The sequence below is a fragment of the Canis lupus genome, chromosome 24 (genome assembly GCF_011100685.1).
Source record: "Canis lupus familiaris isolate Mischka breed German Shepherd chromosome 24, alternate assembly UU_Cfam_GSD_1.0, whole genome shotgun sequence".
Classification (NCBI taxonomy): Eukaryota; Metazoa; Chordata; class Mammalia; order Carnivora; family Canidae; genus Canis; species Canis lupus.
Genome location: NC_049245.1, coordinates 36,269,297 through 36,379,167, shown reverse-complemented (window position 1 = coordinate 36,379,167; position 109,871 = coordinate 36,269,297). Strand labels below are relative to the sequence as shown.

The 109,871-nt window shown below is 42.9% G+C and overlaps 1 protein-coding gene across 5 annotated transcripts; it reads right to left on the bottom strand.

The window, feature by feature from the left end:
• Positions 1-13,470: 13,470 nt before the first annotated feature.
• On the bottom strand, positions 13,471-109,432 carry ARFGEF2 (ADP ribosylation factor guanine nucleotide exchange factor 2). Of its 5 annotated transcripts, none has more exons than XM_038572544.1 (39): positions 109,245-109,432; positions 96,509-96,539; positions 95,771-95,894; positions 88,689-88,835; positions 87,580-87,759; positions 86,909-87,143; positions 79,346-79,414; positions 77,551-77,702; positions 74,802-74,932; positions 73,390-73,624; positions 71,779-71,878; positions 70,747-70,886; positions 68,772-68,880; positions 67,916-68,099; positions 65,594-65,705; positions 64,870-65,075; positions 61,812-61,896; positions 61,537-61,708; positions 60,762-60,913; positions 59,283-59,411; positions 58,057-58,215; positions 54,194-54,341; positions 52,956-53,055; positions 46,477-46,517; positions 46,203-46,372; positions 40,517-40,668; positions 35,665-35,837; positions 32,771-32,931; positions 31,571-31,701; positions 31,299-31,428; positions 28,146-28,281; positions 26,454-26,592; positions 26,294-26,348; positions 24,008-24,107; positions 20,824-20,954; positions 17,705-17,873; positions 15,970-16,108; positions 14,657-14,774; positions 13,471-14,088 (listed from the first exon to the last, which is right to left on the bottom strand). In XM_038572544.1, the coding sequence occupies exons 1-39, from the start codon at positions 109,363-109,365 to the stop codon at positions 13,912-13,914; spliced, it is 5,343 nt and encodes a 1,780-aa protein (XP_038428472.1). In that variant the 5' UTR covers positions 109,366-109,432; the 3' UTR covers positions 13,471-13,911. The 5 variants fall into 5 exon arrangements, with proteins under 5 accessions (XP_038428472.1, XP_038428471.1, XP_038428474.1 ...); XM_038572543.1 differs by having other exon boundaries at positions 23,993-24,107; positions 109,245-109,430; XM_038572546.1 differs by lacking the exon at positions 109,245-109,432 and adding an exon at positions 109,069-109,144 and having other exon boundaries at positions 23,993-24,107.
• Between the last annotated feature and the right edge of the window lie 439 nt (positions 109,433-109,871).

Sequence of the window (109,871 nt, the reverse complement as noted above, 5' to 3'; positions counted from 1 at the left end):
CCCTGATGATTATGTTTCAAAGGAATGTCTTTCTAGTCGTTGGGAAAGATACATATACATGTCGAAGTGATAAAAGAAGGATTCACAATTGTAAGCCCTTTTTAGTAAATGCTCTAAGAAAGGGAGGTATCCTCAGGTGTTAGCTAGAGCAAACAGTAAATTTTCCTGGCAACACTGAGCTTTTTCAAGCAGTCACAAGTGGGTGAGTGTACGTGTGTGTATGTGTGTGTGTGTGTGTTTGTGTGTTGAAGGTGGGGGACACTGGGGTCATCCTAGGGTCACGGCCTTATGCTGCTAGAAGCCACGTTCAAGTTTAATCATCTCTTACTGCAGCATATATGCAGACAAGTGGACAGTGTCAGGATATACTGTAGAGGTAGAGCCTGTAGGATCTTATGATCCATGGCATGTGACAATGACAGGAAGCGATGAGGATTTAGGGAAATCCCAGCCCTCAGTTCGGCCACCAGCAGGCCCAGCTATTTCAGAGCTCTTGTGAATACATCAAGAAAATTGTTTTAAAAAATAAAATGACCAATCAGGGGCACCTGGGTGGCCCAGTGGGTTAAACCTCGACTCTTGATTTCGGCTCAGGTCACTGATCTCATGGGTCCTGGCCCAGCTTCATGCTCAGAGGGGAGTCTGCTTGAGATTCTCTCTCTTTGCCAGTCATGTGCCCGATCTCTCTCCTCAAAATAAAATCTTAAAAAATAAAAATGCCCGGGGGCAGCCCCGGTGGCTCAGCGGTTTAGCACCGCCTTTAGCCCAGGCCGTGATCCTGGAGACCTAGGATTGAGTCCCACATGGGGCTCCCTGCATGGAGCCTGCTTCTCCCTCTGCCTGTGTCTCTGCCTCTCTCTTTCTCTCTGTCTCTCATGAATAAATACATACATACATACATACATACATACATACATACATAAATAAATAAATAAAAATGCCCAATCACCTCTGCACAGTCAGAATCAACTCTCTCCCCTACTGTGAGTAATTTATGAATAAAATCTGTTTTTACTGCTATAACAATGTCCGGCTTTATTTATCTTTGACAGCACCCTGGCTATGAATATGTAAAAGCAATCCTGGAGATAAAATGCAAAAATTGCTCTATTTAAGTAAAAGGGTCATGGATAGAAGTTTTTTGTAAAATTATTCAAACTAAAAAAAAAATTATTCAAACTATTCAACATCACTTATCACAGCCCACAAACCCTGCAAGATCTGGCCCCTGCCAACCTGTCTGACCTCATCACTTTCCTCTCTCCACTTCCCACCCTCACTCAACTTACCCACCTTGCCTTCCTTTCTGTTCTGAGCTCCAAGCTTATTCCCATCTCATCTCTTCCCTCTGCCTGGAATGCTCTTGTAGACTCCTGAATAACTGGCTCCCTCTGTGCGTTCAGGTTCTAGCTCAAATGTGGCTTCTTCAGAGAGGTCTTCCACCCTGTCTGAAATTGCCCATTCTCCACGCCCAATAACTCAACATTTAGATTTCCCAGATTTATTTTTTTTAAGATTTATTTATTTATGACAGAGAGAGAGAGAGAGGCAGAGACACAGGAGGAGGGAGAAGCAGGCTCCATTCCAGGAGCCCAACGCGGGACTGGATCCCGGGTCTCCAGGATCGCACCCTGGGCCAAAGGCAGGTGTTAAACCGCTGAGCCACCCAGGGATCCCCTAGATTTGCCAGATTTAACAAGTGAAATACAAGACACACAGATCAATGGGAATCTCAAAAAAGCAGTGCATGATTTTTTAGTATAAATATTGCATGGGACATACAATAACACTTGTTTATCTGAAATTCATATTTGGGTGTCTTGTTTAAATGGCAACCTCAGTCTCAATATATCATTCTGTTTTCTTCACAGCATTTATCACTTTTTGCAATTGTCTTTGTTAATTGTTCCCCTCACCATCAGTTTAAGGACTCTATTAGAACAACCACCTTATCTATCTCATTTATAGCTGTCCTCCCAGCACCTAGCAAATAGTACCTGTTCAATATGTATTTGTTTTATTCAAATGTTGAATGAAGGGATCCCTGGGTGGCGCAGCGGTTTAGTGCCTGCCTTTGGCCCAGGGCTCGATCCTGGAGACCCGGAATCGAATCCCACGTCAGGCTCCCGGTGCATGGAGCCTGCTTCTCCCTCTGCCTATGCCTCTGCCCCCCCCCCCCCTCTGTGTGACTATCATAAATAAATAAAAATTTTTAAATAAATAAAAATAAAAACATTAAAAAAATGTTGAATGAAATGCCCTATATAAATAAAGTCCACTGAGAAAGGTATAAGTTATTAGGACATTGGTAGAAAAGATGTACTTTTACCATTGCAGCAATAGTATAAGTAATCAGTCGTACTAATCTGCTTTCCTGGACAAAGATTTTCTGGTGAGATCCTGGTGAGAACAACCCTGATGATTTAACAGTTTTCCCTCTCTGAGAGCTAATCATGAAGGAGGCTGGCTGGCATCAGGTGTATGTCTCGCATCTCTGCCGGCTTCTGCAGGAAGTCTTGAAATGTGCCAAGGTTACCATGTCTCTGGACATAGCCCTAGTGGTGCCCACTCTCCTCACCTTTTGCAAGCTGCCAGAAGAACCATGCAGGTGAGGGTCACAGAGAGGTTCATGTGTCCTCTAGTCTCCATGGGTGATACATGAAGACTCCCTTGGGAATCCCTATCCCTCCACCCTACCTCTACCCCATTACGTACACATACTCCCAAGTTTGTTACACCTGCTAATGTACACATGGTGAAAAATTCACACGGTACAAACATGAGAGGATTTGGTCATTGGCCAATTAGGACATTCACTATAGGTAATATATTATGTTCTCTGTGTCCTTTTGTTTTATCAGATGTTCTCTGAGAGGCATGTTAGTCTCTCCCACCATGATTCTGGCTTTGTCATTGTTTTTTTTTTTTAATTTATTTATTAGTGAGAGATACAGAGAGAAGGGGGGAGGCAGAGACACAGGCAGAGGGAGAAGCAGGCTCCACACAGGGAGCCCGATGTGGGACTTGATCCCTGGTCTCCAGAATCAGGCCCTGGGCTGAAGGCGGCACTAAACCACTGAGCCACCGGGGCTGCCCTGGCTTTGTCATTGTTAAAGTGTACTCCGTTGTCTTTTTTTTTTTTTTTAAGATTTCATTAATGGGCAGCCTGGGTGGCTCAGCAATTAGCGCCACCTTCAGTCCAGGGCATGACCCTGGAGACCAGGGATGGAGTCCCACATCGGGCTCCCTGTGTGGAGCCTGCTTCTCCCTCTGCCTGTGTCTCTGCCTCTCTCTCTCTCTCTCTGTGTGTCTCTCATGAATATGAATAAATAAATTCATGAGAGACAGAGAGAAAGAGAGAGACACACACACACAGGCAGAGGGAGAAGCAGGCTCCCTGCAGGGAGCGTGACATGGGACTTGATCTCAGGTCTCTAGGATCAGGCCCTGGGCTGAAGGTGGCGCTAAACCTCTGAGCCACCCAGGCTACCCAGCCTTTTTTTTTTTAAGATTTTATTTATTTATTCATGAGAGACAGAGACAGAGGCAGAGACAGAAGCAGAGGGAAAAGTAGTCTTCCTGCAGGGAGCCTGATGTGGGACTCGATCTCAGGACCCTGGAATCACACCCTGAGCTGAAGGCAGATGCTCAACCACTGAACCACCCCGGCATCCCTCTTTTGGTTAACAGTTTCCTGGCATATCTTTTTATCCTCCCTGTTTTATTGAGATAGAATCAACATATCTGGGGCAGCCTGGGTGGCTCAGTGATTTAGTGTGGGCTTCAACCCAGGACGTGATCCTGGAGACCCGGGATCGAGTCCCACCTCTGCCTGTGTCTCTGCCTCTCTCTCTCTCTCTCTCTCTCTCCCTGTGTTTGTCTCTCATGAATAAATAAGATCTTTAAAAAAAAAATTGACATATCTGGACACATCTTTTACCAGAGCTTTACTATCACTCATCTTTGATCTTGTTATATCATACTAGTTAAGAGCATGTTGGTGCCTGGGTGGCTCAGTCATTTAAGTGTCTGCCTTTGGCTCAGGTCATGATCTCAGGATCCTGGGATTGAGCCCTGCGTTGGGCTCCCTGCTCTTCAAGGAGTCTGCTTCTGGGCATCCCTGGGTGGCTCAGCGGCTGAGCATCTGCCTTTGGCTCAGGTCATGATCCTGGAGTCCCGGGATCGAGTCCCACATCAGGCTTCCTGCATGGAGCCTGCTTCTCCCTCTGCCTGTGTCTCTGCTTCTCTCTCTGTGTCTCTCATGAATAAATAAATAAAATCTTTAAAAAATAAAAAATAAAAGTATATAAAAAAAACAAGGAGTCTGCTTCTCCCTCTGCCCTTCCCCCCACTTGTGCACTCTCTTCCTCTCTCTCTCTCAAATAAATAAATAAAATCTTAGAAAAAAAGATAAAAGAGCATGGACTTGATTACCTGGGTTAAGACCTTCATGGCATCTGTGTGACATTGGGCAAGTTACTTATAACTGAGCTGGCTAATCTCTGCAGTATGATAGTAATAGTAATTTGCCTCTCAGGGTGGCTGGGAGGATGAAGAACCAGGAAAGATGAGGCCTATGGAAGAGCATCTGAAAAATAGTAACTGTCCGACGATGTTAGCTCTTATCCCCACCCCATGAAATGAGCAGCAATATATTTTTTATGTCTTCTTACTGTCCACTGTCCTGTATTTTCCCAGACGGTACTGCTGTAGACCTGGACAGGCCTTAGATCCTTGTCTTGGCCCCTCTGCTTTAGAGGGTGTGGCTCTGGTCCTACTCCAGCTGCCCATGGGTGAGGGGTCCATGTGCCCAGTGGGTATACTCACCCACAACCCATATCACCTTTTTTTTTTTTTAAGTTTATTTATTCATGACAGAGAGAGAGAGAGAGAGGCAGAGACATAGGCAGAGGGAGAAGCAGGCTCCATGCAGGGAGCCCGACGTGGGACTCGATCCCAGGTCTCCAGGATCACACTCTGGGCTGAAGGTAGCACTAAACCGCTGAGCCACCAGGGCTGCCCCATATGACCTCTTTTCAGACCTCATTCCAGTTGCATGGGACCCTGGAATTCCCCCACTAATTGGCCCCACGCCCCCTTCCAGGTTCTGTGGAAATCTCTTGGCTGGGTCACTCCTGAGAGCAGATACACAGCAGCTGTGAGCACCCCTAAACTGGCTGTGTGACTTGGGGACAAATGTGTAGGCAGGGGGTTTGGACAGAGCTGCATATCCACGCACACATTCGAAGCCTTGTGGTACAAGTTGAGGCTCAGGGTGGAGAGGACGAAGGCTGATTCTCCCCATGCTGCTGTGTTCTCACCTGGAACTCTGAGGAGCCTCAGAATTCAGTCTTTGAACCTGGGCTTCCAGGTATTGCCAAGGTATTACTTGTCAAGGAAGGAGGATGGAATGTGTTTTCAAACACTTACTTTTTTTTTTTTTTTAGATTTCCTTTATTCATTTGAAAGAGAGAGAGAAGGCTCCCTGCTGACTAGAGAGCCCAATGTTGGGCTCCATCCTAGGACCCTGGGATCATGACCCGAGCCCAAGGCAGATGCTTAACTGACTGAGCCACGCAGGTGCCCCAAACACTTACTATTTTTTGTTTATGTATTTATTTATTTTTAATGATTTATTTATTTGAGAGAGAGAGCAGGAGCAGGAGGGGCAAAAGAACAGGGAGAGAGAATCCCAAGCAGACTCTACAGCTGAGTGTGGAGCCCAACACAGGGCTCAGTCTAACGACCTAGAGATCACAACCTGAGCCAAAATCAAGAGTTACATCCTTAACGGACTGCATCACCCAGGTGCCCCAATAACGTTTAAATATTCAGACTTACTGCATGAGAGCCCACATTTGCATTTCTGCCCCAGAGCCGCAGACATCAACAGTGTGCTACGCTCTCTGCCCATGGGGACCACTGCCCTACATGATCTACTTTGGTCTGCTCTCCAGCAGATCAGTACAGCCCTCCCTATGTGAGGGACTGCAATAGAAGCTCATGGCTCTCAAGCACCAAGAGGTGGTGTGGGGGCAATGTTTAAGAGGCAAGCCCCAAAGTCAGACTGCAGGGCTTTGAATGTAGCCCTGTTGCCTTAGGCACGTTCATTGACCTCTCTGAACCCCAGGTATCCCTCTATAAAAAGCGGGGTGATAATGGTAATGGTCCCTACCTTATGCAGTGGTTATGGTTGTCTAAGGGCATGATGTGTGCAGAGCAAATGCCTGGCACAACCAGAATCCAATGAATGGTCATTATTACTGTTATTAATCTGCTGCTAGGTGCTGTCACAGTAAAGAAAAACAATAGTTGAAATGGCAAGAGCATATAAAATGATCAGTTAGGGAAGCCTGGCAGGAGGGGTTAGGTTTTTTCTCCTCTTTTGGTGGAGGGGGAGGAGGAAATGAGACCAGCGGGGGAGTCCAGGGAATATGGAGCTTCAAACCAGAGCTCTTGTCCTCAACTCCAAAGACTGAGCACCTTCCAGGACTCAGAGGGAAGCAGTGCCTGTGGCTGATCTCCATCATAGCAGGTGTGGAGAGGAAGCGAGTCTTTGGATGGGGTATAGCTTCTTTTTCAAGCTGAACCAGGCAAATGGACAGTGGAATGCCAACAACCCAAGAAAGCAAAGGAAATGACCTGATTCTCCTGGTATTTGTGAACTGTCCTGTGAGCATCCTAGAACTTCCATGAAAAAATGCCCATACTGTCACCAAAATTTTATTGAGTGCCTACCTACTATGCTTCTGTTTACTGTGCTCTAGCAGGTGAGACTATCATTGCCGAAACAGCCAGGTTCCTGCCTGGCTCACACCCTTACATTCCAGGGGTGGGAGAGACAGATTTCGAACACGTCCCTGCAGATGGTGGTGGGTAGTTCTGAGGACAGGAAGGAGGCAACTGAGGAGTTCCCCACTGGGTTGAACCCAGGAGGAGGAGGAACCAGCCACGGAGCAATCTAGAGGAAAAAAAGCCTTCCAGGCAGACAGAGCAGTGAGGGCAAGGATACTGAGGAAGGAGCAAGTATGAAAATCAAGTAAGTCATGAGTTGGTATTAGAAATTTGGAGGTGTGTAATATATTTAAGATTTTATTTATTTGAGATAGAGAGTGTGTGCATGTGTGCACAGGGGGAGGGATATAGGGAGAGGGCCAAGCAGATCCATGCAGAGTGCAGAACCTGATGGGGGGGGGGGCTTGATCCCACGACCCTGAAGTCATGGCCGGAGCCACAACCAAGAGTCCAAAGTTAACTGACTGAGCCACCCAAGCGCCAGGGAGGTAATATTTAGTGGAAAAAATGAAGGCAGTTTATGAGTTGGTGGGAAAGAGATGAGACCAGAGCAAGAAAACTCTCGGGGCTGCTGGCCCCACCTTAACATCTGCTCACTTCCTCTCACCTTGTCTCTCTGCTAGTCGTGCTTCCTTTTCCTATCTTCTGAATATCCATGGTAGGTAGGCATGAAAGGGCCTGAGATATGGCCCCACAAATGCTCATCTAAGAGAGCTGGTAAAGATTGTTTCTAACGCAGGTGTTTGCAGCAAAACCCAGGCAGTTCAACTTGCACACAGGGGCTTTGCAATAGAAGCTCTTCAGGGACCAGGACTGTGTTCTGCTGGATGCCCCACTTCACTTCCCCACCCCTCCCCCCAGATGAACTAGTGACAGCAAGTCAGTGTGGTTGGTAGGACAGTGAGTGAGTGCATCTGTGTCCCAGCTCTGCTGCTTCCCAGCTATGTGATCCAGGTACACAGCCTCACTGGTCATCTCTGGGCCTCAGTATCCTCATTTAAAAATGGGTGAGGGGGCACCTGGCTGGCTCAGTGGTTGAGCCTCTGCCTTTGGCTTAGGTCGTGATCCCGGGGTCCGGGATCAAGTCCCATTTGGTCGCCCCACATGGAGCCTGCTTCTCCCTCTGCCTGTGTCTCTGCCTGTGTCTCTCATGAATAAACAAAATCTTAAAAAAAAATGCAGTATCATAAAAAAACAAACATGGGTGAGGGGCACCTGGCTCGCTTAGTCGGGGAAGCATGCGACTTGATCTCAGCGTTGTAGGTTCAAGCCCTGTGTTGGGTGTAGAGATCACTAAAATGAATAAATACATAAATAATACACTTAAGAAGACAGGTCTGATTCTGCTATTTCATACAGTTGTGAAGTTTAAAGGATGCAAAGCACTGTATGCAAAGCACTTAGTAAGGAGTCTGCAGGGCAGGAAACCATCAGTGAATGCTACTTCTTTAAAAAGTGACATTAATATAGCCTGCTTATTGCTGATGCCCAAAAAAGGGGCAGAAAGCACAAATCCTTCTGTACAAAGAGTTCTTCATTTCAGTTTCTGTGATCTGTCCACTGGCCTCTCCTACAGAATGGTGGTATTTTTTTAAGATTTTATTTATTTATTCATGAGAATACACAGAGAGGAGAGAGAGAGAGAGGCAGAGACACAGGCAGAGGGAGAAGCAGGCTCCATGCAGGGAGCCCAACGTGGGACTCAATCCTGGGCCTCCAGGATCACGGCCTGGGCTGTAGGCGGTGCTAAACCTCTGAGCCACCGGGGCTGCCCTGGTGCTTGGTTTTTGCTTGCTTCTCACAAACGTCTAACTGTATGAGAAAATCAGTATGCCATTTTTAAGGCTTAAATTCACTCAAGCTAAGAAGTTTACCAGAACACATGGTGTTTCTTGAACATAAATCAAGATACATTCTTTAAGCAAATCTAAATTAGGTCAATGAAGAAGCAGCTATAGAAGCTTTATGCAAAGATGGGGAGTCTCTGGGAAAGATGAAAATGGACTTATAAAAATTATCCACAAAGGCTCAATCTTCAGTTGAGCACCAGATAATGTTGGCTTGTGTCCGGAAATGGACATGTTTAAAAATACTAAAATAATTCCTGCCAGAATCCTTGGGGAGTCCTCATCCCTTCTTCTTTTGTTGTGGGTATGTAATTGCATTTAGTAAGCTGGCCACTCCTAAGAGGTGACACAAATCACTAACTCAAGGACAATTTAGCAGATTTCTTGAACTGGACAACAGGCATGTTACATAGCTTTGCAGAAATTTCAGGGAGCCACTCTGGTCCTTTGAGAAAGAAAACATAGTTTTGCCTAAAACGTGTTCCAGTCTGTGGGCAGTGTGATGCTGAAATGATCTTGCAAAATGGTTAAATGATTGACCTCAGCACGCCCTCCTTTCTAAAATGGGTAAACAGGAGTTATTTTTTTTTTTCCTTTTTTTACAGGAAGGCCAAAGAAAGCGGATGGTATCTGCTACAGACAGATTTTGGGTCCGAAAACACCGTACTAAAGAGTTGTTAGAGTCAATTTAGTACAGGGTTTTTCAAACTCAGCACCAGTTAGACCTTGAGGCAGGGTCATTCCTTGCAGTGAGGGCTGTTTAGCAGCATCCTACTCACCCTCCTCCTTCCCTGACAGCCCAAAATGTCTCTAGACATAGCCAAGTACCCCAAGTGCCCCTTGGGGACAGAATTGAAAACTCCTGGTTGGTTCAGGCTGAAAATCACTGCTCTAGATAAAACCCAGGCACCACCTGCTATGGAGAGATAAAGACTCTTTAGAAAGATTTTCCTTTTGTTCTTTACTGGTGTATCTGAAATGTGGGACCACAGAGAGCCATCATTTTATTCCAACAAATTAATAAAGATGAAAAAGTATTAGTTTCAGCGGGGGAGTACTTTAAATACAATAGTGATTTATAACTTTAGGATATTTCAGAAAGAACGGATTCTGAATTGAGAGAGTAAAGCCAAGCATGTCTTCCTGTGTTGGCACCCCTTGTGAACCTCAGAACTGTCTTCTACTCAGTGTCCAAGTTGACTCTGTGAGTCTTCTTTTGTAAACCTGACCTCAACACCAGCCAAGAGATTTTTGTCTTTTCTTGGGAACTCACCTACTTACTGGTCAAACTAATTAATGGGTTAAAGTGAATTCAAGAGATAAATAAGAATCTTTTCCTGACTGGATTTTTTCCCTTTCCTGGGGAGGCAGGGGCAAGTAGGGAAGCTTACTTAAAATAATTGAGACCCACAATTCATTGAGACACAATTAATATTCTCCCATTAGAAAATATTTTTGTTAACTATTGAGACCAAATTTTACCACCACTTGAGAACTACAAGCTTATAACTGCCAATAAGAACAAATGAACCACAAACTAGAGATTGATATATATATACATATATATTACTATATCAAAAACAGCTTTACTTTTTAAAACTTTATTGATTTACCACCTGATTAAAGCATGGGATTTTAACAGTATTATACATAATATTTTTACATAGAAAACTTTACATAGCATTTCATATTATATAATTCGGCTTATTCTTTCAAAAATGTATACATCCATTGGGCAAGGAATGCTTTTCATTAAATTACCAATATTAAATGCACTTAATCATCGTGTATAGATTAAACAAAAGTAGCTATTAACTTACTTTTAGGCATTTTAAGGAGATAAAACATATTTTGCACATAAAGAAATATTTGATGCAAATATGAAGATAAAATTTTTTAAAAATTAGAACACTGAGAAAAACTACATCTTTGATGAGTGTCTTTTTGAGAGCAAGGATTTCCAGATAGATTCATTCTTTTAAATATTCAGCTTTGGTTTCTTTGTTTCTCCAACTACAAAGCTGCTGATAGCAAAACTTCAGGATTTCACTTAAGTTCAAGCTATGTCTACTTTAACGCAAATGTTAAAACAGAACTCAGAAAATGTAGTATTAAGGACCTAGCTTCCGTCACAACCAATATCCATTTGCATCGTAACAACAAACATTTGAATGGGATGGTCGTACTAGCATCTGCCAGCAGGTTCCTTCGATAACTATAAAGACTACGAGATGGATAGCCATAATCACAAAAGAACAAGAAAAAGGTTTAGAGATTTTTTTTTTGCATTTTGTACAAAAGTCACCTGTCAGAGGAAAATGCTGTGTTTCCAGATATTATTATACAATTCCCATAATGTAGTTCTTTGGTTGTACATGAGGAGTAACAGGAAAAAGGTGTATTTGACTCTAAAGATGCATGTTAGAAATCAAATTTCCCATCCACTGTTTGTTGTTAAGATGCCAGAGCTGGTGATTTCCCTAAAGGACAGTGCAGGAAAACAAAGTTGTTCCAAGTAGCATTATTGTAACAAAAACTTCTCTGGAGACCCAGCACAGATAATCAACACTTAAAGCATTCTGACAAAGAAATAAGGCCTTGGAAATATTCCATCTTCTCTCACATTGTTAGTGAACAGTGTCCTGGCCTGGGGCTGCAGTCACACGCACTCAGTTCTCACTAGTGTTTGAGTGGCACAAGCCACGTTTACCTTGAGATAGGATAGATTTATTCACAAAGTAGAATTTAGGCTGAATGGCTTATTTGTAGAGGTAAGGAATTTCCTCTGTATGTCACGGGCCACCGGCAAGAATGATTACCCCAAATGGTTTGACATCACGGTTTTTAAAAAGGTCCATGCTGGTACAGTTCAGATGCCTCATTCAGAAAATCCAATCTTTTAAAAGAGAAAATAAAAAGAAAGAAAGAAAGAAAGAAAGAAAGAAAGAAAGAAGAAAGAAAGAAAGAAAGAAAGAAAGAAAGAAATGAAAAGAAAGAAAAGAAAAGAAAAGAAAAGAAAAGAAAAGAAAAGAAAAGAAAAGAAAAGAAAAGAAAGGAAGAAAGGAAGAAAACAAAAAACAAACTCAAAGCTGAATGTTTGGGCATGGAACAAAATGCGTTCCCATACTCCCTGCGTGGCAAGAATGAAAGAGAAGGCAGGAAGACACATGGGGTGGGGTCACAGTTGAAAATGACGTGACATGAGGACCTCCAGTCGGGAATGGAGTAGCACAGGGAATGGAAGCACGAACAGACATGTGCGTTCCTGAGCACGCTGTCAGGACAAATGCGGGTGGAGAGCACGGGCTTGTTGAGGCTGTGACCACAGCACCAGGGAAAGGGTCTCAGCTGCAGCATAAGGATGAATGCATTCCAGGACAAGGTACATTAAAGGTGCTGACATTTTCCATTCACAGTAAAATACTCGCCCACCGTCCCTTCTTCCTAAATTCTACAGCTCCTCTTCTCTAATGTATGTAAGTAACATAAAAATCTAAACCTGCTTTTTTTCTTTGGTAGAGAAATTAAAATACTTTGGGGAAAATAGAAGTACTGCTGGCCCAAACCAAACATTTGGCCCAAACCAAAAAAAATAGTACTGCTGGCCCAAACCAAACATTTCTCAAGGCTGTTAAAAACAAAAAATGTTTAAGAAATCGGTTTCTTAGGAAACAAAAGCACCAGAAATCCTTCTCTATAAAGAAAAAAACATCTGATTTTAGATAGGTTCCCAACTTGCTAACTTCTAAGGCACCAGAGTTGACATCAATACAACCCAATTTACAGGACTGAAGAGCATAGGCAGAAGTCTAAATGTGTTAATGACTCCGTGTAACACTTGTTCTACTGCTGAGTGGAGGCTCGTGGGGAGCCCTGGGTGAGGGGGCGGAATGAAGCCTGTGTTCTCTTTCTCACCGACTCAGAATAAATCCAGCTTCCAAACAGACCACTTCCAGGCACCAGGCCCCGTCTGTGTGCTGCAAATGTTTACATAAGCTGCCGGATCAGGATTCAGTTATAATTGGAGTTCAGAGTACTGCACCTTCATTAACACAATAAGGACCCCCAGAATCCAACCCTTCCAAAGAACGCAGCTCCTAGGCTCAAGGTCACGGCAGCACCCAGGCACAGGCCATCTCCTGCTGCAGTCACAGGTCACAGTTCCCTGTGCTGGCCCCACCACAGCACAGGCCTACTCTGGGTGGAGGACTCTTGGCGGGTGGCTGAGGAGGTTCATAGACGGCCCTTCTCCTGCACAGCCGCCACCCCTCTCCAGAGGGCCCTTGAATGGGGACTGTGCAAAGCAGGGATGCTAAACTCACTATTCTGAGGTAAAAATAAAAGGTTTACTAAAATATAAATTAACTCTGTTAAATTACTACTTCATTTTTGTTACTACTTCATATATTAGATTTCAGAGGGTGTGAGATGGACAAGGTGTTCTGGAAATTTTCAGACCCATCCATAAATACTTACTTCCAAGGAAGGCTAATTGTCTTCATTACATTTTTTACTTTTTCCTATAGACGTTTTCTCCCCAAGTTACTAAAACAGGGAGAGCCAGGAGGCACTACCTTTTAAAATTTTTAACCTTGCAAGTTCTTAATTCTAACTTAATTACTAAACTCTGCTTTCAATGAAATCTTCAATAATATCTTTTCATAAAGTACTTTAAAAATCACTCAGACGTAAACAGAACAAAACAAAAACAACCCCTTTCCCCACTAACTTTCTCCAAACTAAACAATCTAACTATAGCTGACTCACAACTGACAAAAACATTCAAAATTCTCCAAAACACTCAAACGACAACAAAAAATCCAGCATATTTTAGGTGGCATTTAGCCATTACGAGAAATTTTATTAACAGACTCTCTAATAATCACGAACCTCTACAGCTATGTTCAGTGTCTTAAAGGAAAGCAACTTCCTCTGACAGAACGCAGACAGCCAATCATGGGACTCTGCTAGGAAATGGCGCATGTGCGGTGACAGGCTTGACAGTCTAGTCAGTAAGACGGAATGACGGAGATGAAACAGACTCCCCACCTACTGTTTTAACTGGCTATGCAACACTTTAATGAAATAGCACAACGTCTCAGCCAGGGACTGATGGGACCCATGTCGAGGCCAGCTTCCTCCAGGCCGTTCTGAGCTCCCAGATGCCGACTCCCTATTTCTACGATCTGACCCTTCACGAGATGTGCCAGGCAGAGGTGGCATGGTGAATGTTCCGCAGAGCTGTAGTTGTGGCCCGCAGGGGTCAGGGCTACCACACTGGTGACAGCGTCCCTGGTACCTGTGATGGCTCTTCTGGAATCCATATTTTATATACAACACCTATCCGTAGGAAGAACTTGCGCAGAACTGCTCGGAGCTCAGGAATCAGGTCAAACTGCATAATTTCACACAAGTAGGGGTAGTACATAGAAGCGTGTGCTTTAAACTTGAGGTCGGAGAGAAGGAGAGAGCTCAAATTAGACAGGGAACTACTTTTTCTGGCACTAGTTTCTCAAAAGTATTCATCTCACCCTGAAACTTCTTGTAATATTGGTGCTTTTTCTCACTATTTCAAAAGTTGGTGGGAAAAATTTGCAAATTAGAAGGTCTTTTAATTATGTTTAACTCCAGACACAAATTCTTTGGGGATAGCTTTGCTACCAAACACAATGTTCGGTTTTAGCAAAGCAGATTCCCCCTTCTGAACCAGGGCTTCCCTATCTGGATGGACCCTCTCTTCCAACACAGCGGTGCTCCAAATCACTGCAGCATTTTAACTGCTACACACGCGCAGTTCCAAGGTCAGCCTTTCTTAACTGGGGTTCTTGGAGAGAGAGAGTCCCAGTATGCTACGGCACCCTTGTCTGCAATGAATGAACTTTCCTCTAATGAATCTAGAATGGTGCTAGTTATGTAACTGTCCTTGGAAGAGCTGAGGAAATCATTAGATTCTGAGTAAAAAGGCAACCCAAACCTAGGTGCTAGTGGGGACATTAGGATTTCCTGGTTTATACCTTTTCATCATTTATTTTGAGGGTTTTTGTTAGAAGCAGCAACAGAAGACTTGTCCAGGCCTCCCGATGGCTCTCAGAATTTACTGTGATGAAATAGGCAAGGGCCTCACTGCACACACTGGAAGAATCAAGACAGGGGGTGGCATGTCAAACAGAAGATTAACTCTCACAATCTACGGGAGTGGAAAACTCTTCCTTCTTACAATGAGTACTTATTTACTGGGCACCTGGCTCTGGCTATGCATCTCAAGCAATTCACTAAGACTCAGTTTCCTTGGCTGTAAAACAGGGATAAATAATTGTACCAAATTCAGGGGGGCTGTTGTGAAGTTTAAACATTTGCTTAGCTCAGGGCCTGCTCACAGCCTACGGCCCAATCAGCGTTTGCACACAATGAACACAGAGCCTATCATCCATAGCTGACTACACACTGCTTTTCTCTCTCTTCTCCTGTCACATATAATTGCTACTTTCTTTTTTCTTTTAATCTCTCTCCCCCAAACATGGGGCTGAAACTCATGACCCTGACCTCGAGAGTCAAGAGTTGCATCCTCCACTGACTGAGCCAGCCAGGCGACACTCTAAGACATTTTCTTAAGTAGATTCCGTAACAGTGGTTTACTGTGTCAAAGAAAGACTGAACATTTAAGGCTCCTGATTTTAATGCCACTTGCTTTCCCCTCAAAAAATCCCCTCACTATACATTCCCACTAGCAGTATAGGAGAGTTCATGTCTTACTTATCACGGTTGTCAGCACTGCATGGTAATGGTTTTAAACTTGAAAGAGTGAAAAGGGCTTAGACAAATAGCATCTTGCTCATAGAAAGCTGGGTGGTGAAGATCTATTTTTCTGTCTGGGGCTCTCTCTCCATGCCTTCGCATTGTCTCCCCATTGCTGCAGTTTGGCATAATTCAAGTCAGGACATCCTGGTAACTCACAGGATTCCAATACATTCTTGGGAAGAAGGGAGGGTGGGAGGTTAGAGCCAACATTGCCGAAAGCGGACTTGACCAAGATTTCACTTTTGGCTTGTTGATTGAGCTCTGAGCACTTTTTACTGCCCCTGTTTCTGTGCTTTAAGAAACTTATGAATGAAAGAAATGAGGCCCCACCCTATTCAGGGCATTAACAAGTGAAATAGAAATGTCTATATATAGAAGGAAAAAGCAAAAAGGATAGCAGTCTGTGAGGCCATCAGCACGTAGGTATTTTTCTCTTATTCTTTTCAAGTCAGAGTATTATTGTGATGCATTTTGTGTTTTACAGATAAATACATTTATCTGACATTTAATCAGAAACCAATCTTCTTACGTTAAAAGTCGCTGCTGTATTTCCTCCCAGGAATCCCTGTGGTTCTCGTCGACATACATCCGAAACAGGATCCTCAAACAACAGGCCAGGCTGCTGGTTTCTTGTTTTAGAAGGTTAGGTTTAGATTTGCCCTTAAAACCTAGAGATTAGAGTTATATAAATAGCGCATACTTCTAGGATAATGCTGAGAAATCACACAGGACCCTAATCTAGTTACTTTAAGGAACACTGAAAAGAATTATCTGAAATTTTTTTTTCAATTAAAGTACAGTTGACATATAACATTACTCTTAATCACATTTGCTTAAGCAAAGCAGTACCAATCCGTCAGAGATGTGTAAACCACTCTTACAAGAAAAACCTATCACAAGCAAAGGCATAAAACATGTAGATCTGTTAAAGCCATAAAAAAAAAAAATGACACTGGGGCACCTGGGTGGCTAGTCAGTTGAGCACCTGTTTTTGGCTCAGGTCATGATCCCAGGGTCCTGAGAGCCCACATTGGGCTCCCTGCTCAGTGGGGAGCCTGCTTCTCCCTCTCCCTCTGCCCTTCTCCCTACTTGTGCTTTCCCTAATAGATTAATAAAATCTTTAAAAAAATGACATTATAAAATAGGCATCTGGGAAGAAAATTAATGGTCGGTTACCTAGTAATGGTAACCATAAAAATTTATATAGAGTATCACTTTTGTGCAAAGTTCAAAAGTGAGCCTCCCACTGTCACTTTCCATATAAATATATCACTTACCTCCAGGATTTATGTATGTATTTTGGAGGTGAGGGAGAGAGAGAACCCCTAAAAGCCTCAGCAAATGTATGAATGCTTTGTTTTTCCTAGACTATTACAATTTTTATATCATATTTAACTATACCATTTTATTTTTTATAAAGATTTTATTTATTTATTTCAGAGAGAGAGTGGAGGGAGAGGCAAAGGGTGGCAGAGGAAATCTCAAGCAGGCTCCCTGCTGGCTCAGTCCCAGGACCCTGAAGATCGCAACCTGAGCCAAAATCAAGAATTGGATGCTTAACTAACTGAGCCACCCAGGTGCCCCTTAATTACACAATTTTAACCTAATATAAAATTTCTTTTTTCTTTTTAAAGAAGATTTTATTTATTTATTCATGAAAGACAGAGAGAGGCAGAGACACAGAAAGAGGGAGAAGCAGACTCCATGCAGGGAGCCCAATGTGGGACTCGGTCCAGGGACTCCAGGGTCATACCCCGAGCCAAAGGCAGATGCTCAACTGCTGAGCCACCCAGGTGTTGCTAATATAAAATTTCTTTATTTGCTAGATCAGTTTGAGTCTCTATCAATTTATTTTTCCAATTCTTCTTGAAAATCTCCCACATGCTAGGCAGTATTCCTGATACTGGGATGGAATGCATCCAGCATGTCCTTCTTTTCCCCTCAAGCATGAGAAGACCTGGCAAGTTATTCCCTTTTTTTAAAATAAAGATTTTATATATTTATTCATGAGAGACAAAGAGAGAGAGGGAGAGAGGGAGAGAGGCAGAGACATAAGCAGGCTCCATGCATGGAGCCCGATGCGTGACTCAATCCTGGGACTCTAGGATCATGGCCTGGGCCAAGGCAGGCACTAAACCATTGAGCCACCTGGGGATCCTCAGTTATTTCAGCTAAATGTACAATATCAGGAGTTTCCCAAAGGCTTTCATATTTCAGGTTGGCAGCCAGTGTGGTCATTTGCCATAGCTGCTGTGTGGCCTCACCTGCTCTCCACAGGACAGTCCGTTGCTCGTAATTGGAATTGAAGGCCTTTGAGAATGAGTGAGACTCCTGCAGGCAGTCCAGCAGCTTGAAGAGATGCTGGGAAGACATGCACTTATACATGCCCTGGTCCTCCGTCTCTATGTGGATGTCTGCATCCAGTGTGTCTTGCTAGAAAAGGGAAGATGGGGGAGCTATGTGAGGGTAGGCTGGTTCTAGACATTGAGGCAGTCCTCACTGCCATTGAGGCAGTACTCCTCTGTCTGAGAATCACACACTTCATTCCTCACCACCCTGAATGTTTCTCTGTTACACTCTGTTCACCAGCCAGGGGAATAATTCTGCCCAGCTCTTGCAGGACATCGGGCTTTATTGGCCCAAGTTTCTGCTTTGTCAGTACTGCCTTCGCCACATGAACGTAAGTGTGTGCTTCTCTATAGGACTCCACAGTCCTCTTTTAACATTGTATAATGAAATTAGAAAACAAGAAAGTCACCCTGTACTATATGAGATGGGAGGTGTGAGTCTCACAATACTATGGAAGACAGAAAGTGCTAAGTGAAGCCTGAGTGGCATCTTTAGCTTCGATCAAATGATTAATGAATGTAGTAAGCTTCATAACTGTGTTTTCAAATGTGAAAGGAAAAAAACGTACAAAATGCTAGAAATTTTTATTGAACATGTTGCCTAAAATGGGATACATACTTAGGGATTTTATATTTGAGCCTTCTAGGAATGGATCTAACCTTCTTATAAACCAGAGATTACAAAAACAGCAGAGTTGGCAATATTCTCCAAATTGATCTATAGAGTCAGTGTAATCCTTATCAATACCCCGGATTACTGCTTTACAGAAATTGACAAGCTGATCCTAAAATTCAAATAGAAACACGTGACACAGAATAGCCAAAACAGTGTTAATAAAAGCAGCACAAAATTAGAAGTCTCAAACTTCCAATTTCATTCAAGACAGTGTGGTATTAGCATAAAGATGGACAAGAAGGTCAATGGAACAGAACTGAGAGTCCAGAAATAAATCCTTATATTTAGGGTCAAGTGATTTCCAACACAGGTGCCAGAACAAATGTAAATGAACTAAACAAACACAAAATGAACTAAAAAACAGATCAAAGACCTACATGTAAAAGCTAAAACTCTTAAAATATAGGCCTAATCTTTGTGACCCTGAATTAGGCCATCCTTTCTTAGATGTAACACTAAAAGTACAAGGATTTAAGAAAAAAAACAGTAACTCAAACTTCATTAAAATAAAAAATTTTTGTGCTTCACAGGCCATCATCAAGAAACTGAAAAGACAAAAAAAAAAAAAAAAAAAAAAAAAAAAAAAGACAAAGGAAAAAAGAAACTGAAAAGACAACTAGAGAACGGGAGAAAATAGTTGTAAATCATAGATCTGATAAGGGACCAGTATCCAGAATATATAAAAACTCTTATGACTCAATGTTAGAAAGAGAAAAAATTCCAATTTAAAAATGAGCAAAGGAAAAAAAAAATGAGCAAAGGATTTGAACAGACATCTCTCCAAAGATACACAAATGGCCAATAAACACAAGATGGAAACAGAAATCATCACAATGAGAAACAACTTCATGTCCACTGGGATGGCTGTGATAATTAAAAAGACAGTAACAACCATTGATGAGAATGTGCAGAAACTAGAGCCTTCATCCACTGCTGCTGGGAAGATAAATTAGTACAGCTGTTCTAGAAAACAGTCTGGCAATTCTTCAAAAAATGTAGGCACCAGAGATACCATATGACCCTGCAATTCTACTCCTAGGTATGTGCTCTAAAGAATTAAAAACATGTCCACATAAAAACTTGTATACAAATGTTCATAGCAGTGTTATTCATCATAGTCAGACAATGGGATCAATAGACGACTGGATGAACAAAATGTGGTACAGCCATACAATGAAATATTACCTTACATATACATACACATCCACATATATGTAACAACATGGATGTGACATGCTACACATACATGTTACAACATGGATGAACTTGGAAAACATTATGTTAAATCAAAGAAGCCAGACACAAAAGTTCATGTTTTATATGACTGTATGAATATGAAATATCCTGATTAAGTAAATCCATCGAGACAGAGGGTAGATTAGTGGTTATCAAGGACTGGGGTGAAGGAAGGCAGAATGACGGCTAATGGTTAGCACATTCCCTTTCACAGTGATAAAAATATTCTGGAGTTAAACAGGGGTGATGTTTGGACAACTTTGTGAATACACCAAAACTCTGAACTGTATATATTTAAAATAGAGAAACAAAAAAGGATAGCTTTTGGGCTGGATCTAGCCAACAGATACATTTTGTTCATCAGTATTGCATCACTTAATAAACAGACTTCCTATAGGAAAAAAAAATCCTGATGCTGGCTCCTCTTGAAAAATTGGAAGATTGTCACGACTTGACCCACCTGATAGCAACATACTGCTGGGGCTGGGAGGTGGCTGCGGCTCCAGCTGGGCCAGAGCTCTCTGGCCTCCCAAGTCCCACCCACCCTGCCGCACTCATTCACAGGATCTGCTAGCCCTTGAAGTACTTCATTTTACAACTGTGGTATAATGTTACTATCCAACTTTTGGACACCCAATCCTCTGTTTCCAAGAATAACATACATATAAAAGGTTGTACATACAGAACAAAAAAGTCAACTTTCTAAAGGAAAAATTGGTATCTTTTATCCATATATTTTTCTCAGTTATTTGTGGTTAAACGCCACTTAGGAGGAATAGTCGCTGTGATTAATAACACTCTTTTTACAAAGCACCAAGGTGGGGATGGCACCTGAGCAGTGGGATGCTAGTAAACTGGCTCTTGGGAAAATTAAAAAAAAAAGAAGAAAAAAAAAAGCCGTGATTTTTAGTGTTTGCTGATTTCTGTGGTATAAATATTCTCATCAGGGCCAATTTCTCAAGCTACCAATATGCCATGACTGAACACTCATCTCTCCCCAGCCTTGGGGAGAGATGAGCACGATGGGCTCTTGTGAGCCACTCCAAGTTGCTGCAGCACACCCCTGCAATCTGAGCAACCTCCCTACAGACAAGGACGTTCTTCTCGAGGCTGATCTTATTACCTGGGCAGCAACCATGTGTTCTGCGTCTTCCTTTCTGCTTGTGGCAGGGTAGAACACAATGTTGTCGATGGTCTGTATCAATTCCAACTGGACCACACACTTGATGAGGAGGCTGGCAAACAGTTTCTGATCTATATTAGATGATAAAGATTAACCCTAATAATGATTCAGCCAGAATTGAATAAGTATTCACCAAACTCCTACTATGTGCCACACACGGTCCTTGATGCTGTGGCCTAACAATGAGTAAGCTGGACAAAAACCCCATGGCAGAGATGAGAAACAAGATATTGAAGTCTAAAGAATGGTAGGTCAAATGATAATGACAAACCTGCAACTGGGATACTTGAGCAAAGACCCGAGGGGAGGAGTTAGCTACACAGGCAGGTGCGCCCCTCCACGCCAACCCCCCCCCCCCGCCCCTTCTTCCAACAAGCTTCTCTGCCACCCACAGGGGACACCTTCAGACAGCTCCCAACTGTGCCCTAAGCACTCCTCGCCCAGGTTCCTGCAGCAGCCAGACTCTCCAAAGTGGCTGACTGTCAGCCTTAAGGGGCAGGGGCAGTGGCAGGGGCAGTGGCAGGGGCAGGGCTCTTTTCCAATCTTAGTTCCTAATCACCTTCTGTCTCCTCTGGAGGTGGTATCCTCTGTCTGAATCTGCTTCTGTTTCCCTCAAGAGTCCCCTTTACCTTTCTCTTAGTGGGTAGCCATTTTTGACTAGCTAATCATTGTTTAGGGAGAATCTTCTCATTGGTGTGGCTTCTGCCTACTGACTAGACTCTGGCTAATAGTTCCTCCCTCCATCTTTGTCTTCTCACTCTCTGGGCTCAGGGACGGCCCACGTTGGGCACATCACAGGTGTTGACTGGACTATGACAAAAGTAGAGATTCCTTAGTCACTTATTGTTACAGAATCAGAATGCAGAATGTTAAAAAAAGAAAAAAAGAATCAGAATGTTGAAAACGTTAAACAAAGTGTTTAGGGATGGCAAACAGGGAGGATGGGTCATTTCCAAGTTTTGGAAGTGACTGTGAAATTGTGTGTGTGTGTGTGTGTATATGTGCATGTATTAAATAAATTCTCCATTTTGAATCAGTTTTAATAAAAGAAGAATATGGTGGATTTGTAGGACATGTACATTTGATATATGCCAATTCAGTGACACCAGCTTGGACCAAAATTGAAAAGGAAGGAGAGGGATCCCTGGGTGGCTCAGCGGTTTGAGCGCCTGCCTTTGGCCCAGGGCGTGATCCTGGAGTCCTGGGATCGAGTCCGTCAGGCTCCCGGCGTGGAACCTGCTTCTCCTTCCTCCTGTGTCTCTGCCTCTCTCTCTCTCTATGTCTATCATAAATAAATAAATACATCTTAAAAAAAAAAAAAAAAAAAGGGAAGGAGAGTACAAGTGGCATGAGACTGTGCCTGTTGCCCTACTCACCACACAGATGCCCCCAGAGCAGGCTGAGATGGGAAACTGGAAGAATGTTCCCAAGAAGAATGGCAGGGGTCTCAAGTCCCAGGCACCTCTCAGAGTATAAACCTCTTGCTGCACCAAGAGTGGCTCTATTTACAGAACTGTACACACATGTACCCTCCACACAAATCAAACCTTTATCTAGAGCTGATGAGAGGCAGAGCTCTTCCGCTCACCAGATCCTGCAGAGGCACTAGCTGTACTGTAGATACTGAAGAACAGCATGTGAGTGTCCAACATGGTGCCTTTTTTAAAAAAAGATTTTATTTGAGAGAGCGAGCGAGCATGAGCTAGGGGAGAGGCAGAGACAGAGAATCTCAAGCAGATTCCACACTGAGCACAGAGTCTGATGAAGGGCTTGACTGCAGAGCCCCAAGATCATGTCCTAAGCCAAAACCAAGAGTCAGATCTTAACCAACTGAGTCATCCAGGCACCCCCAACATGGTGCCTTTTTATGGATTCAAATGGTGGTTATGTTTTATGCCTTCATAAGATAGTTGGGGACCACATGTGACTTTGTCTAATGCACTGCCTCAGAAGTTTACAACAACAACAACAACAACAACAACAAGTTTACGACACTGTCAACACTGACAGTCCGGCATGAGAAGAGGGTGGAATTGCTATGAAGAAAAACAACAGAGCCACAGCTGGAAAAGGACCAGACTAGGGGAACATTCCAGTTTCTTAGCGGGAAGTGTGTCTGTGAGTCCCAACTCCACTACAAAGTGGCAAGTCATGTCATCTATCTAGGCCCCAGTTCATGCAACCGTAAATAGCATCTCCTTAAAGGGCTAGAGAATGATTACAAGATCACACAAATGAAACACACAGTGCAGTGCCTGGCTCACAGAGACTCTTAACCCATTTTTAAAAATGACAGATGATAAAACATAACCACAAGTAACAGTGAGAGGCAAACTGATCAAAGTAATCTGAAACTCATATCTAGAAAAGGGATCTCTAACACATAAAAAGCTCCCCCAAAACAATAAAAAGACTAACAGCCAATATACAATGAGGAAAGAGTTGAAAAGACGATGAAAATATAGAAATGTGTTCTTAAACACATGAGAAACTGCTCAGCTTCACTCAAAGATCACGTGAACAGGTACAATTTTAACAGATAGGAATCTGTAATTATCTGTCAAGATGGCAAGTGCACTTCACCCAGCAATCCTACTGCGAGGAATTTACTATACAGAAAAACTCACAAATGACACACATATCAGGAGATTCAATGTAGTACTTTCTGTAATAGGAGAAGATTCCATTAGTAGGAACCCAATTAAGCAAATAACAGTACATCTATATCCTGAGATAACACCTAATAAACAGTATAAAAGAACATGAAAGCTTTTTAGGCAAATCGCGAATGGTCTCAAAAATATACTATGTGAAAAAAGAATAACACACAGTATTCTGTAATTTGTATAAAAAGGATAGGAGAATTCGTGTGTGCATGTACATAGGTATGTATTATGGATATGCATTTCTTGCCTATGGATAAAACTGGAAACACACATAAGTAACTAGTGACTCTGGCTGCCACAAGGAAGGGACTGGCAGACTGATGCATGGGGTGGAAGAAGGCTTATCATGTTTACCCTTTTTACCTTCTGAATATTTGAAGAATATAAACGTGTTACCTATTTAAAATAAGTAAGTGAAAACAACTAAAAAAAAGTGGCCTTACTTGCATATGGTCTACCTTTCCAGCTGTCATCGGTTGGGTTAGAGAGTTGGCTCTGGCCTCTCTCAGAGGCATTTTTATCTATGCTGCTTAGAGACTGGCGGTCCAGATCCACATCCTAAAAGTAACCCAGAAAGAAATACAATCTTTACTTTCTTTCTTTTTTTTTTTGTTTTTTTAAGGTTTTATTTATTCATTCATGAGAGACACAGAGAGAGAGAGACAGAGACACAGGCGAGGGAGAAGCAGGCTCCGTGCAGGGAGCCCGATGCAAGACTCGATCCCAGGGTCCTAGGATCAGGACCTGAGCCAAAAGCAGATCTCAACCTCTGAGGCACCCAGGCGTCCCCAATGTTCACTTTATCCACAATTCAGTACCTGGGCAGAGATGTGTCTGTTTTGAAACTGCTGGCCCAACTTGAAGTTAAGTGCTTTGCTTTACTTGAAGTAAAATTATGCTGCCTGCTTAATTAGGCTGCATAGGAAAGATTAAAAATGTCATGTATTTCCTCCCTCCCATTAAAATTTCGCATTTTCTTACTCCTATTTCAAAGGTATTTCTCTACATATTATGATTTAACAATGAGTGTGACATGGGGCACCTGGGTGGCTCAGCTGGTCAAGCATCCAAATCTAGATTTCAGCTCAGGTCTTGATCTCAGGATGGTGAGTTCAAACCGAGTTGGAACCTACTTAAAAAATAAACAAACAAGGGATCCCTGGGTAGCTCAGCAGTTTAGCGCCTGCCTTTGGCCCAGAGCGTGATCCTGGAGTCCCCAGATCGAGTCCCACATCGGGCTCCCTGCATGGAGCCTGCTTTTCCCTCTGCCTGTGTCTCTGCCTCTGTCTCTTATGAATAAACAAAATCTTAAAAAAAAATAAACAAAATATTGACGAATTAGGGGGAGAAGCTCAAAAATAAACTAGTGTGATAGCTAGCTCTTTAAAATGTTGACAGAAGACAATTAACAAACAAAAAGTGCTTAAATAACTTTTTTCCAAGTTGCTTCATTTTTTAAAAAAGATATTTATTGGGCAGCCCGTGTGGCTCAGAGGTTTAGCGCTGCCTTCAGCCCAGGTTGTGATCCTGGAGACCTGGGATAGAGTCCCACGTCGGGTTCCCTGCATGGAGTCTGCTTCTCCCTCTGCCTGTGTCTCTGTCAATCTCTCTCTCTCTGTGTCTCTCATGAATAAATAAAATCTTAAAAAAAAAAAAAAAAGATATTTATTCATTCATGAGAGACACAGAGAGAGGCAGAGACATAAGCAGCATAAGCAGAGAGAGAGGCAGGCTCCCTGTGGGGAGCCTGATGCAGGACTCGATCCCAGGATCCTGGGATCATGACCTGAGCAGAAGGCAGATGCTCAACCAGTGAGCCACCCAGGTGCCTCTAAGTTGCTTAATTTGTAAGGTGCTTCATTTTTTAAGTTGCTATATCCCAAGTGCCTTTTAAAGTAGGCTCCATGCCCAACGTGGGGTTTGAACTCACAACTCTGAACTTAAGAGCTGCATGCTCCTCTGAGAGCCAGCCAGGTACTCCCCAAATGCCCTATAAAATCTAATGGACTTACAATTATTTGGGAATAGAAGTAAATAATACAAAGCCCCTGTACACCAAGGTATTTTAAAGTGAGACTTGAATTAGAACTTCTCTATGTGGCCTCATACAGAAAATAAAAACCACTATCACACTGGTGTGGAAGAAAGCACTCAATTAAGGAGAACAATAAATAAGGATAAGTATACTGAGGTATTATTACTATCAGCAAAACACCAGAACTGAGAGTCCAACAAGGGAGAATTTGTTAAATAAATTATAATAATGCACAGCCGTTTAAAAATCTGCTTTCAAAGAATAGTTAAGAACATGCAAAAATGTTGACATGTTGTTAGGTAAAACATTATGTGCCAAGTGCACATAATTTCAAACGTGTGGATTATATACGTGCAGACACACAAAGAAAAAACTAGAAATGTAAACTGTGGTTTTTGTTGGATGAGGTGACTTATTTTCTGTACTTTCTAAAAAAGATGTTAACAACACACACAGTTCTTAAATCTTTTGATCTTTTGTCTTTTTTTTTTTTTTTTAAGTAATCTCTACTTCTAATGTAGGGCTTGAACTCATGACCCTGAGATCAAGAGCTGCATGTTCCACTGACTGAGCCAGCCAGGTGCCCCTAGTTTTTAAATCTTATAACCTTTTTTACTCACTTCCCATCATAAAAGCACAAACTCTTTGGGTTGCTTAATTTCTTACTATAAGACGATGAGATCAGAGAAAAGACAACAAAAACCCCTACCAAATGTTTTTCTGATGAATCTTCCTCCATTCCTACAGGTCTCCATGTCAGCAAACTGAAGGGAAGGCAAGAGAAGGAAAGTGATCAACGTGAAAGAACCTGGAGCCTTAATGTGTCTACCGAGCACAGAAATAAACAGCAAATAAACATTTGCACTCACACATGTGGGATGGTTGTTTTGAAGATATCCAGCATACAACTGCATGTCTCATCCCAGACGTCGGGACTGAATTTCTCCCCGTTAGATATTACTAAGTTTTCTAAGCAATTGGTACCTGACCGAGCCAACTGTTCATTATCTGCAAAATAAAGCAACATCTATCACCAAACCTCCACTGCTGTTTTGATTTCCACCAGGGCACAGATGCTTTGTGTCATGAGGTGGAGATGACAAGATGAGGGGTTTGAAGGCTCTTAAAGAAGCAACAATACGGACGATATTAAAACTTTTAGGGATCCCTGGGTGGCGCAGCAGTTTAGCGCCTGCCTTTGGCCCAGGGCGCGATCCTGGAGACCCGGGATCGAATCCCACGTCGGGCTCCCGGTGCATGGAGCCTACTTCTCCCTCTGCCTATGTCTCTGCCTCTCTCTCTCTCTCTGTGTGTGACTATCATAAATGAATAAAAATTAAAAAAAAATTAAAAAAAAACTTTTATTGTGTAAGCAGGGTATAAAGAGATATAATTACTTATCACAGCCTTATTGCTAGGGATGGAGGCAGGTCAGTTTGCTACTTAATTAATGGGCTTCTTGTACAATGAATCGTAAAGGATGGAAATATTAGACCAGAGTTTCTTTAAATTTGGCCACCCAAGCAGTGCCATGCTGGTACTGACACTTAATTTAAAACTGAGTCACTTTTTGAAAAAACTTAATACATGAAGTTTTTGGCTTTAGCCTGTATCCTGTATCTCTGGAATACAGGCTGAATGTGCTATGTGGGTAATTTTCCTAATACACACTATGTCAACACGGAAGTACACAAATGAACAATGCCACTGATGAAGCTGTTGATACTGACCCTCGCAGTACATTTGAAAAACATTGCAGAAAATTTCAAATATAGACAAAAGTAGAAAAAAACAGTGTAATACACAAAGGCACAACTTTTAAAATATGATAATAACTACATTCCATCTTTAAGAAATGCTTTATAAACTGGGTTGGAGACATTGCTTTTATGTTCTAATTAAATGAAAATACAATTTTTTACCAATTAAATTATATTATATATAATTATATATATATTTTTTTTCAGGTTCATCTCTGTTTATTGTTTTCAAAACAAAACTAAAAATCACCACTTAAAATGTTTGAGAAGAGTGCTCAGCTCCATCACAGTTAAAAGCTTTATGTAATTTGCAGCCAGAGCATCGAGGACTGGTGGTCACCAACGGGAGCTTCTGGCGTGGCCCGGACAGGGCCTGGGGCCTGGGACGGCCGCTCCCGCCCAAGGAGCCCCAGCTCGGTCCTCTGCACGCGCCATCCAGGGGCACCCACAGAGGACAAGGACAGCTCAGCCCCCACTGGGCTTGCCAGTTGCCCATCTGGCACCTCCCTCCCCCTCCAGAGGTCCCAAAACGTCCACAAACAAAGGCGGCAGGCAGGTGGAAGCCCGGGTGCTAGTGCTGTCAGGCTGAAGGCCAAACCGCAGCTGGGCCGCCTGCATGTTCTAGAAGGGGGAGCTCCCGGCTCCGGGCTCGGAGGCGGAGAAGAGATCTGGTGCCATCATCGCTCGTGCTTAATGTTGGCTTCGCTTTGGCATTATAGTCTTGCTTTTACATACTGAAAAAGTTAATCTCTCACTAAAAACCAAGTCAAGAAGAATGACACCTAGAGACATGGCAAATACCTTGTTTCACACACCACTGCAACTGTGCAAACACATCAGAAAGAAGAACTTCATTCAGAGCCTCATAAAACTGGGTGAACACATCACAAATAGCATACAGTGCATGATTGCAAGTTGTTGTCATCCACTCGGATTTCTGAAAAAACAAAAAGATAATGGTGAGAAGCCACTTTCCTTGTGGGCTCTCCTACAGCATGGGCAAAACCACTGTGGTATGCAATCTGGCAATACATGTCAACAGTCTTTACAACACTCATACCCATGGATGCAGGAACACTGCTGCCAGGAATGGACCCTAAAGAAAGAATCAATGATCCAGGGACACTTGGGTGGCTCAGTGGTTGAGCATCTGCCTTTGGCTCAGAGCGTGATCCTGGGATCTGGGATCGAGTCCCACATCAGGTTCCTCCTGGGGAGCCTGCTTTTCCCACTGCTTATGTCTCTGCCTCTCTCTGTGTCTCTCATGAATAAATAAATAAAATCTTAAAAAAAAAAAAAGATTCAACAATCCATGGGTGAAGGTTTATGAATAAAGATGTTTACACCACACTGGCATTTACACACTGAAAACACAGATTCAAATACACAGCAAGGCGGTACCTAATTAAGTATATCTGTAGGATAGAATGTTAACAGTCATTCAAAGTGATATTGACAAAAAGCTTTAATGAATTGGAAAAAGTGAATATGAGATTATGCTAACTATACCTCTTTACACCAAAAATTTACCTCTGGTAATTTCATTGCACTATTTCAAGTACTTAACAAAGAGATTTAGAAAATCATCAAAAAGGGAAGGTTTGCTACTGCTAACAAGACTCCAGCAGTGGAAGCCCTAAGGGAAAAAGACTGATAGATTCAGTTTCTTAAAAAAAAAAAAAAAGGATTCAGTTTCTTAAAAGCTAAAATTTTCTGGGATCCCTGGGTGGCGCAGCGGTTTGGCGCCTGCCTTTGGCCCAGGGCGCGATCCTGGAGACCCGGGATCGAGTCCCACGTCGGGCTCCCGGTGCATGGAGCCTGCTTCTCCCTCTGCCTGTGTCTCTGCCTCTCTCTCTCTCTCCTCTGTGACTATCATGAATAAATAAATAAAATCTTTAAAAAAAAAAAAAAATTTTCTAAAAGGAAAAGAAAATGAAAATAACTAAGTGGGCAAAATCATCTGTAATTTATGTAAGGACATGGTATTTTATGTACATACTAAGAAGCTCCTAAATCAATAGGAGAGAGATAACAACCCACTAGATGACCTAAGGATTCATAGGTCCCTATGAATTGAAAAAGCAATTCATAAAATAAGAAATGTAAATCAGTAATAGGAAAAAAAAAATGCAACCTCACTAGCAATTAAAAAACTTCCGGTTAGGGGTGCCATGGTGGCTTGGTTGGTTAAGGGTCCAACTCTTAGTTTCAGCTCAGGTCATGATCTCAGAATCATGAAATCAAGCCTCATGTTGGGCTCCATGCTTGGAATGGAGCCTGCTTAAGATTCTCTCTCCCTTGGGGTACCTGGGTGGCTTAGCCAGTTATGTGTCGAGCTCTTGATTTTGGCTTAGGTATCGGGCTCCATGTTTAGCGGGCAGTCTGCCTCTCTCTTTCTCTCTCTCTCCCTCTTCCCCTCTGCCACTCCCCTGTTCACATGCATGGGCTTTCTCTCTCTCAAATAAATAAATCTTAAAAAAACAAAACAAAAACACTTTGGGGTGCTCAGATGGAAAAGCACGAGGCCCAGGTGGGGTAGAGAGAGATGAAATAAAGAAAATTTAGTAACAACACAACTAGGTTGCCTGTGGAAGCTGGAACTATGGCTGTTCAAACGTTTTGTTTTTTTGTCTTCTGATTTTTTTTTAAGATTTATTTATTTTAGATGGAGAGCACGAGAGGGGTGAGGGGCAGAGGGTGATAGAGAATCCCAGGGGCAGAGGGAGAGGATGAAGCAGAGGATGCTTAGCCAACTGAGTCACCCAGGTGCCCCAAAACTTTTTTTATAGATTTTATTTTTAAGGGATGTCTGGGTGGACCGAGTCCCACATCAGGCTCCCTGCATGGAGCCTGCTTCTCCCTCTGCCTGTGTCTATGCTTCTCTCTCTGTGTCTCTCATGAATAAATAAAATCTTAAAAAAAAAAAAAAAAAAAAAGGAAAAAAAAAGGGATGCCTGGGTGGCTCAGTGGTTGAGCATCTGCCTTCAGCTCAGAGTATGATCCTGGTCCGGGGATCGAGTCCCGCATCTGGCTCCCTTTGAGATGTCTTTGCCTCTCTCTTTGGATCTCTCATGAATAAATAAAATCTTAAAAAAAAATTTTAATTTTTAAGTGATCTCTATATCCAATGCAGGGCTCAAACCTACAAATCCAAGATCAAGAGTTTCACGCTATACCAACTGAGCCAGCAAGGTTCCCATAAAAATGCTTTTAAAGGTTTTTTTAGGGCAGCCCCAGTGGCCCAGTGGTTTAGGGCTACCTTCAGCCCGGGGTGTGATCCTGGAGACCCGGGATCAAGTCCCACGTCAGGCTCCCTGCGTGGAGCCTGCTTCTCCCTCTGCCTCTCTCTCTCTCATGAATAAATAAAATATCTTTAAAAATAAATAAATAAAGGTTTTTTTTTTTAGAGACCAGAGACATTTCATTTTTTACTGACTGCTGAGAAGCTGATATGAACCAAGTAACTGAGAGGAGCAGGTGCCCTGTGAACTGGCAGGTACAATGTACAATGCTGAAGGGCCCCACAGTCAGGCCACAGTGACATTTCTTTTCGCCCTACCCCAAATGGGAACAGTTTCTTAGCACTAATTGATTCTGATATAAAAGTGCCAAGGAGGACGTTTCCATTTTATTTTATTTTAATCTTTTAAAAAAGATTTGAGAGCGAGTGTGTGCGCATGCACAAGGGGGAGGGGCAGAGGGAGGGGGAGAGGGAGAAGCAGATCTCCACTGAGCAGGGAGGCAATGTGGGGCTGGATCCCAGTACCCTGAGATCACGACCTGGGCCAAAGGCAGATACTCACCTAGGTGCCCCAGGGGTTTCCATTTTAAAACAAACCTCCAGCATCTCAAAGTGTAAGACTTGTGTGAGGGATGATGACACAACCCTGTGGCAGACAAAAGCAGAGCAGCTCCCCCCACAGTATCCAGGGTACTGTGTTAGTCATCACCTACCTCTGACTGCTGCTCAGGGAGTTTCATATTGTCAAAAATCCTGAACACGATTCTGAACAAATCCTGCCACCAGTGCTTTTCAAAGGTGTGGCCATAGCTCTTCATGATCTCAAACATGACCGTGAGTCCTCTGGGGGAACAAAGCCAGATGCAGAGAGGGAATGGGTGGGGGGAAAAGAACAACAAAAAAGAGTGGGAGAGCATGGGGTAGGCGAGCAGGTGACCAAGGCTCATCTTGTGACGGAAGGGGCACTGCTTGGGGACACCGTTACCTTGTCCGAACGTCTAGCTTGCATCTGTTAATGATACAGGAAAGCTCAAACAGGATAGGGAACCAGCCTCGGACCCAGACCCTGTCGCCAGGAGCTACATTCATGTCGTCGCTTGTATATTCTTGTAGCACCTGCAAGGACAGTTACCTCTCAGATGCAGACTAAGCAAAGGAAGAAACTCAAAGGGAACTACACAAACTTTAAGGCCCCGCACATTTTCCCTTTCTAAAAACATTCATTCAGCAAGGGCAGGACAGGGAATCCCCAAAAGGCAAACACAAGCCTCTCCCAAGTGCATACGAGCGGTTGTGCCTACGGACCTTTGTGGGGTTTAGAGTAAGTTGATTGGGCAGGTCACTGCTGAGTTAAGGGAGGCACTAGGACGTGAAGTCAGCTGCCCAAGGTCATGCAGCTAGCTAGGAGCTGGCAGTCTTTCCCAGTCTAGATGTGAAACCCCACTCCCTGCCCTACCTCTGGGATTTCGAGCCCTTTGCTCTGTAACCACTCTTGAAGCGCGGTACTGTCTGCTGTAATGAAATTTCTTTATCAGCTCTGGTTATCCAACATTAGACAATTTCTCTCTATGCCCCATCAACTCCCCTGTACAATGGGGACATAGCTGCCAATCTCAAAGGTCTGATGTGGAGACTAAATAAATCAATACACAGAAAAGATATGAAGGAAAGATCTATATAGGCCAAAATAGTTTAGATGTGCTTATTTCTACCCAATTTCAGTTTCTGGTGCTGTCATTTAAACCAAGCAGGCCTCTCTGGAGAGGTGAGACATAACAAAAACCCCAAACATTTCTGGGAGAAAACAAAAGGTGATTTTAAAAAATGTGTCTTCTCAGCCATGTCACAATGGTAAAATGTCACTGTCTTAAGAGGGAGGATTATTCTCTTTCAAATAGAAAGGGCTAGCTTCTTTAGCTTTGCCAAAATGCAAAGCTAAATACTATCATCTTCTACAAAAACAATTAGTAGAATACTAAGTAAGTGTCCAGTAGGAGTAAAATAAGTAATTTCATCATGAGAGAAAAGGTGGAACCCCAGCAACGGGCAGCATTTTGCCTGTTTAGGGCAAACACGTGTTTCTAAAAGCATAGCTGGAAATGCTCTTTGCTGGGAGCAAAAAGGTTTTTTGCCTCATGATTCCTTTTCCACTCAGGGCCCAAGAGGGAATATAGGAAAAATGTACCCGAGGCCTCTCAGAGACGTATTTCCCACAGAAGCGGATGAGCCGGATCGCCTCCATGCTCGTGTCGGGGAAGGCAGCATTGCAGGCAAACTCCGACAAGCACTTCACAGCGTCCTGAAAGGAATCGATGGCTGCAGGGAAATGGTGCTGGAAAATAGTTGCTGTGGAAACAGAGCCATGTTTTTTAATAAGACCAGGACTTAGAAATGGGGATCAAATAACTACCCCTACCCCAAGGGGACTATTTCTGTGAAAATCTAAGAAAAGAATGTCATTATCTCTAGAAGATGGTACTGATTAGTATTATTTTTTAAAGATTTTATTTATTCATTCATGAAAGACACAGAGAGAGAGAGACAGGCAGAGACACAGGCAGAGGAAGAAACGGGCTCCAAGCAGGGAGCCCGATGTGGGACTCGATCCCGGGTCTCTAGGATCAGGCCCTGGGCTGAAGGCGGCGCTGAACTGCTGAGCCACCCAGGCTGCCCGACGGCACTGATTATTAAATCATTCAGCAAAGAATCCATTGAGCACCGCTTGGGTTCAATTGGTTCCTGAGCTCCAATATTCACTCATTCATTCAACAAACATTTACTGAGTGTCACCTATGTGCAAAGCACAGTTGTAGGCCCTGGGGACAGAGGTGATCAATCAAGTTTCCTTCCTCATGATACTTACCCTCCACTGGGCGAGATAGACAATAATCACCTAGGCCAATGCATTTATAAAATATAAAATAATCTCAGGTTGGGGGAGTGCTGGGTGAGGGGACAGAAGGCAGCTGGGTTGCTCAGGCTGGGGGTCAGAGGACAATTCTCTGAAGAGGCCCTACCTGACAAGTGTCCCTAAGGATGTGAGAGAGGACAAGCCATGAGAAGACCAAGTTTCACAGGATGCTAAGGCGTCCATTTCAACTTAAGCTATTTTACGATGGAGCCCAAAGAAACGTATAAGATAAACACTGATCTGTGTGAAGCTGGCCCTCAGCAGTCGGCCTGACAGAAGCTGAGCACTGAGCAAAGCTCTGGCCCCGGTTCAGTGAGCACACTGCTTTAACTCTCTGGCTGTTCCCATCCCAAGACTACACCACGTGCTACCTGGAAGGAATGTTGTGAAGATAAAGGGAGATAAAGAAGGTCAATGAGCTAAAGGAAAAAGGCAATTGAGAAGTCTGAGGTTTTTCAAAATCCTACAAATATCACCTGAGACAAAAATACAAGTAGCAAGAAGTTTCCTAAGGGTAAAAAGACCTCAAGAAAGATCAAGGCTGATCTAATGCTTTACAACTTTTATGAAGACCAAGATCAGTAAACAGCCTGTTGTGTGCTGACAGGCAAGACCAGGTGGCACCAACTCTAGCCTGGCCTGTCTGGGAATGAATCCTGCCCCGCGCTTCCTAGCTGTGTGACCTCAGTCAGGTAAGCAAGTTGTTTTTGTCTTTTATCTTTTTTTTTTAATATTTTATTCATTTATTCATGAGACACACAGACTGTGGCAGAGAGACAGAGGGAGAGGCAGGCTCCATGCAGGAAGCCCGATGTGGGACTTGATCCCAGGACTCCAGGATCACACCCTGAGCCAAAGGCAGATGCTTAACTGCTGAGCCAACCAGGCGTTCCTCAGGCAAGTTGTTCTACTTTATTTTTCTGTCCCTCAGTTTCCTCTCTGGTGAAGTGTGGGTAGTAATGGTACAGCCAGTTCTTGGTACTCATGGGAGTTGTGCTCTATAGAGTAGCTGTGAGCACTGAATAGCGAACAGTAAAGAACCACTGCTCCTAGGGGAGGAGTGGGGATAGGTTCCTGACAGTCTCTGGTCACAATGTTTTAATCAACCAATCAATACATAATCTTGCTTTGTGTGTGTTTTGGTTTAAAGACACTGTATTTTATACATCGTGCTAGGTTCAACAACACTGAACTTTTGGCCAACAGCACTTTAACTTAAGCCTGAACGAAGCTTATCGAAAACATGTATTTTCTCCATAAGGCACATCACAGCCTTCCTGTGCTCAGGGACACTGGATAGCACTCTGGCACTGTACCTCAGGTCCATTTTAAGATTTTATTTATTTATTTATAAGAGACACAGAGAGAGAGAGAGGCAGAGACACAGGCAGAGGGAGAAGTAGGTTCCATGCAGGGAGCCCGACGTGGGACTCAATCCCAGGTCTCCAGGATCACACCCTGGGCTGAAGGTGTCACCAAACCACTGAGCCACCCGGGCTGCCCAATCAGGGCCATTTAATTTATTTTTTTTAAATCTTTTTTTAAAAAATATTTTATTTATTCATGAAAGACACACAGAGAGAGGGAGAGAGAGCTAGAAACAGAGGGAGAAGCAGGCTCCACGCAGGGAGCCTGACATGGGACTTGATCCCGGGTCTCCAGAATCACGCTCTGGACTGAAGGCAGCACCAAACCGCTGAGCCACCCGGGCTGCCCAATCAGGGAGGGCCATTTTAAATGGTGAAGTCTCCAACAAAAAAACAGAAATGCAAAAAAATGTGGCAGTAAGTAAACCACGGAAAGGACATGTACTTATTTATAGTGAGAGAGCTGAAACAAGAAGGCAGAGGGTCACCTTGTTAACCCTGGTTAACCTTGTTAACACGTCCCTGAGTGACTCAAGTACTTCCCTGCTAAATGCACACACATGTCCACAAATGACCACAAAAGTGCCGGGAGCACTGGCTTTGTGGTGGTGAATGAAGGTCAACTATATTCCTTCTCAGGGTTTTTGTGAATATGTCTAAGCACATGTCAAGAGCTCAGAACAGCAGCTGGCATATTAACATATCACAGTAGGTCTAAAACAAGGAAGCCCTCTGGGGAGTAAAACAGGCAATAAGTGGTCATCCTTTTAGACTTGCAGGTGGGACATTAGAGCCACTTACTGACGATGTGGCCCGTGGTCTGGAAGGCCAGCTCCACAATGTTCCCATCATGATCCGAGGCTGCTTGATGGAATACAGCAAAGATGTTTTTCCAGCCTGAGCGGATGTTGGCTGCCTGTGAGTTTACCATCTGGGCGATGCAGCGGATCACCATGTCCCGGATGGTCGGAGATCTAAGGAAAGAATGGAGCAGCCATGTCATCTGTACTTTGAATGGTAGGAAGAAAACTAATTACACCACCACTTAGAAGCAGCACATTAAAAAAACATGCATTTTTCTTTCTCTTATTTTATTTTTTTTGGAGCCCAACATGGGGCTTAAACTCATAACCCTGAGATCAAGACCTGAGTTGAGATCAACGGTGGGATATTTAACTGACTGAGCCACCTAGGCACACTCCCCTCAAACCACATTTTTTTTTTTAAAGATTTTATTTATTTATTTCTGAGAATACACAGAGAGGAGAGAGAGAAGCAGAGACACAGGCAGAGGGAGAAGCAGGCGCCATACAAGGAGCGGGACATGGGACTTGATCCCAGGTCTCCAGGATCAGGCCCTGGGCCGAAGGCGGCACTGAACCGCTTGAGCCACCCGGGCTGCCCTCAAACCACATTTTTATTTTTTATTTTTTTTATTTATGATAGGCACACACACAGAGAGGCAGAGACACAGGCAGAGGGAGAGGCAGGCTCCATGCTGCGGGAGCCCAACGTGGGATTCGATCCTGGATCTCCAGGATCGCGCCCTGGGCCAAAGGCAGGCGCTAAACCGCAGCGCCACCCAGGGATCCCCAAACCACATTTTTAAAAGCACATAGTAATCCACATTCATTAAAAAAAAATTAAATTAGATTTAACAAAAAGAAAAAACATTAAGACAATCACCATGGCAGACAGAAGCTTTCCCAGCAGCCATCCTCCCACCTCCTTGAAAACAGAACTCTGATTTCATCCAGGCAGCAACATGCCTGACCTCAGGGAACCAATCATAAACAGGACAAGACAATATGACAATCTTGACTCATCTGCCATCTCCCCAATTCCCTAGCCTCTCTTACAGCCAGGGAAACTACATGACCTGTTTTAATTACAGGTAAGAGAAAATCTGGGAATAGAAAGAGGAGTGGTTTCTACTATGGTTTTATTTTTGTATTACAAGGAATACACAAGGTAGGCTCTGCCCCTGTTCTTGATATCCCCATACTGAACACAGCGTGATGCCTGGAGCCAGAGCCTCTGTTCAGCTTCACAAAACAATAGGCTCAAAGATAGAGTGCTCCTGTGGACAGCCAAACAAAGGGACAGAAAGAAGCTCCACCCTCAATGACAATTTGGGCTATAGAACCAAAGTTGGGACTGTCTGCCTCAGACTTGTTAACTAACAATGCACGACTTTGTGGTTCATGGCATTGTTGGCCAGTTTTTCTGGCTGAAAACTTTTATACTAATAATACTCTGCCATCCAGAGACAACCATTCCTAAATTCTTAGATTCCTCTTAGATTTTTAGGCAGAGATTATCTATGTGTATGGTTAACACATATATATGTGTGTGTGGGAATATGTATATATAACTTAAAATTACACATTTTAAATTTATTACAAAATGAAACCTGAAGATAGAAAAAATGGCCCATTTTCTGAAGCAGTTGCAAGGTTCAACAGTGTTACTTGGATATTTGCAAAAGATGAGCAGGTATGTCTTAAGACACATGCAGTTATGGGGTGAGCTCTATTATAGTTACAAGAATCAAGGCTACACAAACCTATCTCTTCCACACACCACTAGGTTTGAAAGCCATTAGAGTGGTTTTGGGATTGCAGACTTGACTTGCAAATTTCATCTGGCTTAGGGTAACATTCATGTTCATCTGTCGGATTGATACTGATAATAGGTCATTTAGAGAAGGCAAGGAGAAAGTCAAAACAGAGTTAAAACTTAGCTAAAAGTTCACAAAGTAAATATGCCACCCACAGATAACAAAGAACGGACTACATACCTAGGTGACTTTAATACCTAACATAAGCAAATTCATGATTGCTTCCCGCATGGGGAAGAAAAGCAGCTCTTTGGGAAAAACCACATGGACTTTTTTTTTTTTTTTTAAGATTTTTATTTATTCATGAGACACACAGCGAGAGCGAGAGCGAGAGAGCGTGCCAGACACAGTACGAGGGAGAAAAAGACTCCCTGCAAGGAGCCTGATGTGGGGACTCAATCCCAGATCCCAGGATCACACCCTGGGCCAAAGGCAGATGTGCAACCACTGAGCAACCCAGGCGTCCCGGACTTTTTAAAGATTTATTTATTTGAGAGAGAGAGAGAGAAACAGCATGAGTGGGATTGGGGGGGGGGGGTGGCAATGGGAGAGAGAGAATCTCAAAAGTAGACTCCCCACTAAGTGTGCTCAGCATGGGGCTCAATCTCAGGATCCTGAAATCATGACCTGAACCGAAATCAAGAGTCAGACATTCATAAAACTGAGCCACCCAGGCGTCCTACTATATGTGCTGTTTAAAATGCTTTTCGGGGGGGGGGGGTGCCTGGATGGCTCAGTTGGTTAAACATCTGACTCCTGATTTCAGGGTTGTGAGACTGAGCCCTGTGCTGAGCTCCATGCTCAGCATGGAGTCTGCCTGTCTCTCTCCCTAGGCTCCTTTCCCCACTCACAGTCTCTCTCTCTCTCACAAATAAATATAATCTTTAAAAAAAAAAAATGCTTTTCAGGGTGCCTGGGTGACTTAGTCGTTTAAGCATCCAGCTCTTGATTTCAGGGTTGTGAGTTCAAGCCCCATGTTGAGCATAGTGCCTATTTAAAAATAAAAAAGTAAAATGCTTTTGCCTGATTGTTAAAAACAAAATGTAATAACAGTAAACATTCTGGAAAATGTAGAAAAAAAACAATGGAAGGAAAAAAAAAAGGGCCGCCTGGGTGGCTCAGTGGTTAAGCAACTGTCTTTAGCTCAGGTTGTGATCTTGGGGTCCTGCGATCTAGTCCTACATCAGGCTCCCCAGAGGGAGCCTGCTTCTCCATGTCGCTCATGAATAAATAAATAAAAATCTCAAAAAACAAAACAAAACAAAACAAAAAACAAAAACCTCCTTTATGTGACAGCATGATATTTCACATGGAGAGATTCAAACAATGGTCTTTATTATTATATTTTACAACTATATAACCTGCCCTTTTGACTAAAACTTTATTTATTTATTTTTAAAGATTTATTCATGAGAGACAGAGAGAGAGAGAGAGAGAAACAGAGACATAGGCAAAGGAGAAGCAGGCTCCACGCAGGGAGCCTGATGTGGGGCTCTATCCCCAGGACTTCAGCATCACGCCCTAAGCCAGAAGGCAGACGCTTAACCGCTGAGCCACCCAGGCGTCCCTGACTAAACCTTTATTAAGTATTTCTTGTGTCATAAACAATGTGAACATCTAACAGCTGCACAGTATTTTATGTTGTGGCTGTACCAATATTGACTGTAACATTCTTGTAGGTGCTATCTGGTTTTTAAGAAAATATTTTGTATGACTTACAAAGTTTTGCTTTATTTCAAATTAATTCCTTAATCATCAGCACGTGCTGTAGGCTTTCCTTTCAAAATGTATGCAGAATCCAATCCCATGGTGCCTCACATCCCTGGTCCAAATCTGAATAATTACACTGGCTTTCCATTTTGCATGGATGAATGCAGGATCATCCCTTAACATATGTCAGACCATTTCACTTCTCTGCTCAAAAGCCTCTGATGGCTTCTTTCACAGAGAACAAGGCAAAGTGCTTACTAAGGCTGACAGCTCTCCATGATCTAGGCACTCTACTACCACTAGGGCTTCATCCTCCAGGACTTTGTCTTGTTTACTCTGCCCAGCTACCTTGGCCTCTTTGCTCCTCCTTATCTAGGCCAAGAATACTCTGCTGCAAGGTTTTTATTTCTCTTCCCTATGCTCACAACACTCTTCCCAAGACCACATACAGTCACTCCTGGCTTGTTCCACACTTTCCTTAAGGGTCAATTTACCAAATGCATCTTGGGTGTCTGCCCTGTATAGAGGAATGCTTCTACTTCTATCTCCTTACCTTGATTTAAACATTTATTTACTTGTCCATCTATCTCACTGGACTATAAATAAGGATTTTTAAAAATTTTATTTATATATTAGAGAGAGAGAATGAGAGAGAGAAAGCACAAGTATAGGGAGTGGCAGAGGGAGAAGCAGGCTCCCCGCTGAATAGGGAGCCGGACACACAGGGCTCGATCCCAGGGCTCTGGGATCTCGACCTGAGCTGAAGGCAGGTGCTTAACTAACTGAGCCATGCGGGGGCCCCTAAACAAGGATTTACTGTTTCAATTTCATTATGGAAAATTTAAACACATATAAAGGTAAAGAGGCTATGAAAATGAACACTGGTGTACCCAGCCGCGATGATGATTAAATCAGGGCCAGAAGAAAACAGGAATTTTTGACTGTTTTCCTTGGTGCTGCATACTTGGCACTCAGAATAGTACCTAGCATCTGGAAGGCTGCAATAAATACAGGTCAAGTGAACAAATGAACAGGGTGAGCGCTTCAGAGGGACAGCTGTCCTGATCTCTTCTATCATCCCCCTGGGGCAGAAATGATGGGTCACATAATTCTTGACCTTGTTTTAGTATGCCTCCACAGTGGCTTTCTTTGAACAACTTCAGCATCCACCCCAGTAAGGACGCATGGCAAGTTTCTACTAGTTGTGGTGGTGTAATCTGTCTGGGAAAGGTCACACACAAATCTTAGCGATTAAACTTAGAGGTCTGTTTTAGGCCTCCAATAGGGAATTTGACCAAGGGTCTTCCAGAACAATGCACATACCTGTTTTTCTTCATGATATGCTCAAAGGGCCTCAGAAAATCCTTCTGGAAACGGAAGTTGGCTAATTCTCCCTTCTCGAGAAACTTCATAGAGAGTTGCCTTAAGGAGTCAACAGCAAAGATGGCCACATCTTCATTGGGGTTACAGCCAACCTGAGCAGGAATGGGAGATAAGCACAGTACAATACAACTGTGGATGTGGCCTTCTGAACATCAAAAATGGATAGTCTACCTTCAAAACAAGTGCTCTGGAAAAACACACTAAAGGAGAAAAAAAAAAAGGTGTTTCTTGGCCATGACCTGTGGAATTTTAACTTTCATGGTGACTGCAAATTTAATTAAAAGAGCTTTCAAAATGTGTTATATTTAATTTTTTTAAAGATTGTGGCTAAATGTATGTAAAACAGAAAACTTACCATCTTAACCATTTTAAAGTGCACAGTTCAGGAGTGTTAAGTACATTCACATTGTTCTGCACCACATCTCCAGAACTCTAGCAAAACTGAAACTCTATACCCACTAAACAGTTCCTTGTGTGCTAATTCATTTTATTCAAAAATATAGAGGAGCGGCCAAAAGACTTTAAAGTCTCTATAAAGCCTTTTCATGCTTGCTCATATCTGTTGCCTGAAGAAAATGATTATAAATGAATATCACCAGCTTCAAAAAAGTCACCATAAATATTGAGGCTTTTCAATTTCCTTAAAATTGTACTTATCTATTGTTTTATCTACTTTAGAGACTGGAGTTATGGTATATATTTGGTTGCTGTTTCTCAGACTTTTTCCTCAAGAAGAATCCCCTAATAAGCAGAGCAAGGGGATGTTTCCTGCCAGAACCCCTGCCAAGGGACCTGGGGGATCTAGCTTTAAAAAGAAAAAAAAAGAAAAAAATTCTATCACATGCTACAACATGGATGAACCTTGAGGACATTATGCCAAGTGAAAGAAACCAGTCACAAAAGGATAAATATTGCATGATTCCACTTATATGAGGTTCCTAGAGTAGCCAAATTCATACTGGGAAGAGGAGGAAGAAATGGAAAGCTAGTGTTTAATGGGTTTGGAGTTTCAGTTCTGCAAGATGGAAAAAAGAGCTCTGTAGATCTGTCACACACAATGTGAATGTACTTAACACTAATAAATTATAAATTTTATAAATTGTTAAAATGAAAAATTTTGTGTATTTTACCAAAATTAAAAAAAGAAGAATTCATACATACTAATAGCATAGTTAAATCTTCAAGATTTCTTGCTAAGTAGAAGAGGTTGCAAAATGGTATGTGTAATACTAATTATGTTTTTCAAGAGAGCAAAATAAATCAAGACAATATTATTAATGTTTCTTTTTTTTTTTTTAATTTTCATTTATTTATGATAGTCACAGAGAGAGAGAGAGAGAGGCAGAGACACAGGCAGAGGGAGAAGCAGGCTCTATGCACCGGGAGCCTGATGTGGGATTCGATCCCAGGTCTCCAGGATCGCGCCCTGGGCCAAAGGCAGGCGCCAAACCGCTGCGCCACCCAGGGATCCCCTATTAATGTTTCTATACATATATACATATACAGGTGCATAGAAAAACGTCTGGGAAGATACATAAACTGGTAATAATTAGCTTTGGAGAGGGTCCAAGTGGGGAGTGATGATGGTCAAAAGTGGCTTTAGCAATAAATTTTTTTTAAGGTGTTCATGTAACGTTCATTTAATTAAATACTAATAAAAAGAATATTCCTCTCCTAAAAATCAGGATTCAGGAATTCCTGCAGCAGGAGTACACGCCAAACGTTATCGTGCAGTTTTGCACACCCCAGGACACAGATGTGCCCTACTTTAGAAGAGAAACATGGGACAGTTTCAAAGACCTTGCTAGAATCCTAAGCTAAATTACAGCTGTACTCAGCCATCCACTTCTTCAAACGTATGAGATTATTATGTGTTCCAGTCCCCAGAGGGAAGAGAAAATCTTCCTGAGGTGGTAGAATGAATGAAAAGCCCCAGAGGGGGCAAATGAGTTTTCTACAACTTTGTGCTTAATGGCTCTGAAATGGAATGGACACTGGTAATGAAGGTGACAGCCATGAAATGTCTAATTACTCTGTGCCAGCCTATATCCCAAGCCTGTCCACAAGTGGCCCACAGATAACCAAGAGCTGGCACCTCAACAGTCTTGACAACAGAACTGCAGGTAAGAAAAGTAACTTGTATACACTGATATTCTCTCTCTCAAGGTAATTCCACTGAACATGAAATCTGGACTCTGAAGAGCTGAGAAATGTTTACCAAAGCACTTCTGGATTATTATTCTGAGAGAAAAAAGGATTCCACAGCTGCTCGTAGAGAGATCTCATGGGGGCAGCCCAGGTGGATCAGCAGTTTAGCACTGCCTTTGGCCCAGGGTGTGATCCTGGAGACCCAGGATCGAGTCCCGTGTTGGAATCCCTGCATGGAGCCTGCTTCTCCCTCTGCCTGTGTGTCTGCTTCTCTCTCTCCTCTCTGTGTATTCTCAGAAATAAATAAATAAAATCTTAAAAAAAAAAGAAAGAAACATCTCGTGGAATAAATGAGCAACATTTCCTCCAGCTCAGTGGTCACAGGCTTGGAGCAGAACATAGGATAAGGTATAGTAATGGTAATGGTTCACATTCCCTTTCTCAAACAATTTCACATCAATTACATCAACTGGTCCACTAAGTTATTTACCCAGAATAGTGAGAAAGATAGTTGCTAAGCAAGTTGATTATGTAGAAGACAGTGCTACCATTCACTCAACACACAGTTGCTCTGGGTCATGTGTAGGCTCTCGTGGCTGTGTCCTCCCTGAGGGTTCAGATAAAAGGTCACTTCCAGATAGGCATGACATACTACACTGCCTGACCCTTCACCAGACATTCATCAGACATTCATCATTAAATGTGGGTGAACTCCAGGAAGCAGTGACCTCTATGACCTGGAACCAGGCCCTCACATGGTTTGTTAAACAGATGGTGCGCTGGGAGGTACCTGGCTTTGAGCGGATAAAGAAACAAAGTAAACAAAAAACTCTGATTAGCTGATGTACCAAGTCAGAAGCAAGACTGCATTTGGCAATGTCTCAGTTCAGTGGGACCCTGGAGCAGGCTGGCAGCTGCTCACAAGAGCCAATGGTGCTCAAAGCTTTGTCAATCCGCCCTCGGGGATATCATAGTGCTAACTTCAAATTAGCTATGGGGGTTATTTACACCACAGAAATTGGCAGATGCTATAAACTGCTCACCAGCATCCTACTGCTTGTTCTATAGCCTAGTGGCAAACTGCTTCTTTTTATAAGTTTCTTCCATTCACTAGAGAGAGAGCAATTCTCTTTTAGATAAATTGTCTTTTACTCACAGTACTTTTAAACATCTGTTTTACAACTCTCATCTCAACTTACAACGTAAGTTTCAGAGTGAAAAAACTGCTTTGAAATCATGCAGTGTGTTTTGGTTTGAAACAGTGCTATTAAGCTATTACTTTTCCTTTAAGAAGTTAACACCATCAGAGATGCATACATTCACACACATACTACATATATGTCCCGATTTTTAAAAATTTGTTCAATATATGTGTGTATATGCCTATATATACCCAATGAAACCTCTGGTGGAGAGAAAGAAGTATAGTTTGTTTTTTTCTCAGTAGTTGTCAGTTTTAGAACACACAAATCTCTAGCTTTAAAATAAAGATTTTATTTATTTATTCATGAAAGAGAGGCAGAGACATAGGCAGAAGGAAAAACAGGCTCCTTGTGGGGAGCCTGATGCAGACCTTAATCCCAGGACCCTGGGATCACGACCTGAGCCAATGGCAGATGCTCAACCATTGAGCTACCCAGGCATCTCCCTCTAGTTTGTTTCTTTTTTTTTTTTTTTCTCTATTTATTTATGATAGTCACAGAGAGAGAGAGAGAGAGAGAGAGAGAGAGAGAGAGAGAGAGAGGCAGAGACACAGGCAGAGGGAGAAGCAGGCTCCATGCACCGGGAGCCCGACGTGGGACTCGATCCCGGGTCTCCAGGATCGCGCCCTTGGCCAAAGGCAGGCGCCAAACCGCTGCGCCACCCAGGGATCCCTAGTTTGTTTCTTATATAAAAACGTATTAGTATTCTAATACTTAGTAGCTCAGTGGGCCAAGTGTCTTACTCTTGGTTTCAGCTCAGTTAATGATCTCAGGGTCATGAGACTGAGCCCTGAGTCAGACTCCACATTCAGCAGGGAGTCTGCTTGGGGTTCTCATCTCTCTCTGCCCCTCCCCCCGACTAGCATGTGTGTACATGTACGCTATCAAATTAGTAAGTAAATAAATCTTAAAATAAATACATAAATAAATGTTGCTTTTCTCAACGTAACTTTCAGAAGAGTGGTGGCAATGAAAGCCAGAATATATGAAGCAGTGACATTAACAGTGAAACTATATAGGAACACCAGGGTGGTTCAGCAGTTGAGCATCTGCCTTCAGCTCAGGGCATGATCCTGGAGTTCAGGGATTGAGTTCTGCATGGGGCTCCCTGCAGGGAGCCTGTTTCTCCCTCTGCCTGTGTCTCTGCCTCTCTCTCTGTCTCTCATGAATATATAAATAAAATCTTAAAAAAAAAATAGTGAAACTATATAAAATGTAACTTAATCTTTGGTCACTCATAAGATACCAGGAGGATTTGCCATGTGTTCAAACACCAGTTTGTCCAGGGGCTATATTATTCTTGTGGTGTTAGCCTATATCCTGGATATGGAATATTAAAGTATTTTTAATTCCACTAAAATTTTAATTTCATACTCTGTAAATTCTAGCAATATGTAAATATGCTCCACAGGGAAACGAATTATGGGTATCCTCTGCTTCTTGCAATGTCACACTGCACCATTTTTCTTTTTTTTTTTTTTAGAAGATTTATTCATTCATTTGAGAGACAAAGACAGAGAAAGCGCTTATGTGGGAGGGAGGGGTAGAGGGAAAAGGAGAGAGAGTCTGCACAGATTCTGCACTGAGTGCAGAGCTGGACTCGGGGCTCAATCTCATGACCCCAAGATCACGACCTGAGACAAAACCAAGAGTTGGATGTCTACTTGACAGTGCCACCCAGGTGCCCATGCACTGCTTTGCTTTTATGAAAGATCTACCTTAGTGTCTATTTTCACTTAAAACAAAACAAAAAAAACAATAACAAAAAACAAAGAGGAGTTTTACTTTTACAAAAAAAAAAAAAAAAAGGTGAAAAGTGAAAATAACATTCAGCATTTATTTGTTTTGCAGCGAGTCATTACAGGGGCAGCATGAGCCCCAGCAGCAAGAGTGGTGCTGCCAAGCCCCTTCCCCGGAACTCCACTCAGCATCCCAGCATCAAGCCACCAGAGCTTTGAACTGTTATCAGTGAGCATTTGGGCTTTATCTCAATTCTGTGCATTGTGAGCAAGATGTGTCCTAAGGTATCAGAAAAGCCCAGGAAAGGTTATTTTGGAAGTTTGTGAATGCCCAAAACTGTTTTCATATAAATTAGTAGTAACTGCCTCTCTGCTTTATACCATTTAGGCTTATGAAAGGTTTCACAGGAATGTTCTACTTTTGTATAGCAGGGAAATCTGTATAGATATTTAAACTCTCAATCACTTCTTCTTTGAATATAGTTGCCTGCCTTTTTCTGGACACCAATAGAGTGGTTTTTGAATTTGAAGAGTTACCTTATTGAAGTGATCTCCAATCACATGCCATATTCGGGACCACTGCAGTCGTATCCGATTCATGTTGTAGTATGATATCTCCACAATCTTCTGCAAGCTGAACATGCGGGGGTGGTGGGGGGAAGCCAGCTCGTCCATGGACACGGCGCACAGCCAGCGGACAAAGTCAACTACAGGCCAGACCCAACAACACATGCGAGGCTTAATTAGTAATGGCCAGACAGTAACAACAAGAGGACTCTGTAGTTGTCATGCATGAGTGACAAATACATACCTATGGCATTCCCATCCAGTCTGGTAGATCCAGTAAAAATTCTAGGAAGACAATTCCAGACACAATAAAATAAAAGTTAGATTTGGAAATTGCATTCCGATTTCAAACACTGAAGAAAAGGCAAAAAGGAAATATTTCAGATCTGGCACTTCCACTAAAATAAATGATTGAGGCAGACAAAACCAAGATCAGGTACAAAACTGATCAATGAATTGAGAGATAAAATGGCTATAATGGTAGGAAGAAAAAGCGACACATCAGAAGGAGGAAAGGAGATTAAAATGTAACAGCATGTGATGTCACAACAGTGAGAGTGAGTGCCTCCAAAAAGCTGCTCTTCAGTAAAATGAACAAAAAATACTAGCAAAAAAAAACCAAAACAAAACCAAACCAAAACCAATTCTTTTAGGACTGAACTCTGGAAATAACCAAAGGCTGATAAATAAAATGTTTATTCAAGGGACGTCTGGGTGGCTCAGTGGTTGAGCATCTGCCTTCAGCCCAGGGCGTGATCCTGGAGTCCTGGGATCGAGTCCCACATCAGGCTCCCTGCATGGAGCCTGCCTCTCCCTCTGCCTATGTCTCTGCCTCTCTCAGTCTCTCATAAATAAATAAAATCTTTAAAAAAAATAATAAAAAATAAAATGTTTATTCAAGAAAAATGGCTAGATCTTGGTATGAATAGAGATCATTATGATATTTTAAGTTGGCCTATTTCCATTAGTGTCTTCTCTGCTCCATAAAAGTATTGAAAACCAACAGCTTTGAAAGTCACAGTAACTGTGAAACCCGCAAGCTAGCTCCATAGGAGAGAAAACAACAGTCCTGGATTTCCCCCGAAAACACCAGTCTCTGAGAACTGACACTATTTGACCTGCCTGGCAGTACCCAGGGAACTTCCATTTCCAAGATCTGTCTTTAACTCAGACCTCATTCAGTACAAACAGCCTTTTCTCTGAGGCTTTTATTAAAAGCCATCTGTAGTAAATGCTGAATGCTGCAGCTACCCGAGGTGGCAGTCACAATTGGGACAAACAGGACCTGGTCAAAAACTTAAAGGAAAGGCTGGGAATGAGACACCCACAGGAGGGTTTAAAAAGCTCCATCATATTCCTGGCAATCTAGACTGCGATAACATGTATAAGGCTTTGCACACACCCAGGAAAGACATGAAAAGGCCCTAAGTTCTCATCTTTAGCTGGCCTTAAGGTGTCACACAAGCAAGAAATGAAGGCAAAGGTGGAGTTTTAAACTGTCTGAGGATCAAAGGGGCACCCCAAAACGTACATGGAAACTCCTCAGCAAAGGCTGGTGGACGTAATAGTCCCAGGCATTTCAGGAAATCTTTGTCCAATTCTTTTTTTAAAAAGATTTTAATTAATTAACTAATTAATTAATTAAGAGTGTGAGTGGTGAGGGTAGTAGTAGGGGGAAAGGGAGAGAGAGAGAATCTTGAGCCAATCCATGCTGAGCATGGAGCCTGATGTAGGGCTTGATCTCACAACCCTGAGATCATGAGTTGAGTCAAAATCAAAAGTTTGATGCTTAAGTAACTGAGCCAGCCAGGTGCTTAGTCTCTATCCAATTCTTAGCTGATCACTAAAGCCAAGGAGCAGAGACACTGGCTACATGCAAAAAGAATACAGACTTTACACAGTTTAGGAAAGTCATTTAACAAACAAATAGTAATGACAACAACAATAAACCCTAGGTGGGTGGTGGGCAACCGGACATCTAAACCTGTTACAGTGTTTTTTAAAATATCAGTTTTTTTAAAGATAGATTTATTTATTTATTCATTCATTCATTCATAGCGAGAGAGAGAGAGAGAGGCAGAGACACAGGCAGAGACACAGGCAGAGGGAGAAGCAGGCTCCATGCAGGAAGCCCGACGCAGGACCCGATCCCAGGTCTCCAGGACCACACCCCGGGCTGCAGGCGGCGCTAAACTGCTGCGTCACCGGGGCTGCCCTTAAAATATGTTTTTAACCAAAAAGACATGTAAAGAAACAAACGATGGCCTGTTCACAGGCAAAAAACAACAGATCCTGTCCCTAAGGAGACCAGATACTGAACTGACTAAAGTTTTAAAGTTAGTTATCTTAAGATTGTTCAAAGAACTGAAGAACAATGTCTCACAAATAGAGAATATTAAATAGATGTATTTTTTAAAAAGATTTTATTTATTTATTTAATATTTTTAAAGATTTTATTTATTTATTCATAGAGACAGAGAGACAGACAGAGAGAGAGAGAGAGAGAGAGAGGCAGAGATACAGGCAGAGGGAGAAGCAGGCTCCATGCAGAGAGCCTGAAGTGGGACTGGATCAAGGGTCTCCAGGATCACGCCTTGGGCTGCAGGCGGCGCTAAACCGCTACGCCACCGGGGCTGCCAGATTTTATTTATTCATGCATGACAGAGAGAGAGAGAGGCAGAGACATAGGCAGAGGGAGAAGCAGGCTCCCCACAGGGCCCCCCGCCAGGATACCGGGATCATGACCTGAGCCAAAGGCAGACGCTCAACCACTGAGCCACCTAGGCACCCCAATAAATATATTCTAAAAAATAACAAATAACCAGGCAAATTCTAGAGTTGAAAATTATAAAGCTGAAATGAAAAATTCACTGGAGGGGCTCAAGAGCAGTTCTGAGCTGACTGAAGAATTAGTGAACTTGGAGACAGGTCAAAGGATATTATGCAATGTGATGAAAGAAGATAGAAAAGAATAAAAAAAAAAAAGACAATCTCACACAGACCTGTGAGACACTACCAAGTATACAGATATGTACGTAAGAGGAGTATTAAAAAGGGAGGAAAGAAAGAGGCTAGAAGAACTTTTTCTTTTATTTACTTATTTTTTAAAGTTTATTTATTTTTAAAAATATTTTATTTATTCATTCATGAGAGATACAGAGAGATACGGGGGGGAGGGGCAGAGAGAGAAGCAGGCTCCATGCAGGGAGCCCGATGTGGGACTTGATCCCAGGACTTCAGGATTATGCTGTGGGCCGAAGGCAGGTGCTAAACCACTGAGCCACCCAGGGATCCCCAGAACTTTTTCTTTTAAAGATTTTATTTTTTTATCCATGAGAGACACAGAGAGAGACAGACAGAGACACAGGCAGACACAGGGTCCTGACTCGATCTCAGGACCCCAGAATCATGACCTGAACCAACAGCAGATGCTCAACCACTTGAGCCACCCAGATGCCAAGCTAGAACTTTTGAAGAAATAATGGCTAAAAACTTCCCTAATTTGAGGAAAAACAACAATCTACACTTCTAAGAAGCTCAATAAATTTCAATAAGATAAACTCAAGGGATCTACATACAGACATATAATAACCAAAATGTTGAAAGCCAGGGAGTGAGAGAATATTGGAAGTAGTAAGAGAGCAGACTCATCACTGCACTGATTTCTCTTCACAAACAACAGAGGCTAAAAGGCAGTGGAATATAATATTCAAGGTGCTGAAATAAAAAGACTATAAACCAAGAATTCTATATGCAGCAAAACTAACCTTCAAAAATGAAGGAGTGACTAAAATACCCTGAGATAACATTGCTAACTTGATCTGCCCTACAAGAAATACTAAAGTTCTCCTTGAAAGGATAGACAATAATGCAAAAGTATCTGAGGAGGTAAAAAGTACTGGTAAAGGTGCCTAGGGAAATACATATTTGTTGTTCGTAATTCATTTTATCTATCTGACTTGAGGATGGCAAAAGTTATCATCCTAAATCTGTGTTGATAGGCAAATATGTGGAAACATATAACTTGTATGGTGACCGCACAAAGGAGAGGTCAGAGAATGGAGCTGTACAGGAGCCAATGTTTCGTACTATTCAAATTACATGAACATTATTCAAAGTTGAATGTTAAAAGTTAAGATGTTATTAATCATGATCCCCAAAGTAATCAGTAAGAAAAATACTCAAAAAATACAGTAAAAGAAACAAGGAAAATAAAATGGTACCCTAGAAAATATCTTAACACATAAGGTAGTAATAAGGAAGGAATGGGGGAATAACATATTTATAAAAAAAGAAAAAGAAGCAGATCTAAATTCTACCCATCAGCAATTAAATAGATGAAACATTTTAATACAAAGGAAGAGATTGGTGGAATGGACTAAAATGAACATGATCCAACCATCTTCTGTCTAAAGAGCCTTGCTTTTATTTTATTATTCTCTTAAAAAAATTTATTTATTTATTTATTTATTCATGAGAGACACAGAGAGAGAGAGGCAGAGAGAGAGGCAGAGACATAGGCAGAGGGAGAAGCAGGCTCCATGTAGGGAGCCCGATGTGGGACTCGATCCCAGGTCTCTAGGATCACACCCCAAGCTGAAGGTGGCATTAAACCACTGAGCCACCGGGGCAGCCCCTTATTATTACTTTTAAAAAGATTTTCTTTATTTTGAGAGACACAGAGAGAGGCAGAGACACAGGCAGAGGGAGAAGAAAGCTCCCTGCAGGGAGCCCAATGCAGGACTTGATCCCAGGACCCCAGTATCATGCCCTGGGCCGAAGGGAGGCTCCCAACTGCTGAGCCACCCAGGCATCCCTATTTTATTATTTTTAAAAAGTAAGTTCTATACCCAATGTGGGGCCTGAACTCATGACTCTGAGATCAAGAGTTGCATGCTCTACTGACTGAGCCAGCCAGGAGTCCCTAGAAAGACTCATTTTAGAGTCAAAGACACAAGTAAATTGATAGTAAAAGAATAAAAAAGAAATAGCATATCAAAAAGTAACCAAAAGAGAACTGGGATGGCTGTACCAATTAAAACAAAGGACTGAAAAATCATTACTAGAGACAAAGAACATTTTAAAACACAAAAGGTTTAATCTGTTAAAAAAAAAAAAAAGCATATATGCATCTAACAACAAAGCTCCAAAATCACAAGACAAAACAGATAAAACTGAAAGGGAGAAATGGACAATCTGACAATGGCTAGAATCAGCAAATCTATAGACACGATGAAGATTAATGGCCACAGAGACTGGCAGGGGATGAAATGGGGAGTGACTGATAATAAGTACGCGGTGATTAAAATGCTATGAAATTCAGTGGAATTGCTTTTCAGCCTTTTGGCTAAGACCAAGTGAAATTCAATAGTGATGATGACCACAGAACTACGAATATACTAAAACCCACTGAATTGTAAAGGTATATATTTATTTATCTGAGAGAAAGTGTACACGTTTGCAAGAGAGGGGAGGTGCAGAAGGAGAGGGAGAGGAAAAAGAATTTCAAGAAGATGCCCTGTACAGTGCGGAACTGATGCAGGGCTTGATTTCATGACCCTGAGATCAAAAGTCAATGCTTAACCGACTGAGCCACCCAGGTGCCACCTGAATTGTACACTTTAAAAGAATAAATCTTGGGGCACCTGGATGACCCAGTCGGTTAAGTATCTGTATTTGGCTCAGGTCATGATCCCACTGTTCTGGGACTGAGTCCCGTATTGGGGTCCCTGCTCAGTAGGGACCCTGCTTCTCCCTCTCCCTCTGTCTGTCTCTCTGTCTCCTTGTGCTGTCAAATAAATAAATAAAATCTTAAAAAAAAAAAAAAAAGAATAAATCTGATGGTATGTGAATTGTATCTCAATTTAAAAAAATGTAATAGCACACAAAATGGTGATGGGTCAGAGTAACGGAAAAGAAATATGTGTAGTTCATGGAAGAGTAAACATTTTGTACTTTTGGCCTAAACCTAACTGGAAAATGTGGGGAAAACCCATCAAAAGTATGTTACAGACAAATATCTCTGTTGGAGGGAAGCAAAAGGAACAAGGTAATCAAAATACACTAATAAAGAGTTTTAAATACTAAGAGGATTGTTCTGAGAACAATACAAACACTGCCCCAAATTCTATACTGCTATCATTTCAACACTGTATTTAATGCCATGGGATAGGTCATTAACCACATAAACAGTGTACATGATTATTCAAGGGTACTTTTCACGAGTTTATTCATTTTAGAAAATGTGTATTTTAAGCACTGGTACCTAATGAATGTCTTCAAATAAGAATACCTATATTTCTCATATTTAGGTCAAGTTTTAAGTAAACAGGTATCAGGGAAAGGTTCTGAGGAAAAAGAAATCCAATCAATGTGGCCACCTCACACTCACAATAGGCTTTACATCTTAAACTCTACTTAAAATGTTTTAATAAGTAATTCTATTAAGGAAACAAGGTAATCTAAAACATCAGCACAAGCAAAAACTCATTTTTGACAAGATTTGGTCACAACCTTAAAGTTATAATTTTTTTAAGAGGTCACAAATTCAAATGAACACGAAGGCTATTAGTAGCTGTGGATCACATGTGCTACTTCCTAGTTCGAGTGATCTAGAGCTCACAACACTTAGAAGAGTCAAATAGATTAAGAATCCGTTAAATACACAGAGGATGTGCCAAGCTACTGGACAGATATTCCAGCTTCACTGGAGAACAGAATTACCTGTCTACAGCTACAACCACACTCTGGGAACTGGTCTCACCAACAGACTCCTGGAAGCTGGCCATCTGTCTTTTATCCACTCCACCACTCACCAAATTACCTGAAATGCAATGCACAAAATCAACATTGCTTCAGAAACAGCCAAGTATTTACAGCAAAGTATTCTGTGGCATCAATATGCAGAGACAAGAGACAAAAAGGAAATGGTTTGCAGGCAAAACAAAACAAAATACCCTCAACTGATGATAGAATAAAATTAAATGTAGGTTTTGGCATTTGGTGTTTAAAGTACATTTTTATTCTTAAAATACAAGCTCCCTTACTAGCACCACCTCCCTTTCTTAATATTCTTTCACATTTTTATTGTATTGAATGCCTATGTTTAGGAGAACACATACAAATTAAGCAACACTAACTCTGGGCTCCTGAAGATGGGATGGCTTATACCTGCTGAATGTCCGGCGCACTTTCTAGGATTTCACTCCAGCCATCCCTGCATGCATCCTAAGAAGCAGGTGCTATTACAATCTTCTCCTTTCATAGTCTGTGCTTTTAACCATTACCCTGTACTATTCAAAAAGCGTATGTGGGACCTAGGAGCCTGCCCTCTGCTGAGAGCCTGGGTTTGCAACCTGCCTCTGTCACTTTCTGAGGCGTGGTCTTGCTCAGGGTCACTTCACCCCAACATCACCTTCCTCATTTACAAAATGGGGAAGATAATACTGCCAATCTCACTGTATTGTTAAGAGGATTAAATGAGTTAAAATGTATGAACTGAGTGCTCAGAATGCAGTCTGGCACATGTGTTTGCCTTATTTACTGCTATATCACTGATGGGGGTCTCTCAGTTGAGTGAGAAATAACTACTTTCATGAGAATGAACATGGAAGAGATGTTGAATCTACTTATAAAAATCTAGAAATACTCATACCCACTCCTCTAATACTAGGTACTAAAGCTGCAGCCTTTCTATAGCAAATGGCTTCTCCCCCCAGTACAGTTATATGGATAGAAAGAAAAGTAATGCACCCTGCTGATTTTGATAAAATAGGCATTTACTCAAGTTTAATCACAGTTAAGAGAGCCAAAGCAACACTTCCACTTCCATTAATAAACATACTGTCAGCTGGCACACAAGGAAGAGATGGTTTGCGTGACAGTCCTGCTGAGACAAGAAGTGTTTCATTCCGGTTAACTTGTGACTCCGTGACGGCCAGCCGTGGGGCCTGGTGTCTTACCAAGGCCAAGGCCCATGAACTCTTCTCCTGCCAATGTGTGGCCCTTCAGGCTCCCTTCTCTTTCACGCCCAGATCCAGACAGGTAGCGGGTTTTCACACCGGTTCCTATCAGCTGAGCCAGCTCCAGCTGGCTGATGCATTTCAAGATCTAGTGGAAAAAATGCATGATAAATGAGTTCCCGTATCTGGCCTGAAAAGGTCACCGCAATCCTGGTCATTTGAGAGCTCTCTGAAACACAGAGCTTTTCAGGTAAGAATAATCTGAAGGTCTCAGAGTGGGTTGCCTAGTCCTGGCTAGGCAACCCACCAAATGCAGGCCTAGAAGACAGACTTTACTTTTTTTTTTCTCCCCAAACTATTAAAAAGGAAAAGAGAAAATAACCAAAAGAAAAGCTGGTATAGGGCAGCCTGGGTGGTTCAGTGGTTTAGTGCCGCCTGCAGCCCCGGGTGTGATCCTGGAGATCCGGGATCAAGTCCCACATCAGGCTCCCTGCATGGAGCCTGCTTCTCCCTCTGCCTGTTTCTCTGCCTCTGCCCTCTCTCTCTCTCTCTCATGAATAAATAAATAAAATCCTAAAAAAGAAAAAAAAAGCTGGTACAATGGGAGTTTGCTATATAGATGTTTAATTATGCAAATGTGATAAGTGCTTGAGAAAGACAAGCTGTTTGACTGGAGCAGAGAATCCCACCCACCATATTACCCAGTAAGTGCACCATCTGGTCTGATTTAGCCTCCTCACCTCCTTTGTACTCAACTCCACAGACACAAAACACTAGCCTCCCTGCTGTTCCATTAACTTGACATGTTTCCTACCCCAGAGCCTTTGTACTTGCTGTTCCTTATGCCTAGAACATGTTGCTTATACTCTTCCCCATGGCTCACTCCCAGCCTAAAGTCCCAGCTCAGACATGTCCCTGAGATGGCACGCATACTCTCTCCACCACCATCCCCTCCCTGGTCACGCTCCCGAACCCCCGTTAGCATTTACCACTTTTTGACATTATGCCATATATTTGCTTGTTCTCTGCCTTAAGTACCAACAGGGCATGAACTCTGTCTTATTCACTGCTGAATCCCCAGCACCCAGCTGGTGATTATTATTCGATTAACTGACTAAATGAGGACATGCCCGGGAATGGGTGTGCAGTTGGAAAAAAACACTGAACCTTCCGGCCCCATGGGGTCATTCTGGGTTTGAGAAGAATATATACCTATACACAAGCCTTCTCTCGACTGCAGCTTATCTGAAGAAATAGAAATTAATCCCTACTTCTACTGGAGGAAAACCTGCCAGAAACTTACCGAGGGATAGCATGGAGATCTCCAGGTAAACCCTTCTTGGGGGATTTTCATGGCAACTTCTGACTAAAGCTGAGTTTTTTTTTTTTTTTTTTAATTCATTTATGATAGTCACAGAGAGAGAGAGGTAGAGACATAGGCAGAGGGAGAAGCAGGCTCCATGCACCGGGAGCCTGATGTGGGATTCGATCCCAGGTCTCCAGGATCGTGCCCTGGGCCAAAGGCAGGCGCCAAACCGCTGCGCCACCCAGGGATCCCTAAAGCTGAGTTTTAAACTACCTTGCGTGTTGATCTTACAATCCAATCTCAGAGTATGGGAGTCTACTATGTCGCTGAGCATTGCTTGGTATTGTTACTTATAAACTCCCTGTTGACTGAAAAGGCCTCCCTGGACTGCTCCACATACAACGATACTACTAAACTACTACCAGTAAACTGCTTTTAACTCTTTTTCTTTTCCAGAGGTGAGAACGTGCCAGAGTCTCAAGTATGTCAACAATTTAGGGCGAGGACTTCTTGGCTCCAGCCTGATTTCTGAAGGTTTCTAACCATCAAATAGGTGGTAACTCATTTTAACATTTTTAGGTGCTGCTAGATACTTGGCAACCAGCAAGAACCCCACATAGATCATGCCTCCCAGGTGAAAAAAAGTTCTATGAGAGAAAACAGCTATTTATTGATCCACTACCTATTGTGACTCCTCAGAAAACAGGGTATTGCTTCTTAAAAACAAAACAAAGCAACAACAACAATAACCAAACGGTTCCTGGCTGGCTCATTTGGTGGAGCACTCAACTCTTGATCTTGGGGTCCTGAGTTTGAGCCCCACCCTGGGCACAGAGATAACTTGAAGAACCAAAACCAAAGTAACCAGCCTTCCCCCTCCCCCCACCCCATACACCTCCATCTTTTTTTTTTTTCCCATCTCTGTCTTTTCTAATATGGAAAACTCCAGGGTTGTGACGGAAAAGGAAAATCTGGGTGGAAGGGAACAAAGGTATGTACGATAATGAGCAGGAGGAGGATGGCTAACACCTACAGAGCCCTCAACACCTGCCAAATGCAATTCTGAGCCTGGCATAGGACCTCCCTGTACCTCCTGGCATGCCCATGCTGTCATGGGACTAAGGAACCCGCATCCCACACCAGACCCCAGCAGTCCAGCTCTGGGCCTTTCTCCTTAAGAACTTGACCCCATGGGGGAGGAGGCAGCCATTTCCCCTCTAGGCATGCACGGTCCCCACTACTCTGCACACACTCACCTCTACTCTTTCAGTTTTCTCTCTAAAGCAAGAAGAAATATATGTGTAGACACCAGAGAAATCAGGTAATGTAATTGAAGGGGAAAAAAAAGCAGAACTAAATCACCTGCATAGTTCTATTACTCAGGATGTTAACATTTTTTTTTATCCGTTCAAGTCTCATTCTCTGTGTAAGTTCAGAATGAATTTTTACTTCATATACTGTGACTACCTTTCCACAATCCAAGATCATTTTTATAACATCTTTAATTTTTTTCTCTAAAGTCTTTCTCAAAAACCAAAAACCAAAAAAAAAAAAAAAAAAAAAAAAAAAAAACCCAAATAAGAAAAAAAGTCTTTCTCAATCCATAGGTCCCTATTCCATTTATTTCTTGTCATTTATTTGGTGAAGAGTCTGGTCATTCACTTGGGTGTGGTGCCAGCAGAGTGGGGTGGCTTTCATCTCATAGAGTTTATAAACTGCATTCTCATGATACCATTTAAAAGCATGTGCTTCAAAGAAAAAAAAAAAAAAAAAAGCATGTGCTTCTGTCCCCTAGATTCCCTATAAATTTGCAGCACAGGCTTGAACTGATTCAAGTTTGAGTTTGTGGCAGAAACATCTCATAGGTGGTACTGGGGTTCCACTGGGGAACACATATGTCTGGCTGTCCCTCCTTTCAGCAACATTATTTCAAATACCCTAAGGAATGGTGTACCACACTTTTTTTTTTTTTTTTAAAAAGAACAATCCCTCATTGCTGGGATATCTAGGCTGTTTCTAATTAAATCTTTTCCCTAGAACAACTAAAATTTCAATGAATGACTTTTTGAACACATTTATACACATAATTATCCTAGGTGAGAACCTTAGAATACTGTGTAAATAGAAACATAAACCCACCAGCAATCTCCTTAGTGGCTTACTGTAAATGTTGAAAATTTCTCTTTAGATTCAACTAGGAGAGAGATCAGGCTCCCAGCTTTTTCTAAATCTATGTGGTGGCATTACGAGCCCCCAGGAGGTGCATCAGGGCTCAGGTTGATGTGCTCCCATGAAAACAAAGCTGCAGAAGTGCACTGTGTGAACATGAGCTGCTGGGGATGGGGTCGCTCTGTGAGGTGGTGCATCTGAACATACCCACCACAGTCCCAGAACCTGACTTTCAGATTTGTGAGGACTTGTGGATAAAGGAAAACCCAGAGTTAAAGCTAGGCTTGACTCAAGTAACTGACCAAAGAGAGCAGATGGACACTGAGTCACAGGAATACTGGAGTCCTCCTAAGAAAAGGCATTTACCAGGCTTTCAAAGGAAACACACCTCATGCCAGGAATTCCCAAGGTAGTTGCCATCGGTGTGCGCCACTGTAATGAGCGTCTTTATGGTGTCGATGTTTTTCTGCTTCATTTCTGTGATGCTGGAGCTGGCCGTCAGCAGGGAGAAGCGAGCAAGAGCCTGAACATAGGCATCTCGCTCCAGCTGCAACAGAACCCAAACAAGAGAGCACGCTGAGATTCCACCCTTAGCATGACCGTTTGCATATCTATGGGACTGTGTGTGCACTGGGCTCTGGACATCTGTACACACATCACCTAACAGGCTTCACACACATCAACACACCAGTGATTCCATGCTGGTATCCTCCTGCTACTGGAACATCCCTATACACTACATGGGTGAGAGCCGGCTCGCTCCTTTGCAGCTGACCTCAAACTTAAATTCTGGGTTCTATTCCCTCTGGAGGGAGTAGCAGAGGAATCTGTTGAATGCTAAGATTGCCCCCCCCCCCCCCTGCCAAACACACACACTCGAATATCTGCAACCATCTTGCAAGGTAGGCTTATTTTCTGAATTCTGTAAATGAGACCAAGGGTGTCTTAGAGGGGAGTTAGCTGGCCCAATGTCACGTGGCTAGAGAAGTAGCAGGGTTGGGTTCTGCAACCCAGGGCGTCTGATGTCAAAGCCTATGGTCTTGGTACAGAAAAAAAGTCTAACTGTAAAATGAACAAGAATAGAAGATCTGAGTTTTTCAAAATAAATGGGTGCAAATTCTTAGGAAGTGGTGCATAGGACCAACAGCCTCCTAATTTCCTAAGAATCTGAGAATTCTATTTTGTTTAGTTGCTTGAGTTTTTCAAGATTCAAAAGTCTACAGACATACTCATTTTGCAATATATGGTTTCTCCCAGAAAAGACGTGGAAATAAAGGAAATTATAACAAAAGGTGATCTTAAAAGGAAAAGTAGTATCTTAGCACTCGGGCAGGCAAATTAAGCAGATGAATAGGAAGTCTGTTTTGCCAAATCCAATCAAATAGCTTAGACCTCACCTACCCACTAAAGGAGGTTACAGTTCAAATCTCCAATTTTCCCCCTAATGAGGCTATTGTTAGGCACAAATATGTAGTCTTCCTCTTAGCAGGCAAGAGTAGATATTTTGCTGAGACTTTTTGGCTAATTGGAAATGTCTAATAGTTTTTAAATTTTGCCAAATCTGAAAGAACACAGACTACCAGCATCTCTGGAGCCTCACTGACGTCCACTCACCTGCATTCCAAAGATGCAGGCAATCCGGATTGCACATCGGATGCCCTCCAAACACAGGGAGGCCACCTCTGTATCATCACAGTTCTGCAGTCCGATGCTGTAGGCTGCCAACAGCGGCGTCCAGACCAACTGGAAGGAAGCAAGGTTTCAATAATGTCTAGAATTTTAACATGGAAAGAGCACTGAGAGGGCATACTGTTAGTTATGAGCACAGCCAGGATGCCAAGTTCACTGTTATTTTGATTTCAATCTACTCCATTCACAATATAAAATAGTTCTTCCGGGGGATCCCTGGGTGGCTCAGCGGTTTAGTGCCTGCCTTTGGCCCAGGGCATGATCCTGGAGTCCTGGGATTGAGTCCTGCATCAGGCTCCCTGCATGGAGCCTGCTTCTCCCTCTGCCTGTGTCTCTGCCTCTATCATGAAAAAATAAATAAAATCTTTAAAAATAAATAAGTTAATTCTTCCTAGATTATGGTCAAATATATCACTATAAATATGCTCCTAGGCATAGTTTTTAAAAATTTAGCTCAATACAAAAGGAAGGTAGATAGATACGTGGCTAGTGCCACCACTACATCCCCCTGGGCTCATGGCAGACATTACTCATCAACTAGAGAGCCCACTCCCTCCTGAGTCTATTCAGGGCATGAAAATTCTTCTTAAAAAAAAAAGAAAAAGAAAAGAAAATTCTTTGCACAGTGCAGCAGGCAGCTGTTGCCAATCAGAGATTGGCACATAAAACCTACATGCAATTTATAGTCTATAAACTTAGTTTATTGAAAGGTTCCTAATTAAAATTATTTAGACTTTACTTTTCCTCCAATTTTCCTGTGAATTCCCTGGAAATAAAGGTTCACAAAAATCTAGAAATTATTAACTAACAGGATACTGACAGGATATTTATAGTAATAAAAACACCTTAGAGAAAAATTATGTGCTGTGTTTATTAAGCCTGTGTCTTTTCTAGACATTTTAAAAATAGACTTCAGGATACTGTCTTTTACTTCCAATTAATTTCATCTGGTAAACTAATAACCCTGAGGCCAGAGGTGAAAGGTCAAAATAAAATAATCTCTTCTGCCTGAATGATTTTTAATTCATTCAATCCCCCAGCAGCCCCAACCACAATCCTGTGTTTGGCCCATTTTACAGGTGATAAACACAGAGAGAGAGAGAGAGAGACTGAATAAGCTGACCAAGATCACAGAGCTATAAAGTGGCAAAGGCAAGATTCAAACCAGCCATTCTGACTGTGGAGGCCACAGCAATCTAGCACTTATAGCTGCGGCTGGTACATCCTCTGTATCATCAAAAAGCTTTTGGGAAGGACTCACTTGAGTCACTATTCAGACAGAAGCACCCAGACCTGGCCTCTCCTCTCCCCTCCCTCTTCACTATGATAAAGTCACTGGTTAGCTTCTAGCTGGGCACCTGCAGAATCAGGACGAACCAGGTCCTCGTTTCTCAAGATACTCACTTTGAACATTGGCCGGACGTGGTCCAAGTGAGTGGCACTTGTGAATGGAGCTTTCGCATGGCTCACAGCCTCCATCAGAGCTTTTGCTGTTCTAGCCATCTGCTCCATCTCCAGGTTGTACAGCAGCCGTCTCTGTTTTTCACTAGCTACGCCTACAAAGAAATGAGAGTCTAACAGCAGCCACTGGCACCCACTGAGTGCTCGCTATGGGCTAGGCACAGTTTTAAAAGATTTATGATCAAGTCACAAATCCTCCTGAGGTCCTCTATGAGTGTGTTCCAAATATGACCATTTTACTGAAGAAAAAATATGGCACAGGGAGGCTCAGCACCTTGCCCAGGGACATATCGCCAGTAAGTAGTGGAGGTGGGACATGCCCGCATCCAGTGTGGCTCTACAGCTTGTGCTCTAAATCTCTGCACTCTGCTGAAACCAATAGTGCCACAGGGCCTTCCCTTACAGAATTCTCATCAAGGTTGGCACTATCACCACTGCCATTAAAGCAGTCTTAAGGAATATTTTGTGGGGATAATTTAGCTCTTAGATTACTCCTTTTTTTTTTGATTACTCATTTTAAATTCCTTCTTGTAGCTAATCACAAATCTAGCAAGAAGATGGTTATAATTATGAGAGAATCAACATAATCACAATAATTTAAACACATTTACTATTCAGGTATCTAGTTACGCAAATTAAATTTATCATTGGGGGACTTAATCATGCAATCTGATACCCTTGAAAATTAGAATGGAAATAATTTGTCATTAGACCTTACTCTGCTTAGTAGATTTGGTTGCGATCGTATGTTCTTTTGTTTCTTTCATGGCAATTTTCTTGCCTTCTATTTCTTCATAGATGCTTGAGAGATATTCTTCTGGTAGATCTTTACTATCATTGATACCCCGATTCATTTTAATGTATTGTTCTTTCGTCATTTTATTTTTTACCTGAAATTTTAAAAAATTAAAAACCATTTAGAAAACATCTAATGGCCCCCCAAAAAACTCCTTATTTACCCACTACAATATATAATTTGTTCAAATATTTTACCTGAGGGCTGTGCAAGTCTGTGGTTAGCATGATAATTGAATATGCTAAGACATACGCAGTGTCAGCACTAGCAAACAGGGTTTGCCTGGAAGAGAAGGTTCCAGATGTAAGAACATGCAGAGAAACAGCTATAATGGAGACACGATTCACTGAACACAGACCAATTGTTCCACGTGATGCCAAACTAGTCAAGAGTATTCATGCTTTCACCATCATCGAATAATAACTAATGACCCTGAGTGTAGAAAAAGCTAATTAAGAAATCATGTCAGGTTTTAAGTTTCTCTGATAAAGCAGTTTTAAGGGTTTTTTTTTTTTTTTTTTTTTTTTTTATTTATTTATGATAGTCGCACAGAGAGAGAGAGAGAGAGAGAGGCAGAGACACAGGCAGAGGGAGAAGCAGACTCCATGCACCGGGAGCCTGACGTGGGATTCGATCCCAGGTCTCCAGGATCGCGCCCTGGGCCAAAGGCAGGCGCTAAACTGCTGCGCCACCCAGGGATCCCAGTTTTAAGGGTTTCTTGGGGGAAGATTTTATTTACTCAGTTAAAAGTCAGTGAGAGAGAGGGAACATGAGTGGGGTTGGGGGGTGGGAGGGTGGGGGGGGCAGGGATCAGATTTCCCACTGAGCAGGGAGCCTGACGTGGGACTCAATCCCAGGACCCTGAGATCATGACCTGAGCTTAAGGCAGCTGCTTAATTGAGCCATTCAGGTGCCCCTTAAGTTTTTTTTTTTTTAAGTCAAGTTTTAAAAAAGATTCTTAAGGTACAGCCAGACCATGGATTAGTGTGTGGCAAGCGAGGCACTCAGAGCACAAAAATGCCCCAAGGCCCACACTCCAACCTGGAGAGTGAGGCCCCCTTAGAGTTTGCACAGCTCTGCCTCAGCTGCTTCACACTGGTTATGTTTCTGAGAACATCTACTTTGTACTGGGCACTGGGGAGAAAAAGGATGAAAACTCCTGTTCAGAGGCACCTGGCTGGCTCACTCCGTAGAACATGTGACTCTTGATCTTGCAGGTGTAGGTTCAAGCCCCACACTGGGTGCAGAGATTACTTAAAAAAAAAAATCTTAAAAAAAAAAAAAAAAAGAAAGAAAAGAAAACCGCTATTCAGTTATTACTTACAGCTTACATTACCCACTATAATGCTGAACAGCAGAAATTTGAAAAAAATATTCATGTTTTTCTACATAATATGCTGGTGAAGTCAAACTTTTTTTGCTTTAGGCAAGAAAAGACAAAAATGTGTGGATGCGTGGCCTCAAAATAGGCGAGGCTAAAGCTATAAAAACTAGTCTGTCCAAATTGTCCCCAAAAGGAGAGGGAGAAACTCTGAAGAACATAACAAGAAGTCTGCATACAACTTGAAGCAATCTAACATGTTTAGCCACTGAAAGAAACGGACCAAGGGTCCCCAGATCCACACAAGAGAGATGTCCAAAGTAAGTAATATCTTGGGGCGTCTGGGTGGCTCAGTTGGTTGAGCGTCTACCTTTGGCTCAGGCCATATTCCTGAGGTCTGGGGATCTAGCCCCAAGTCAGGCTCCCTGCTCGGTGGGGAGTCTGCTTCTCCCTCTCCCTCTGCCTTTCCCTCTGCTTGTATTCTCTCTCACTCTCTCAAATAAATTTTAAAAATCTAAAGAAAAAAAAGAAAAAGAAAAAAGTAACATCTCTGCCTTCTCGGGAAATTCTTCTTCTTTTTTTTAAAAGATTTTATTTATTTGTTCATGAGAGACAGAGAGAGAGAGAGAAACAGAGACACAGACAGGGGGAGAAGCAGGCTCCATGTAGGGGGCCCAATGTGGGACTCAATCCCGGGACTCCAGGATCTCACCCTGAGCTGAAGGCAGACGCTTAACCCCTAGCCACCCAGGCATCCCATTCTCGGGAAATTCTAATGTCCACTGGGTTAAAATGACCAGATGCTGCCTCTGTTTTCCATGCATCTAATGGAAACAGCTCACTGTACACTTGGGAGGATTAAAAGCAATTAATATGAATATCAAGTTGACCTGAGAGCAAACTGTTATCAAAAGGTCTCTATTGAACAATTTCTACATCATGTTCACAGCATATTCAGACATTTTTCACTTCAAGCTCAGGGGAAAGAGTGTGAGCTTTTTAGTTAGACAATCCATTTTCAATCCTCCTCTGCTACTTACCAGCTGATTAACTCTGGACAGGTTGCTAAATCTCCCAGAGCTTCAGTTTCCTCTCTAATAACTAGAGACACTACTCCCAGGCTTACCATTAATTAAATGAAATGTATATAAAACTGATGACATGGCTGACATATAGGAAATGTGTTTGTTTTAAAAAATTTATTTGAGAGATAGAGACAGACCATGTGCATGCATGTGTTTGTACACATGGGGGACAAGGAGCAGAGGGAAAAAGAATCTTAAGCAGATTTTCCCACTGAGCACAATCTGACATGGCGCTCGATCTCACGACCCTGAGATCATGACTTGAGGTGAAACCAAGAGTCGGACACTCAACCAACTATACCAACCCAGGTGCCGCAGGAGATATTTAATAAAGGTTAGCTCTCTTTTTTTAATTTCCACTTTCTACGAAAACATGTACTACCCACCCAAAGAGGAGCCAAGATAAAATCATGTACTTAGGTGGGTTTTATTAGTTATGTGTTCATTTTTGTAACCTGCTCATCAGTACATAACCAAAGAAAAACCCAAATCCTTGAGATCTACCCTATATATTAAATCAAGGAGTTGTTCTGAATTAGGAAGAGGTGCCCAAAGGCCTCCCCTCAACTCACAATATTACTCTTATCAAAATTAACAGCGCAGGCTCTAGCTATATGAACGTGGGCAAGTTACTCAGCTTCTCTGGTCCTCAATCTCCGTGGAACAAAAAGAGAATCTGTGAAGTCTTACGTGAGATAATCCCTCAGCACAGTGTCTGGCACATGGAAACAAACTTTAGTTGTTTGGCACAGATTTAGGAAGATTAAACTCAACTCCCAACCAAACTAAGATCAGTGCTCTGAGACAGGCAAAAAAATAACATGGAAGGAACTTAAACACAGCGCTCACCCCTGGTTGCACTCTATGTATCTCGCAGCAAATTTCTCCATTAATCGATCAATCTTCTGGGCTTCCCCAGGTAGGCGGAAACCTTCTAGAAACGTCCTCAGGGCTGAGACAAATTCCTTTTCACAGAAGTCAAGTTGGTCCACGTAGGCATACATCACTTCCTTGTTGAACCTTGTGCTGTCTCCCAGAAAATCACCTACTTGGGTCTGAAACATACACACCCACTCACATCTGGCAACTGTGATATGTGAACCCACAGCAAACACACACTTCAGGCAGAGTAGGCAGGCAGAATGCTCTGCTCTCAACACCCAGAACATGCTGGCCTACTGGAAAAGCTAGGTGACTCCCCACCTGCCCGCCCACCCATCCATTCCAGGGTTAGTCTATCCTGTCTCGGACGAAGAAGGACGAGTAGGCACAAGAGACTTAAAGATGAAAGAATGATGGTACACACTCAGGAGGGAGGTTAACTTCAGACAGGCAGCCAGAAGTTTCTAGTAGTCAGGGGACACTTCTAGTTCTAACGCCGTCTACCAAGTACACACCCTCCCATTGGGAAGCTTTTTGTGATGCTGGCCGAAGGAAGAAGTAGGACTGGTGTAAACAGGGGTGTGGACAATAGCCACTGCGCTCAGGGTCAGCCACGCTCTAGGCTAAAGCTAGGCAGGTCTCAGAATCACCTGATCAAACTGATACACAAGCGTCCAAGCCCCAGTCTTACAGAATCAAGGCGCTCCTCCTGGTGCAGGAATTGGGCAATGTCTTCAACTGACGTTCCTAGCATGCCCTGCTCCTGGAGAAACTGGATGCCTCTCTTGGGTTTCTTGTTGAAACTGTTACAAGAAGAGACAGGACACGGGTTACGTATTTCAAAATCGGGAGGATAAAAAAAAGCAGGCATTTGAAGCATAAACAAATCATTGCCTATCACCTCAGGAAGGTCCTGCGTGTCCTGGTGGCTTCTCTGAATTTCACCTTTAATTTCTGACCTAGCTATATAGCAGAGTCTGATGGCTGTCACTCAACATCTGTTCTCCTCTTCTCCAATAGTAAGAACCCTCGATGTTTAGTCAGGCACACCACTACCTGGAATAAAAACTACATTTTTCTGCCTCTCTTAAACAAAGTATGACCATGTGATAACGTTCTGGTCTATGATCTAAGAGCAGAAGTGGTATGAATACCTCTAGGAAGGATCCTTAAACAAAGCTGGCTTGGCTGGGAGGTATACTTTTTCAGTATCCCCTTTATTCCCTAATATATGTGTGATGGCTGGTGCTCTAGCAGTCACCCTAAACCATGAGGCAAAACAATGAAGGTGAAAATTGTGTTAAGGATAGCAAAGCAGAAGGGTGCCTGGGTGGCTCAGTTGGTTAAACATCTGACTCGATTTCAGCTCAGGTCTTGATCTCAGGGTTGTGAGATCGAGCCCCATGTCAGACGCTGTGCTGGGCATGGAGTCTGCTAAAAATTCTCTTTTTCTCTCTCCCTCTGCGCTTTCCCCCGCAAAAAAAGAAAAGAAAGAAAGGGATGATGAAAGAGAAAGAGTAAAAAAGCCAGGATCTCTGACATCTGTAAAGAGCCAATAGGCAGCTCTAGACTATCCACGTTGGGATTTCTCTCTCTCTCTCTCTTTCTTTCTTTACTTATCTATCTATCTATCTATCTATCTATCTATCTATCTATCTATCTATCTATCTATCTATTTATGATAGTCAGAGAGAGAGAGAGAGAGAGGGCAGAGACATAGGCAGAGGGAGAAGCAGGCTTCATGCACCGGGAGCCCAACGTGGGATTTGATCCCGGGTCTCCAGGATCGCGCCCTGAGCCAAAGGCAGGCGCTAAACCGCTGCACCACCCAGGGATCCCTTCGTTGGGATTTCTTTTGACAGTGTGTAAGTACTGTTTGTATTTCCTGTTAAAGGTAGGCATACTTCACTATGGATAAACTCAACCTCCTATTTACCAAGCCCTGCGCTGGAGAATGCTATTTATGCATCAGCATAGACTGGGGCAAGGGCTGTGCAGGAAGGACATGGATCAGGTGCAAGCAAGAGCAGCTTGGCACCTGTGAAGACAGGCGGCTACAGAAGGCCTCCTTGAGGAAGAGAGGTTTTGCCAAGCCTGAGGGAGGAAAAAAGACCCAGGAGTATTCCGAGCAGAGGGCACAATGGTGAGAAGAGCTCAAGGTGTTCAAGGGACTGAAGAACATCGTGTGACTCCAGTACTGGCAGGAGATGTCAGTCGGGGTGATCAGGCCCTGATGAGGAGAGGGAAATCTGGAATGATTTTAGGTGGAGGAGTGATAACTGATTTAGGTTTTGAGAAGACTAGCTGCTGTGGAGAGAACAGACTGGGTTGAAGTGGGGCTAGGGAGAATAGAAATGAGATCAACACTTCAATTAAAAAGCATTATAACATCAAGTTTTCAAACAAACTGAATTTACTAAGTTAACTAATCATTCAAAAGTTGGACAGGATATGAGACTGAGTTTATGTACTTTTCTGTGTGAAAGGCTGGAAAGAAACACATTAAGATTTACCAATGCTTATAATAATAATCATGCACTTATATGGGAAAACGTCTTTATTCTTGAGATACCCGGCTGAGGTATTATGATGGGTGTAATTTTTGAATGGTACAGACAAAAATATATACAGATAATGCTAATACGCAGAGTTAATTCTATGTTGAAACTGTTCATAAGATATAGTTAGAAAAAAATTACCAATGGTGATTTCCTCCAGGTAATAATTTTATGAGTGATTAAACATTCTTGCTTCATACTTTCCTTTATTTCCTAAATTAGTTTAATTTCTTGCATTAGGTAAAATAAAAATAAAAAGACCAGGCAGCAACTACACAAAGCTATTAAATTTCAATCTCAATCTGCCTTTCCCACTCTCTCACTCACTCCCTATGCCTGGCCCAGTCAGGCTTGGCTGCCAAGTACCAGCATGGCCTTCTGGAACAGGTTCCCAGTGAAGATGTGGCTTTGTCCAAGGCCCCAAGAGATCTGGCTGGAGTAGCAGTCATACTCACAGCTCGATGCCATGTTCGATAATCTCCTTTTGTTGCTTGATGACCTCAAACTGCTCTGGATCATCCTGGACAGCCATCTGGGTCCCTGAGGATACCGTGGACTCCATGGATGTCACACTGCTTCGTCTCGCCATGTCAAGGCCTCTCCCATCCCCCATTTCCTGATCGGTGGGCCTCTCCTGACCTGCAATGACATGAAACCAAAGGAAACCAAATAAACAGATGGGATACAGATATATCTGAGCTCAGGTCTGGCTCTATGGTTCCTTTTTCCAGACCTGTTAACAATATACTTTGTACTGTAAGAGTCATAAGTATGAAACTGTTATCACTCACGTAGTTTACTTAAAATTTTACTTTATTGTGGAATTTGATAAGCTAATTCTAAAAATCAAATGAAAGAACAGAAGTGCAAAAATCATGATACGTGAAGAACAGTGAAGAGGAAGACCTGCCCTAACAGGTATTGAACTCACTAAAGAACTCAAGGCATCTGAAAAGCATGGTATTGATACAAGAATGGACAAATCCATAGAATGGAATAGAAAATTCAGAAACAGACTTACACAGAGAAATCTGGTATATTGTAAAGATGGTGCTTCAAGGTGGTGAGGGAAGGAGAGATTACTAAAAAAATCAGAATGACTGCCTCTCCATTTGGGGAATATGACATTAGAGCATAACTCACATTATTTCTCCCAGATTGATTAATTTCTCCCAGATTGATTAAAAGGCAGAAGCGTTAAGGTCATCAGCAAACTAAAGCATTTTGCTAATTCTAAGACAGTGACACAAGGCCAACTTTCCCCAAGTGTCACGTTGTGAATGGAGGCGGTGGTGCAACAAGCCCTCTCACCAAGGCTGGTCTGGTGGTTGGGATTCACATATAGGTCTTTGCTCCATTCCACCATGCACTTGAGAATGGACACGAGGCACTCCAAACCTTTCTTCCTCAGACTGAGCTCCTATAGGACAGAAGGGACATGGCACAGAGACTTAACAGATAAACTGAGTGCAGACATATACGAGACTCTCAGTGAATCCTGTGAAAATAAGAGATAGTCACTGACATTCAGTGCTCATATTAAGCATAGAACCCAAGGAAAAGTTAACAGGTGACCTAAGTATTTAGGGCTCATTGTAAAAATCCTGAAAATTTCTAACGCGGTTCATTACAAACACCCTAGTAGAAAAACAGGAGATATGTGCTTTCCTAAAATGAACAGTGTTATCTGGATTTTTTTTAAGTAAACCCTATGCCCAACATGGGGCTTGAATTCAGGACCCCGAAATCAAGAGTTGCATGCTCTACCTACTGAGCCAGCCAGGTGCCCCAAGTGTCATCTGCATTTGTAAAAGGAAGTAATCCATTACTTGTATAATTCAAAAAACACTTAAGACACTTTCCTTTTTAAAAAAATCAATAGAGGGGGATCCCTGGGTGGCTCGGTGGTTTAGCGCCTGCCTTTGGTCCAGGGCACAATCCTGGAGCCCCAGGATCGAGTTCCTGCATTGGGCTCCCGGCCTGGAGCCTGCTTCTCCCTCTGCCTGTGTCTCTGCCTCTCTCTCTCTATGTCTCTCATGAATCATTCAATCAATCAATCAATCTTTAAAAAAAATCAATAGATTGGAGCATCTGGGTGGCTCAGGTCATGAAATCAGGGTCACGAGATCGAGGCCCATGTCCGGCTTGGCACTCAGTACAGAGTCTGCTTAGGATTCTCTCTCTCTCCCTCCCTCTCTGCCTCTTTCCCACCTCACGTGCATGCGCACGCACACGTACACTCTCTGATAAATACATAAAATCATAGGAAAAAAATTGCTTAAAATAAATAAAATTTAAAAATCAATAGGGTCTAAACCGGTGACCCTCCCCACCCAAGGAGAAAAGAATTTTACATCATGCAACAAATGAGTAATTCTGGACACATTCTTACTCTTCAAACACTCACAAATGCATTTATTTTAAGGCTTACTCTGCAAATAAAAAAAAATGCTGATTTTTTTAAAAGTAGCATTTCTTAAAAAATTGAATGTGAATCACAGATAACCTAAAGAAATGTAACTATTTTAAGACTCAAAATACCATCTACGGAGGTACAGATCTCTCTGTCAATCTGACAACTATGGAACTTCTAGGGAAAATGCCCACACACCAAAATTCTACACATAATTCCAGGCAGCTCCTAGATCTTCTGATCAGTTCCTTCAGAGACCTCAGGTTAAGACACTATTCTCTGCATGGGCATTCTAATGAGGCAATTGGATAAGAAGCAAATTCCTTTGCTTTACTAGAGCCTAGGATCGTGTTTTCATATAATCTTTGGAAAGGTGACTGCAAGTGAACTTACTTCCTCCAGGTCTCAGCTCAAATGTCACCTTCTCAGAGAGACTATCTTCATGACCCCATTAAAAATGACAGCACCCTCATTTCTAGCACTCCTTTACCCCTACTTTATTCTTCTCTACAGCTTACTTCTACACTGTCTGCTTATAAATTAGTTATGACCATAGCAGTCGTGCACATTCATATGCATTGTTTTATTCACTGCTGTACCACAGCATCAAGGACAGAACTAGCCTGACACACAGAGGCGCACAATAAATGTTTACTGAAATGAATGCACTTTAATTTTTTTTTTTTTTTTCAAATAAAAATGGACCCTTAAAAAAATCCACTCTGGGTGTAGAGCCTAACATGAGGCCTGAACTCATGATCCTGATATCAAGATCTAAGCTGAGATTGAGTCAGACGCCTAACTGACTGAGCTACCCAAACACCCAGAAACCAATGCACTTTAAATATAAATGGGGGTTTTCAGTGTTTTTACCTGCAGAGGTGTCATTCCCAGCTCATGTCCACTTCTTCCCTGAGCGATTTTGGATAAATCATTTACGAGGCGCTCAAAAATGTTAGCAGCATTTAAATCACAGTCGTAGTTGACATAAATATCTACAACACACTGGGCATCTTGGAAAATAACACACAGATATTAGAAATTCTGATCCAACACACACAACAGTTACATTTTCTTACTAAATGAGATTCCCTTTTCAAAAATGCTTCCCAGTAAATCACTGACTCAGGTAGATACCTCCTTTAGGAAACATATGTCAGATGTACTTAAAGTTAGGATGCTCTCCTCCCAGGCCTGCATCAGCACTGACTAGTATCTCAAGCTGCTCACTCCACCTCTCCAAGACTCATTCTCTCTTAAGAAAGGGATAATAATTGCCCGATCAACCTCTTCAAGTTGTGTCACTTATGAAATTATGTTTGATAACAGACAAGTGAGAGGCCTGGTTGATAGCCGTGCAACTGTACATTGATAAGATAAACCTTGGAGCTGGAGACTGACAAAGTGCTTAGTTTGTAGGGGAGTGACCATGTATCCTGGTTCTGCAGGATTAGGGGGCCTCCCAGGATGTGGGACTTTCTGTGCAAGGACCACAAAGTGAGGGGCAAACCAGACTGAGCTGGGTCATTCTCTAAAAGATAAGTGGAGTGGGACTAGACATTAGGTTAGCATTAGCCTTTAATGGTAAGGCTTTTCCAGTGCTGCATTACAAGTCTAAAAGCAGGTGGCACATGGGTGGCTCAGTGGTTGACCATCTACCTTCGGCTCAGGGCATGATCCCAAGGTCCTGGGATCAAGTCATACATTGGGCTCCCATGGGGAGCCTGCTTCTTCCTCAGTCTATGTCTCTGCCTATATCCCTGCCCCCCTCTCTGTCTCTCATGAATAAATAAAATCTTAAAAAAAAAAAAGATGTCTAAAAGCAGGAGGTAAAGGTCCCAATCTAGATTTTGGAAGAGCATTTCTGGGTAAGTCAATGGATGAGCACACTCAGAGTGAACATACCTGCACAGATTCTTGTCAGCGTCTGAATGACCATCCACCTGTGCTCAAAAGAACTTGTTGATGTTTCTAAAATGTTCAGGAAAATCTCTTTGAAAAAGACCTACATCACATGAAGACAAAGGGGAACACCAATTAATACCATTTAAATTAAGGCTCAAGGGCAGCCCCAGTGGCACAGCGGTTTAGCGCCGCCTGCAGCCCAGGGCGTGATCCTGGAGACCCTGGATGGAGTCCCACGTCAGGCTCTCTGCATGGAGCCTGCTTCTCCCTCTGCCTGTGTCTCTGCCTCTCCCTTTCTCTCTATGTCTCTATGAATAAATAAATAAAATCTTAAAAAAAAATGTAATTAATTAATTAAGGCTCAAGATCCCTGGGTGGCTCAGCGGTTTAGCGCCTGCCTTCGGCCCAGGGCATGATCCAGGAGTCCCAGGATCGAGTTCCACATCAGGCTCCCTGCATGGAGCCTGCTTCACCCTCTGCCTGTGTCTCTGCCTCTCTCTCTGTGTCTCTCATGAATAAATAAATAAAATCTTTTTAAAAATTAATTAATTAATTAATTAAGGCTCAAAACCCCCACAGGCTCAGGCAGCTCTGACAAGGGAAGCAAGCTGGGTAGAAGTGAAAGAGCAATGCACACACACACTTGCTGAGGAGTATTGGAACCCTGGTCTCCCATGCGAACAGCTAGCAAGGACGGACCACAGCAACCCGCAAGAGATGCAGGCCCCTTTAGAGGAGCAGCTGCCCCTCAGGAACCAGCCAAGAGCTGCCAAGCAAAAATGAGGACCAGTGTTACAATTTTGAGAGAAACCAGAAATCTAGATTGGAATGTAAAATGAAAATGACTTCTTAATTTGTCAACTAATTCAGGTTATTTGAAACAATTTATAAGTTTAAACAAAGATGTTCAGGGGACTGAGCCCAACACATGGGCTGCTCGATTCAAAATTTTGGTTGAGGGACGCCTGGGTGGCTCAGAGGTTGAGCGTCTGCCTTCGGCTCAGGGCATGATCCTGGAGTTCCAGGATTGAGTCCCACATCAGGCTCCCTGCATGAAGCCTGCTTCTCCCTCTGCCTATGTCTCTGCCTCTCTCTCTCTCTTTCCCTCTCTCTCTCATGAATAAATTAAAGCTTTATTTAAAAAAAATAAACTTTTGGTTAAAATGAAAGGTATGTAAGATTTGGGGGCAGGAACTTTTAGGAAAAGGTATTCTCTCACTCAATTCAAAAAGTTCTTCTTTGGGGTAGCCCGGGTGGCTCAGCAGTTTAGCACAGCATTTGGCTCAGGGTGTGATCCTGGGAACCCAGGATCAAGTCCCACATCGGGCTCCCTGTGTGGAGGCTGCTTGTCCCTCTGCCTGTGTCTCTGCCTCTCTCTCTCTCTCTCTCTCTCTCTCTTTTTCTCTCATGAATAAATAAAATCTAAAAAGTTCTTCTTTGGGGTATCAGCAAATAGACTGTGTAAGTCTAGTTCCTGGTGGCTCTGTCACCAGGAGTTAACTCTTCAAGGACAAGCATTATACAAAAACAAACAAACAAAAACACGAAAAAAAAAAAAAAAACCCACAACAAAAACCCCACAAAGCCCCTCAAACATTTTGGAGCTCATACCTCTATTTGCATTTTCAAGTGCATTTTGAAGTTTGAGAGAAGAGTAAGAAAAATAGCAAGAGACAGCTCAAAGACATCAGGCACTGAAGAGACGCCATTTTTGGATAACGCCACACAGAGATACTGCTTGATTGCATTGATGAACATCTCGTGAGTCCTGAAGACCGGGCCAGCATTCTGCAGCACAGACAGGAGCAGCTGAAGGGAAACCACCTTGGAACGCAGCTCGTGGGATCTGGCACAGAAAGTGAAAGATGGTGACAGTGCTAAATGATTCAATTTTAAAGAGTGTGTTTCTTGAGAAGGCCTCACTCCTCTACCAGCAAGCAGAATTTTCTGAACATCAATGAGTTAAGAAATGTCACTGGCACCTAAATGCCAAGAGAGTGAGGGCAGATGGCATAAGGTGGGTCCTCCTGGAATCTGCAGGCCTATGAGGACAAGAGTTGCCGACTTATATAATCCTTGTTCTCTCCCCACCATAAAATAGGTATTTAGCTAGAGTAACGTAAGTATAAATTGACCCAGAAAGCTGGTTCTGCATTAACTTAATAGGACCAGTTGCTTTACATCATACATGAGACTTAAAACCTGTGTCCTACTCGATCTTTATGGACAATGGAAGCAGTGCTCTTTATCCACCTGCCTCATGTTTCTACCCTCACCCACAGGGCAGGATAGAAGGAAGTTTTCCCAAATCATCTCCTTAATGGTCACTGTACTTCAACAGAAGAGTTGAGGATTTTTGTTAGCGACACAATAATAACAGTGACAATAAAATTCATAAAGTGCAGGGCCCCATACTCAGGATGTGATGATATCATTTCATGTAATTGATCCTGGAAGGCAATTTCCCACATTCCCATTTTTCACATGAGGTTCAGTAACTCATATGGCTGTGAAGGTGGTTTCAAGTGAGCCAGGAGGGAATGTGGCTCTCTGGCTCCAAAGCGCTTTCATCCCTGCAGTAGCTGGCTCACTATAAAGAAAGGTTTGGCTTCTCTGGGTTGAATGTGGGACTTAAATTTGTACCCATGAAGCAGAAGCTTCTTATGAGAGCAGGGCAGTGAGGCTTGTACATATTCTGCCTCTGCATACCCTGAATCAGATTAAATTCATTAGTTAGGAAAGTCAGGAAGAAGGTGCACGTTCAATAATAATAACTATTTTTTTGCATATAAATCACGGAAAGCAACACTGGGCAAAATCCTGGTTGGTGTAGACACGCAGACAATCCACTATGAAAGGGCTGTTGGGAGAGCAGGAGTCTGAAAAGCTGTAAATTCCTGCATTCACACCAACTAGGGGACAGGGCACTAAGGTTTCTCAGAACCCCCACGATCCTCCTGGGTCATCTGGGTCACACATGGCCAGTCTGTGTCACACACGGTCACACACTGCTGTTCACTTACTTTGGATCTGGGGGGCCTTCAGCAAGGGGTTTCATAGACAGCTTGCAAAGGGAGCGAAACACCAGGAAGGCGTCCTTCTGCAGAATGTGAGAGAACCTTGTGGCCACTTGATGTCCCTGTGCATCTGATTCCTGAGATTGAAAACAAGAGAAAAATCAAGGGGTCAAAACAAAAGAAGAACTGTTTTTCAAAAATAAGGAAAGTACTTAACTCATGAAATTTTAAAATTCTGTTATTCAATGGGGAAATGAGGAATGTGGAGGAGGGGACAATATGTCAAACTAGGAGCTAAGGGGGGAGTCATTTTAGCAATTCTAAAAACCTTGTTCCTTGTCCTCCAAAAAGCGGGTATGGATGGCTTAAAATGATAAGTGAGCAAACACTAAACTGTTACACATCTAAGACAAATATAGTTGACCCTTGAACAACACGGGTTTGAACTATATGGGTCCATCTGTATTTGGATTTTTTTCGATGAATCAGTGCAGTATTGTAAATGTATTTTCTTTTCCTTACGATTTTCTTTTCTCTAGTTTATTTTAAGAATATAGGATATAATACACATACAAAATATGTGTTAATCAACTGTTTCTGCTATTGGAAGGCTTCCTGTCAACAGGAGGCTATCAGTAGTTAATCTCTGGAGGAGTGAAAGGTTACATGCAGATTCTCGGCTGCACGGAGGGGTCAGTGCCCCTAGCCCTCGCATTATTTAAGGGTCACGTGTATAAGTAATTATGTTAGCTTGGATAACAGTATTTCTAAGAACACTACTGCAGGATAGATGGGGGGAAATGACAGGCACTTTAAAATATACTTCACTAAAACTAAAAAAAAGCAAGCTATATTAAAAAAATATTTGTAACATATGACAAGGACTAATATGCTCGACATACGAAAAGTCCTTCTAATTCATTATAGAAACACAGAAACCGTCCACCCAAATGAAAAACAAGCAAAAAAACATGAATAAGCAATTCACCAAGAAATGCAAATGACAGATTAACCTAAATAATCTTATTACTAATTATTAAGGAGGGATCTTTCTCCCACTAGATTAGCAAAATTTTGAATGAATGCTATTGCCCAGTTTTAATGAGGGTATGGGGAAATGAGCACTGATAGCCTACAGGTGGGCAGAGATTCAAGCATTACCTTCCCAGCAGGCTAATGTGATGTTAAGGAACAAAAGCCTTAAAGCTTCCAACTCGTGACCCCAGCAATATCACTTGTAGGAATTTATCCTAAAGAAAGAATTAAGGATGTGCACAAGATTTATCTATAAGGATGCTCATTATAGAACTATTTCCTGTGATAAAACTGAAATAACATAAAAACCTAACAAGGAATTTGTAAAATAGATTATGGCAATCCATATGACTGAAATTTACATGATTACTAAATAAATTAGTTAGGTCTTTATGTACTAATGTGGAAAGATGTCTATAAAATAGTGTTGAGTAAACAGAGCAAGTTACACCCTAGTATATAAGGCAGGAGTCCTTCGTATGGATTTGAGTACATCCCTTTAAGTGCATTCTTAATGGGGATGACACCATCCCACGGGGACTGCTGCAGACTGAATGCTTGCGTCCCCCTTCATCCCCATTCATAGGCTGACATCTAATCCCCAAAGTGATGGCATTTGGAAATGGAGCCTTTGGGAGGTGATTACATCAAGAGAGTGCAGTCCTCATGAATGGTGTTAGTTTCCTTATTAAGAGGCCCAGAAAGCTCTGGGCCACAGTAAGAAGACAGCCATTTATGAATCAGGAAACAGCCCCTCACCAAACACCAAACTGCTGATACCTGGACCTTGGACTTACCAGCTCCAGAACTGTGAGAGCTAAATTTCTATCATTCATAAGCCACGCATCCAATCTATTAATGTTCTATTATGGCAGCCCAAACAGACTAAGATGGGGATAGGAATTGGTTCTTGGTGGATGGGTAGGAGGGTGGAGGGTGGAAAAATCTTATTCTTTGTATGTATAAAGCATAGGTACATGTATAAACATAAATAGATATCGAGTTTAGCAGTGGCTTTAAGATTCATGAAAGTAGGTGGTGCATCAGAAAAATAAATATACAAAAGGCCGCAGCACGAGGGGAGAAAAATGTAAAAGATTGAGAAACACCAGTGAAAAGGTGCAAAGAGTGGGTTCAGGTAAGATGTTAACACCATATTTCTCCTGGTTTTGAATGTTTACATATAGCATTTTCAAGAAAACAACAATTAAAAAAATTAATGTGGCAGACAGATTTATGGGTCTGAAAGGATGTTCATAATATATAAGTTTCAAAAGCAGGTTACAAAACAGCATGTCTGTTGTGTGATTGATTACATTTAAGTGGAAAAAATATGAGAGAGAAAAAATCTAGAAGGATATAAGTAAAATGTTAACAAGGGTTATCTTTAGGTTAGGGGATTATGGATGACTTTTATTTCCCTACTTTTCCTTCTCTGTATGTTCTTATTCTTATGTAATGAACGCATATTGAGTTAAGAAGAGAAAGAGCGGGAAATCTAAATTTTTAAAAGTCTGAATAAACAAGTTTTAGTAACAATGCTATATATAACCAACAGTAGCACATTCCAAGAATGGAACCTACGAATACAAAGCACATCAGGCCAGGACAGTGGGACTGCTGGTTTTCATTCGCTGCTTCTGCTACAGATTTAATTATGCATCTTCTAAAAAAGTAAAAATCCAAATGCATCTGTATAGGAGGAGGATCACCAACATACCAGATTATCCGCCGACGACAAGGACTGTCTGTCGTCTGCTATCCCGTTGGTCTGTGAATTTTCATCAGCTGCTGGGGGAACAGCACATTCCTGGCACCCCAGTTCACCCAGGACCCGCTCAGGTTCTGTCAGGCCATGCTTTTGTGCTGCTTCTTAAAACACGAGTGTAAAAATCATCACCAAATTAGTACTTATCCCAAAAGGTCTGACACCAGGAAGAAATTATTCACATAATCTTCCAGTTGCTGCTTCCCCCCATCCCCTTTGCTGCCACCCTAGGAGACTGACATAATATTGCAAAAGGCTTGACCAAGATGGTCCCTTAGGCTTTACATATGTCTATTATCCACAGCCCCACTCCCCAGAGGTTTCATTCATATTGCAGTCCATGTCAGTGGAACCTCTAGAACAGCAACCCTGCCCACCCTGTCCACTTCTGGAAAAGGTTAGAAGCAGCTAAACATGAAAAGCAAAAGAGTTTTTAAAAGCACTACTGATATAGGGGTTAGAGAAGAAGAGCCATGTAAATACAAAGAGGTGACAGTTATGACAGAAGACCTCAGTCACACAGGGGAAAAACAAAATAGACCTGAGCTTCCTGGCAGCCATATGAAAAAGGGAAAGAATTAAAATTATTCTATTTTAAGGACTTCACTACCAAAAGGTAGAGTTTTACATTCTATTAAGTAATTGCATTTAACTCTACATTAAATAAATAATGAAATCTATGAACACAGATTGGTGGTAACCTAAATCAACAAAAGGATAGGGCTTAAAGCAGCAGGTCAAACTTCCTTGACTTTTACCCTCAGTAAGAAGTACATTTTAAAAATCATGATCCAGCACACATATAATAACTGAAGCACATATTTTTTTGAAGCACATATTTCATGAAAAAATGCTTAATGTTACCATGTGTGATATATTCAGTTTATGTTCTATTTTCTCTCTCACTTAAGAAATGCTGGTTGTAGGGCGCCTGGGTGGCTTGGTTGGTTAAGCATCTGCCTTTGGCTCAGGTCATGATCACAGTGGTCCTGGGATCGAGCCCCAAGTCAGGCTCCCTGCTCAGCAGGGAGTCTGCTTCTCCCTCCCCCTACTTGTGCTCTCTCTCTCTCAAATGAAATCTTGAAGCAAAAAAAAAAAAAAAAGAAATACTGATTGTAACCTCCTGCTAAATTAATGATTTTCTTGAACCATTAATGATTTATTGACACTGGAGCCAAGTGTTCAAATATAGCCATTTACCTAAGATTTGGAGGGCAAAAACAAAAAAAAAACCCATCCAGTAGTCATTCTGAGTTTAATTCCACTGAAACCACACCATAAAACTGAGGGAGCTGTGAATGAACTCTAACAAAACTTCCCTGTGCATGTGAAACCCACTGACGTGTGGACTGTCCCCATGACACATCAGTGGCTAGCCATGAACATTCAGCAGCTATGAGTACCACCTCAGAACTCATAGCCACTCCTGAAAAAAGCTGGTTGTACCCGGAAATGGCCTCTATCTTCCAAGTGGAGCACCTAATTCTAGTATCATCAGACTGCTTCTTGAACCCAGCCTCAAGGAGAATAAAATTAATCACTAAAAAGATACTTTTTAGATACTTAGAAATGTTTAGAAATATCCTTTCCACAGATTTCTGAATTCCACATGAAAGATGGGGAGATATGAGCAGACTCAGTTTCCATGACTTCATTGGGGGTGAGCATTCCACTACTAAAATTATCTGGCCAAGGATTTTTTTTTGGAGGAGTGAATAGGAAGAGAGGCTGAGCTCTTGGTTCTTACCTTTAATGGCAGAGGTGACCACATCTTCTAAGATCTCCTTCACCACCTCCTGGGCACCATCATCAGTCCCTAAGCACACCCAAAGACAGAAACATGAACATGTGGGTATTTCCAGGGAAAGAATAGGAAGGGGGAGAAGGAGGTCACATCTCAGGAGGCAAAGGGGGCAAACAAGTCCTCTCCAAAGCCAAATCTGATTATATCAAAATAAATTAGTCCTCTGCAATCTGGAAACTCTTAGGCATCATCTGCTACAACTTTGGAGTTTCCCTCTGTGGATCACTCTTCCTTCCTCAAGCCCTCACCACCACCCCCAAGCTGTAGGCAGGAACTGGAGTTTACCCAGCTCAGCAGAGCAAAAGATAGAGCTTTCTCTTGTGCCTTCACCCTGGGCACCCCCGAGCCTTGGGGAGTGACATGCCCCCTGCTGTTTGCTTCCTTCACACTCAGAACATGCTCAGAACCCCAGAACTCAGCATGAGACTTCTAATGTGGTAGCTGAGGATTTATTACATTTGAAATCCAATTGTTCTGCCAACTGTTAACTGGTTAAGTGTTAACTGCTTAACCACTAAGAAGTCTGCTGTGTTTGGGCACCTGTGTGGCTTAGCAGTTGAGTGTCTGTCTTCGGATCAGGTCATGATCCCGGGGTCCTGAGATCTAGTCCCACATCAGGCTCCCTACAGGGAGCTTACTTCTCCCTCTACCTATGTCTCTGCTTCTCTCTCTGTGTGTCTTTCATGAATAAGTAACTAAAATCTTTAAAAAAGAAGTCTGCTGTGCTTAAGTTTCAAGCATGCTGTCAAAATGTTAAAAAACCAGGGCAACTCTCTTGGTCTTCTCCCTCTTTGGGAGCTTTGTACTCCACCATTCGATAAATTTTACCAAAAAAAAAAAAAAAAAGTTACAAAACCAAACCAAATTCTTGCAAGGTTCAGATCATGCTGCTAGTTTCCTGGGATGTCTAGTAGTCACCACCTGGCCATTACTAATTGGCCATCTCACAGACTCTATCCCTAAGCAAAATAAGAGGGTCACCGTGAATAGGTTCAGATAGAAGACACTCTTGCTGCCATTCCCTCCCTAGCCAGTAGGAGAGCCACCCCTGTGACACGCCAGTTATTAACTCATACCCTGAGTCCTTATAGAGCTCTCATATTGTTTTGGAAGAGGGTGTCTATATTTCCAGGCTATCCCAGCAGAAAGGGTGGCCGTGTGACCAAGTTCTAGCTAACAAGGGGTAAGCATAAATTACTGGGGATTGTAGGGGCTTCCGTGAAGCCTCTGTTAGGGAGGGACATGACTCAACTAGGAGTCCTTGAGTCCCACCCTCTTCCTCCTTCCTGCTAGAAGGACTGGACAGCATCTGGAACCATGAGGTAACCTGGAGGAAAAAAGTTGAATGCTAAGAACAATCAGGAAAAAATAAAAGGAATCTGAGACACATCCTCCCACACCCCTGTTTTCTGTCCAGTTTAGTAGAGACTATGGGGAATGGGAGTAGCTGGGGTAATAAGATGTATTCATTTGTTCATTCCATCAACAAACTGAGTGCCTGTGTGTTTGGCACTGTTCCAGGCACGTGGAATACATCACTGCTCAAAACAAAATCCTTATCCTCACGGTGCTTACATTCTAGCTAGGATAATAACTAACTGTGCTATGCTGTACACTACAGTGCTGGGGAAAAAGCAGAGTGGGAGAAGGCAGATGTGGAATTGGCAGGGACCAATGCAAACACATGGGGACAATAAAATGTGGCATGCCTGCTTCCCAGAGACTAGTGGTTGTGTCTGATGTCCAAGCACTTGGTAATATGCAAGAATACTAAAGGAAAAAAATCAGGGAAGAAAGCTGTTTGCTGTCACATTCCAACCACACACCAACATGGTTCCTCAACAGGAAGAAACACTTAGGCAATCTACTGTCACAAAATAAATGTCCATTAAATAGCTAACAGAGGTCGTAAACCTGAGCTGGAGCCGCCTGGCAAGGCATGTTATATCAAAAATAGGTCAGAAAGGAGGGGGGCCTAGAGGTATATTTTGCTATTTTTATAGAGTGTTGGTCTACGACAATTTTTGTTTTGTCCACAAAAAAATACTGCAATTCCTAAAGCAGAGGATCTGGGATTGCTAACATGGAAAACAGGTGCCCTTTATTCTATGGCACTGTCCCTACCACCTTTGCATCTGATTACCACCTTAACTATTTGCTCTTTTTCTTTAGCTATTTTTTTTTTTTAGATTTTATTTATTTATTCATGAGAGACACAGAGAGAGAGGCAGACATAGGCAGAGGGAGAAGCAGGCTCTCTGCAGGGAGCCCAATGCAGAACTCGATCCCAGGACCCTGGGATCATGACCTGAGCCAAAGGCAGACGCTCAACCCCTGAGCCACCCAAGCACCCTCTTTAACTTGTTTTTCTTTAAACAAAGACTTATTTGAAAGCTAATAATAGCCAACACACAGGTTCAAGTGCCAGACACTGCTCTCATTTAATTCTCACAAACCTGTAGAATAGGTACTAGCTGTGCCCCCATTTTAATGAAGAGGACCCTGAAGCTCAGAGAGGTTAAAGACTTCACTCAAGGTCACAGAGCTATTACTATAAGGTAGAGTCATGATCTGAAACAAGGCTGTCTGATCAGAATCTCCATATTGCCTGAAGGAGGATAACTTTGTTCTATTTTATATTTAAGAACAGCATTGTTTTTCCCCTTAAAGAATGAGATGCAAGAAGAAAAAACAAGATAAGAAATCCTTAAACAAATAGGTATTTGTGTACCTACAATAGCTACATTAGCTATATAAATCACCTACACTAATGTCTCATGCATGTTGAGAGTCAGAAAGTCAGAATCTTAAAAATCATCTTAACAAAAAAAGAAAATGGGAAGTGACAGCTTCTGGGCACAGGATTTCTTTTGGGTGTAATGAAAATGTTCTAAAATTGACTATGGTGACGACTGCACAACTCTGAATGTACTAAAAAATAATTGAATTGTACATTTTAAAAAGGTGAATTTATGGTACATGAACTATATCTCAATAAAGCTGTTGTTTTTCTTTTTTTAGATTTTATTTATTTATTCATGATAGACATAGAGAGAGAGAGGCAGAGACACAGGCAGAGGGAGAAGCAGGCTCCCTGCAGGGAGCTGGATGTGGGACTCGATCCCGGCCCCCTGGCCCGGGATCACGCCCTGGGCCGAAGGCAGGTGCTAAACCACTTAGCCACTCAGGGATCCCGTTTTGTTTTTTAACTGATTAAGAACAGCTGGGCAATGAGAAGGAGTGTGAATGGACAAATGAAGTGGGGTGCCTGAAGGAAGACTGCTGGCTGTGCCCCTAAATTCACATAAGCTAGAATGTCTCAGGCTCAAAATTCTCATTTTGTAAGTTTACACAGAGCAATTTAATCCATGTCTTTTTTTTTTTTTTTTTCAATTTATTTATTTATGATGGTCACAGAGAGAGAGAGAGGCAGAGACACAGGCAGAGGGAGAAGCAGGCTCCATGCACCGGGAGCCCGACGTGGGATTCGATCCCGGGTCTCCAGGATCGCGCCCTGGGCCAAAGGCAGGCGCCAAACCGCTGTGCCACCCAGGGATCCCAATTTAATCCATGTCTTGCACAGGCTGATAAGACTTATCAACTGTTTATTTATCAACTTGGGATGAAAAACTAGTAAAGGGAAAGAGATGTTCAAGTCTGGTGGTGAACTGTCTCCAACTAGACAAATTTCACTGGGAGTCAAATGATCCCAAGAAGACCATGGGGAGGGTTCTCAGTAAATTATTATTATTATTATTTAAATATTTTATCTATTTATTTAAGAAAGACACACAGAAAGAGGCAGAGACAGGCAGAGAGAGAAGCTCCCCATGGGGAGCCCAATGAGGGACTCAATCCCAGGACTCTGGGATCATGCCTTGAGCCAAAGGCAAATGCTCAACCACTGAGCCACCCAGGCATCCCCCTCAGTAAATTAAACAGGAAAACATAGGGACACCTGGGTGGAGCAGTTGGTTAAGCATCCGATTCTTGATTTCGGCTCGGGGTCCAGGGATGAAGCGTCAGGTGGGGCTCCATGCTCAGCACATCTGCTTGGGATTCTCTCTCCCTCTCCCTGCGCCCCTCCTGCTCTTGCACTCTCTCTAAATAGATATATAAATATTGTAAATAAAAATAAATAGGAAAATGTATGTTGAGTGCCCAGTTAGCAAGCACAGTGCCTGGCACAGTGACTGGTTAGTTAGGGGTGGCTCTAGGACAGTGATGACTAAAGGATGGACCCAGAGAAGGGCAGAGTGTGTTATCTCCACCACAGAGGCACTAGAGCCCTGGCCTCTCACTGGGCCTGGACAACCTGGATTCTAGCCCAGGGCACTGTGTCCCTGTGCTGGCACCTCCACCAACTCCCCTCTCGGGCTATCCTTTCTCCTTGGCTTCCGATGTTAATCAACCCCTTCTTCTGAAAAACCCATTTTCCCTTTAGAGCCACATCTTGAGAACCAGAAGCCACTCACTCTTTTTAAGGGTAACAGCATATTTCTGTTCCAACCCACTATTTGTGGTTTTGCTATTTGATTCTTACAGGCAATCTGATTCCCACATTCTTGGGAGAAGCCTCGCAGGGGGTACCAAGTATTGGCAACAAAATCCACAGCGATATACTAAGTGCAAATCACTGTTTTATAGCAGAATTTTAAGCTACTATGTTTTTGCAAACCTATCTTTTAGGGATCCCTGGGTGGCTCAGTGGTTGAGCATCTGCCTTTGGCCCAGTGTGTGATCCTGGAGTCATGGGGCTGAGTCCCACATCGGGCTCCCTGCATGGAGCCTGCTTCTTCCTCTGCCCCCCGCCCCCCCGTGTGTGTGTGTCTCTCATTAATAAATAAATAGATGATCTTAAAAAAAAAAAAAACCTACCTTTTAGAAGTCAAGCTCCCCACACACACAGTTCATTCAAAAAAATGTATTTATTGAGTGACTGCCATGAATGCTGGGCACCATGCCAGTGTTGAGAAAGTAGTGGTGAACAGAATGGTCTAGATCTCAGCCCGGGAATAACGAAACATAAACTCTCCAGCGATCTCAGGTAGTGATAAGCGCTAAGAAGAAAATAGAAGAGCTGATACAGCAGAAGTGTGGGAGCTGCAGAGAAAGTGATCAGGTTGAACTGAGAGACCCGAAGATAAATGGGAGGGATGGGGGAAGGGACAGGAAGTGCAAAGGCACCAGCAGCAAGCATGGCACTCTCAAGATAAACGCTGCTTACATATTGTGTGGTCGATAAGGGGAGAGAGGTGGGCAAGGGGCCAGGTCACACAGGGCTTTGAGGCCATGGGGCAAGGTGGGCACAGGCTTCACTCTGAATGGGATGTGATGGGACATTACCAAAAGGGTTTAAGCACAGGGGAGCTGTGATCTAATTCATGCTTTTAAAAGCTCACTCTGGCTGCCATGTAGAAAATGGGCTGTAGTAGAAGCACTCTGACGCAGCCAGAGAGGCATTTTTATCTGCACAGCTATGCTTACTACGTACCATGTGGTTTTTATTTATTTATTTATTAATGAGAGACAGAGAAAGAGAGACAAAGAGAGAAACAGAGAGAGAGAGAGGCAGAGGGAGAAGCAGACTCCATGCAGGGAGCCCGATGTGGGACTCGATCCAGGGACTCCAGAATCATGCCCTGGGCCAAAGGCAGACGCTAAACCGCTGAGCCACCCAGGGATTCCCCCTTGTACCATGTGTTTAAATACTAATATTTATTGACTGACCATAGCCTGATAAGGGTTACAATAAAAACCTGGTTCTTGCCCTGAGAGTTTAAGAAAGTGAAGATGGCAAGAGATCTATAGGGTGGGCCAGGAGTTTTTTTTTTTTTTTTTAATTTTTTAAATTTACTTATGATAGTCACACAGAGAGAGAGAGAGAGGCAGAGACACAGGCAGAGGGAGAAGCAGGCTCCATGCACCGGGAGCCCGACGTGGAATTCGATCCCGGGTCTCCAGGATCGCGCCCTGGGCCAAAGGCAGGCGCCAAATCGCTGCGCCACCCAGGGATCCCTGGGCCAGGAGTTTATGAGCACCTTCCCTGAGACACGGGACCTTCCCTGAGACATTGAAGATAGCAACTCTGTGATCACCTAGAGACACGTGCCATTTTTGGTGGCAACTCTTTTTGTCCTTTCCTTGAGTAAGCTGATATAGAATAACCTTCCAGCAACAGCACTTGGTCTGCTCCTGTGTCTGCCAAGCATGCTGATAAATAACAGAGGAACACAAGCTGCTCACACATGTGTCCTCTCACAGAACATACTACCAACAGAAACTGCTGTCAATAATGGGACAAAAGAGACAAGATAAAGTATAAAGATGAGTCAGATACTTCATGAAGATCAAGCAGCTAGAGTAAAGAATTATTACACAAAAATCACTTGGGAAGGTATAGTCCTGGGGAAAAAAAATGAATTTGAGAACTAATTTGTACAAATTGCCCAGGGAAACATGCAAACATTCTGAAATAATCTTATGATAACCAATGCACCATTTCTTGCCTAATGTTTTAAGACTATAGTCAGGTGTGGGATATCTCTTTCATTTAAAAACAAACAAAGGGGATCCCTGGGTGGCGCAGCGGTTTAGCGCCTGCCTTTGGCCCAGGGCGCGATCCTGGAGACCCGGGATCGAGTCCCACATCGGGCTCCCGGTGCATGGAGCCTGCTTCTCCCTCTGCCTGTGTCTCTGCCTCATTCTCTCTGTCTCTGTGACTATCACAAATAAAAAAAAATTAAAAAAAAAAAAATAAAAATAAAAATAAAAACAAACAAAACTGGGGCAGCCCGGGTGGCTCAGTGGTTTAGCGCTGCCTTCAGTCCAGGGCATGATCCTGGAGACCCGGGATCGAGTCCCATGTCAGGCTCCCAGCATGGAGCCTGCTTCTCCCTCTACCTGTGTCTCTGTCTCTCTGCCCCTCTCTCTGTGTCTATTTCTGTATCTCTCATGAATAAATAAAATCTTTAAAATAAATACAAACAAAAATATGTAATGTGCTAGGTCACAGAAGGAAACAAAGCTATCTGTCTGTCCACTGTCATGGCCACCCACCCACACACCTTCTTGCACAGATGTCTATGAGTAGCCACCAACTGCCAGGTTGTAGGCAAGATGCAGAGATCCCGTGTATGCGCAACAGAGGGGGTCCCCTTGTCTTCCTCAGGGCAGATAAACATTGAGCGACTGACTACCCAAACAACTACTGGGAGATAAATACCCCAAACTGAGCCCACTGCACTGAAACTGACATCAAGAAGTAGGAGCTTGCTGCATTCCAAGAACTATTTAGAGAAAACCACACAGCTGACACAGGACATTAGACATCATGCTTTGCTGGCTGTGTTCCTCAAAAGAAGAGCGACAAGGAAGGCGGAAGGGCGAGAAATAGACAAGCTGCTATCCGAGGTTTCCTGCAGATGTTAGCAGGCCCCCTGAACTGCCCCTCAGACACAGATGGATCCCTCACATGGCGTGAAAGGAACATTGCCCAGGGTGTACCTGACAGCGATAGGTCTCTTTCTCTGGGTGCGTCTCCATTCTCTGAGCTCACTTTTCCAGAACCACTCTTGGCATGTTCACCGTTGGTTAAATCTGTCTTTTCGGGAGTCGTCGGTTTGCTCTGGGCCTGGCTCTGCTTCAAATGACTGAACTTTGGGGACACTGTTGCAGCTTGGATCACGGGGGACTGGGGTTTTGACTGGATTGGTTTTTCCAACTCTCTGGCCTCCTGCAACTAAAAGGCAACAACAAAGGGATTCAATCTAAATATTCCCAGTATCGGTGCACCTGGGTGGCTCAGTCGGTGGAGTGTGTGACTCTTGATGTCAGGGTTGTGGGTTCGAGCCCCATGCTGGGTGTAGAGATTACTTAAAAATAATAAAATCTTAAAAAAAAAATTGGTCCCAGCATTTTGAGAAGGACCAGAAAATATGTCAGCCTGAAGGATAACATTTTAAACAGAAGAATAGCACTTTAAATAGGAGATAAATTGTTTTGGCAAACTCAAAACAAATTGTGAATGCTGATTCCAAAACCCAAGCTAGATTTTCTCTCTTTTTAAAGCATGAACAAAAACAGAATTCAGAGGAAGAAGGGATACACTTTAAAATGAAACCATTCACACATCGGTTGTGTCGTGCACCCCGCAGCTGATGACTGCCACCACTCACCACTTGGTTTTCCATGCGTGTGAAAATGACGTTCAGCATCTGAGTGAGGGTAGCCTTGGCAGTGGTTTGATTGATGAGATTTTTGCTGGCCAAATAGATATTGTAACATGTCCTCACTGTCTGCAGGATAGTGCCCTCATGAATTTCAATGTGTGGGGATGTCACCGCTGTCAGAAGAGCCTAGAACAGAAATCCACAACCTTCACACCTTCACAAACGTCCACCTGCCTCCCATCCTCCCACAGCCAAACTTTTCTACAGGGTTTGGCTTTGTTTTGGTTTGGTTCTGTAAATTTTAAGATGGCTCTGCAAACCAAGACTCCCTATTGCTCTGAGTTTAAAGGTATTAACTCCATAAAATCCAGATTTTTTTGCTGTAATTAAGCTGTGTTGAAGAGGGCTTTCTACCAGGATACTTTTTTAAAAGCCAAAAATACAGACAGTTCTCTCAGGAAGGAAACTGCTCTAACTTGATCTCACCTTTATTAATCACAAAATATACAGGTTTTGATAGGCAGTCAGTGTCCCGGTTCCCTGGAGGGTTTTCAGGAGAGCTTCAGGAGTGGCTAACGTGGAGCCATCTGGCACAAAGCTAATACAGTGAGGACTTCAGATCTGGAATGCTGACTATAGCCATCCCGATCTATTCTCCCTACAAGCAGACGGTACTACCACATGCCAAACCACTTCTGGCAGCAGAAATGGAACAGGGAAATGGAATTAGGGGTAGGTGGGAGGGGACAGGACAAGATGACAAGGGGCAGACTGATATAAGATTATCAAGGGCCCACTGAGAAATGGCAGACTGGGAATCCATAATTTCAAGGAGAAAGACCGGAGGATTTCAAGCTGATTCAATTGACAAGCAATTTACATTGTTATTAGGGGAACTGTTTACTTTGAAAACACACCTGGTTCCACTTTTCTTGTCTCAGTCTGTGCTAATAAATTCTGACACTTAACAAAAGATCTAAGTGATACTTACACTCTGTTGTTCCAGTTCAGCACCACCTGAGACAACTAACACATGGTAAATTAGAAACCCAAATTCCCAAAGGAGACTAGCTTTCTTATTTAAAAATCCAGACCAGGCAAACAAACAGAAATACCTTAATTATTTGTAACTGAACTCCTTCATCGGTCTGAGGGCCCTGAAAACAGTTGCAAATGGTTTCAACGATCCTGTCGATGAGCCGCTTCCCTGGGGCTCCACTGTCAGGGGCATTGCCGGTGATGTGCCCATATGCGATGAGTTTCTAAAGACAGAAAGAGATGAAAAGTTTCTACCTGGCCAGGACTGAGGCTGCCTGTGGCAGCAAAAGACAGGCAGTAAAGTTTGGCCTTAACATCCGGTTCCCACAGATCCTTCTGCTCTCCTGGGGCATGATAGGCACAGCTATCTTCTGGGTGCACCGTTCACCCTGTCTCCCACGGCAGAAGAGCTCCAGCATGGTGAAAGGCTGTCCAACGCAATGGGCAAGGTGTAGAACAGTGGCCAGTACACAACCACAAGTGTAAGAAATTGAGGGACTAAAACTTGTACATAATAGAGACAGGAAGTAGTCAGCAGTTGCCCAGAGCTGGGGGGTGGTTAGAGGGAAATAGGGAATAACTGCTGATGACCCAGGGTCTCTTTCCGAGGTGACAAAGATGGTCTACAACTAGATTGTGGAGATGGATGCACAACACTGTCAGGTACCAAAAATCACTAAATTGTACACTTTCAGTGGGTGATTTGTATGCATCTGAATTAAATTGTGAGCCGTTAAAAAACCATATATGTGTGTGTGTATACACGCATATATATGTATAAATATATACACACACACATAAATTCTTTTTAAAACGAAAGATACAAGGAAAGACACATAAGAAACTGATAATTTATTCTGCTAGAGGGGGAACTCAGTTCTGCACCTATGTTACCAAATGTGTATCAACCTGGCTGGTGAAGAGGTGAGGCGCTGCTTGGGCCACACCCTCTTGGTTGGGCTACACACTGGCTTGGACATGGGCTGCCTTTCAGAGACTGGTGCCACCTCACTTAGGACCTGGATTTCACTGTGGGGAATCTGAAAGCTGGAAAGGAAGTCAAAGGTCAGGGGCAGGAGGATTTCCAAGCCTGGCTGAGATTCTGAATCACCTGAGGGAGCCCATTACAAATACAGATTCCCAGACCTCATTGCAGACCTATTGAATCAGAATTTCTGGGATAGAGCCTGGTAATCAGTGTTTTTCTCCAAGTAATCTAGGTTATTCTGATGGCTAAGCAGATAAAAGAATCACTCATCTCACATAACCCCTCTACGATATGTGAATTCTAAGGCATTCTCTGCTTCCACTGACTTAAAGACTCTTTAAAATGCTGTTCTTTACCCTTTTTGGTTCCTAATTTGTCATATCCCTACCTCTACACAAAGTGACACAAGGACCTGAGGTTATCTATGGTGCCACCAGTACTGTGCTAGGAAGACCTGCTACTCTGCAGAGGCCCGACTCTTGTTCCTCAATAGCCTTCCCCATCAGTAGCTGTGGAAACACTTCCATCCAGTAAGCAGGAAAAAACAGGTTAAGAGAGAATGGCTGAGAGTAGAACATGATACTGTCAGATCGTGTGACTGAATGAACAGGAGAGCCCTGCACACCCTCTGCCAATCAAGTCCAACCCCAGAGGTCACCAGACAGGGGCAAGGGGGGGCAGCAGGAGTGGGGAGGGTGCAGAGGGTGGGGGTGGTGCTGAAATGTGTTTCTGAAAAACAGCTCACGATGCCCTTTACCTTAACCCCCTCCCTGCTGCTAGACATGCAGGCTTCCGAAGTGGGCAGTGCTGGCTACCTGGTAAGGGAACTCTGGTTTTTGACACTGCTTATGCCTTACTCCTAATGGATGCATAACCCCATCTGGAGCACCAGATTATAAGTGGGATGGTTATGAACTAAAATGTGAATGTGGAAAAGTAGGCCCTGTAGAACTCAACAATGATGCTGCAAAGTAAGGATGGAGGTGAATTACTAGATGTTTAATTTAAATACGAAAAGGATTGGAAGTATTCTCTTTCCTCTATAGACTCCTGAGAGGTCACCTTCCCCTTCTAGCTTAACAGGGTTTTAAGCATAACTTTACTTCCTTGCCTGTGCAGTGATATGGCGCAAGAAGACAGCAGAATTCCCATGTCCTTGGGTATTTCTAGCTCTGCCTTCTTAGCCCTCCTTACTGATTCTTCTCATGGGGTTTATATCTTCCAAAGCCAAAAGTCCTGGCTGGGGTCTCCAGGGCCCTGTCTGATTTGGAGACATCTTAAAATGAGCAAGTTGCAGTGATAATGCACAGCATTATCTCATTTTGGAAAATAAAAACTGTATGACTGTGTGTGTGTGTTTAGATATTTTTGCAAATGCATAGGAAAAAGCCTGGAAACAGAGGTCCAACAGCATGAGTATGCTTGGCAAGCTTACTCAAGAGAACAAAGTGTTTTGCACAGTGAGTGGAGTGGAAAGTTACTGGCAGGTCTAAGAAAAGGATTAACATGATGTGATACATTTCTAAAGGATCCCTCCAGTGCCTGTGTGGAGAACAGGCTGGAGGGCAACAGGAGTAGAAGCAGGGGACCAGTGAGGAGACTACTGCATTGTTCAGAAGGGAGATGCTAGTGGCTTGGACTCAGGGAGGGTGACATAGATGGAGGGTAGAAACTCTTGCTTTATTCCTTGTTGATGCAAAAATATGAGAAGAGGGCAGAGGAAGGAGGCCTGTAGGCAGCTGGTCCACTGACCCTTGTGTCCAAGGAGGCTACCCGCACAGGGTGTTCACTGTTACCCTATTTGTCAATGTCTCTCTATAGGGGAAGGGATAAATAAAATGATGGCATAATATATCATTCATCAGTCAAAAGGATGTATGTAGCCATGTAACTACACCTTAAAAACACTGAATGCAAAAAGCAAGCTGCAGAACACCTGAAACTTACATAATGTATGTCAACTATAGTTCAATAACAAAAACTTTAAAATACTTTTTTTTTAAAAAAAAAAGGATGCAAATAAATTAGGGAAATTTGTCAAATTCATAAAATAAAATCTGCCACCCATAGGCAAGAAAAAATGAACAATAAAGGAAAAAAATATACTACCTACACAGGCAACTGGGTTTGGGGGTAGTGGTCCAAGGGACTTCAGCTTTATCTGTAAAGTTCTAAAAAATTTTTTAATAGAGAATATAGTCATGTACAGCTTTTATAATTACAAATGGATTTTAAAATGTGCCTAATGGGGATCCCTAGGTGGCTCAGTGGTTTAGCGCCTGCCTTTGGCCCAGGGATCCCGGAGTCCCAGGATCAAGTCCCACATCAGGCTCCCTGCATGGAGGCTGCTTCTCCCTCTGCCTGTGTCTCTGCCTCTCTCTCTCTCTCTCTTTCTCTCTCTGTGTCTCTCATGAATAAATTAAAATAATAATAATAAATAAAATGTGCTTAAAAAATCTAAAGTTTTCTAGAAATAAGAACTGAAAGACAATGCTTGTGGACAGCTGAGACTAGTGGTTTCCTATAGTCCTCACTGGGACATAGAAAATATTGCAACTCTATTCCTATTTTTTTTTAAATCTCATCTTTTTAAAAGTTCTATTTTTGAATGTTTTATAATATATGTAATAACAGTAGTATATGTACATAATCTCACCACTGAAGAAACATGAATATATTAGGATAGTCTCAAAAAAATTTGGCTACTGACATGGGCCCAGGGAAAGGGAATCTTGGAGACCTTGGAGATTATGCAGTGAGTAAGGTAAGAATGAACTTAATGCCTCTCCCCCGGCGGGAGTGGATAGTGGGGAGTGGGGGGTGTGCATTAGACCAGGTGCTGAAGTGAAAGAATAAAGAGAATCTTTATCTTTTGGTAGAAGTGAGCAGCAAGAAAACTTTCTAGGTTTCTCCCAGTGGGGAGAGGGAACTCTAACTGTGCTCAGTACAAACCAACAAAGAAGCACCCTTACCACCCCATCACCTCTCCAAGCTCAAAGAAGGATGCTCTTAAATGCCCAGGGCAGAATGTGGAAGTGTCTGCAGCTGGCTTCAATTCTGCCCAAACCAACCTTTGCCCCTAGACATTGGCCTTCCATTTCTAAGACGGAAGTCAGTTCTCCCACACTGGGAAAAGCCAGTCAAACAAGCTTTACAAGGACAACCTCCCAAGAGGAAATGAAATTTTTTATTCAGCATTCCAGGGAGTGCTGGGTTACTTTCTAATGTCCTAAAAAGGACAACACATCTTGCATTTTGTAATATTAACCAAAGAAATTCGTGTGTACCTACTAAATCACAGAGAACATCCATTCTTAAAAAAAAAAAAAAAAAAAAAAGAAAAAAAAGAGCTAACTGTATGTCATAGGCTCAATATACTTTTACATTTACAGCTCAAGTCAGGACAGTGGCCTGAAGTAGAGCAGGATGTCAGTGTTTCCATTCCAGAGTTCCAGAAACAGACTATTTCCAGGAAAATATACAACATAAAATATAAACCGCGTATTTTTAATCAAAAAGACAGAAACACAGAGTAATAGTTAAGAGTGGTGGTCAGCAACCTTTTTCTGCAAAGAACCCAATTTTTAGGCTTGCAAGTCCTATGGTCTCTGTTTCAACAACTCAACTCAGCAGTAGTAGTGGGAAAGCAGCCAAAGATAATAAACAATGAGCACAGCTGTTGTTATGGACAAAATGTTGGTGTCCCCCTGTTCCTATGTTGAAGCCCTACCTCCCAACGAGATGGTCTTAGGAGGCAAGGCCTTTGGGAGGTGATTAGGTTTAGATAAGATGATGAAGGCTGGGGTCCTCATGATGGGATCAGTGCCCTAGGAGAGACTGAAGATCTACTGCGCTCTCTCTGCCATGTGAGGACACAGCTAAGTACTCGGCCATTTACAAACCAGGAAGAGAAGAGGGCTCTTACCCAGAACTAAATTGGCTGGCATCTTGATCTTGCACTCCCTAGCCTGCAGACCTGAGGGAAATAAGTATCTCCTGCTTAAGTCACCCAGTCTGTGGTATTGTTATTATCGCATGGCTAGATTAAGACCGCTGTGTTCCAATAAAACTTTATTTACAAGAGCAGGTGGCAGGCCAGATTTTGCTTATATTTATAGTTTAAGAACCCCTGGTTAAGAATTTAGATGAGGTGGGCAGAGTCCTAGATACCTGCCCCATTCCACCAATTCCTGGGGCAGGGGCAGCTTGGTAGGGCGGTCACTTTATTCTCTAAGCCTCTGCCCCCTCAATTCGGAATGAAGATGAGTTAAGTAACCAGAATATTGCTGGGAAGATTAAACACAATACTCTGGACAGAGCACTGAGCACAGGGGCCAGCAAAGGCCAAGGACTCAAGACACATTGGCCACTGTTCTTAGTACATTGGTAATGTTAACTGTCAGCACCAGCTTCAGAACTAAACAGTAAGATGAGAAGAAAACAACTAAAATTAAACTTATGCCAAATTTCCTCAGAAAATTTCACAGCAACAAATATTTTAGGATAGGAAGAGGACTTGGGCCTGCCATTTAAGAATTCTTGGCTCATTATATGTTTCACATAGGACAATCTGTACAGAATTATACTGAATGAGAAAATGGCTTTTCATTTGGAAGAACCACTTCTGTGAAGAAACTGTCACCAACTTTCAAGTACAGATATATCAAAGAAGGGAGATTAATAGAGTAAATATTAGACTGGAGATGCCAAAAACGTGGCATGCCCACCGCCACTTGGCAGTCCTGTGCCTTAGCAGATATAACCAATCGATTATGGTACTTTCTCAAGAAACCCAGATGAAGCTTCAGATAGCTTTTCAACACAGCTTCTGAGCAATCATAATATAGAACCTATTCACTATGCCTGTTCTAGAAAGTATTGGTAAACTGTGGACCTCTGGATGTAATTTTTTAATTTACCAAGCTTTTTTCATTGATGTGTAGGTTGCCTGCTGGGGTTAAGAATAGAAATGAGGTAACCAGAAACCTCAGGAGTAGATCTTAAGAAAAAAATACAAGAATGCTGGACCAGGAAATTAAGAAACTCAAGTTGTAGTCCTGTTTCTGTCTTTCATACCTGCATATTACTGGACAAGTCATCTTAACTTCCCTACTCCCACTTCTTCATCAATCAAAGGTAATTTATCACAAGGTCACTGTGGATCCAGGTCGCTCCTTACCATTCATTCCCAGATCCTGTACTTGCAATTGTACCCACTCGACTAAAATTTATTTGTAAGCCCCATATCAATATGTGTGACACTTTTGCAGTCATATGTGGACACATGCAGAGCAGCAAAAAAATCAAATCACTTGATGCACACATTCTCAACAAAGGTCAAACAAGGAGATGCTCTGTCTTCTCGTTTCAGTTCTTATATTGTAAGTAGTAACTTTTCTGTGGCTTATTTCATGCCACATTTTTTTGCATTTTTGTCCACTCTGTTGGTGTGTTTCCCATTTAAAATGGCCCTAAATACAGTGCTAAAGTGCTGTCTACTGTTTCTAAGAGCAAGAAGGCAACAATGTGCCTTATGAAGAAATTACATGTGTGAGGTAAGCTTTGTTCAGGCATGTGTTACAGCACTGCTGACCCTGAGTGCAATGTTAATGAATCAATAATATATATTAAATGAGATGTCTTTAAACAGAAACACACAATGAACAAAGTTATGTATTGCTTTATGTATTGAGACCAGTTGGCGAATATGTTGATGCCAGAGGCTCCCAGGCACCTTACCTTGTATTTCCTGTGGGAACAATGGTTCAGTACTTGCTTATTCAGTATTCACAGTGACTTTATAGAATATTATCAAAAATAATGAATATTGATTATATCTTTTTCTCTATTTGGTATTCTGAATTTTAATGCCATCGAGAAAAAGGTGGCATTAAAAATACTGCACCTGTCCTGTGTAGCAACTATTCCAACTAATCCTAAAGGTTTCAGTTAGAAAAACATACACAATAGAGTACAACAAAGTATTTCCAGGGAAACACATTTTTGTTATAGCCGAGGTCAGACCCCTTACTCTTCCCTGACTCGTGAGACCTCCATAAAGTATACGTTGGATTGCTCCTTTCTACATCAACCTGGAAGCACAGTTCCTATGAATGGACACCAATGGCTTGGAGAGAACCTTCTTTATACCATCAAGTTTCAGTATGGTACCTGCAAGCAGTCGAGGGATGTGCTGACCACCCGTGGGGACTTGGACTGGCAAGCTAGCTCAAATGGAAGGAAATACTTGTCAGCTTCAATGAAATTTGCCTTTGGTGGTGCGGCAGCGCCAAGCCTAGGGAAAAAGCAGGAGAGGGCCGGAGAGGGGAAATGAAAAAAGTTTACTTTTCCTACGCCTCACTCTAACTGCCCCCCCCAATCATTTCATTGAAAATGCCTGCATCTGTGGGGCAAGACAATTAAAAACTGAAATAAATGCATTAGGGCAAAAGACCAAAGCGCCATAAGCCATAGACAGAAGCAAGATCTCTGATTAGTGGGCTATGTCGACAGTGTCCTGTCCTGGCATCAGCCATGTTCTGAAATGTGACCAACTGGTTTTTTAACTATGGAGACAAGGAAAGAGCAGCCACTTATGGAGCAAGCTGTCCTCCTGACCAAGGAAGCATGACATATAGGGCAAGAGCTTTGCCTCATCTGTCAAGAAAAGGTACAGCAGCATTAGCTTGATCTTCCCTTTCCTGCAAATATGCAGTTATTGAGTTGGCAACCTGTCAACCTAGGATCTGTTCAAATACACATGGAGTCCTGCCATGTGCCCAGCACTGTGCTAGGAGAGTATGTGCCACCTGTGAGGTAAGACATACGAGAAAACATACACAGAAAGGGGTCCCCACGGCCACTACCTAATTCCCTTAATACTGTATTTCAGGAAGGAGAAGAACTTACCTCTGCTTTTCTATTTCTGCTTTAATTTCATCTGGTGGAGAAGAAAAAAAAGCCATGTTAGGAGTATGCTATATTTATATAAAAGAAAACTTAACTAAAAGATATTTGGAAAATATTAGAAAGAATGTTAATGAGATTTTTAAGACTGAAATGCTGATATGAATAGAAAGCGATTATAATAATAATAATAGCTAACATGTACACAGCAGTTATTCTGTGCTAGGCATTACTCTAGGTACTTTACAGACTTTCATTTACTTAGTCCTCAAAACAATCCTATGAGGTAGGTAGTATTTATCTCCATCTTCTGTAGAGCAGGACTGGTCAACCAAGAAACTATTGAGTTGGGGCCAAAACGCCCGGATTCAAATTTGTGTTCTCCAGTCCCTGGTATGTCACAGGAGGCAAATCACCTAACCTCTCTGTGCCTTGGCTTCTCATTGAAATCAGGGATTCTCACCTTGGGCAGCTTTGCCCCAGGGGCACTTGGCAACATCTGGAGACATTTTTGGTTTTCCAGACTGCAGGGGGTTGCTGCTGGCGTCTGGTTGGTAGAAGCCAGGGATGCTGCTAAATATTCTACAGTGCACAGGATGGCCCCCTGGATCACCTGTTTCCCAACTCAGTAGTTTCTTGGTTGAGAAGTCCTGCTCTACATAAGATGGAGATAAATACTACCTACCTCACAGGATTGTTTTGAGGATTAAGTAAATGAAAGTCTGTAAAGTACCTAGAGTAATGCCTAGCACAGAATAATGTTCTAGCTATCTCCCCATTATGCAACATGCATGTTAATAATAGCTACCACAATATAATAACATTTCAACCATTTAAAAATATGATAGGAGACTGGCAACAAATAGAACAAAATGCTGGGTTGGTAGGATGACTATTTTTTTCTTTTTTCATGTTTTCTATGTAAGCATATGTATTTTGTTATTTTTACAAATCAGGATTTTTAAAAAAATTATGGTAAACACACCTAAAACTTACCATCTTACCTATTTTTAAATGTATAGCTCAGTATACTGACTACTTTCATATTGTTGTGCTAAGGCATATATAATTTTTATGAATTAATTAAAAAAATCTTACGACAGTGGTTATAAAAATTACCCAGTGAAGGTTACAGAAATGAAGTGTCATTACTCACAAACCACAACCTCAAAGAGATAGTCTTATTTCCAGGAGAACAAGGTTGTGTGCACCCTTGAAATAACCGAACACCCAATCTAAATACAGAGAGAATTCTCCTGCACCCTCTTGGTCAAATGTATTCCTGCATGTTTGGTTTCACAGGCTCAACATATTATCAAACCAGGCCAATGATATAAGTCTGCACTGAATGCCATGTAGTTAAATAATCTCCAAAAGGGCAGCCTTTTTACAATCTGTTGAGAACCAGTGGTTTGGATATGGCTTTAGTTATCCCAGCAACACTGTTCTGGTAATTACAAATGTCCTTTTCTTGGGGAATTCCTATTCTAGACAGAGCTAGGAAGTGAAAACTCAACAAGAAGACTTACTAGAGGTGGCAATTTCTAACCTTCCAGCTAACCTTCCAATGTCTTCTTACTGCATACATAAGGAAAATGGGTGAGAAATACCCAGGTGATTAATATCAAGTGTTCTGCTCATGGACCATAAAGGCCATGACACACAGGGTCTGTTAAAGAGAGCTCTGTGGCATGGTTCCTTCCCTTTAGGGACAAGAATCCACTAAGGAAGTAGCTGTGGCTTCCTCTGGTGGAGGCCCCCACCCAGGCTGTGGGAATGACCCAGGAGGCTGGCAGCCAAGCTTGCAGAAATCTATATCCATAATGTCAAGGCTCTGCTTGGTGCTTAAGATCATGTCACTGTTGACATACCAAAGGGGCACTGCTGCTCAAACTCCAATGTAGGGTTTCCTTCCAACCACGGTTACCTTGTTTAGAGTTTGGATGTTAAATGAATCTGAAGCAATTAGGCCTTCACTCGAATCTATGCTGGCCTCTGGGCTCCAAAATAATGTTTTGGAATGTCACCAGTGCCAACTCACCAATGGCTAAAGCAGGGTCTGGGCTACAGCAGGTAGCCAACAAGTGACAGTTCTCTTGCTCTTTTCTTGAAACAGGAGTCAGAAACAGTGCAAAATGTCTAGTGCAGAACCAAGCAGAGCCAAGGGGAAAAAGAAAATGAGGGACAGATGCCTATTCGGTCCTCACCACAACCCAGGAAGGCAAGAGCACTCTTACCCCATAACTGTTACACAGGTGAGGAATCTGGGCACACACAGATCAAGTCACCTGATCACCATCATAGCCACCAAGTGCTACTGGGGAGTCAGGATTCATACCTAGGCTGTCTGCTCCAAAGCCAATACTTCAGAATCCATCAATGATAAGACAGAGGAGGAGGATGGGTGAAGGAAGAGGAGCATATGGTAGGGCACACCTGCTCTAGTTTATTGCTCTACATTTTAATAGGCATTGCTTTCCCAACAGCCAACTGGGCAATTAGCAGTCATAAATGAACAGGCTGGAAAGCAAGGGGATCTGAGTCGGGTGGGGCAGCTCCAACTGAAAAACTGCACTATCTTCCTAGGAAGTCCTTCCTGTCCTGGACATTGCTGCTATCTATGAGCTCCTAGGGTTAGACCCCCCCATTCATCAGTGACTTTGGCACCGACCTCTGCTCCACCCTCAAGCTGAGTCCAACCACCACCTTCACCAACCTCAACATCTTATCACTGGTCAACTCGCCCAAATTCCCCCAACCTCCCTGCACACCTTCAACTCTCCCCAACACATCTGACCTGCCACACCCCTGCCTCCTATACAAAGCAAGGCTGCCCTCAATTCCTTCAACCTCTCCTCTGAGGACCTCCTCCCCCACTCCAAGCCAGGCTAGTGTGGCAGTCACACTCAGAATCTTGTTCCTATATGGAACCGTGCCACTTCCAGCTCCTTCCTGTTCCATGCCCTCAATCTCTTTTCCTTCCAGACAACCTAACTCAATTGCTCTGAGCGAGGCCTTTCTTTGGACTGTCAGATCTTGATGAGTCCAACATGTCAGCTTTCCCCATTCTTCAGTTTCCAGGATGGGTCCCATTAGCAGGACTGTTATCAGAATGATAGGCAATCAATAGCCATGAATCTCTCTGACCTTTAGTCTTTAACTTCTGGCAAAATCCCAAACTGCGACTATCATCTCCTTTTTTTTTTTTTTTTTTAATCATCTCCTTTTGACCAGTCTCCACCTAACAACTAGACCTCAGACAACAGGGCAAGTTAGTAGGGCTATAGAGCCATAATCACCAACCACAAATAGAACAATAAATAACGCCAGATGAGCCCATCTCCTCTACCCTCCACAGACTATTGCACATTTCTCTGCTCTCAATACCCCGCTTACTCTCCTAACCATCACCCCTCCTCTTTATTCACAACCCATGGAGTGATCTTCTATTTCATGCAGAGATTAGAAGCCGCCACAAGGAGACCTCTTTAACTTCCCATTAGAGAACCTAAAAAAATGACCCACTCTCCTGCCAGAAGACAGTCCAATCCCTCTGTGTCCCACCCCTATATGCCTCTTGGGAACTTCATCCTCTGTTCTGTCTAGAATCTGATCACTTTCCACCATGCTGGACCACCAGCACTACTATCCGCTTTGCTCCAGCTCTTATCCTTCCTCCCAATCCACATCTTTCTTAACAAAGCAGCCAGAGGGACTCCCTTAAAATGTAAATGAGATTACATCTGCTCAAAACAGATTATCCATAACTCTTATAATGTAAATCAGATTACATCTGCTCCTTCGCTTAAAACTTTCCACTCGCTTCCCAGCTCACACTGAGTAAAATCCAAAATCTTGACCTTGGCCTCCAAGACTTTGTAAGATCTGGCCCTGGGCCATCCCTCTGATCTCCACGTCTACCACCCTGCCCCCCAGCCTGCTTGTTGCATTTTCCAGTCTCAGGGACTATGCAATTCCTATTCCTGCTGCCTGGAATGCCCTCCTTTCTCCAGATATCCACATGGCTCACTCCCTACCTTCTTCCAGTTCAGCGTTCAAATGTCACCTTCCCTCACCTGCTTTTTCACTCTGGTTTATTTTTTTCAATCTCTCTTCACAGAATTTGCTGCCCTTGACATATTATTTATCAGTTCATTTGTTATCTGTCTTCCCCAGGAGAATATAAACTATGACAACAGAGACTTCTGTCTGTTCAGTTCACTGCTGGATTCCCAGCACCTCGGAATTCCTAGGCAGAGAGGAGGCACTCAATATTTGTTGAATGAATAAAACGTCTTTCTCTTTCCTGCATTATTTAACCTCTCACTCAATTGGCTCCCTTCCCAAGTTTAAACCTTTAAATAAAGAAAAGATAAGATTAAAAAAACCTGTGATCCACATCGCCCTCCTCCCCTCTACTCCAGCAGAGCCAAACTTCCACAAAGAGCTGTCCATGCTCACTGCCTATTTCCTCACCTCCCACACGGGCCCCCGCCCACTCTGCTCAGGTTTTCACCTTGACACCCGAACCCCCCTTTGTGCACCCCCAAAGCAGCACTAGCTAAGGTCATCAATGACCCCCATGCTTCTCATTCTGATGGGCATTTTGCTACTCTACATCTAACCTGACCTTCCTCCAGCATTTGACCTTACTGGCCTCTCCTGTCTTGAGATGTTCTCTCCTTCTACCACCACAGGCACACATCCTCCCTGGCCCTCTGTTTCTTGCCCCCAACTCCTCCCCACTGCCCTTGCAGACTCCACTGCCTCTGCCCAGCCAGGCAGGAAGGGGCTCCTGGGGCCTGGGCAGACCTCTTCCACCTCTCCTTCTCTGTCCATTCTCTCCCTAGGCCACCTTACCCTCATCTACACCCTCAGTCTCCACCTAGGCTCTCCTGACTCCCAAATCACCATTTCTAGCCCAGGCCTGCTTCATGAACATCAGGTTGTAGGTCCATTCACAGCCTACTCTGTCCAACTGGATGCTCACAGGCAGGGAAGCCTCAACACATCAAGCCCCACTCAGACCAACCTCCTGCCCCCACCTATCCCCAGGTGGTCTTTCCACACTCCCACCTTACAGAATGGTACCAACATCCATCCACTTGGGTACCAATCCTCTTCCTTATCCAATATTTTTATCCAACCCATCAACAGGTTTTGTCAGTCTCACCTTCTGAACAAGTGGTTAATACATTAACTATGCCCGGCTTCTGCTGTCATCACTCAAGTCCAGACACCAACATCTCTCACCTGGAAGATGATAAATGCCTCCTCACTGTCCCTTGGCCATCCTTCTTGGACATCCTATAAAATGTTCTAAACACAATGGCCCAAGTGATCTTTCCAACATACAAACCTGGCCATCTTATCGCCTTCTCCCGTTTAGAACTCTTCAGTGCTGTCTCCCTGCTTTCAGTCTGAAAATCAAACTCCTCGCCATGACAACCTTGGGGTCCTGCATGGTGGGGCCCTGGCCTATCCCTCCCACCTTATTCTCCAACACTCTCATTTATTATGCTCCAACCACACAGTAGCCTCTTTCAATGTCTCTCATTTTGTTTTGTTTAAATCATTTTTTAAAAAAGATTTTATTTACTTATTCATGAGACACACACACACAGAGACAGGGGCAGAAACACAGGTAGAGGGAGAAGCAGGCTCCATGCAGGGAGGCCGATGCAGGACTCAATCCTGGGACTCCAGAATCACGCCCTGAGCCAAAGGCAGATGCTCAACCACTGAGCCACCCAGGCATCCCTAAATCATTTTTTTCTATTTTGAGATAACTGTCAACTGACATTTTAGTTTCCTTAACAGTTGTACTCCTCCCTGCCACAGGGCCTTAGTATATGCTGTTCCCCCATGCTGCCAAAATGCCTCTCACCCCAACCTATTTCTTATTTATCACTCAGCTCTCCAGACTTCCTCAGGGAAATTTCCCCTCACTCCTTTGTTCACTCCCCTGCAGGACCAGGTTTTTCTCCTTCACAGGACTTCTTAGGTTGTTAACATGTTCCAGAGGATGCGATCATTTGAATAATGCACTACTTCCCCATTAACTGCAAGCTCCATGAGAACAGGGTCCTTGTTTGTTTCCCTTACATCATGACACCAAATGTGACACCCAAATAAATATCTTCTCAATGAATGTCACTCTTGTTTAGTCAACAGACAAAAGGACCATATAAAGAACAAATATGCACTGGCCGCTCCCTGGGACTGAGGAAAAATTTAAGAATTTAACAGCACAAGGAGGCCGTTCTCCTCACAAATCTATAAAACTTAACAAAATACCTAGTAAAAAAAAAAAGCTAAAAGACTTATTCACAACCAAGACAGTAAACCAAAAGAAGCTTCTTACAGGAGGACTCCAGGAATGGCCAAGGTTTTCTAAGATAACCTTGCTGGGAAGAACGTCAAGTATTTTCCTGGCAGGCCCCAGAAGCCTGGTGAAATTGGTGAGAACTAAATACAGTTCTGAGCTATTTATATAGAAGACTCCATGTACTTGCTGATTAAGTACACGTTTTCACAAGTCTGCTCTTTTCCATAAAGAATAGTCTTACTGTTTTCCCCAGCACTGCTTACAGAGTCTCCCCTGAGATTTACAAGTACAGGACAGAGCTCTAAATTCATTCAACCACTTGCTTCACCGGCGTCGAAATGTCAGAGACTAGCAAAAACGTGTATAAACCAACTAATACGGGAGGCAGGGAAGAGCAAGCATTCAGTTCCTTCTTTAAATATGGTAAAGCCAGTGCCTCTGAATTTCAGCAGCTCAGCTGTCAGGCACCAAGCATCAATAACTTTACTGCACTGGTTCACTTATCCTTCACCATAATCCTGGAACATGGGTATTATTGCCTTTATCATTTCAGGAAACCGAGGCTCAAAGAAGCTAAATTGTCAGCCCAGGACCACAGGACTAACCAAGAAGCAAAGTTTCCAACTCAGCTCTTGGTGAGTTTTCTGCCAAACCAGCAAGTAAGCACTTTTTAATAATCAAAATCCAACTTTTAGATGCTGCTTCTAAGATGACCCCCTCCTAAAGAATCCTAATAAAGCTTTTCAACAAAAAGTAATCTGTCAAGGTCCTGAGTCCTGGTACTTCTCAAAACTTTAATTTGCAGCATGTGTAAACAGAATATCTAATCAAAATACCAGAATTTGCTAAAATTAAAGGCTTTATTCTGTATTTCAATGGAAAGTCTTAGTTTATTTGCTATGACAATTTAGGGATTTTAAAAATATTTTTCAAATTTCGCACTTAGATTCTTCCCAGTGATGAGAATAGTTATTTTGAACACATCAAAATTAGAAAAAAAAAAAAAAAAAAACAACCCAGCAACATCATATAGAGAAAGCAATTAACTGTTTATCATATGGACATGTAAATGTTGAATATTTTTGTACATTAATATACAACTAAGATTTATGAATGTACTCTCTTAATTGGCTCTTTCCCAATGACATTTAAACTAGTTCAAGTTTTTTTCTACTTTAAAAGAAGAAGAAGAAGGAAAAAAACCTCCCAGGATCCACATCTCCCGCCTCTCCTTCACACCACGGCCAAACTCTGGGAAACAGTTGTCTGTTCTCACTGTCTATTTCCTCACCTCCCACACATGCTTCAACCATTCCATGCTGGTTTGCACTTTCATTGTGCCATCACAAGAGCTCTAGCTAAGATCACCAATGACTCCTATGCCTCTAAATCCCATATAACAAACAGAGTGACAAATCTAAAACTGGATTTTATGATTTCTATGCCAGGGCAGAGCACATATTATAGCTGTTTCCCACCTGGCTGTGCAGATGTGGGCAAGATGCTCTCTGAGCCTTGGTCTCCTTTTCCCTGTGGTATCCAAAGACAGACACCAATTCCATGTCACAACTCCAGAATTAATCAAAGGCAGTTTACTGCTGCTGAAAGGAGATGTCATAAATCAGAACATTTCATAACTCAAATGAAGCTTATGGGACATCAGCTCTTCACCCTCATTTCTTTCTTCCCATTCATTAGTTCCTAAATTAAAGTAAACCAAAGACATATACAGCAAAAAGCTGCAGGAAAAAAAAAAGTTGTCATCTTTTTGACTAGAAGCTTTCAAATACATCCCAAAATTAACTACAGAAAATATGGTCTCTCTACTTACCAAATGCTTTACTTAATGGAACTTCAAAACTTTCCTGCAGTGCAATTATTGTTAAAGACTCCATCGAGTGTTTTATAGACACTAACTTTCATATGGAGAAGCAGTACAGCATGACAGTAATGGTTAAGTTCTTAGGCTCTGGAGCCAGCCAGCCAGTATTCCATCCTGGATCCATGGTTGAGTCATGCTGGCCAACTTCTCTGGGCCTCAATGAGGATAATAATAGTAAGAACTAAATTGCGTGTAAAGCACATGGCATTATGCCTGGAACATAGAAATGCTCAGTACATGGTAGAAAGCAATAGTTATTACATAACATGTGATTTTTAAAAAGTCACTCAAATTGGTTGATAAATGATGCGTCAGTGTAGCTTCATCACAGTAATAAATGTTCCACTCTGGTGAAGGATCCCAATAATGGGAGAGGCTATGTGTGTGGGGGGGGTAGAGAGTATATGGGAATTCTCTGTAGCTTCTGTGCAATTTTGCTGTGAACCTAAAGCTACTCTAAAAATCTTTTTTTTCCAAAACTCTTTTTTTTATAAAAACACTATTTCATATGAAAAACATGCAGATGTTTATATTTTCTTGATAATGACTAAGAATAACACCTACTAATTATAGAGCACTCAGCTCTTGCTTAGCACTGCATGTAGAATTTTTATTATTTTTTTTAAAGATTTTATTTATTTATTCAGGAAAGACAGAGAAAGAGAGAGAGAGGCAGAGACACAGCCAGAGGGAGAAGCAGGCTCCACACAGAGAGCCCGATGTGGGACTTGATCCCAGGTCTCCAGGATCACGCCCTGTGCTGAAGGCAGGCGCCAAACCACTGAGCCACCCAGGGATCCCCTCCATGTAGATTTTTAAGTAAGATATTGCATCTCTTATTATATATACATAAAAAGAAAAAAAGAATACTGTTAGAACAATTCAGTTATTAACATTTTCTAGATTTCCAAATTTTTCCATAGCCAATTTAAAACCTTCAGATTATCTTGTCAAGTTTCCAAACTCCACAGAGTTTAAGAACAGTACTATCGGGGCGCCTGGGTGGCTCAGTGGTTGAGCATCTGCCTTCGGCTCAGGGCCTGATCCTGGAGTCCCAGGATCGAGTACCACATCAGGCTTCCTGCATGGAGCCTGCTTCTCCCTTTGCCTGTGTCTCTGCCTCTCTCTCTGTGTATCTCTCATGAATGAATAAATAAAATCTTAAAAAAGAAAAAAAAAAAAAAGAACAGTACTATCATTTAAAGACAGATCATGAGAGAAAACAGCCCTAAAGACAGTTATGGAAAGGAAGGTTTAAGAATGTATGCATGTGCCCCAACGGAGGGCCAAAAGGTTCAAGATTATTAATATATATCAAAGCTTTATTAACAAGGTAAAGAGCAACGATATCCTTGGGTGATGAATCCTCTTACAGGCTATTTTGATATCTTCAAAGAAAGGTTGGGAGGACACAATCCCTTAATTGGGCAGTCCATATCTGTGCATTCAGCATTTAGTGCAGATAAACCACTGAAATTACTCCAGACCTATCCATCCTGATCATCACTGCTTTTAAAAGGGACAAGCCCTGTCTTCATTGAGGTTAGCAAGTTAATGCTCCAATAAACAAAGCCTTCTGGTCATGTAATTACATTCTTATTTATTGCATCTACAAACCAAATAGAGCACTAAGTCATTCCTGAACAAGGAACCAATGGAGGTTAAGAACATCAAGCAAGAGCACTCAATTTCTGTGCTTTGTCGCAGCTTAAGCTAATGATAAAAAACAATAGCAAGCCTTTACAGAGTACCTATTGCATGCCAAGTTCTTTAGAAATGTCAATTAACTTCACCTTTATAATAATTCAATGAGGAAGGTATTAATACCTGTCCAAGATCACAAAGATAAGAAGTGTAAGGTAGGTGATTTGTACCCAGGCAGTCTTGAGTCCAGAGAACACACTCCTAACCTTTCTACCATGCAGTCCCCCATCCCTGATCCCCTCCCCCAATACACTACAACCAATGATGGAATATCACAGCTGTTTCCGGGAAGTGCTCTCTATCACCTAAGCATTTCAACTCTGAGTGGTCATTTACTGTTCCTCTTATCAAAATTCATGATAATCTACACGTGGTAATCTAAAATGCCAGCCACTACTGCAACACTTCTCATACACAAGCTCACACATAGCTTCAACTATTCTGGGCACAAGAGATGCAGAGTGAACTATCACCCTGTACTTTGCTATAGGCTTTCTATTGCTTATAAAAGCAGTCATTTCTATTCAACAGCAATGACACAATTACTCTCTTAAAAAAGATGGCCAGTTTAACTCAACACTGTGCATAGGTTCCCTTATAATAGTTCCTATTACCCAACCTGATGACATTGATGAGCCACCATGTCCTTTTGCTACTCATCTAACCTACGGCCAAATTACTTCTTATATGAACAACTTCTTCCAATTCACTACTAAAACACTGAATGTGCATGCCACAATTTGGGTTGGAAAAATCTGAACTTCTGAACAAACATATAATGCAAAAATATCTAATAAACTCTCAATGTTTTGACCCTTTATGTCCCGTAAGACAATTTTATACGTAGGTTCCAGCAATGTGATATGCAATTTGGTGAAAATTTTATGTTAAGTCTTCTGAGGGAGGAATGAAAACTTTTCTGCCAAATCACTATGTTTAAAATTTCTGCAACAATACTCTTAAAGGGATCCCTGGGTGGCGCAGTGGTTTAGCGTCTGCCTTTGGCCCAGGGCGTGATCCTGGAGTCCCAGGATCGAGTCCCACGTCGGGCTCCCTGCATGGAGCCTCCTTCTCCCTCTGCCCATGTCTCTGCCTCTCTCTCTCTCTCTGTGTGACTATCATGAACAAATAAATAAAATCTTAAACAAAAAAAACAATACTCTTAAAGTCATATTGAGAGAATAGAATCCAGGCAGATTTCAAAATGGAGTTCTAAGTATTGAGCTTTTGTCTAACAAACTGCTTTGTAGTGCTTATCCTGCATTCCCAATAAAACAATATCCAACAGTTAGCCTTGGTTTTCTGAACAGAAAAGCTTTACAAATCTAAATCTCAGTAAATTCCTCTAATTGATCTTGGATTTTACAGGACTAACATCTATTTCCAGATTACCTAACCAACAACAACCTTTCAATCGATAGTGTTTGACCCGTAAGGAAGTCTTAGACCCTCCCGAAAACCGGAGGAAAGCCATGGACCTTCTTCCCCAGAAGCGCAAAGTTCACAAGCTCATCCCCATACCCCAAGAAAAGAATGCCAGCACTATACCTTATACCAAACGTAGCGAGAACAGTGATGGCAACCTCGAACTCTCCGACAGAAAAATCAAATTTTCCATTTACTCAAGTCAATTTGTTAGGAAAAAACAGGCCTTTTTTTTTTTTTTTTTTTTTTTTTTTTTTTTTTTTTACAGACTCCAAAGCAAAGGCATCCGGGTGGTGAATTCGCTTGAAGCTAGCTCTGGGCAAATGTATTGATCCTAACCGCCCAGACCTCTCTTCTCCTCAAACTCCACATGGTGGATACTTCTTGCCTTTCAGTACTCAGCTCACATGTCACCTCCTCAGAAAGGATTACTTTCTTGACAACCGATCAAAAGCAGTCCTCAGGCCCTCTTTATCACACTCTGCTGTTTTACTTTCACAAGAGTTATTTATCAGCATTCAAAAATGTCTCAATTTCCCTTTGGGTCTCCTTTTAGAGTGTAAGCACCACAAGAGCAAATATCTCGTCTGTCGTGTCCCCCACTGTGTCCCCGGTGCCCATCACAGTGCCTATAGCAGACAGTGGGCATTTGATAAAATATCCCCATGATTAAAACTAAGAGACAGCGTGCTGATGCTGTAATCAACTACCAAAGGTTTAGCTACCACTTAAAAAAAAAAAAAAAAAGAGTTCTCTCCCTCCTTCCATAATCTCTGTGTCAAATCAATCACGTGCCAGGCACTCCTGCGGGGGCAGGAAATCCAGCAGTGAGTGATATCCAAGAGTCTCCCTGCCCTCACAGACCCTGTATTTGGGTGAACCGCCCACAACAAGCAGATCCCCTGCACCTACCTAGTTGGGAGGGGTAGGATAGGACGGAGTTATGGAAGAGCCCCCCCCCCCCCCATGAAGGGAAATCATTCCCCAATCTGGGCCTTCCAAAGCAAGCCTCGGGGGCTTCCCTAAACCAGTTGAGCAGCTCTTCCCACCTGCTCTGCTCACATGGGGGAACCCCAACTAGAAGAACGCAGGTAAAGAAAACACTTAAGGGCCACCGCTGTTGAGGGTGGTGAGGGGCGGAACCAGGAAACAGGACGGCAAGGAGTCGTGGCAAGCGCCCGTGCGGGAGGCTGCAGAGCGAGCCAGCGCTGGCTTGTCACTAACTTGCTAGGTGACCTTGGGCCAGTCCCGAGCTGCCAGGGCATCGGTTTCCCCGGGGTATCATGAGGTGACCGGGAAGGTGGGCTCCGAGGCCGGGGGAGCTGGAGGCCGGGAGGGGGCGGGGGTAACGGCCGGCGTGGGGAGGCCGGCGCGGGGCCGGGCCGGGGCGGCTCACCCACCGAGCGCCACCTGGCAGGCCCTGCGCAGCTGGGAGTGCTGGGGCCGCTTCACCTCCTTGTCGGCTAGGATCTTCTCCAGGGCCCGGGACACGAACATGCTCTTGGTCTGGCTCTCCTGCATGGCCCCGGCCCGGCGGGGGCTGGTAGCCCCGCGGGCGGGCGGCGCGAGCAAGCGGGCGAGAGAGGGTGCGGGCCCGGCGTCCCGGCCAGCACCGGCCGCGTCCGTCCGCGCCGCCCCGTCAGGAAGCGACGCCGCGGCCCCACGGCGCCGCCATGATGGAGCGCGTCACGTGACCACGTGACTGGCGGGGCCGCTACGGCCGCCGCGCGTCCGTCGACCCCGTGACCCCCGGCGGGGGCGGGGCCTGCGGCTGGGGGCGGGGCCGTCGGCAGGGAGGGGCGGGGCTGAAGAGGAAGGAAGGGGGAAAAGAAGGTGGGGGCGGCGAGTGGAAGCGGACGGGGAGGCAGGACCGGGATGGGGGGGGACAGGTGGGGGAGGGCGGCCGGAGGTGAAGGGAGGAGGGGAGGGAGGAGGTAGAAGAGGAGAGCTCAGGAGAGGAGCAGAGGGGAGGGGAAAGGAGGTGGGAGGAGGAGAGAAGATACAGGAGGAGGAGGAGTTGGGGAAGG

Bases quoted from the DNA above. Each gene is read 5' to 3' on its own strand.
- ARFGEF2 (XM_038572543.1), bottom strand. From the start codon at position 109,365: ATGCAGGAGAGCCAGACCAAGAGCATGTTCGTGTCCCGGGCCCTGGAG. The intron at 88,836-95,770 runs GTACCATACTGA...TTCTGTCTTTAG, and splicing joins CATCCCTCGACTGCTTGCAG to AAACTCATCGCATATGGGCA. The intron at 71,879-73,389 runs GTATGAGCTCCA...CATGTGATGTAG, and splicing joins ACTTGAAAATGCAAATAGAG to GTCTTTTTCAAAGAGATTTT.